At 40.6% G+C, this 144179-nt stretch overlaps 8 protein-coding genes across 11 annotated transcripts; 6 read left to right on the forward strand and 2 right to left on the reverse strand.

Moving 5' to 3' along the window:
* Window positions 1-4637: 4637 nt before the first annotated feature.
* Window positions 4638-7673, forward strand: LOC308081780 (uncharacterized protein; the record flags this gene model as incomplete). Its single annotated transcript, XM_080423404.1, has 5 exons — window positions 4638-4666; window positions 5825-5904; window positions 6096-6545; window positions 6734-6822; window positions 6954-7673. The coding sequence occupies 5 exons, from the start codon at window positions 4638-4640 to the stop codon at window positions 7119-7121; spliced, it is 816 nt and encodes a 271-aa protein (XP_080279530.1). The 3' UTR covers window positions 7122-7673.
* A 2153-nt stretch (window positions 7674-9826) lies between these two features.
* nek4 (NIMA-related kinase 4) lies at window positions 9827-21795 on the forward strand. Of its 3 annotated transcripts, none has more exons than XM_080423980.1 (16): window positions 9827-10064; window positions 11312-11578; window positions 12182-12379; window positions 12724-12831; window positions 13874-14028; window positions 14501-14657; window positions 15556-16272; window positions 16783-16839; window positions 17321-17455; window positions 17839-18018; window positions 18125-18197; window positions 18500-18612; window positions 18910-19001; window positions 19566-19780; window positions 20046-20182; window positions 21168-21795. In XM_080423980.1, exons 1-16 carry the CDS (start codon window positions 9975-9977, stop codon window positions 21264-21266), a joined length of 2793 nt encoding a protein of 930 aa, XP_080280106.1. In that variant the 5' UTR covers window positions 9827-9974; the 3' UTR covers window positions 21267-21795. The 3 variants fall into 3 exon arrangements, with proteins under 3 accessions (XP_080280106.1, XP_080280107.1, XP_080280108.1); XM_080423981.1 differs by having other exon boundaries at window positions 18913-19001; XM_080423982.1 differs by having other exon boundaries at window positions 17845-18018.
* A 25-nt stretch (window positions 21796-21820) lies between these two features.
* Window positions 21821-24669, reverse strand: spcs1 (signal peptidase complex subunit 1). The gene is made up of 4 exons (XM_080423983.1): window positions 24533-24669; window positions 23032-23091; window positions 22848-22934; window positions 21821-22138 (listed from the first exon to the last, which is right to left on the reverse strand). Exons 1-4 carry the CDS (start codon window positions 24566-24568, stop codon window positions 22013-22015), a joined length of 309 nt encoding a protein of 102 aa, XP_080280109.1. The 5' UTR covers window positions 24569-24669; the 3' UTR covers window positions 21821-22012.
* Window positions 24670-25637: 968 nt separating this feature from the next.
* On the forward strand, window positions 25638-32943 carry glt8d1 (glycosyltransferase 8 domain containing 1). 2 transcript variants are annotated; one of them, XM_080424203.1, is made up of 10 exons: window positions 25638-25719; window positions 26014-26063; window positions 27147-27248; window positions 28035-28260; window positions 28760-28877; window positions 28975-29059; window positions 29200-29312; window positions 29842-30008; window positions 30834-30946; window positions 31442-32943. In XM_080424203.1, the coding sequence occupies exons 2-10, from the start codon at window positions 26048-26050 to the stop codon at window positions 31624-31626; spliced, it is 1125 nt and encodes a 374-aa protein (XP_080280329.1). In that variant the 5' UTR covers window positions 25638-25719; window positions 26014-26047; the 3' UTR covers window positions 31627-32943. The 2 variants fall into 2 exon arrangements, 1 of the variants encoding a protein (XP_080280329.1); XR_013932926.1 differs by lacking the exon at window positions 25638-25719 and having other exon boundaries at window positions 25746-26063; window positions 31442-32008; window positions 32042-32943.
* Window positions 32944-33334: 391 nt separating this feature from the next.
* On the reverse strand, window positions 33335-43819 carry gnl3 (G protein nucleolar 3). Its single transcript, XM_080425120.1, has 15 exons — window positions 43731-43819; window positions 43426-43484; window positions 42474-42617; window positions 41689-41802; window positions 41522-41602; window positions 40830-40965; window positions 40604-40707; window positions 39729-39879; window positions 38508-38595; window positions 36906-37083; window positions 36299-36441; window positions 35915-36051; window positions 35421-35587; window positions 34885-34954; window positions 33335-34560 (listed from the first exon to the last, which is right to left on the reverse strand). The coding sequence occupies exons 1-15, from the start codon at window positions 43741-43743 to the stop codon at window positions 34421-34423; spliced, it is 1725 nt and encodes a 574-aa protein (XP_080281246.1). The 5' UTR covers window positions 43744-43819; the 3' UTR covers window positions 33335-34420.
* An 861-nt stretch (window positions 43820-44680) lies between these two features.
* Window positions 44681-50521, forward strand: LOC308082293 (uncharacterized protein). Its single transcript, XM_080424002.1, has 2 exons — window positions 44681-44989; window positions 46577-50521. Exons 1-2 carry the CDS (start codon window positions 44809-44811, stop codon window positions 47524-47526), a joined length of 1131 nt encoding a protein of 376 aa, XP_080280128.1. The 5' UTR covers window positions 44681-44808; the 3' UTR covers window positions 47527-50521.
* Window positions 50522-51514: 993 nt separating this feature from the next.
* LOC308081663 (uncharacterized protein) lies at window positions 51515-58258 on the forward strand. Its single transcript, XM_080423244.1, has 2 exons — window positions 51515-51744; window positions 54988-58258. The coding sequence occupies exons 1-2, from the start codon at window positions 51555-51557 to the stop codon at window positions 55845-55847; spliced, it is 1050 nt and encodes a 349-aa protein (XP_080279370.1). The 5' UTR covers window positions 51515-51554; the 3' UTR covers window positions 55848-58258.
* A 23064-nt stretch (window positions 58259-81322) lies between these two features.
* LOC308081782 (uncharacterized protein) lies at window positions 81323-82081 on the forward strand (the record flags this gene model as incomplete). The annotated part of the gene is made up of 2 exons (XM_080423406.1): window positions 81323-81393; window positions 81669-82081. The coding sequence occupies exons 1-2, from the start codon at window positions 81345-81347 to the stop codon at window positions 82079-82081; spliced, it is 462 nt and encodes a 153-aa protein (XP_080279532.1). The 5' UTR covers window positions 81323-81344.
* Between the last annotated feature and the right edge of the window lie 62098 nt (window positions 82082-144179).

Raw genomic sequence — 144179 nt, forward strand, 5'->3', positions numbered from 1 at the left:
AACTCATGTAATTGGCCCACTGGCTTGTCTCTCATCTGAAATGGCCAATTCTTGAGTAGCACCGACCCACATTACCTCCAGTATTTTATCATTATTGTACATTTTTCATTGTATATTATAAATTAAAATATACTGCTCATCGGTTAGTAGTTGGGACCTCGCCGTGCGGCAGGAGGCAAAAAGAATTCGGCGTGCACCGTACGGGCCTCTCTATCTGAGATTCCCAGGCTGAATTAGGGGCCCAGCACTTCCCTGGCCAGACTGAAGGCTTACCATGCTGCTATTTCTGCAGACATTCACTAAGTGAACACTAAGTATTCACTGACTTAGTATTTACTGACTTCGTATTCACTAGGTATTCACTGACTTAATATTCACTTAGTATTCACTGACTTAGTATTCACTTTATTGCCCTAGCTGCATATCACTGGGATGTATAACACTACAGTATGGGCATGCTAACTTTTGCCATAAAGTCTGGGTTGAGTTGTCCAAAATCAAGGATATTATCAGGACGTCACCTTGCTAAACTATTGGCCTAAGTCATTTTTTAAAAGTTTTTCAGAAAAAAATCAAAACTGATCCAAAACAAAACTATATGATATTTCTTAATCATTTCACCCCACTGACTGTGGGTAGCTACCTGGGATGTAAGTTGGGGCTTGATCATGGTGTATGTTGCGAGACCCGAAACACCCTATGACTCCAGGCTACAACACTGATGATACATCCCAGGTGCATCCATGTGATATATTCTTTGTAATAAGAGATTTAAATAGGTTTAAATAGGATTAAATCTGACTTAGGCCAAATGATTCACTGATTTAGGCCACTTTTTGGCATTTTTTTTGGCCTAAGTCACAAAAACATGTGACTTAGGCCCCAAAAAAATGCCTATTTTGGCCTAAGTCACACTAGGGAGATAGGCCATTATACTAAAAGGGGAAAGAACAGCATGATCCTTTTCAATTAGGAGATAGGCGATTTTACCAGAGGTGGCCAGTGTCATGAGGAGCTGACTTAGGCAAAAATATAAATTTAACTTAGGCCATTAGTTTAGCAAGGTGACGAGGCAAAATTACAATACAGAAGCACAGCACGAGAAAGGGTAAAAATTCTGGAGACTCCTGCTAAATTCAGGAGGTTTGGCAGGTATGGTCTAGGGCAGGCAATTCTATTTTCTGAACATGCAGTATGTTGTGTGAATGATGTGTTGTAACACAAGTTGTATTGTGTAGTAGTGTATGTCCCAAAATGTGATCTTTTGATAATATTAGCACAATCTTATATCTAAATATTGTTTTTTTATAGGAAATGAAGAAAACCTTGTATTTTTCAAAAAAAGCAATACTGCCTCATCAAAGTTGGTATTGTGACTTTATATATTGTCAGATACTTGCATGTGTCATTATATTATCACCACTTTACCCAAATCCAGCTCAAGTGGAGTTAGAGTTTGTCCATCGTTGATAAGAACAGCTAACAATGGATCTCCGAGCTCACAATGCATCACAATGTGTGAATTAATGCCCTGATACTTCATGACACTACTTATAGGCCTACAATAATAAGTAGGACTTTAAATATTTCAATAACTTCTGCAAAGAGGGGTTCACGGAGTTGCAGTTTCAGTAGAACTAGCGAGAGAAATGCTATAGGCTACTCATTTATTGTCACATTGCTCTCCTCAGAAACACTACATAGATTGTAGAAATAGAATTAATTGTTTTCATAACATTAGCGTCAGTGCTAAGTTTGATAAACAGGTACACTGCATAGTTACTTTTAACAGACTACGGGGGGAAAATCCTGCCTGGTTAAAATGTGTTTTCTTCTGCTCTGCAGCAGCTCTGTCCTCTGTGTGCCACACAGGGGAGAGGGGGTGGAGTTAGGTGGTTTGGTCGACAGTTTGAGGATCCAATGGAGTTAGGAGGTTTTGTCAGAAGCGCTTTTTAATACTTTTCATTGGTTAAATATTTTTTTAACCAACACACAGATGTAAAGGGTGTTCAATAATGTTGATTTATGAAAAAAAAAGAAAGCTGAAAAATGTAGTTAGCTGGTTTCTGCCCGACAGCGACGATATCTTAAATCCAATATCTGTACTGACCTAATTAAATTAGATCAAGGACTATTTTATCGTATTTGACTAAAACTAATGACCAAAGCTGGACTTAAACCTTTGAGTTTCCGTCGACTAAAACTAGACAAAAACGATTGTCTATAAAGGATATAAATGACTAAAATGCTTATTAAACCTAATAAGCATTTTTGACCAAAAGATTAAAACTAAATCTAAAATGGCTGCCAAAAACAACACTGGTAATATAACATAGTAAGGATATAAGGATAAGGATAAGAGTAACATAAGAGTAATAAATAATCAATCGAAAGATTAACAAAGCAGACTTCAGAATAGAGAACGTAATAACAGAAGATGACTTTGTAACCAAACAAACAAAAGAGAACTAATCTGAAATTAAAAACTCTTACCTAACCAAAATAAAGAAAGCAAAACACAACATCTTACCTCCTTAACACAAACATACAAACAAAAGGATCAAACAAACCAGTTATAAAGTAGAATAACTTAACCAATCTCACAGTATATCAAATAATCTAACTAAGCAAACAAACAAACAAACAAACAAAGGCTTGGATAGGTGGCCGGTTGGGAGAGGTGGAAAGCGGGCGTGTCCCCTGCATTAATGTTTCACTGGTTACTCTACCTTGTCTCTCTACAGAGTCTAATGATGTTAGATTGGTGGGAGAAGCCAGTCCCTGTACTGGTAGACTGGAGATGAAATACATGCGACAGTGGAGACCAGTGGCTGGTGAATCTGAGTGGAACCAGAACTCATCAGCTGTAGTATGTAGACAGCTAGACTGTGGCTCTGCTGTTTCAATAAAAAGGAGTTTGGATTCTACGGATCAACCTGTATGGGTGATTACATCTCCCTGTGTTGGATCTGAGTCTTCACTGAGAAAGTGTAGTAGAATAGATGTGTCTTTTATTTCAGATGAGAGACTGGAGGTGATCTGTTCAGGTAACAAACTATGACTATTATATACAGACATGTGTGTGTGTGTGTGTGTGTGTGTGTGTGTGTGTGTGTGTGTGTGTGTGTGTGTGTGTGTGTGTGTGTGTATGTGTATGTGTATGTGTATGTGTGTGTGTGTGTGTGTGTGTGTGTGTGTGTGTGTGTGTGTGTGTGTGTGTGTGTGTGTGTGTGTGTGTGTGACCACCCCCCCTCTCTCTCTCTCTAAGCATTTTTCGACCAAAAGATTAAAATGTAATCTAAAATGGCTGCCAAAAACAACACTGGTAATATAACATAGTAACATTACATAAGAGTAATAATCAATCGAACAATTAACAAAGCAGACCAAACAAACAAATGAATAACTCTTACCTATCCAAAATAAAGAAACCAAACAACTTACCTCCTTAAAGGAGAGATCCGCCCATTTTAAGTGTTATCTTTGATGTGTCGCTAATCTCTCACCAACATTGAAAGGGACGTTGAGTTATTCCAGAGAGTCCCCTGTCGTCCAGTCTGGCGACCCCCTCCGTGGCATAATGGGAGCCCGTGTAAGAGTGAAAATCGTCTATTATAACCGATGCAAAGTTAGTTTTTTCTCTACTACTGCTCATCGTGGAGTCTCATGATACTCAAACATGCACTGAAAGTCGCGCACGAGCTATCGTTCGTGCAGAACGAGATGACGCTGGTTGCTTGTTTCTCTCACAGAACCTGCCGTCTGTGGAAGTTCTGGTTCTCAAAGTGGGGTCCGGGCACCCCCAGGGGTACTTTAGGGGGTTCCAGGGGGTCCCCAGCTAAATGATGGATATGAACCAAATGGACCCTTATGGGTCTGTAACTCTGAGAGCGTACAAATGGACCAAATGAACCAAATGGACCCTAACGGGTCCATTTGGTTCCATTTGTACACTCTCAGAGTTAAATTAACATTGATTTTACAATACGAATTGGGGTCCCAGAGATAGAGGTGCCATTAAATGGGGTCCGTAGCCTAATGCATGTCAAACTGGGGGTCCTTGAAATTAAAATGTTTGAGAATCACTGCTAGAGACGTAAAAATCTTCCCTTATGGGGGTCCCTGGCTTATCTTTTCAAATGGGGGTGTGCAGGCTAATAAGTGTCAATTTGGGGGTCCTTGACTTGAAAAAGTTTGAGAACCACTGAAGTAGAGTATATCAAATAACATAACTAAGCAAACAAACAAACAAAGGCTTGGATAGGTGGCCGGTTGGGAGAGGTGGAAAACGGGCGTGTCCCCTGCATTTTGGTCTCTCTTTACAGTGGACTGCCAATCAGAAACCTTGAGCTGGAAGTTACCCCACCAATCATCTCTGGGGAGCCGCACAGACCTATTTGAACACAAACAAGCACACAGACACGGCACAGACACGGCACAGACACACCCTTGCAAACAGTGGTGTAGTGTACTTTTTGCATGCGTGCACAAATACTCGCACAATTGCGGTTGCCAAATTAAATAACCTCTATATAGGCCTATTAATTCTAACCCACAATATAGAATTGTATTCTCCATAACACACTATAATAATAATAATACTAATAATACTAATAATAATAATAGGCTTATAATACATGTATCCACACATAACTGAGAGCATTCGGTAAGACCCAACTATAATGGTAAAGGGGGCCTTTCACATTTACAGCTAAAGAGATTCAAATGCTTTGTACAGATTTTCAACTTCTACTGTTAATCACCCTGTAACTCAACCAGCTTGGAGCTGCTTTGAGCCTTAGATGTGTTGGCCCCTAGAGCCCCAACCTTGTTTGCCTGTCCTTATATTTACATATTAAATGTGGACATTTGATATTGTAGTCCTGAAACTGACGTTATTATCATATGCACGGAACTGAATGCCTTTCATCTCCCTCTGACCCATTCCAAAAACAGTAGGCACAAATCACTGCTAAATGTCAACCTGACCAGTTTAGCATACAGATACTGTCATCAAATGGAATGCATTTATCCCAAAACAAAGTAAAAGCGCAGCCTGCACCTTGTTGATATTAAATAGACTGGGGGTTATGACATGATGTAGGTTAGTTCTCTTTCTCTTTCGGGACAAAACGTTATATTTTCGGGACATCGCAGCATTTCTAAAGCTAGTAGTTATAGAGCGCCGAAAGTCTGACGTCACTGCCACTAGAGGGCGCTGTTCCACGGGTTTGTGGCTTTATTTTTTGTGTTGAAATCCCCATTTGGGAATCTTAGATCACGTCATATAAGAACTGTGTTCCAAACATAAACACACCACCATGGCGTTTCTGTCAGGGGGGTGTCTCTGCATCGTTTATGATATTCATTCATGTTTGATACAGCCTGTTTCTGGTGAAAATGGAATTAATTCTACCTTAAAAGTCTTAAGAACTTCTACTTCCGGGTCTGAAATCACTGTCCCAACAGCAGCCGCGTTCATGGGAAATGTAGTCTCTGGGTTGTTTGACTCGTTTCTAGTGTTTATATTGTGTTACTCTTTGGGTAAATGTGTACGTTTACACCTTCAGTCGATACTTCATATCCATATGAGTAAAATCGCCAGGGTGGTGTGTCTATTTTTGGAACACAGTTCTTATATGAAGCGATCACAAAAAGTAAAGCCACGAACCTGCGGAACAGCGCCCTCTACTGGCAGTGACGTCAGGACTTCGGTGCTCTATAACAAAGTGCCTTAGCAAGTTTGTTCACAGATGTGTTGATGGCTTTTTGATTCTGAATAGAACATAGAAGGTGTGAATGACTGAGTCCTTGCGTTAAGTAGGCTCCTGACGTTTCAACAGAGCATTGAAGTGAACATCTTGCTCCCCCCAGCCCCACCTCCTGCGTTTCTGCCATCTACAAGTAAACTACACTACTGCTTCCAAACTATATACTAAAACATAAAATAAATATAACAACACGACCATAGTCGTAACACAAAATGGAACCAAAACATAACAGAATGGTTGGAATGAACTGTAACATATCTGATAAATGTGGTCTGTCTGTTTCCATATCTGCTGCTTCAGCCAATCACCTCTGTCTTGTTCCAGATCTGCTGTTTAAGCCAATCATCACCTTCGTCCCCTCCATCAACAATGTTTCTGAGGGCCAGCAACAGGGGCTGCAGGTGATTGAGGGTTTCAGCTTCGTCCTCACCTGCTCTATCCAGCCACAGTACCCAGGGGGCTCCTTCCACCTCACCTTCACTGGATCCAACACAACACACACCTACACCCCGCCAGCTGTCAATCACTCTGCCAACTTCCTGTTTCCTGCAGCAGACCTCACCCACCAAGGGAACTACAGCAGTTTCAACACAACACACAACTACACCCAACCAACTGTCAATTGTTCTGCCACGTTCCTGTTTGTTGCAGCAAACCACGCCCACCAAGGAAACTACAGCTGTGTTTATCACGTCAATGTTGTTATAAATCACACCAATGTTTTTTCTCATAACTTCTCCTCTGAGAGCAAGCTCCTCTCTCTCACTGTCACAGGTAACCTGAATGAAATGGACTTTTCTAGTCACAACATGAATCTCAATCAAAGGAGCACACTCGGGAATTACATGAATTTAGAACGAGAATTTCATCAATTGTATGAATTTGATCAAATTACAAAATAAATTAGAGCTGTTCCTTACATGATGTGTGGTGATGTTCTAACGCTCGTATTTCTCTCACAGCTTCTCATCTGACATCTAACATCTTCAAAGTTACAGTCATAATTATGTCGCTGTTGGGGATAATCAGTGTCCTCTATTGCTTCTGGAAGGTAATGTATGAATCTTTATTCAATACAAGACTGCAATGTAAATGAAGTAGTTGCACTGTTTGTAGGCCTACTTATAAGAGAACCTGATCTGATCCAGTAAGATAAAGTTGGATGCTGCTGTGTTTCTCCAGGCCACCAGAAGGCAGAGGGCAGGAGCGGCGAACGTTGAGTTGGTTTATTATCATGTCAGACGGGAGAATGTTGAGATTTATCATAACCTTGCTGGTTCCGCTGCTGAAGCTGAAGAAGAAGAAGAATACCACCAGTATGAAGAGATAAGATCTCCAAGGAGGTCCTGAAGCTGAATCCAGTGAAGAGACAGAATACCACCAGTACACAGAGATAGATCTCCAAGAAGGAGGTTCTGAAGCTGAATCCAGTGAAGAGACAGAATACCACCAGTATGAAGAGGTGGATGTCTAAGCACTGAGCAGGTTCTGTAGTAGCTGGACCCAGTGAAGAGACAGGAGTCCAGGACACAGAAGAAGGATCTCCCTGGAGCTCATGTCACATTCATCACATCACCTCAGTCTTACCAAAACTACCCAGGTGACATCACTCATGTAAACTGACTTGATACTGGAGACTACATTGTTTGCGCCATGTTGACGCCACAACTCCAGGGTCCACTACAGTAAACAGACCTATTTGATACTGCGTAATAGCTATTCCCAATAGCAAAACCTGGAAGCGAGTTTAGCCAAGCCCCACCCTTAAACCCGCCCTACCTGCCAGAAAGACTTTCTTCCAGAAAGGGGACAGGGCCAGGTACAAATAGCATCCAAAACCATGATGTCATATGATTGATCACTGTGTTAAGACATTAGGTCCATGTTCCCAGGATTATGGGTTCAAATCCCGCCATTGGTGCACTTAAAAACAAACAAACAACAACAACTCCAAAGCATGTGCCAACAAATGAATGTTAGGTTATAGTTAGGCATGGTTTTTGTGAGGTTAAGGTTAGGTTTAGGCATAGTTTTTGTGAGGTTGAGGCATAGTTTTTGTGACTTTAAGGTTAGGTTTAAGTATAGTTTGTGAGGTTAAGGGTAGATTTAAGGTTAGGTTTACGCATAGTTTTTTTATGTGGTTATGGTTAGGTTTAAGGTTAGGTTTAGGCACAGCCTTTTGTGAGGTTAAGGTTAGGTTTAAGGTTAGGTTTAGGCATAGTTTTATGTGGTTAAGGTTAGGTTGAAGGTTAGGTTTAGGCATAGCTTTTTGTGATAAGTAGTAATACGTTCACGTTATCATGTTATTGTCAATGAATAGCATTTGCATTCTTTTTATGTATTTTAAAGGACAAGATTAGTTATGAGCAGTAAGCTCTTATTGTACATAAGGATGTTATTGTTTAAGATGATTTATGAGTCCATTACAAAACCATTCATATGGTCCATTATGAAACCATTAAAAACAGGCCTGAATGTTCAATGTTATTCTTACATTTTCAAACAATTTAATTAATTAAAAACGTGTAATGTTTTTTTTTTCTTTGAACCTTGAGAAATAAAAAATAAAACTTGATGAAAATAAAGAGTCTTCTCTCCTCAATGTGTCTAGAACAGGGGTGTCCAATGATTTTCAGGCCAAGGACCCCTTAACTGAGAGAGAGATGAAGCAGGGACCCCCCACTACATATTGTATAACATTATTGTGTTGTAGTTTAAACTTTTTCATAGATTTCATAGATAGATTCAAATATTAGTTTGACAACACTATCATCAGGGGTGTGTAAATTTATGTTTTTTGTTTGTTTGTTTAGTGTTTACATATTATCTTTTCTATTAATATGTTGGATTCAAGGAAGAACGGCTTCTATTTCAGCATGTTAACTTTCCAGGAAGAGAAAGGCTGTCTATTTACTTGGATTCCCATTGATTATGTCATTGGTAGGCATGTTTCTGAACTGTCCATAGCCCACCAATGAGACACAGAGTAGCCATCCGGACTTTCACTCCTAACAGAATATTTCTACATTGCAGTATTGATACTTTTACTTAAGTAAAAAAAAAAATGGGAGTACTTTTTCCACCACTGGTGGTGTCATCTTATAATAAGCATTAGTGGGGACCAATTATATGAAGATAGATTGAAAATGGGTGAAGTGGTCCGTGTCTTATACTTGGCTGTGTTTTGACCCTTTTTATTCGTCAACAAATTAAAATGAGGTATAAAATAGAATTAATAATACACCCTCTGCTGCCTGCAGCCAGTGCTTCCATCATACATGCATCCAATTTAGACCTTATTTCCCTAGCAGTGATGGAAGAAGAACTCACATGTTTTACTTAAGTAAAAGTATCAATACTGCACTGTAGAAATTCCAACAAGTAAGTAAAATTCCACAATTCAAAATGTACTTGAGTAAACTTACAAAAGTATTGGCATCAAAATATACTTAAAGTATACCAAAAGTAAATCATTGTGCAGTATGTCAAGTTCAAAATGTATGATAATCTTTTGAAAATAGCAGATCTACAAGCTCACAATGTGTCGCATCGCGACACATTGTGAGCTTGTAGATCGACTATTTTCATAGAGGGCTGAAGTGGTTAATGTATGTTTTGTGATAATAATCTAAATCTACAAAGTAACTAGAAACTAAAAGCTCAAATAATTGTAGTGGAGTAAAAGTGGGAATATTTTCCTCTGAGATGTAGTGGAGTAGAAGTAAAAAGTATTGAAAATTGGAAATAAGTCTTGTCTAAATGCTCCACTGAAAAATCTAAAAAATAAATGATTATATAAAAATAAAAATAAATTGGAAATACTGAAGAAAGTAAAACAAATACCTCAAAATTGTACTTAAGTACAGTACTTGAGTAAATGTACTTACTTCAGACCACTGTTCCATGGTGTGGACACTAGATGGAGCTCTACCATAAAAACAGCATTTTATTTGGGGTTTTAGTAGTAGCCCCCCTCTGTCTCGTTGCTTAGTGACGGAAAGCTGTGTAGGAGCCACTGATATGGTTTCCTGTGTTGTTTTGAAAGTCGTCTTGTTGGCACTTTGCTAAAAACACAGATTTATCCAAACAGTCCGGATTCACAAAGTTCAACGTCGTATCTACAAAGATGAGAACAAACCATCACTATCATTAAGTGCTGCTGATCTCTTGTAAAAACGTTGGATCATTATTATGGGATGATAGATGATGAATAACTATGTTTTCATCAGGGTGGTTGGTAAGGGCAGCTATGGAGAAGTTCACCTGGTGAGACACAAGACAGACCGAAAACAGGTGAGAAGAAACGTTTAGCATATTATAACATACATGTTTTATTCTCATGATTAAAGGTAGGTATGGTGCTATAGCCCTGCTAACGTTGAGCTAAAGCTAACTGTTAAACTTAATGACAATAATAAATCTTAAACGACTAATGTATAATACGCAGTACGACGGTGTCGCTTGGCAAAAAAAATCAATAACTGGTTTAGCTTTGTGGAGCATTTTGACAAGAAGTGACACCATAATACACTTTGGACAACGACTAATTTGTTCAGTTTGTGTTGCTATTTGGGTTGTCTAGCTTCTGCATGGACGCTAATATGCTTTTGTCATGGCAAAAGCTAATGGGGATCCTAATAAACAATAATATAATAATAATATATAATATTAAAACGCTCATTTGCATAGAGATTACATTAAAATCGAAGTAATTTTTTTTTAAGCTTCTCTAGGTGTGAATAAGGCTTTAAAGGGTAATGTAATGTAACTGGTCCTAGAAAAGTAATCTAAGAAGATTAACACCAGAAATGCCCCCCCCCCAACTGTTTATTGCTACTAGTGTTGATGATGTCTTGTATTTATGTATGTCTTTGAATGTCTTGATGAATTGAATACACAGGACTACAATGGAAACACTTTTTGTGTTATCCTTTTAGCATCATTGTAAAATCGTACCACTGTATTTGCAAACTGTTAATAAAGTAATCAATCAATCAATCAATCAATGCTACTCAAAGGTGGTTATGTCCAGGACCAATCAATATCAATGTTAAATTTCCAGGTTGTCCCCAGCTAAAGTAGTTAATACAGCATCACAATCATTTTAAACCACTTTATCCATTTATATGGCTATTCAGACAAAAAAAAAATGGAATTTTTTAAATAATTTAAAAAAATATTTTTTTACTTAAATCTTCTCTTCTGGGGGTCCCTGGCACAAAACCTTTTCAGATGGGAGTTCGCTGCCAAATATATATCAGTTTGGGGGTCCTTGACTTGAGCTCCTCCTTGAGCTACTCCTTAAATTGTCCCTTCACTGTCATCTGGGGACCCCCCAAAATCATGTGGGGACCCCCCCAGCGGACCGTCCTACCTAAACCATTAGGAATCATGTTTAGGAATTTCTAAACATTTCTAAACATTTACAGAGGTTTAGGAACCTCTGTAAATTCCCAGGACAAATCCAGAAAGGAAATCATGTGCCTTTTTTTCTTTCTTTTTTCCCCCTCCCCTCCTCCTCCTCCTCCTCCACAACAAAGTATGTCATAAAGAAGTTGAACCTGACCACGTCCTCCAAGAGGGAACGCCGTGCCGCCGAGCAGGAGGCGCAGCTCCTCTCACAGCTGAGACATCCCAACATAGTGAACTACAAGGAGTCGTGGGAGGGGGACGACTACCAGCTGTACATCGTCATGGGCTTCTGTGAGGGAGGGGACCTCTACCATAGACTGAAGACACAGAAGGGAGAGCTCTTACCCGAGAGGCAGGTGGTGGAGTGGTTTGTCCAGATAGCCATGGCACTTCAGGTATGTTGAAGAAAAAGAAAAAGAAAAAGAATAAACTGGCACACTCATCTGCTCCAATGTAATTTAATTACATTGGAGCAGATGAGTTTGCCGGTTTATTCTTTTCTTTTTTTTTATGATACTTTCCAACCCAGCACCTCAACCAAAGTGATGTGCGTTTTCTATTCGTTTTTGTACTTCAGGTATATTGTCATCAGATATACAGTTGTACACATTTCATGTGTAAAGAACATGTATGTCATGGCAGTTTTGACTTTCCAATAATTTCTACAACTCTTAATTGTCTGTGATAGGTTGATTTGAGCAAATACTTATTTGTCACACAAAAAACCCCACAAAGTTTCTTTTATTTTCATGAATTTATTATGGGTTATCTGAAAATGTGACCAAATCTGCTGGGTCAAAAATATACAAACAGCAATGCTAATAATAATAATTATTTGGTTGCATGGGGTCCCCACAGGATTTTGTGGGGGTTGCATGTCTTCATAGACTAGCCTTCAAGTAAACAAAAGCTAAGGCCCTTAACAAATACAGTGGCAAACATATAAATTATATAATTACATGTCCGTGTTTGCTGTTATACTTTAACACTATATATAGTATCTGCATGAGAAGCACATCCTCCACCGGGACCTGAAGACCCAGAACATCTTCCTGACCAAGACCAACATCATCAAAGTGGGAGACCTGGGCATCGCACGGGTCCTGGAGAACCAGAACGACATGGCCAGCACGCTCATAGGGACGCCTTACTACATGAGCCCAGAGCTGTTCTCTAATAAACCATACAACCACAAGGTATCACTCTCATAGGGACTCCATATTACAGTATATGAGCCCTGAGCTCTTCTCTAATAAACCATACAACCACAAGGTAGTTGGGACAGCTTCTCCATCAGCCATCATCATAATAATAATAGAATTTAGGAAAACATGTTCGGTCTACATGCAGTAAAATCCTCATTGTTAATGTGTGTATTTGTACAAATGTAATGAAATGGACCCTTAACCCATAATGAACATTTTTCAACATGGAAACGTTTATGCAAAAATAATTGTGATTTTCTCAAATAATAGGCGATTATGTAATAATTGTGACAGGCCTACTATATACTCTCTGACTAGTCCTTTGTGTGTTTCAGTCAGATGTCTGGGCATTGGGGTGCTGCGTATATGAGATGTCCACACTGAAGCATGCCTTCAACGCCAAGGACATGAACTCACTGGTGTACCGCATCGTCGAGGGGAAGGTATGTTTCTTCTCTTCCAGCTTGTAGTCATAGTAGTCTTTGAACACATTTGTGTGAGTCGTTTCCTGATAAACCTATGAGGGTCACTTACTTTAGACTCAAACTAGTTAAAGGTAGGGCATCAAATAAGGGACTACTTCAGATATTTACATACTGTACCTAGACAACAATATCAGTAAAACATTGTGATATAATTGCTGAAAAAGCAGTTGTCTGGGTATGAAGAATCATGACATCCCTAGACGTTGCTAGTTGTACAGTACATACTGTATTGACTGTACTTGGTATAATAATATTGGCCAATAAATGTACATAGTTAATGTCATGCAGTTACATACATCTGGTGCCCTGTCTTTAGGTAGTTATATACATTTCTTTTTTCTTTTAATCTCAGACAGGGCAGGGTAACTACAGGTACACTCTGAGTTTAGGCCTTCGTTAGCTTTGTTTGTGTCAGCAGCTAAATTCTACCATTCTTGGTAGACTTTGATATTATTATTATTCAAATGTTTTTATTGAATTTTCAAGACCCATACACATAACAACATATAACAAACTACAGACTAAAGACACCACAGACACTAGTACACAATATCAAATGAAACAAATACTCATATCAACCAGTAATTAATTGACCGAAAATGCAAGGACATTTTAGTGCAATATATTTTCATGCGAAACGGTATTAATACCACAAAAATTACAGTCAATAAGAGAGAAGAAAAAGGAAAGAAAGATGAAAGAAAAATCAGTAAAACAGCGAAATCAAACAACTGGGAAGAAAAGGGGAAGGGAAGGGGGGGGGGGGAAGAAAGGCAAATGGCTATATTGCAACAGTAGAATACCTCCTCAAAATATGACGGGAACGGTTGCCAGACTCTAGTATACTTCTGAGTGGAGCCTCTGATCGTATATTTAAGCTGTTCTTTAATGATTTTCTGGATACAAATTAATGTCTAGTGCCAAATATGTAAAACGGTTAATTAATGGTAGCTGAATACTGAATAGTAACACGTTCATTTGTTGCCTGCCCCCTATTCAGTTGCCTCAGATGCCCAGTAAGTACGACCCCCAGCTGGGAGAGCTGATCAGAAGCATGCTTTGTAAGAGACCTGAGGACAGGCCTGACGTGAAGCTCATCCTACGACAGCCATACATCAAACGTCAGATCGCCATGTTCCTAGAGGCAACCAAAGAGTAGGTGTTTATGGCGACTATCAAAACTAACTTATCTAGTCACCGAGAGGCTATGTCGGGGAAATGTTTACCTTCCACACACGCTGCTTGTCAAGAAATCACATAGCTGGACCCTGTATTCTCTTTCACTGTCACAGTTTGTCCATGTCCCACGTTTTCTTTCTCTTCACACTATATTGCCTCACATTTTTTAAATAGCTGAAATAGCCACTCACAATGCATCACATCCTGATGCGTTGTGAGCTTGTAGATCAGCTATTTTTGTGATTTTCGAAACGTTTTTGAATATTTTCGTCTATAACGACAACATGCCAGGCTGAAAGTGGTTGAATAATTCACTGCACTAAACTATCTATTCCTGCCCTCTTCTTCTCCATTGCTTTCTGCTCGGCTGCCACAAGCTATTTAATTAGAGACGACTGATCCCGTCTTGGATGTCTGTGTTTGTTTGTTTTGCTTCTCGCCACTCCAGGAAAACCGCCAAGTCGAGGAAGAAAGCCGCGGCGGGCGGCAGCGCCGACAGCAGGGCCAACAGTGCTGCAGTTTCTGCAGTGTCACCTCAACCTAAACCAGAGAGGCAGTCACAACAACAATGTCCCCAACCTGAGCCTTTACCCAGGGGGAGACGGGTGAGAGAATGAAGAAAACATTATCCAGGGGGCCCCAGCAAAATGTGTTAATATAGCATCCATTTCAGTTTAACCACTTTAACCGTATTTATATGTTGGCTATGCGAAAATGGCAGATCTACAAGCTCACAACGCATTGCACTTCTCTTATGGGGGTCCCTGGCAAAATAAAATACATTTTGATGGGGCCAAATGCATATCATTTAGAGGGTCCATGACATGAAAATGTTTGAGAACCTGTGTCTGCCTTGAATAAATATTTGGGAGCATCTAAGACAGTGTCTCGACCTTTCTCTCCTCCACACACAACCACTGGCTACACACCATAGTTCCTCTGAACATGCATACAGTACAAACAGTATACAGCAGTGGTTCTCAACCTGTGGGACGGGATCCCCAGGGGGGTCCCCACAGGATTTTGGAGGGGTCCCCAGATGACAGTGAAGTGACAATTTAAGGACTTTTAAGATCTTTTTAATACCTCAACAAAAAAGTACTATTACTGCATCAAAAAGAATCGACAAACTATACTATAAAAACTGGTCAAACATTGGCCAAATTGTTAAATAATATTAGAAAGAGGCAAACATTTTGAAAATAGCCGATCTACAAGCTCACAACTCCTCGTAACGCGAGGCGTTAAGAGCTTGTAGATCGGCTACTTTCACAATATTTATCTGTGGAACCGAGTCAAACTAAATGTAATGCCTCAACTCCTACATTCCAAGTGCTTCTCAGGGTGGGGGGTCCCCAGTTCAAATATGATTATTTTGGGGGGTCACGGCCTGAAAAGCTTGAGAACCACTGGTATATAGCATAAAGATGACAGGCTGAAGAAGATAGAAGGTTAAGATGCCACATTTAACACTCTGTCTGTTTTTCTTCCCTTGACCTTCAGAAAGAGCAGAAGTCACAGCACAGTAAAGTGGAGAACGGCGTCTCAGAGCTTCACCGAGTCCAGACGCCTCCCCCGCCGGCCAAGTCGCCTTCACCCGACGCTCTGCAAGGCAGCGCCGTTTCCCTGGCGACGATAAGCGGCGTCGACGTCGCTATCCAGCCGCAGGACGACGAGGACCGGGAGGAGAGACGGGTTCAGAGGCCACAGTCGTCGGCCGGGTCAAAGAAACCGCCGGCTGATAATAATAATGAACCTGTGACTCACAGCGGCACGAGGAACAGGAAAGCGAGAGAGAAACCAGATCCCTCGCCCCCTCCTTCCCCCTCGCAGCACCGCGTTGTGAAGCCACCCTCAGGTGTTGTTGGGGGCCGGGGAGGCGAGGAGAGGAGACCACCCAACGTTCGCTCACAAGCCGCCGCACTGAAGCCCGGGGACAAATGGCCGGCCTCTGCTGCAGTGGATGAGATGTTGGACGCAGATGATAAGGACGATACCTTGGAGTTACTTAAGGGGGCTGTGGTGGAGGAGGGTCCGGCGACGTCTGACCTCGACAGGCAAGAGGCTGTTGGTCCTCCCGGTGCATCTTCTGACTCGTGGTCTGACCATAAACCCAACAGCAGCACAGAAGATATCAGGGAGGGCAACTTGGACAATAGAAATGATACCGTGATTCTCCTCAAGGGGGCTCCACCAGAAAGCCACATGGCAGATATACTCGTAAGTAAGCGCTCTAGTGCAGTGATAGTCTCCCAAACGGTGTGCCGGGAGACAAGTCCTTGGGAGTTTGTGACGACGACCACATGTTATTATATCATGTTATTATAATCGTCTCCGTCGGGTGGAAACTTCATACGAAACAGTTAAAACACAGAGATAAGAGCCTGAGGTTTCTGCCCGACAACAGCGATATACAAAAAAAAAACACTCAAATCCCAATACAGAGGCAAATTCCATACCCTAAGAATATATATTTTAACTTTTCAACCTGGTAAATAGCAGATCTTCAAGCTCACAACGCCTTGTGAGCTTGTAATTCTGTTATTTACGCTATGAATACAGGGGTGCCTTGAGATTTCGATTTGCCCATTGGTGTGTGTGTGCCTTCCTTGGGCACAGAAAGTTTTTAAAACCACTGCAATAGTAGTAGCAATGAGCAATGATCCTCTCCCTTGTTTAGTTAGGAACTGTTCTTCTACTTCATACACTCATAAGGTCTTTTCTTTGCAGGAGAGCCTAGAATCCACAAAAAGACTATTAGAGCCCTTTAAGCCTGTCGCAGCACTGGTGAGAATCCAGGTTCTTTTCTCCGTTCTTCTATATGATTCCATGACCTTACTGTATCATTACTGTAACATTTGCAATATAATCCACCATAAAATCAAGTGTTCCCCTCAGCATTGCTGAATAATAATGTTAAAAATATATTTTTTTATTTTTTTTACTGTATTGACTATATTTTATACCTACTGTTAGTGCACTTGGACTACATTCATATCTATACCTGTTAATAGCTCATACAACATGTACATCTAGGGTGGTCCAAGTGTAGAGGGCCAAACGAGAGCACTGTAGTAGTTCTTCTGGTACTTTATTCCTACTACTTTTTATTCTTTAATTATTAATATTATCATTATTTTCTTTACTCCTAGCTGTATCTCTTTTCCGTGTCTGTCCCTGTATTTCATAATTGCTGTAAAGCCATGACGACTGAATTTCCCCCATGGTATCAATAAAGGTCTTATCTATCTATGTTGTGTTTGTTTAGGACTCTTTTCAGGAGGAATCCCACCAACATGTGACCAGGCCAGACCCCTCTGCTCCATACCCGTCCTTAGAACCTTCCATCTCCCAGCACACCAGACCCAAGGACACAGGACCAACACATGGGGAACAACACAAGGTACAGTACATACATGAGGTGGTTTACCCTTAGAAACCTTCAGGAATATAAGTGAACACATAGTGGGGATGATTGACTTTTACTACTTTTATTTACTTTTACTGACGTATCTATGGCGTAGGACAATTTTGGGCAAGTTTTCATCGCGATCAGAGCCCCATTGACTTCCATTATAAAATGAAAGTTAAATATTTCAAAAGTGTAAAACAGGTGTAAAAAACATTTGTGGAGGTACTTCTGTGGAGTAACTAGAAGCATGCATAAGAACTTTGGTCCAGTGGGTTTGTGACTTTATCTCCAGACAGACAGACTACATTCCAAGTTTATGAATCAAATAACTTGATGAATGTTTTATATTGTATTTTGTTTTGGCTCTTGTCAAGTCTAAGGTGACAGTTCCTAGACCTCTGCCTCCTCCCCCTCCTGTTGATGCTGTTGCCGTGGAAGCGAGGAAGAGGAGCAAGGGGAGCACAGAGAGGAAGAAGATGACTGTAGAAAGTCTAGAAACATCCTCCTCCTCATCGGTTTGTTCTTCTAAGGACGGACTTTTACCACTGCCACAGGTTAGCCCCCTTGTGACTGACACTCTCTCAACTTATGACATTAGTTCATCTTTCTGATGCAAAATATAAATGATTTGTTGTTGTTGACTCTATTGGGTCCTTCCAGCACCGTCCTCTCACTGCTAGAGAGAGAAGACGATTGAGACAGTCCCAAGACACTAACGTCATCAGCCAGCCAGGTAAATCACTTCATTTTATTGTTATTGGAAAAGGTGATCGATTATGACAGTAAAGCAAACTGGTGTCATCAGAGGATTGGGACAATATAACCTCAAACTGAGCAAACTGACCCCCATCGCAATGTATTTTGTTCCAGGGACCCCCAGAAGCAAAGGTTTTAGTTAAAAATGCTCGCTTTAAAAAGATATATATATCTTCAAAGATTTGCCCACATTTTCACGATAAAAAAAAAATAGATAATCTACAAGCTCATAGCGCTGTTGTTTCGTTTCACTCACTGTAGCTTTCTGCTCTTCCACAGCTGATACTGCTGTAAGAAGGGCGTCTTATGATGTCACTTCCTCCACGGCAGAGAACTACAACACACCAGTTGTCCGTTCTGTTTCTGATTCCATCAGTGAGATCATCAATAAGGTATAGTTAAATCAGTCACTAGAACTAGATCTTATGAATGTCTTGTATTGCAATGCCTTGTGTTATTAATACTACTACTAGTCCTACTACTACTAATACAAATGATAATGCTAAAGGCCAGGGATATGATTTTATTGTCCTACAATTGCTAAAGTTTGTGTGCCTTTCTTCGTTTAGATTCCAGACAAGGTTTTGGGAGGTCAGGGTCTAGTCTGCCTTACAGGGATAGCATGATAAACCATAAAGAGTGCAAAAGAGATATTGTTCGTATCTTTAACAAGGCATTTCCTTTTCCAGCAGGACCGGTTGCGGCGGCGACCGTCTGATGAGGATTACTGCAGCTCCTCCACGAGTTCCACAGAACGCTCAGAGGGGGACTGCAGGGAAGGGTGAGGGCATTGCACTGCCAAATGAGTGTAACAATGAGTTAAAGAGTTAAATTACAAAATGTTGCAGTGGCTGAAAAGACCATGTCTGTTAAATCATCACACTGCAAGTCGAGCATGGAGTTGCTACACCGAATACCATATTAACCACTTAAAGGAGTAGTTAGAGATTTGTTAGTTTTTGTTGCATTCCTAAGCCAATAATTTTACCAGCTCATCAGTCAATAGGAGACTCTTTGAGTCCCCGCCGGTCATCAAATTATTGGCTAAGAAAATCTCCATGAATTCCATGACTCCATGGGGTGTGTAATTGATAGAAAATAAGACATTTTTTGGGTGAACTACTCCCTTAAGCCATATTTTATATTTATACTTATATTTAAAATGCATAAACGTCTGGCTGATGGGCTATTTAAAAAAAGAAGAAGAAATGTTTGAAAAGATTCACCTATAATGACATTACGCCCAAATTAGGGACACCAAGGTTGAAAGTGGTTAAAATTACTCTGTGCTGCAGAACCTATAATATAACTTTACAATACATGATGTTTGTGGATTGTTTTACAGGAAGACTGAATGCAATGACATGCAGGACCTGGTCCTGATGATGACCCAGACTTTGCGAATGGAGGGCAGAGACGGTGGCAGCGAGGCAGACGGAGAAAGACTAGGCTCTACCGCGCTGCCTGAGTTTAAGCTGAACAGAAAATACAGGGACACCCTGGTGCTTCATGGGAAGGCTCACGAAGACAAGGACCTTCCACTGAGCGAGTTACCACTGAGTGAGATTAAAGCACACACCCTACTAACAAATATAGTTACTACTTAATAACTGAAGTTCCATATCAAACACGTCATCAATCAATCATCCAGATTGAAGATTAATATTCAATGTTAATTGATTTAAATTATGCTTAGTTGTGCACAAAATTAGCCGAGCTTGTGGATCTGCAATTTTTGTTGGCGCGCAAGTGTAAATAAATCAGGCTTTATTCTTGCCGCAGCCAAGGTATACAAAAACATAACAGCTTCTGCTCTCTGTCAAAGGTTCCAGCTCTGGTCCAGCCAAGATCCGGAGGGCCATTGAACACCTGAGGACGGATGTAGTGAAGGGTCTTGGGGTCAAACTTCTGGACAAAGTCCTGGACATCATGGAGACAGAGGAGGACGATGACAGACTAGAGGTACGAAATCACACTGCTGAACGTTCACAACGGCATATAATACTTGATTATAAAAATGGCCCTCATTCATGTGGCCATTTTGTAGACACCCTCACAAACATAACCACTTAAGCCCTATTTTATACTTTTGGCACGATGGTCAGGTGTCACATGGCAAAAATCATCTAGTATTCACCATCTTACAGTGCATCACATAACGATGTGTTTTGAGCAAAATTATTTTAAGTGTTTTGAAGTTTCGAACAGGAGAGATGGGGAACCCCCTCTCTTACTTAAACAGTTCAGCAGTGGTTACTATATTTTAACTTTTAAACTTTTTTGACCCGAGGCCGATTGGTTTGCCTTCTAAACCACAAATGCCTTCTAAACCAGTAGTAGATTTTTCAAAAATTCTCAAAAATAGCAGATGTACAAGCTCGCAGCGTGGCACGAAGTGATGCTCTGTAAGCTTGTACATCTGCTATTTTTGAATATCCAACTCTAAAATGACACAGATGCTTTCCCGGTTTTAACGGGTTAACAGAAAAATATCACAGCACCTTCAAGTCACAGAACTGATTTGCATAGCGTTTTGTAGAGATTATGTCTCTCTGATGTCGTAATACCACTACTGCTTTTGCTCTGATCAGTTACAAATGTATTTAACAAAGTAAACTGCATTCAAATTATGCCAGCATTGTTCAGGGAATTATTTAAACACTTTCAGAATTGGATATCCGTAGGCTAGGATTTTTGAAGTTATAATTAGTGTGAAACTAAGTCCCAGTGGATAAATGGATGCAGTTGTGATTTTCTTTCAGTGAATTTTCAACATGCAGTGAACTGGAACTGCTCCAATACAGTAGTGTTTTATCTATTCACTTAACATAAATCAAGGGCAATGTTTAGTTAGGGCTTGACATTTTGAAATTTGCCTGTAACAAACATACTTGACTATATCAAATGTAATTTGTTTTCAAAACATAAATCTTGTGTGACTTTGCAGCTGTGCCTTCGGGAGCAGATGGGAGAAGAGAAGTATCAAGCCTTTGCTGTGATGGTGAGACAGTTGAAATTCTTTGAGGATGTTTCCTTCAAAGGTTAGAAATCACAATATATGCCCAAGAAGCATTAGCTGACTTTGTACAGGCAATAGTATGTCAATGTCTGTAGACTTTATTTTTTTGTACCTCACTTTCCAGCACATAACAGAAAAGTGTGCAACTTCCAGACTACCTATGCAACTGTATTGTGGGTCATTTAAAAGTAGACTATACTTATAATTCTACCGGGCATATTAAGAGTACTTATGTGTAAAATGGTTTATTTATAATGAAAACTAGGGAGTTCACAACCATTGTATCTATGCTGAATCTTTAGAAACCACATTTCATTTGTGCAGCCTTTTTGTATTGTATTATACAAAATGTAATGTACTGTAGATATTTAATTACAATCTTTCTAATAAACATAAAAACATCTTACATTTTTTCTTTCTGTTCTCATTGTTGCTGTTTTTATATAACTGGAAAAAAAATGTTTTGGGGTGAACTATCCCTTCAAGTAATGTCTTATTGTGATAATAGCCTGCAAATTCACACCACATCTTTACTTTGTAGCAAATAAAAGGTCTGAAAGAAATGTTACAACTACAAATCATACACAACACTGGATGTTTATTGATTGTATGTACGATTGACTGGCAGACACTATAACAAAGTTATATTTTCAAAAGCTGTAATTTTTTTTAGACCAAAAAAAAACCCCTAAAATCTGTCGTTTCCATTGTAAAAAAGAAAAAAGAGCAGTTGTACTACTGGGGCAGCGGTGGAACGGTTCTGGTTGTTGAGTTTACTTGTGCTTCTTCTTCTTGAGGGTTTCCTGAGGTTTCTGGCTGACTTCCCCGCAGGTCTCTGGTACCGTGGGTTGCCAGGGGAGAGGGTTGGTTCTGTACATGGGCCACGGGGGCAGTGTCAACTAACAAAACACAATGAGATGAGGGGGAGAAAAGATTGTTAGATTATGGTAATGACCATGACATATGGTGATATATGCCATATTATGGTAGTTACATACTTTAAATCAAGTCACTGCCTCAATTCCTCATCAGAATGGTCAATATAGACACACTAAGCATTAAGATCATCTTTTTCCCTAAGGTGATGATGAAAGATGATGCACACTTCTAGATTTCTACCAGTAGGGGACTCTATTGAACCATGTCAAGGGCATAACAGATTACATGTTGCAAACTTATAAAAACTGGTCAAAACATGACCAGGAACTTTGGAGAAAGGTGCTAAATAAATGCACAATGGACCATTTCTTCATGCACTGAATCATACCGCTCATAATTTCAATGCAGTGTGGTCAGAGTAGTTCTATATATATTATTCTGTAACTAGTGGACGTGGTAGCGTATCATTGCTGTTGGGAAGAAACCTCTTTCCATAACTTTTTTTTCGTAAATGAATGCCCTACTTGATCATGCTACAGCATCACACAAAAGCATTAAAAAAAGCAGACCAACAAGCTCTAAACGCGGCACAAAGCGACGCGTTTTGAGCTTGTAGATCTGTACTTTAGCTATTTTTGAATTTGAATCCTGAAAAGTTAATAGTTTTGGACATATGAGGCATCCACCTGACAGAAACCATAAAGAAATGTGAACGAAAGAAAAACTTACCACACAGGACACGGCAAAACCTGCCAAAACAATATAAACCGTCCACCCAAACTGTTCAATGGCGAAGCCATAGATGAATCCAATCACCTAGAAGACAATGTTGATGGGTCAGCTTTCAGAACACAGGCAAACATCACAATAATATGATTTATTTTGAGGGAATGTTGTCTTGTGTAATAATTACCGCTGAGACGAGTATTATCCCCTGGAAGATCTGTTCAGCAAGCTTCTGACCTTTATAATCCTGTTACAGAAACACACCAGACGGGGGCAAATAAATCAATAAATAAAACACACAATGTAAATACAAAAGTAGATAGTTAAATCCTCAATGTTTACTTATCCACTTAAAACTCTAGAGTGCACAAAGGTAACCAAATGGACCCATTTGTACACCGTAAAGAGTTGGATTAGGATTTTACTGTGGATAATTGGTGAATCTGCCAGATACAGGTTGATTTGAACAACAATCAGAGCAGTAGATAGCCGACAATAAAAACTTGACACAAAATATATTAATCCTATAGTCAGTGTTCTTTCTCATTCTCAACATGGGGTTCAGGGGTCCTTGAGCGGGTTCCAGTTCCCCAGCTAAATGATTCATAATGAATCTTCACTGTATATTAGAGCAGTGGTTCTCAAACTGTGGGTCGGGACCCCCAGATGACAGTGAAGTGACAATTTAAGGACTCTTAAGACCTTTTAAATACCTAAAAAAAAACTTTAAAAAAGGACATTATTGCTAAAATAATCAACAAACTATACTATAAAAACTGGTCAATCATTGGCCAAATTGTAAAATAATAAAAGAAAGTCAACATGTGTAAAAAAATAGCTGATCTACAAGCTCACGACGCCTTGCAACACGAGGTGTTGTGAGCTTGTAGATCTGCTATTTTCACAATATCTGTGGAACAGAGTCAAACTAAATGCAATGCCCCAACTCCTACATTCCAAGTCAAATATGATTATTTTGGGGGGGGTCACAGCCTGAAAAGGTAGAGAACCACTACTAGAAAACTAACACAAATATCAGAGTTTCAGTGGTATCGGTCTCTACATCTATTTGACATAAACAGAAGTTATTCTGGATCAAATGACAGACCGTATTGGACCAAATAATCAATGTCTAAACAAAAATGTAGATTGGGGTTCCAGAGATTATGTTAAATAGGATTCATGGTGGCCTAATGAAAATGCTACTAGATGCTTGAAATTTAGCCTTGGATCAAGACTACATAGATGTATTTTATAGTCTGACTTTTGCTTTCGTGTCAGACTCGATAAAATACATCTATGATAGTCTTGATCCAAGGCAACTTGAACATTTAAAAAAAAAATCGAAAATCACTGGTTTGAGTCTCATGTATCGTTGAAAACGATATGTGAAACTAACCAGATGGCAGAAGATGTAAAGTGTATTTGAGACGTTTTACGCAAAGCAAACGCAGAGTATTTATAATGTTAATAGTCATCTAGGCATGCATTTAATCATGTTATTTAATCCCAAATAAACAGTTGGTGAGGAGGTGTGTAAAACAACATTAGTTTATATGAAAGACTAAAACATGGTGATAATGTGGCTTTAGCAGCAGCAGCATAGCTACAATGTTCCATCTACAACCTACAGCAGGAAACAGCATTATTATTAGCATAATGTAATATGATATAAATAAAAGTCTTACCATATGCGTTGGAATTGAATTAAATATTGACAACATCTTTGTATCTTTTTAGACAAATATTATTCAAACCAAACAGATACTTTGTAACAATAAAAATGAACGCAGGTTCGACTTCCGGTTTTCAAAAAGCTACGTAGAGCTTTAAGAAGGACCCCTGAGGGTTGTTGGTGAGCGTCATTACTGCGCCGGGCTGCGGCGCATTCACAGAGCTACACAACATAAGGATTGTCCTTATTGGTTTAAAAATGTACACGCCAACGATTCTTAATTGTGTTGCAGTTTAGTGAGAAACATGGCTGGTGTTTTAACATTTTACTAGCCATGATGGATCGCAAGACGGTCATCTGTCTTTCTTGGATGAACTTCAACTTGGTATTTACACTTTTTCCATTTACGGCCCGCCCCGTACATCTACATAAACGTTCATATTTCAAATATAACGTTTTTGCCTCATGGCCACGGATGTTACAATTATTTACGGCCCCTCAGAAGTACCCGTATCTTCCGTATTGTTCAATAAAAAGCCTTTTAATCCGATTGGTGGCCATTGTTTCCGTATGCTTTCAACTACGTGACCCTATTGGTTGGGAGGTGTATTGCACTCTGATAGATTATAACTCTACGAGAAAATGGCCACCAATCGGATTAAAACGCCTTTTATTAAACAATACGGAAGATACGGGTACTTTTGAGGGCTCGTACATAATTGTAACATCCGTGGCCATAAGGTAAGCACTTCATATTTGAAATCTGAACCTATATGTAGATGTACGGGCCAAAAAGGGAGAAAGTGCAAACACAATTTTGAAGATCATCCAAGACTGTCATATAATATAATATATGACAGTCTTGTATCAAGGCTAACATTTTACGACAGGCGAACATACAACATAATATGTGCATGTTGTTATAATATTCTAAATGTTCAAATCTTAAATGTTATTTTTCTACAATTATTACATTTCATAGAAAGATTTTTTAAATTCCACCAGAAGTATAAATATACACATAACGTTAAGGTTTAGCATTGTTAAAATTCTAAAATAACCGATCTACAAGCTCACAAAGCGTCGCGTCTGTGACGCGTTGTGAGCTTGTAGATCGGCTAATTTCCATGTATAAAATAAGGCAGTCGGCATTTCCACTCTCAGGCAGATCGACGGGCGTCTAAAACAGACAACAACACAGTGAGTGAACGTAAAGTCGGTGATGTTGAGGAGGTGGCACTTCGGCTTTAAATGTGTTCAGCTTTGTGTTTAAATAGCGGCTTCACGTTGACTTGTCTGTCTGTGTATTTGTGGTGAAAACTCAAATTAACGAGCACTTTCAGTTATATTTCACCTGGAGATTGAGCTGTTTGTTTGCAGACGTTTCGTTGGTTTGTAACAATTGAAGACGCGCAGAAAACAATACATTACGTTACATTGTAACGGTTTTCATTCAGGGGAAAAAAACTGTTTATTGTTGTTTTGGTTGAACAGTTTCTACAGACTCTATGAGGACGTTATTATCATCATGACACTGAGGAGAGGTGAGTTTGTTTTAAGATACAATGCTGTTTATTGTCAACCATTGGCAGTCTTGTGTTTGTGTTGGATCTTGTATACAGTCTATGGTTGGATCATACATACAAGAAGAGTGGGCAGTCTGGGAACTTAAGGAAGAGTGGGCAGTGGGCAGTGGCACCTCGAAAATGTGGCATTTCTTTCACATGTTTATTAATTATTATTTTTTTGAAAAAATGGTCTTCCAGTATTGTAAAGTATACATGATGTGAACATGCAGGGTACATCATTATCATCCTCTAGACTTTATGCCCTCATGTTTTAAATGTTTTGTTTCAGTTTCTTAGATGTTTTTTAATGGTGTGATGATTCTTTTTTTATGCAACTGCCTATTGTAGCACTTAAAGATTTTCACAAATGTAAAGTGCATTATAAATAAAATCTATTATTATCATTATCAGACTTGATTCTATCCTTCAACTTCTTGTTTATGTCCCAAAATGACTGTATATACATGTTATTTAGCAATTAGAAATATTAGACCTTAATTGTCAAATGTTCAATCATGTTCTATTCATGTATATTCACTCCTATCACTTAAGACCCAAATATAATATATGTATTTAATTGTTTTACATTTTGGACCAAATAGCCAATTTTACATCGAGGTGCCCACTCTTTCTTTGTGGCCTTATTGCCCACCCTGATACCTGTTTTGTTTTAGTAAACATTATATACACACCAGCAAATTCTACGGCAAAATAAAATAATTACCCTATTTAACCAATATCTCTGAAGACTAGAAAACGCTGCAATGACATCCTCTAAATAGTAATGAAACCTTAATTGCTATTTAGAACCCCTCAGCTTCTGACACACACACACGCGCACGCACACACACTTTACCCGCTTCTTTATATCTATATTTGCATGTATCCTGTCTGTAATCTCATATTGTATAATTATATTGTATTGCTTTTTGTCTAGTCTAATAGAAGAAAGCTATGTATTACATTGCTTTTATAGAACATCTAGGATTTACCACGTGTTGAATATGTATTGGTTTAAAGCAGCTTGTTAAGGTGTGTGTATGTCATCTTCTCTTTCAGTGAATGTGGTGATTCTTGCACTTCTGGCTGTGGCGTTTCTGATCATAGTTCAACGAAATCTCCTGAATCTCAATGACTTTCTGAGGAGCCGACAGAGTCCAGGTACAAGCTGCATGAATGATGTTTCAATTTATGTTTTTTTTATTTATGTTGTTTTGTTTTTGTAGCAAAAATAGATTATCTCAATTTCTTTAAAGTGAAAGTAGTTAAGTGTGTCTGTGGATTTTATAAATATTGAACCAATGAAAAATATTAACAAGAGCTTGTGACTAAATAATAACAGTAACCAGAAGCCTCGCCCCAAAACACACTCGCCCCCAATTTTTTTGCGGACTGCTCGCCCCCAGCGGTTCTTGAATTCTTGAATTTGTTTTACTGAGGTTAAGGTTAGGGTTAGGCATAGTTTTACTGATGTTGAGTTTAGGAATAAGGTTAGGGTTAGGAATAGTTTTACTGAGGTTAAGTTTAGGAATAAGGTTAGGTTTAGGAATAGTTTTATTGAGGTTAAGTTTAGGAATAAGGTTGGGTTTAGGCATAGTTTTACTGAATACCGTTTAGGAATACCTGGTGGCAACCGTTCCGAGGTCGCCGGATTTGACCCGGGGCGAGCGTGGAACAGTTAACTTTTTTTTTTTACATTTCCTGAAAAGTAAGTTTTGGACATATGCGGTTTCCACCCGACAGCAACAACCCCTAACCCTAACAGCAATATGTTAAACAAATATTTGCAGTGTATTGTTAATATGGCTGCAGGCTGTTCTGTAAGTTGACATTTTGCTGGTCTCCAGTGCATGTAGTATGGTATTGTATAATGGAAATAGAAAATTGCTCATCTCTCTCTCTCTATCTTGTGGAGTAAAAGGTCCCCATGATTGTTGTCTTCACCAGATGCAGTGCCAGGCATGGTTCTTCCCTTTGAGTCGGAGCTGTCCCCAAACCTCCTCCGGACTGAGTCGGCGAGGACAGGAGAGGAGGAGGAGATCCCTGTGGTTCTCACTGCTGCTGAGGAGAGACTAGGCGCTGTGGTGGCTGCCATGAACAGCATCTACCACAACAGCAAGGCCAGTATAGTCTTCAACATCGTAACAATGAATGACACGGTGGACCATCTGAAGTAAGTCAATACATCTTTTTTTTTATATTATGCTATAAGCGTTGAATGTACTTTTTTGCAATGCATTTTGGCAACAGCCAGGGACAGCTCAGATACTAGTGCAGACAGTCGACTAATTGATTAGTAACTAATCATTAATTGATTTAATCAACAAACCTATAGAATTGCGTTTGCTGCAAACAGAGCAGCATTTTCAGATTGGTGAGGTTGAGACCTGAACATTCTAATGTTGATTTCACAAAGGCTACTGGCTTTTGAAAGTTCTACAGACTGGCAGAATTAAAGGGTTATAGAGCTGTGCAAGGGGGGAAAAGCCCCAAAAGGACACTAAGTCTTCGTTGACTAAGACCAGACCGGCAAATTATTCGACCAGGAGAAGACAGCCCTAAAAACAACAACCGTAATTGTTTGAATTGATGTACAGTATATTGTCAGTGAGCTCTGCTTCTAGGGACAATGTGTGAGTTTTCTTTTTCCCTTTTTCTTTTTCAATGAACAGGTTGTGGCTGAGTAAGACCGTGCTAAACAATGCGAAACACAAAATTATTGTTTTTGAACCTCAAATCCTCGCTGGGAAGATCAGCAAAGATCCAGAGAGCTTGGAAACCGTGAAACCGGTGAGAGAATTTATTCCGTCACCACCGCTGTTTAAATACCGTTTACGTACTGGCTGGATCTAAGTAGAGCTTTTCTCTAATGCTTTTGCTTTTGTAGTTGACCTTTGCCAGGTTCTATTTGCCCATGTACGTACCCAACGCAGAGAAAGCCATCTATTTGGATGACGATGTCATCGTACAAGGTAGGACCCCCCCCCCAAGAAAAAAAGATTATAGATAGATAATTAAAAGTTATATACAAATAAATAATGACATAAATAACAACTCTTGTACGTATAAAGGAACAGTATTGATTATGGGTATATATTCTGTCTGGTTCCAGGGGACATCCAGGAGCTTTATGAAACCGTCTTGAAACCAGGACATGCAGCTGCCTTCTCAGATGACTGTGATTCAGCCTCTGCTAAGGGCATCATACGAGGAGCTGGGAATCAGGTAGCTGATTCTGAACGACACTGTAAAGACAGATATTGATCATCTTCACCAGTATCCATAACATCACATACATCAACAAAAACAGCCTTTTTTGGGGGTTTAGTTTATTTTGATCATCTGAAGAATACATAATAGCACTTAGGACCCCCCCAAATTGATTTATCTGCGGACCCCCATCTGAAAATGTTTTGTGCCAGGGACCCCCAGAAGAGAAGATTTCTGTTCAAATCAAAATTTCAACATGTTCAAAAATAGCACATGTACAAGCTTGCAGCGCAGCACAAAGTGCTGTGAGCTTGTAGATCTGCTATTTTTTAATAGCCAACATATAAATGGATAAAGTGGTTAGAATTATTGTACTACTTTTGCTGGAATGGTTCATTAAGCCTGGTCCTCAGTAATCTTCAACAAAAACCTCTGTGAGAACTTCCTTGTAAATCTGATCCAGATTTCAGTAAAGTTGGGAGGGTAAACCCAAGGTAGATGGCCAGGCCATCACAGATGACTCAAATAAATATTTTTATATTAGAACAACTACCTGGGCTTCCTGGACTTCAAGAAGGATTCCATAAAGAAGTTGACGATGAGAGCCAACACCTGCTCCTTCAACCCGGGAGTCATCGTGGCCAACCTGACCGAGTGGAGGAACCAGAACATCACCGCTCAGCTGGAGCACTGGATGGAGCTCAATGTCAAGTAAGGCATTCGGTCTGTGGTCTAATGATGGCTGAACACAATGACTCCAGGATTAGTCCATTCCAGAAGAGCAGAGTGCTGTCTAATGGCTACATTAGAGTTTGATTGAATACTTTATTATCAGTTGGCAAAAAAAAGAGCACAGCAAAGTACAGTTCAATACAGTCTCCTAAGAGGATTTTAAACCCAAGAAAGCCTATGGCTTGTTTCCGTTGGGGTCCTTTGTACTCAATTCATCGGAACATTTAATGACAGACAAATATACAATACAATGCAAAACAAGAATATGTACAGTAAACAGTCCGGGGGGGGGGCTAGGCTTTGACTTTTTACAGGGGCCAGTTTCGAATTGCAGCCACCTGTAAGTGGTTTTGAAGGAGAGTAGGGATTTATACTCCTTTACGACTGTTGGTAGGGTGTTCCACATGTTTGTGGCATAGCGGGAGAACGTATTTAATCCCTTGTTAGAGGCAAATCTGGCTTGAACGCGAATAGTGGAGCTCCCTCTGGTGTTGTGATTGTGGACTTCATTGACATTTGTGAAGTAGTTTGACAGGTACAAACGGATACTTGAACTCTAGAATCCCTATTCTGGGGGGCGGGGGGGGGGGGCAGATCTCCAAGCTCACAACCTGTTGGGATGCATTTGTGAGCTTGTACTGTAGATCGGCTATTTTCGGCAAAGATTGTTAGCGTAGTTGACTGGATTCCCAAGGGCTCTATACTACGTCCTTTGGACACTTTTAAGACGTTAATCAACTTCCATTGTGTCACCAGGGAGGAGGACACTTTTAAGACGTTAATCAACTTCCATTGTGTCACCAGGGAGGATCTGTACAGCAAGACTCTGGCAGAAAGCGTCACTGCCCCTCCAATGCTCATCGTCTTTTACAAGCATCACTCCACCATCGACCCCATGTGGCATGTCAGACATCTTGGTAAGTACTGGCAGTTTTTCTTTTTTGTTGTTTTACTTCATATCAACTGAAGGAAACCCTGATTGATGTCATGCCACCAGTGGACCCGTTCGTTGTTATCCAGAGATGATCTGGTATGGCACAAACAAATCGTGTTTGTTTGTCAGTTGGGCTATAAAGCAAGATTTAGCAAGACCGCTTAGTATCACCTGCAAAGAGCAGGTTGCTCCTGGTGGAGCTAATTTACGACCCAATGCCTTGACCATTTTCACTCCGGCGTCCCTATTTTGGGCTTGTGATTACTGTGTGTATATATATAGTCAGAAATAGCGAATCTACAAGCTCGCAACAAAGTGTAGGGATTCCAGCTGGCTGGATGGTACAGTGGGCAGGAAAGTGGCATTTTACAGTACCATGGAATGGCCATGAAATAATAACAGTGCAAGCTAAAAAACCTTCATGGAAATTGTTATAAAATGACAGGCAATCCTTGTTTTGTTTTTTTTCTTCTTAAAGGCACTACAGGTGCAGGAAAACGCTACTCCCCCCAGTTTGTCAAAGCTGCCAAACTCCTCCATTGGAATGGACATTACAAGCCCTGGAGCGGAACGGCCTCCTTCTCTGACGTGTGGGACAAATGGTACCTCCAAGACCCCACGGGCACTTTTAATCCTGTGAGAAAGCACTCTGCAGACAAATGAAATGAGAATGAACTTTACCAACGGGCAAACCAGCTAAGAGACGGTCATGATTCACGCAGGACCTCGCCTTTCGACTTCTCAGGAAAAACACAACCATTCCAAATGCCAGCCCTGTATTTGTGTCTTACCATGTTAAAGTCATGTTGTCATTGCCTTGGATGCCTCATGCAAATCCAGTGCATCTTATTACCTTGGAGATGAAACGTTACACATTGTGTTGTAGAAATTGCATTCCACCTTTTGGTATAGTAACCTTTTTAAAATGGCTGTGGTCGGGGCTTATTCAAGCATTTATATTTCAAATGCAGAGATAAGTTAAAGGCGTCACCAAAAAAAGACTTATTTTCTATTAATTACACACCCCATGAAGCCTTTAATTCTTGTCGCATTCCTAAGCCAATAATTTGATGACCAGCGAGGATTATTGGTTTAGGAATGCGGCAAAAACAAAAAAAGATCTCCATGAGAGAACTTTAACTGTCACAACATATTCTATACATCTGCAGTCTAGTACTGTATGTATACTGCAGAAGATAAATGTATCGAACATGTTATGGCCCCCATACCCAATGATGTTACCAGACCAACATGCATGTCCCCTCTGTTACACCATCATTCTTTAGTACAAAAAAGATTAAGGGTGATTCATGTTTACATACCGTGTAATTGTACATTCATAGAACTTGACTTTTGTTCCAAATTAAATTGAATATAAGGATCTCAACTGTAAGGGAATTTGGCTTCAACCTGAGTGTAATTTCAGCTGTTTCATGTATCAGCCCATGTCATTGACTAGTTTCAGCACTTCTTGAGAACAGGTAGTGTTTTGATTGGGTATTAAACATGTTTTGCTTTCTTCTTACAGATTTTAAATATTTAAGTATATTTTAAGCTGTTACATTCATTATTTGTTTTTTATTTGTTGCAGGAATTATCAATTTGTTATTTTTAAGTTTACAGGTCAACTCCATAACCAAGTCATTTGCTTATATAGTCAGAATGTGGCTCACAGCATATCGTATGCAATGTATACTCTTAACAGAGACACTCACCAAATAGCTGATCTACAAGTTCACGTGTCGTGAGTGCGACACGTGAACTTGTAGATGAGCAATTGTTTGCCGTGCGACACTGGCATCCGACAAAGTATTAATCAGGCGTTAACGGTTTAGTACAAGTTGACTGGTTTCCTGTTACACAAAAATGGTTTCCATTTCATATGTGAATCACTACCCTAATAACATGTTTGTTTCACTACAAGGCAAATTTTGCACATCTTTTATCCCTTTTTCATCGGGGATTCTTTTTTTCTTTAACAAAGCCTTGCTGATGTAAATATTTGTACTTTTGTAAGGTAGATTAAATAAAATTGCTCGTTTTAAATTCTTCAAAAATGAATTATTTTGACATTGTGCTCTTCAAATTGTCTGCATTTTCTAAATGCTGACAATTAAAACATTGTCTGGAGTAAGTTCTAATTGTGGGCTCGCTAAGGCACACAAACTAACCTGTCCTCACAATGTTTTATTCTGCCCGTTTCTTGGCACCCTTCAGTCCTTCATCTAGAAACAGTTACAACTGCTTAGGGCATCTACCATTTGTACCCCACCCCTCTTCAAGCCACTTTCCACAGCTTTCCCACTGACAAATTGCTATGGGAAATGGAAGCACATGCAGGAGAGAAAGCTAAATGATTAGCCCATACAGATTAAAGTAATGAACAATTTATTACATATTCAAGCTATATACAATAATCTGCATGAACACAAGTTGTAAGAAATTACCTCTGGACATTTTTCACACATGCAGAGAGTACAAAACCAAAGTACAAAACCAAACATTGTACAGATGTTTTTCTTTCGGGGTTCCACAATTGGTGTCGGCACAGCTCAAGAACACCAATCTCAGGTCCTTAATGTGCCTGTCCTAGCTCCTCTAGCCTCCCTCCTACAAGGTTATGTAGAGGAGGAAAGGACATCTATGGCATGTTCCATTTAAGTCAAACGCATGCATTTTAATGGTGTAATTTATTTTGACAGCCTCTGACGAGACTTGAAAACCCATTACACCAACACGGAACAATTTGGTAGCCACACTAAAATATGTATTTACATCTGTAATTAAAGTGTCCTATATCTATAAAGGTGACAGCTTTACATAGCATACAGAAAGCAACCATCAAACATGTTGCAAAATTGATATGTAGATTTGGTCACACAGAATGCAATCTACACATATTTGCACCTGCATAACATTCATACACATGTCAATTGACATTTGAAGTAAAAAGAATCAACAATTCTTGTGAAAATTAACTTTTTCTTTTGTGTCTTACACACAAAATTATAAACATGTGTATGGATTACAGACTACAGGTTCAAATTTCAGTGAGTTAAGAGTGCTCAAATCAAATCTACAAGCGCATTTTGCAACATATCTAGCAGCATCACATACTGTAGGTAATGGTATCCTTTCCTTCCCTCTTTACATAACCTTTTAGGAGGATAGACGAGCTAGGACAGAGCAAGAATAAGGACCTGAGATGCAGCCCTGTCCTGAAACCACTAAATAAGGATGCCATTCAGCTTGCCAGGACAGGCATGGGCTTACACAGCACCCTACATTAGCACGGTAGACAGACCTTTATTTGATCCTGTGCAGACATTCAGGTGTTATCAGGTTAAGGAGTAGGTCACATTATTTTGACAAGCACAGCACCTGCCTAGGACCACAATAATGATGACTATAAGAGTTCTTGGGCGTTAAGAGTTCAAAGGCAGCACAAGGGCAATGATCATTTGAAATCTGTGTTGAAGTCATAGGCATCGTCGTCTGTCTTGACTGCAGTGAGACTGACACCCACTGGGACCGACTGGAACTGCACCTTGGTTGGTTCCACAGGGACTGACTGGAACTGCACCTCGGTTGGTTCATCTGAAGGAGGACATCAATTATTTCAAAACATGATCAAATGTGTGAGCATGTGACCTTATTATCAATACTTATCAATACTGCTGTAGGGCAGAAACCTTTTATCTTCATATTTTAACTTAAGTTTCTCAAATTGCCCTACTTGATCATACTACAGTGTCACATGAAAGCATCAAAAGTAGCAGATCCACAAGCTCAAAACACGGCGCGATGCGTTTCGGGCTTGTAGATCTGCTACTTTTTAATTTGAATCCTCAAAAGGAACAGTATTGGACATAATGAGGTTTCCACCCGACAGACGATATAATGCATTTTCAAAGGTTTTACTTTTGACTGGGGTCTCCTGCAGTTCCTCTGTTTGTTCCTCTTCTTCTGGCTGTTCCAGAATATCTTCAAGCTGAAAGTACAACACAACACAAAGTGCACCTTTAACACTTGAGACTTATTTTATACTTTTCCAAAAATAGCAGATCTACAAACTCACAATGCGCTGTAAATCTGCCATTTCAGACTATTTTGGCATATAATATGCCAAAAATAGGGAGTGCGACACCCAGGTTAATGTCATTGACAACAATCCCATTTATTAAGCACCGATTACCCTCAAACAAGGTCTAAACCAGCAGGATCAGAGTTGGATTAGAAGTCTTCATTGGTTGAAGTCAAGACTTGCGTTTTATCCTCATTTCCATGCTGGTATGCAGACCAGACTATAGTGTGTTTTCTATAAACGGCAGCAGTTTGCCAGACAAATAGTTTTGCAATTAAGAAAGTGAAATTAAGTGTTTTAATCACAGTCATGCCATGTTACATCTCAGCTAAGCTACTCTTCTTGGCCAATGCTTGGAATTCTAGTCAATTACCCCTCCGTTCATCATCTCTGACTCTTCGTCATTCTTCATCTCTGAATCTTCCTCGATGGGGACACGGATGGTTTTATCAGCAGGGATTTCAAAGATATTCAGCAGGCCAGCAGAGGGGCCTTTAGTCAAGAAGCCAATACTACTGGCCTTGTTGGGACACCTTACATCTACAGAGGAAGACAAAAGGGTTTGTTAAGTAGCACAGGTTAAGTGTTACACAAAATCCCATTTATTAAGCACTGATTACCCTCAAAACAAGGTCTAAACCAGCAGGATCAGAGTTAGAACATTAGAAGTCTTCATTCGAAGTCAAGACGTGCGTTTTGTCTTCATTTCCATGCTGGTATGCAGAAATTATGCGTCTATATATATATAATTATTAACTTTTCATCTTAGAAAAGGTTGTTGAAACAACCCCACCCAAATCCAGATAATGATAATATGTGACACCAGTATGGCTGTTCATTTTTAAATCCTAAGATAAAGAACTGTACCCTTTATTGTCTCCTCGTTGCCTTTTTTCAGTTTGTCCAGATCCCAGCCCTTCTGCATCTCAGCCACCACGGCCTCAGACAGATAGGGGGCCGGGCTGCAGGTCTCTGGTGCCTTACAATGGTAGCTCAGCTTCGCTCTATGAAGACAAACCAGTGGAATACAGCTTTGAATTTTCCAGCGCAATAATCATAATTTAGCCTTCTATCTATACTGCTCAAAAACAACACTGGAAAGCAGCCAGGCAACGCATTTGGATCAGAGTTGGATTAAAGTCTTCATTATTAAATCAAGACTACAAAGTGTTGTCCTCATTTCCATGCTGACGATGCACAAGCCAAAGGCCATCCACACACAATCCTACAGCTCAACATGTTTACACTCACCCTGTCCAGTCATTGAGGAAAGCATCGGCAGCCTGGTCCGTGTTCAGGACTCCACCTTTAAGCATATAGCCACGTTTCTTAGCAAAGATGCTTAAAAACTCCAAGTGGTTTCTGAAGTCTGGGATGTTGTACTGGAGCATGATCTGAAACATACAGACATGAGATAGATTTATGGGCCGCTTACATCCAACATTGCTAGTGCATTATTAACTTGAGACTGCGTTTTGCACAAACCTATATATCCCACAACACCACCACACACCTGGTTCTAGTCGCATTGTTTAAGCAGAGTTCTGACGGCCTCCAGCACAGGTTACGTGTTACACACAATCCCATTTTATTAAGCACTGATTACTATCAAAACAAGGTCTAAACCAGCAGGATCAGAGTTGGATTAGAAGTCTTCATTGGTAGAAGTCAAGACTTGCGTTTTATCCTCATTTCCATGCTGGTATGCAGAAATTATGCATCTATCTATATATCAACTTTTCATCTTAAAAAAAGGTTGTTGAATCAACCCCACGCAAATCCAGTTAATGAAGTTTCAACAGAGGGACTGCGTTTTGCACAAACCTATAGATATATCCCACAACACCACCACACACACCTGGTTCTTGTCGCATTGTTTAAGCAGAGTTCTGACGGCCTCCAGAACAGAATCCTGTCCTTCCTCCACCTGCAGGCTCCTCAGAGCCATGGAGACCGGCGGGTTGGAGGGGGACGCCACGATCCCCGGGCTGTCCAAGAGCTTCACCGTCCTGGAGATGTGCACGTCCTGCATGGTCCTGGAAGAGAGATGATAAACAATACAACGTTGGATGAAACCGGGTTTTTACGTGGAATGGAAATCAATATTCATATATTTCAGGTAGGTTGGGTTGGTGGCGTGTTCACAACACAGCCTTCAGCTCCGCTATGGCATAACGGAGCCAGCAGGCTGCGCTGTTTGTTACTTTAGGAGGTTAATAACCAGTTGGGGCAGCACATCAGCTGCTCAACCTTCTCAGTCCTCCTTCACTAACAGTGACTTCAGACGCTAAAAAGAATCCTTTAGCAGAACCACCTAAATGAAATGCAAAAACACTAAAGGGCTTTGAGCAAGCAGCTATTCATGGGCTTTAATGATGGCGCCAATAAGCACATTGTTTTCTTGCATTTCATGGCTTCATGTCTTTTTCAGCCAATTTTTTTAAGTGCCTGTTTTGACCACTTTCTACCGAAAACAGTTGATATACACCAGGGGTTCTCAAAGTTGGTGCTATAACAGAGCTTTGTTACTACTTCGATATCGTATTAAAGGACTGTATTATTCACTGCTGGCTCTTGTGATTGTCACAAGTGGGGGTTGAAGGCTGAGACGAGCGGCTCAGCCAACTATGAGATCCTATGGGAGCCGAGGTCTCTAGCTTTATCTCAAGGATCTAAGTATTTATCAAGGTCGTTATCTTACAGCTGGTCTGATAGCCGCTCCGCTTTCCGGCTGTACTTATAGGTAGGATATAATGTCATACGATCTTAGGACGACGTCACACTGGCGTTGCGTCCTTAGTCGGGACGATATCCCATCGTCGTCTTGGCAACAGGTGCCGTGACACAAGTCCAGAGGTGCCGCAGAATACTTTGAACATATTTGGAATCTCTTCAGTTTAACCATTATAGTTTGTATAACGGACCTCAATTGCACTGTACTTGGTGCGTTCTTTTGCCATTTATATAAAATCTGTTTGCCAAAAATAGCAGATCTACAAGCTCACAACGCATCGCAACACGATGCGTTGTGAGCTTGTAGATCTGCTATTTTTGACAAACGTTCCATCCAGAACGTTATAGTGATGTATTAAGTTATTTGCAAACTGTCCTGTAATGGAAATGTTTTCCTCGTGACATCCTGTATCTCAGAGGGAAATATTTACATATTTCTGTACCGTAATATGACATAACTGTAAGGTGTTATAAAGTAACAAAGTCAGTCAGGGGTGACGTGGATGAAAAAGTTATTTACAGGAGTGCCCTGGGCCTAAAAAGTTTGAGAACCCCTGATCTACACTCTCACAGCGCGCCCTGGCAGGTTGTGATCTTGTACCGTTTATCATTGTATGACAATATAATTTTCTTAGTTCTTTCTCCTCCCACTCAATGTCAATGGGCTCACGGTTAACAGTAATGAAGTTGACCACTGATCCTAGCACTAGTGTTGCTCTTTACTCACTTGGTGATGCCTCTCTGGACCCCAGACATGCACGCCCGGATCCCCTTCACACTGTTGATCAAACTGCTCTTCCCCACATTAGGGAAGCCTGAGGATGGAAGGAAAAAGAAGCATCGCAAAACAGTGATGAAGCAACACATAGATGCAGGGATATTTAACCAGTTAAGCCCCATTTCATATTTTGTTGTATGATGGTGGCTGGTGTGACAATACAAGCTCACACAACATTGCTTGCTTGTAGCTCTGCTATTTCAGAATAATTCTAAAATGTTTAAAAATGCCTATAGTGACATGCCCAAATTAGGGATGCCAGGTGGTTAAGAGCAGGATGGTGAGGACGAGTATATAAACTCAAAACAACAATAAAATCCCCACACCACCAGATTGCTGCTCGCATCGTGGGTTTTTCCTTTATTGGTGGTAACTGGTAAACGTTTGGAGACGGGAGGCTGAAATGATAGGGTTTGCTAAGTAACACAGGTCAACCAGCAGGATCAGAGTTAGAACATAATAGAAGTCTTCATTCGTAGAAGTCAAGACGTGCGTTTTATCTTCATTTCCATGCTGGTATGCAGAAATGATGCGTCTATCTTTTCATCTTAGAAAAGGTTGTTGAAACAAACCCACCCAAATCCAGATAATGATATGTGACACAGGGGTTGACACTAACGGTTGCCCTACTGCCCGTGGCAAGTAAATAAAACTTTCGGGCAGGTGGAAAAGTTGCCCGACAGGCAAGTGCATTCTGTCTTCATAAAATATAATGGGCTACTTATGAAGAACAATGCTACCTTTTTTACAACTAGCAGTTGCACTCATTTTTTTCCTTCTAAGTGACTGTTGCCACTCTGCAGCTATCGATTAGATTTCACATGAATTTGTTCTACAAGCGCAAATTTCACCTATCATTTTATAATGGAAAATCTACTTTTCGGGCTAAAGGGCATGACCTTTGGGCAAGTAGAACATGACCTGTACTTGCCCAAAGGGCAAGTGTCTCTGAGACTTTTGTGTCAACCCCTGTCTGACATATAAGGTTTTCACTTTATTGGCAGTAACTGGTTAACGTTTCAAAACGGGAGGCTCTTCCTCAGACAAAAAAACTGTGCAAATTATCCACAGCTTTTTCAGGATGCAACATAGTCTAATGTCTCAGTTGTACAGGGAAATAGTTAAGTGAAGAGTGAAGGTAAAGCTGCTTCAGGAGAGAGGGATGCTTACCAACGACTCCCACTTTGAGCATGCCTTCCTTCTCTAGTGTAGCCAGGTGACCTTCCAGCAGCTCCAGCAGAACGCTGTTCCCCAGACACTGCGCCGCTCTGGATTTGTCCAGAACTCCATTCGCAGCCATTATCCTGTTTTTCTTTTCGTTCTGATTAAAAACACAAAATGAGAAAAGGGTAATGAATGACGACATGCTAGCAAATAGTTTGTTTAGTACATTTGTTGTTGTACATTTCTATCAATTTCCAGACAAACCCAAACCGGACTATGCAGTGTGTAATAACGGCATACAGTAGAACAATATCCTCTGACTATAAAATTAGAGACAGAAATGTGATCAATAAGATATCAACAAGTTCATTTTGTTCATGAACATTGTACACTACACTGGATGTTCACAACACATCCTTCAGCTCTGCTACAGCATAACAGAGCCAGCAGGCTGCGCTGTTTGTTACTTTAGGAGGCTATAACCAGTTGGGGCAGCACATCAGCTGCTCAACCTTCTCAGTCCTCCTTCACCAACAGTGACACTAAAAAGAATCCTTCTTTAGCAGAACCACCAAAATGAAATGCAATTTTTATTTACACTAAATTGCTATGTGCAAGCAGCTATTCATGGGCTTTAATGATGGCACCAATAAGCAAATAGTTTTCTTGCATTTCATGGCTTCCTGTCTTTTTCAGTTATTGAGTGCCTGTTTTTAAGTAAGTTGGTTAAGGCATATTCTCCACCGTTGAGGTGATTATCTTCGTAAAACCACCCCCAGTCTATAAGTCCACCTATAAATTCAGAATGAATCTGTACTGTCATGTTAAATAATAAATCTGTACGGTCATGTTGAATATATCCAAACAGAATGCAGCCCCACCACTGTTCTGTCCTGGAGTTGCATGGCCGACTTGAATGCCAAAACAGGAAACTCCTGCTGTAGACACTGAATCCACTTCTCCACATTCTCCTTAGGGACCAGATCTAAAAATAGAAGATTAAAGTCAAGTTACAAAGAAAAATGTACGCAATATCGGCCACAAAACTATCACACATAAATGACGAGCTTTAATTGCTTATTTTTACAATATCTTGCATCCATTTACCTATTTTAGTTAAAACAAAGAGCAATTTCTTGTTGCCGTCCCTCTGAAGCACAGCCTCCTCCAGCTGTGGGCACCTGTAACCCATGGGGTCCCTGGCATCCAAAACCTCAAGTATGACATCAGCTGCGTCTATGACCTAGAGAAGTGAAGAGTTCAGTTTAAAAAACAATCAGATAAAATTAACAGCACACAAGTGGTCATCTCTAGAGACGTTTGGAGACGGGAGGCTGAAATGATAGGGTTTGTTAAGTAGCACAGGTCAAGTGTTACACACAATCCCATTTATTAAGCACTGATTACCCTCAAAACAAGGTCTAAACCAGCAGGATCAGAGTTAGAACATAATAGAAGTCTTCATTGGTAGAACTCAAGACGTGCGTTTTATCTTCATTTCCATGCTGGTATGCATAAATTATGCGTGTGTATGTATGTGTGTATATATATATATATATATACACACACACACACACACACACACACACACACAATAGTTATCTCTAGTAGATCATTTTTATATTCATACAAACACGTATGAATGTCAAAATGAGTTTGAAAGTATTGGGGAAATATATGTGATCTGTGACATCCACTAAAGAAATGTATATTATAGAAGAGTAATCACATTGTCAGATTCTGTCCTCTAATGAACAAATCACTTTGATATAATGAAGTGATATAACAGATGGTCTTACCTTGTTCAACTCTGCACACAGAAACTTTTTTGAACTTTTCTCTGCAATATTTTGCAATTTCTGTCTTTTTTTCTTCTCATCCTGTGAAAATGAAACGAGAGTGAAATTCAAATCCATTTATACGTTCCAATTCTTAACATTATTTCAATCTTTTTTTTGTCATTTACCGTCCGAGCCTTTTTGGTCTTGGGTGTTTCTTGATCATCTGAATCCTTCTTCCTCTTATTTGTCGCCCTTGCTTCTTTTTTGGCCAGCTTCTTTTTCTCCTTCTCCTCTTCAATCTGTGAGAGATTATCATTATTTAGTCAGTAAGCCTAAACCCTACGTGACTCCCATCAACTCCCACATACTTTACAGTAATTTAATGGTAAGGCAAAAGACCGGTACTCGTCAAAATGATTGAATACCTTATTAATTAACAAGATTGTTAACAGTACAGGTAGTACTGTCAAAGGTTATGCTAAAAGCACAACACCACACACAAGCTCACACAAATAACTGAAAAGGCAGAATGGCAACGCATTTGGATCAGAGTTGGATTAGTGTCTTCATTATGAAATCAAGACTGTTCGCTTTTGTCATCATTTCCATGCTGTTGCACAAGCCTTAAGACATTATTTATTATTCTATTGATTCTTCTCTTAAAAAGGGATAGTTCACCCAAAAAGAAACAAAATAATCTATTGATTAGTCACCCCCATGGAGACTTGAATTCATGGATATCGTTTTCTTTTTGTCACATTCCTAAGCCAATAATTTGATGACCAGCGGACCGGCAAGTCTCCATGGGGTGACTAATCGATAGAGGGAAAAAAGTCATTTTGGGGGTGAACTATCCCTTTAAATCAGCATCTCTACATTTATGCCAAAAACAAAGAACACAAAAAGTTTGAATATGGAGATGCAAGGTTTCTGCCCAACAGCAACGACACGTTGATGATAATGATCCTACCTGTAGCCTTTTCTGTTCGGCTTCTCTGAGCAGCTCCTCTTTGAAGGGAGCTTTGTTGGGCACCCCCAGATCCTTCTTCTGTTTCATGTGGCTCACTCCTTTCTTTTTTGCCTCTTTTCTTAGTTTTTTGTGGTGTTCCCGCACCTGAAATGAAAACAAATGTCTTAGGTATAAATTCTCAAATCAAGAGTGGGCGCAAACTCAAAGCTCACAAATAACTGAAAATCAGCCTGGCGACGCATTTGGATCAGAGTTGGATTAGAAGTCTTCATTATGAAATCAAGACTGTTTGCTTTTGTCCTCATTTCCATGCTGGTGCGCAGGCCTCAAACAAGAAATCAGTATTATTCTAAATATTAATTTCTGAACTCTAAAAAAGGACCACTTCACGCATTGTCAACATTATCTTCATATAATGATCCTCACTAATGCTCATAGGGAGATGGCACCATTTCTGCCTAGTACTCTGTCTGTGTCTCAGAGGGGGGATGTGAACAGTTCAGAATCCTGCCTACCAGTGACATCATCGGTAGGCAGTAGACCTTCTTACGAGCATTAGTAAGGACCAAGTAATATGAGGATACGGTTGAAAATGGCTGATGTGCTCCTTTAGGTAAAAATAATATGTATTGTATAAAAATCTATATGAACTTGCTTTCTTTGCATCATTGATTGTTTTGACAGTTGTCATTGTCTACAAATAAGTGCTCTAAATACTGCTAAATGCCTAAATTGTAAATATGTTTTACATGGAATTTAATTCAATGAAACAAAATTCAAATTTATTCAAACACATACCAATAAAAACATATTTCTGCATAATTGCTCTCAATATCTAGATCTCTATATCTAGAGCTGTGTAATTACACACGTGTTGAAATGCTAGTCTAGCCTAATGTCCAATGCTCCCTGGTGGGTGCAGGATGTTTAAATGCCAGTTGTTGTTCCTTACCTTCTTCTGTATCTTGTACTTTTTGGAACATGATATCCTCTTGCTCGCCTTCTTTAACTCTAAACACAACAACAACAGTGAAATGCGTTAAAGGTTAATGTTGACAGCCTGGCATCATGATACTTAAGATGACGGCTGTTAGCAGCTAAATGCTAACAGCAAAAACGTAGTAGAGGGTTAACTAGTGGCTTAACGCTCAATAGAAAGCTCTTATTGGGTTCCTTTAAGCATGCAACGGAGACAAGAGAGACATAATGGTTGAAGGTAATGTTTATAAGAGCGATCATAACACATAAAGTACTTACTAGGACGCTTCATAGTGGATGTGTGTGTGATGGACTCCTGCTCATGCAACTGCACGTGGAAGAGTGATGGAGGAGTGGAGGAAAGGAAGTTAGTCTGAGTGACTGCATCCGCTTACTGGTCAGCCTGGTGTTGTCATGTCGCCACCTGGTGGACTGGAGGAGTGCGTTTGATGTGATATTACTTCATATTTAATATTGACTGTTGATTGATTGAATACTTTATTAGCAGTTTGCAACCCAAAAAAAAAGCACAGGAAAGTACAGTTCAATACAAGGTCTGCTAAGAGGATTTTAAACCCAAGAAAGCCCATGGCTTGTTTCCATTGAGGTCCTTTGTACTCAATTCATCAAAACATTAAATGGCACATATTATACACACTATATGCAAAACATCATATACATTTGAAAACAAAAATTAAAATATGTACAGTAAACCGTTCGAGGACTAGGCTTTGACTTTTACGTGCTCTTTTACGTTACATTTTGGGGGACGCAAAATAATCATATTTGAACTGGGGACCTCCCACCCTGACAAGCACTTGGAATGTAGGAGTTGAGGCATTACATTTAGTTTGACTCGATTCCACAGATAAATATTGTGAAAATAGCCAATCTACAAACACACAAGGTGTTGTGAGCTTGTAGATCTGCTATTTTCACCCTTCATGTTTGCCTCTTTCTTATATTCACTTACACTTCACTGTCATCTGGGGACCCACAGGTTGAGAACGTTCAGCTGTCAGTTTTTGCAGCTGTCTTTTTCTAGTTACTTTGTTCTTCCTTTTTTGTTGACGTGTACCGTTTGGTTTCATTTTCCAAAACTATAAATAGTGGCTAAATGGTTAAATTCGGACTCATATGCATTAAATTGAGCAAAAAAAAACAAGCATAAAGTTTAAATTAACCCTCTCCCCGTCATTACGGTAATATTCCCCCTGTCACGTGACCCCGGCTGGCCCTCTGAGCAGCAGAGCAGCATCTCTTCTCTCCTCCAGCATCTTGGATGATATATCTGTAGCTCCGTGTTGCTCCTCCGTTGCAGCGGCAGAAAGCATCAAAGCATATTAAATACAATAAAATGACCAAACTGCAGTTCCTCAACGTCTTCCTGACCGAGCGGCTGATGCTCGCCGCCCAGGAGATCTACAAGTCCGTGGAGGACACCATCCTGGAGTACCAGGAGGAGATAGCGCTCCGGGAGCGGGAGAACGACCATCTGAGGAGGCGGCTGCGGGAGGCAGGCATCGAGATATGGCCAGGTTAGCATGTTAGCAGCCCTTAGCATGTTAGCAATAGCGTTAGCATGTTAGCGGTAGCGTTAGCATGCTACGTTCTTGCCCTGTGGTTGCCACGTCCGCTTGTTATAAGCGACTTTGGGCTTGTTTTTCTGTAAAGTTGCTTGTAAATGTTATTGGTCTCATTATTTGGGCAGTGTAGTTGCTTAGTTGGGCTTGTTTCCTGATGTTATTTAAACCAGTGGTTCTCAAACTTTTTCATGTCAAGGACCCCCAAAATTGACACTTATTAGCCCGCGGACCCCCATTTGAAAAGATATGCCAGAGACCCCCATAAGAGAAGATTTTAGCAGTGATTCTCAACCATTTTAATTGCAAGGACCCCCAGTTTGACATGCATTAGGCTACGGACCCCCATTTAATGGCATTTCTATCTCTGGGACCCCAATTTATATTGTAAAATCAATGTTAATTTAACTCTTAGAGTGTACATATGGTTCCATTTGTACACTCAGAGTTACAGACCCATAAGGGTCAATTTGGTTCCTAACTATCCATCATTTAGCTGGGGACCGGGTCCAGGGGGTCCCCGGGACCCCCTGGACATCCCTTAAGGACCCCCGGGGGTCCCCGGACCCCACTTTGAGAACCAATGATTTAAACCAGTGGTTCTTAAATATGTTCATGGCAAAGACACCCCCCCCAAATTAATATGTAATTAATTACATATTTCCCAATCTTTTGAGTGTATATGTGCCAGGGATCCCATATTAGACTGTTAAAATGTTTAAACATTACATTACATACATTTTTCCCAAGATTTTTTTTCTCGAAAATAGCAAATCTACAAGCTCACAACGATCGGCTGTTTTTCAAATAGCCTGATGCATAGGCTTTTAAAGGTGCTCATGTGGTCGCTTCTTTTGGGCTTGTTTCCATAAGCCGGGTTGCTTATTTCTCTCGCAAAATCTGGCAACACTGCATGCTACATTCTTGCTAGCACTGTTAGCACGTTATTATTATGATTAAAAGTCGCACCCGCTTCCACATAAACGTGTTGCACAGCAAAGCACAGACTTCCAACACTGAGTATTAATGATTAAGAATGTATTAAAAAGGGACAGATCTGGCACGTTTTGAGCTTTTATTGCAGGCCTACACATAGGGCGCGTTCGAAAATTACGCACCGGAGCACACTCGCCTATTAGTTTGTATTGGCCAGTGCGCTCAGTGCTGTATTTTCGAACGCACCCATACATTCCAATCTGGCTAACACGTTAGCTCGTCGGCTAGCTGTAGTTCTAGATTCAGCCTGTGTTGTGGGGCTGCTGGCGCTAGCCCGGTTTCAACCTTTGTTCGTTAGCCCAGCTAGTTAGCTAGCCACTAGCCAGCCAAGTTAGCTGAGTGGCTTTTAATAACGCACTGTAGCTTTAAGATATGATTCTTCTCGTGCCTTTCATAGTCAGTGATTGTAAACTCACTAGATTGTAGCGTCATTGCTAGCTGCATACGTTTATTGTTTTTTTGTTGGTGTAGATGATAACTTGATACTCTCCCCCCCTACTGTGTGTGTGTGTGTGTGTGTGTGTGTGTGTGTGTGTGTGTGGTCAGACCGTCCATCCATGATGCTGGAGGACGAGGATGGTGAGCATCCCAGGCGCGAGTGGAGTCCCAGCATGGGGCACGAGGAACGCCTTCCTCTCCAGATCAAGGACAAGCGAGACCTCCGGTCCGCCAACCAGGGAGGCAGCGAGGAGCAGCAGCAGCTCCGCGGAGGAGGACACGGCTCGTGCAGCACGCCGGACTCCATGTTCACCCCGCCCCGCGTCAGCCAGGAGTATCCCCAGGAGGCCGCCCACACGTCCAGTCTCCCCCCGCAGAGCCAAGGCGTGGAGAACAGGGAGAGGGACTCCGGTTCCCGGGGCTCGTCCAGACACGTGAAGGCGGAGGGCGGAGCGGGGGGACACAGAGGATCGTCGGGGTCCTCCAACAGCGCTCCCCCTCAGCCCCTGGCGCCCGTCAACCCCAACTGCTCGAACGAGAACAACATTGACATTATCGGGGTGGAGAACGGAGGACAGATGGTGGGCTCTAAAGGAGGCGCCGGAGGCAGCAGAGGAGGACAGGGCGCCCACATGCGAAACCAACAGGCTGCCAACGCGGTGGACCCTCACCAGAAGTCGCCCCTGCAAGCCCACATGTCGTCGTTCTGCTGCAAGGTGTGCGGCGAGGCGTTCAGCCACGTCGGCCACTTGCACGTGCACGTGCAGGTGCACACGCGGGAAAAGCCCTACCGCTGCGGCGTGTGCGGCAAGTGCTGCAGCTCCTCCGGCAGGCTCCAGGAACACGCCCGCAGCCACACGGGCGAGAAGCCTTTCCGCTGCCAGATCTGCGGAAAGGGTTTCACGCAGATGGCCCACTTGAAGGTTCACATGCGGATCCACACCGGCGAGAAGCCCTACAGTTGCCCCGTGTGTGGCAAGTGCTTCAGCCGCTCTGACAAAATCAAAAGGCATCTGCAGACCCACAGCCGCGAGGGAACCTATTTCTCAGGGCAATGAAACCAGGGGTGTTTTCTGTTTTTGTTGAAAACGACCCAGTTTGTGAATCATGTTGATATAGGACACTTAAAAAAAAAAAGAAGCTAATTTTGCTGCCATTGAGACGAGGCTTTTCTTCCTACTTTCAAAGAACAAGGAATTCTGCATCTCTTAGAATGTTTTTATCTCTAGCCTAACACTTCTCCATGCCATAGTCCTGCAATAGAAGAATTTGTATTGCATAGTCAGTTTAGTACGTGTCATTTACTTACTTTTTTACTTGTCACTGAATATGAAATCTCTAAAGACACAATTTGATGACTTATTAGCTAGCCTTTTCTGAATTATTTAGCCTTTCTTTAGTCATATACCTAGCATGATGAACACAGTCACATGTCTTCCACACACCTTGAAATGAGAGGCATTCAGAATTGCAACAATGTGCAAACATTCCACCACTTACAACGTCGCTGTCGGGTGGAATCCTTGTATGTCCAAAACTGTTCCTTTTTTATTGTCATTGTTTTTAAATACAGTGGTGAAAATAGCCGATCTGCAAGCTCAAATAACACTTCTACAAGCTCACAACGCGACCCATTGTGAGCTTGTAGCTATGCTATTTTCACAGCTTTTTTGTGACACTCTTGTATGATGAAGTAGGGCATACATTTTACGGAAGAAATTGAAATATGGAGGAGATACAAGGTTTCTGTCCGACAGTAACAATATGATAAGCTTGTCTTGATTTTAGACACTTCAAATCCATAGGTTGTCAAGTTACACTTGACTTGGAAATTAGACTTGAGACCTGACTTGTACTTGTTCAAAGACTCGTAAACAGTCTGCTTGGAGACGAGAGCTTTGCTACATGAAATCAACCACATCATTTGTAGCCATATAACAGGAGAGAGTATTTCCAACCCATGAAGTTATTTTGTACCCCAGCCCCATTTAATACAATTAGGCATGGTCATATCTGCTTTATTACATAACATTTAAGGTTAATAATAATTAAAGGGCTATTCAGAAAGATGCCCCCAAAAATATGGATTTATCGGAAGACCATGACTAACTTGCAAGTGTCATAAGTGCTTTACCCCCTAGACTTTATTCTCTATCAAGACGGATCATTTGAAATTCACAATTTTCACACGTTTTCTCCGTTTTTTTCCGTTCTAAACAATAGTTTATTTGACTCCTGTAGCTGTCTTACTATTTGACCAAATATATAAAAAAAAGGTTTCTTACATAAAATACAATGTCACTTGGGCAAATTAGGTGTATTAAATTGGTAATTCCCTGATACATTGTTGCAGCGCTGAGTACAACCATGACATGTCATTTATACATGTTGTCCATTGAACTATTGGAGAAAATCTATTGTGAGACTGCTCTACTCTTTCATAAGATGATGTGATATTATTCTGTAAAAAATACCACTAGTCCCGATGCTATCATGCAATTTAGGAGTTTTGTGGTGTCCTTTTTGTATGACCTGCACTTATAGCATAATGATTGAGACGATGCAGAAAATGACTGCATCCATCACACAGGCCATACAGTATTATCCGAGGCTATGTATAAGCTTTTTTTCAAGGGGGTCGGTTAGTCAGTCTGTGCAAACTACAAGGTTTATATATTCACCAATGTTTCTTATTATAGCGCAGGTCTGTAAATGTCAGTTTCTTTTTTTAAGGGTGGTCTTGGTTGGAGGTCATTTTTAGGAACCAATGTATGATTCATCTTTTAGAATCCGGTGCTTGCTCAGTGCTACACTGCCCAACTCCAGCTGACCCTCTTTCGAAGAACTAACTGTGCAGTTACTTTTTCTCAGGACTTAATGCTGCATTCATGTCATATTCTTTTTAGCTCAAGACCCAAAAGAGAAAGTTTGCCCGGGACCCAAACTCATGAAAATAGCAGATCTACAAGCTCCCAACGCGTTGCTTCGCGCCGCGTTGAGAGCGTGCAGATCTGCTATTTTCACTACTTCTTAAACATTTTGTTTTCTAATTTCTGGAATTTCTTTGATTGTTTTTGTTTTATTTATTCATGAAATTCTGTTGGAAAAAATCGTTGAATTTGTTTTTAATTCATGAAACCTTTAGCATTTTTTTGGAATGTTTTTTTGAAAATATAAAAAACAAAATGTAGGAAACAAAAAATAAAGGGTTATTTACTCGCGATCCATAGAAATTGGTCTGCGACACACGTATGGGTCCTTATCCACTGTTTGGGAAACAGTGATATAGAGGCTGTCAAAAATATGCGACGCCTAACTGGAAAATCATACACATGCTGTTCCATGTATGAAAGGTAGGAGTTTTGTGGTGTGAGGGTGGGCTATGATATATTATATAATTTGCCCTCACTGTCCATCAGAAAGATATTGTTCCAAAAGGAACAACTCAAAACCCCTCAGTCAATGAATGGAAAAGCTGAGCATTCTTTAGCCACATTAACCCGGGTGTCCCTAATTTGGGCAAGGTTTCATAATTTATCCGAAATGTCAAAAAGTGCAGATCTTAAAGCTCACAACGTGTCACTACAGCGAAGTATATAGGGCTTAAAGGAGTAGTTCACCCAAAATATTACTTAATTTCTATCAATTACACACCCCATGAAGCCTTGAATTCATGGCCCTACTCAAAGAGTAGGGGCCGGTCATAAAAGTATTGGCTTAGGTATGCGCCAAAAGCGAAAGAATCTCCCATGAATTCAAGGCTTCATGGGGTGTGTAATTGATAGAAAATAAGTCATTTTTTGGGTGAACTACTCTTTTAAGTGGTAAAGAGTGTAGCATAGTAGTGTCCTCTTCAAGTTGTCCCCACATGTGCCATGAATGCAGCATGAGGCGACTGCACTACGTCCTCGAACCATCGACCAGCATCCCTCCTCTTCAGTCTAGCTCTCTGGGACAACTTTGCTCCCTCCATCCCTCACACAGACATACATACATATTACTGTACAGTGTTGTATCATTGTGTATTAAATGTTATTTTTTAATAAAGTAGTAATTGAGTATTTTTGATTTGTACAGCTGTTCATTCTTTTGACTGGGGATGGATGTAAACAAAACAGTGGGAAAAACATAAGCCATCCTGGGAGGGAGACACGCCAGGGTATATTACGGTAACGACATGACGTCACCGAGGCAGCCGACGACGCCATCTTTTTTTTTTGCGTCAGCCTGAATTTAGTCGGCGTGGAAAATAGCCGATCTACAAGTTCACAGGCGTTGTGAGCTTGTAAATCGGCTGTTTTCACACGCCACAGTGGCGCGCAACTACAGTAACCATCTCTGGTGGCGCGCCTTATCGTCAGTGTTGCCACGTCCGCTTATTATAAGCGACTTTGGGCTTGTTTTCCTGTAAAGTTCGTTCAACTTGCTTGTAAATATTGTAGTTGTGGGTTTAGTTTTTTTTTTCACATTTTCTTCCAAGATTCTTTTGAAAATAGCAGATCTACAAAAAGCTCACACAAGTTATAAAAAAAAAATATATATATTTTCACATTTTCTTCCAAGATTCTTTTGAAAATAGCAGATCTACAAGCTCACAACGCGTCGTGAGCTCACAAAAGTTATTAAAAAAAGATTAAAAAAAATTTCACACATTTTCTTCCAAGATATTTTTTCAAATAGCCGACGCATATAGGTTTAAAAGTGCTCATGTGGCCTAATAAATTACCTTATTTATTATGAATAACTTATTAATAAATAAGTTATGCTTCTTCTCCCTCCTTTTAGAATATGCATTTTTATTTTATTTTACTGTTATTCTGAATGATTTGCTTTCATTAGTTATATTGTTTTTAAAATTGCCTTATTCGAAATAAACTTTTCAATTCAATAATAAATAGTCGCTTCTTTTGGGCTTGTTTTCCTAGACATGGCTGCTTATTTCTCTCACAAAACCTGGCAAGAATACTGCTTACGATCACGTGACCCTTCGCCACAAGGAAGGCATGCGTTGATCGCAGGAAGAGTAAACAGAGGCGAGCAGTCAGTCAGTACAACAACAACCACCACAACTAGTTCTACACTAACGATGACTAAACTACAATACCTGAACACATACCTGACCGAGCGGTTGATGACCACTGCCGAAGACATCCTGCAGGTGATCAGGGAGACCATCCATGAGTTCCAGGAGGAGATCAGCCGCACGAAAAGTGAGAACCAGTATCTGAGGAGACAACTGGCTGCTCAAAGCACTGACACCAGAGGAGGAGGACAAGGTAATAACAATGATAACCAGTGGTGGAAGAAGTACTCCGATATTTTTTACTTAAGTAAAAGTAGCAATACAATTATTACAATATAAGTAAAAGGCCTGTGTTCAAAATGTTACTTGAGTAAAAGTACAAAAGTATATTCTTAAGGTATCAAAAGTGTAAGTACTGAAATGTTTGTAAATAGCAGATCTACGATCTACGATCTTGTAGATCGGCTAATCTCAAATAGCCTATGTATGAAATAGGGCTGAAGTGGTTAATGTATGTTTTATAATATAATAATGTATATCTGCAAAGTAACTAGTAACTAAAGTCTTAAAATAATTGTAGTGGAGTAAAAGTACAATATTTGCCTCTGAGATGAGATGTAGTGGAGTAGAAGTAAAAGTATTGGAAATTGGAAATACTCAAGTAAAGTACAAATACCTCAAAATTGTACTTAAGTACAGTACTTAAGTAAATGTACTTAGTTACTTTACACCACTGATGATAACAAGCCAAGATGATCCTTTTTCTTCTTCCACACTAACAGTCATCATCAGGATGAATATAAACACATGACAAGTTGTTGTTGGATCAAACTATGTTCTACTTAAAGTTAAAAAGCTACTGTGGATTACAAACTACAATATAAACTCAATGTTCCCATCGAAAGGAGGTGACATACACTTCCTTTTTTATATGTGTTTGTATTATAGTTTTTTTCCCACAGAAAGGAGGTGACATTCACTTCCTTTTTATGTGTGTTTGTATTATTGTTATTTTTTTGCTGATGTTGATGAATTGAATACATAGGGTCACAATAGAAACAAGTCCCCAGGACCTTTTTTGTACTATCCTTTAAGCCTTAATGTCACTCTGACAGACTGACTACCTCGTGCTGTTTATATTTCGGACTAATATTCAGTCAATCTATCAAACAATGGCAATCCTCCAACCTCCCCTTTAAAGCACATATTGCACGTTGGAAGAGGTTTTGATTGTAGTTATACCTTATACCTTATCTTGCCATCATGTAACTCCAAATATTGGTGAGATATCTCAAGTTTTTTGCTCCATTGATTAGAAATTGATCATCAGAATGATTCTCCCCATTTATTTACTAGGACCACAATGGAAACAAGTACCCAGGCCTTTGTTTGTGTTATCCTTTTAGCCTAAATCAATGTCTGACTGTACCTTACGCTGTTTACATCTCTGACTAATACAGTATTCAATCAATCAATCAAACATTGCAAGGTGAAAAGTCAATGTGTTAGCACGTAAACTAACACAAAGTGAGTTCTGCCAATGAATCCATAACATTACGAAACCAGTTTCCTCTTTTTGTTGATTTCTACTATTTGAGAAGATCCGGTATTAAGAAACATAAAATTAGGCCCTGGGGCCACCTTGGAAGCAAACACAGTTTTTCAGCACCATAGACAGCACCTTATTTTACCCAAAGGCAGTCTGTGGAGGCCTATTATCCAATCAAATACAACGTTTGATTGGATTTTACCATCACCATCAGCTTACTGAGCAATGATTACTATCAGAATATATGGCTATTTAACACTTATTGTAAGAAAAAGAAAAACACTATAAAGCACCTTTTAAATGTTGCCAATACAAGTTTTGAGGCGGGCGCGTAGATGTTGTATGTGGGGCTGTATGTACCCAGTGGAGTGGAGTTATGGACAGAATAGAGTATTTGTTTGAATGAGTAATTGTGCACACACACACACACACACACACACACACACACACACACACACACACACACACACACACACACACACACACACACACACACACACACACACACACACACACAATGTTGCTCCCAAATATTTGTGCAGATTACTTTTCCAGGGTCAGCTATCCCACCACCAGAGGTAGCTCCACAAACGCTGTGCCATGCGTGCAGGTTTAAAACCTGGATGGGAGAAAGGACTTTTGTTTCTGCAGCCTTATGAGGAATGGTTTGCCTGCAGGCTTCAAGTCAAACGGCACCAAAGAGGCTGCTGCTGAATACCAGTTGGTCCTGATCATAAAATTCTATGTGTTTTAGATTAAAATTCAACACAGTTTTTCGGTTTATTTGCTCCCTTCTGTTACCCAATGAGCTCTAGGGCATTTCTTGTGTTATCTTTGTGTTATACTTTGGCACAGACAGTGCAGACATTTCCAACAACCCCTGTTACACCAATGATCAACAATAGTAATTCTATTAACTCAAATATCATATCTGTCGGGTGGAAACCTCATATGTCCAAAACTGCTACTTTTCAGGATTCAAGATAGCAAAAGTAGCAGATCTACAAGCTCAAAACGTGTCGCTTCATGCCACGTGTCGAGCTTGTAGATCTGATACCTTTGATGCTTTTGTGTGACGCTGTAGTATGATCAAGTAGGGCATTCATTTACGAAAAAACACAAAGTTAAGAGTATGGAGATATAACGATATACTAATTTTGTCACTCAAAGTTAGTTTTGGAGCAGAGATGTAGGTCAGTGTTAAAAATGTAGTTGCACCTGAGTAATAAAGGCTTCATTCCTCTCCAACAGAAAACTGTAACGTTACACTTTTAAACTCACCTGAGTAGCTCATGTATTTTCGAAAACTTAATGTGTGTGTGTATATATATATATATATATATATATATATATACATACACACACACACACACACACACACACACACACACACACACACACACACACACACACACACACACACACACACACACACACACACACACACACACGCGCACACGCGCGCGTATATATACAGTACATGCACACGGTAATATGTGACAAATATGTTGTGCTTCACCACAACCTTAGCCTCGATCTCCAGGCTTTTAGTAGTTTTGCTAAAAAATAAAAGCCTGGCCCAGCGCGTCGGTGTACTCGGTATGAGGAAGTGTTTCATTTCCCAACCAACCAGAGTGCAGTGGGCGTCGCTCGTAATGTTGTGTTAACGGGGCGGGGGTTGACGGACAGATCGGTGAACCAATGGGATCAGGCGCAATCTCTCGCCGGCTCTATACACCCGCCCCTCTATACACGAAATCAGGAGCGTTGGGGCAGCCTACCACAACCTGAACGTTATAGATTGCACTAAACAAAGAAACTAAACACTACAACTGCAGTAACAGCCCTTGCTACATCTTCTGGCTTATATCTGCATGGTACCTGCGCTACAGTGCCATCTAACAACTCAAATACATTGAGCTCATGCAATTTATTTTCCCATTGCAGCACCGCATCAGACCGTGTGGGTTCGTGTCGTTCCGCCGGCCCACGACAAGCAACCATGTGAGCTGGACAAGAGTCCCGGTGTTGTCCGCGAAGACCCACAACCACAACATCCACCACAACCTCCACCACAACCTCCACAGATCAAGGAGGAACGGAAACTCAGAGCATGTCGAAAGGAGGGAAAGCCTCGAGAGCCACCTGCCAACACAGCGGGCAACAGTGACCTCAGTGCTTGTGTTTATGGGACGACTGATAACGGCCGCACACCTCCGCAACAGCCAGACCAAACTCCACCTCACGTCAACACGGAAGACTGTGACTTCCAAGTAACGGATCAGTTCAAAACCGAAACTCAACATGAGGAGTATGGCGAGTCAAAGACACTTAGTATTTATGAACCCGAACCCCTGGCTCCGGTCGGTGCACAGTGCTCTAGAACTCAAAACGAGTGCACGGAACGCATGCTGCCGAATCAAAGGGACTGGGACGAAGAAGAAGACTTGATAGCAGCTCACAGCAACAGCGGCCCTCAGTCCGCAGAGTGCATGGAGTCCTTAACCTCACAACAGCAATACCTCACGTATCACATGCAATCACTCAACGACAAACTGGGATCGTCCCTCTGCAACCTCTGTGGCAAAACCTTCAGTTCGTTGGGGAAGTTAAAGGAGCACCAGAGACTCCACACGGGGGAGAGACCTTACTGCTGTGAATTCTGTGGCAAGCGCTTCAACCAGAACTGCAATTTAAAGGTCCACGTCAGGGTTCACACCGGGGAGAAACCCTACCCTTGCCCAGTGTGTGGGAAGGGGTTCAGTCAGTCCAGCCAGGTTAAAATGCACCTCAGAACTCATAGATAAATCTCATCCGACGTTGCTTGGATCTTTCTGCAAAAACAAAACATTTTTGAAAGTGTATGAATGCATATGACATGTACTATAAGACATTATTATGGAAACAGCTATGTAGAATATGTCATATCATATGATTAAAGCTGCATTTTTTTAATAGTCACAAGTCCTGAAAATAGTGAAATCTGTGTGAAGATAAAATATATTATGATACCAACCAATATAGTGCAGCAGTTGCTCAGGAGGTAGGAAAATGGAAGATCCCCAGTTCGAGTTCAATTGTCCTTGAGTAAGACAGTGGTTCTCAAACGTTTTCATGTCAAGGATCCCCAAAATGAGATGTATTTGGCCGCAGACCCCCATGTCAAAATATTTTGTTCCCAGAAGCAAAGATTTGAGTTACAAATGTTCGCTTAAAAAAATATTATATTCAAACATTTGCAAAAAAGTTCACGATTTAACAAAAAAATGTTTTTGAATAGCCAAAGTATAAAAGGTTAAAGTGGTTAACATTATTGTGATGCTATATTAACACATTTAGCTGGGGACCCCCTGGAACCCCCCTAAGGACCCCTGGCCGGTCCCCGGACTCCACTTTGAGAACCAACAGAGTAAGACACAGGAACTGCTTCTGCTAGGTGTCTCCCCACCCAGTGCCCACTGTCAGAGAATTGGATCTTTCTGAACGGATCACAGTGCTGACCTCTATTTATCCCCTGCTGTTGACAGCCGGGTTTATTGTTAGGCGTGTCAAGCTCCTGTCAGATTTTTTGAACACCTCAAGCTGCGTTCACACCGGCAGATGCAAAAGATACAAAGATACACAGGGTTCCCACGGTCATGAAATTCCTGGAAATATTTAGAAATAAAATAAACTGTTTTTCAGGCATGGAAAAGGTTTGGAATAAATCAAATGTTTTGGAAAATGTTTGGACATAATTTACAGTTTTTGGCTATTGATTTTGTAAAAAGAAAAAAGTCCCAAAACATGTCTAGCATTATGTGAAATACGTGTGGCCTAATGTATACAGGACTTCATGTGACAAAAATAATAGATCTAAGTCAGATCTGTATGTTGCACCGTGGCGTTATTATGGATCCCACTTCAGTTCTAGGCAAAACCCGCTGTGATTGGCCAGTAGTCGCTGTGATTGACAGTTCTTGTTTTTGCAACTATGCCTAAACCTAACCTTAACCCTAACCTCAGTAAGACTATGCCTAAACCTAACCTTAACCCTAAACCTAACCTCAGTAAGACTATGCCTGCCAGGGAGCCTATCAGACTGGTAAGGCGGGTCTACATCCTATAACGTTGGTGGGATTCATAATCACGCTGCACGGTGATACGTTGTTAGCTAGTAGATCTGTTCTGTTTGTCACATGACAACTTTGCTCGAGTCTGTCCTGGTGCATTGATAGAACACTGCTGCATGTGGCCTCATTATTGCACCATAATTGCTATAGGCCTAGAAATGGGGTAAAATACTTTGGAAAAGTTTTGAAAATGCATTGTTAAAAAATGGGTGGGAACCCTGTATACAAAGCTACTCAGCATATTTGTAGCTTTGTATCTTTGAAGCTGAAGTTGAAACCAGCTCAACTTTTTGTAGCTTTGTAGCTGTTTCAGCTTTTGTAGCAGCTACAAATGTTGGGTGTATGTTTGTATCTTCATGTTGCTGGCTTTCTTTTGAAAATGAATGGTAGCCCATGTATCTTTGAATCTGGCAGTGTGGTCTAGATTCAAAGATACAGTGTTCCAGATACAAAGATACGAAACCACAATTGTGGTGTCGACGACCGTGTTGAGCGACACAGATACAAAGGGACAGAGCGACAAATATGCTGTTTATCTTTGTATCTTTATATCTGCCCGTGTGAACGCACCATTACTCTTTAAAGAAAAATGAAAACCTGCTCACCCTAACCCCTCGTAACCATGCTTAGGGCGCGGTCCCACCAAAACAGGGTCGGCCGCTGTTAAACGCAGGTTGTGTGCGGCCACGTTTTTTTTGCAGCCAGCGCATTCTAAATAAACGGAGTGACCCACCTGTCACACACTTTCAGGACCCTCCCACGCAACAGCTACAATCAGTTGTTCTATCGCAAGCACCATGTCGCTTCCTGAGTCTTGGGATGGTCCGCCTTCGACTCACCCGATTGGACAGAGGAGGAAAAGCAGCATAGAGCGCAAAAATGCAAGGTGTGCGCGACAAGCGGAAAGATGCGCTCTTGCGTGAATCCACGCATTTGCATTGACAAAGCATTGGCAGATTCCGCCCCAGAGGTAAAATAAAAGTGCGGTGGGACCGCGCCCTTAGTGTGGAGTTTCCAACCATGGTTATCTGTGCAAAAGGTAATAATGACTTGATTGGTGAACTACCTGCATCTTCACTGGTGATAATAAAACTGACACACTTTGACTGGATTCATGTTGGCTTCTGTAGGTCGTTGGGTGCATGTGAGTGTTTAAAGGGATATTTGACTTTCAAATATGTTTGAAAGTGAAATGTCCCTTTAATAGACGGGATGGGGAGCTGAACGGGAAGTGGGGGATGGAGAGAGCAAGGGCTGCATACTGCACAATGTACTGTAACTTTAATGATAAATGGCCACTTTTCCTTAGACCCAGTCCATAGTGCTTATGACAGAAGCTGCTTAAAGCGTTGTTGTTTTTTTTACTTAAAGAGATATTTCACTTTAAAACATATTTGGGGTCATTTTAACACATACTCAGGCTTTTGTGAGCACCCCAGACAGTTTTTAAGAAGCTTGATTCAGTATTTAGATATTTGATATTAATTTGATCAGTTCAAAGAGAAGATTGTGTGCACATCCCACACCTGTATTTAGGCCAGGTGCTGGACATCAAGGAAGAATCAAGGAAAAGAAGAAGGAAGTCCGCACTGTTCTCAAGCTCCAAGAAACTCACTTTTTATTTGTGCAACGTTTCGACCTTCTAGGTCTTCATCAGGCACATATTTGCCTGATGAAGACCTAGAAGATCGAAACGTTGCAAAAATAAAAAGTGAGTTTCTTGGAGCTTGAGAACAGTGTGCGGACTTCCATATTAATTTGATCAGACATGCCCCCTTCCTATATAAACCCATTGTAACTACAAACTCTATTTTAACCATGATAGATTCGTCAAAAACACCCGTCCTTGGTACTGGTGACTGATATTGTCCTTCTAATACGTGAGGGGCCGTGTTTTCTCAATTACATTTTTCATGCATTTTATTTTATCTTTTGATTTCTTTAATTTTCAAAAGAAATTGTAAAGAAATTATGAAAAAAGTCCTCTAAAGGTCTGCTATTTTCGGTGCACGACACCGTCATGTGACGAAGGATGAACTATAGGCTTTAATCAAGACTAAATGACCATATTGTTGCTGTCATGCAGAAACCTCTTATCTCCATATTTTAACTTTTTGTGTTTTTCCCCGTAAATTAATGCCCTACTTGATCGTACTACAGCGTCACACAAAAGTTTCAAAAATAGCAGATCTACAAGCTTGTCGATCTGCTATTTTTGCTATGTTGGAATTTGAATCCTGAGAAGTAACAGTCTTGGACGATTATAATGTAATTTAGGTTCAGTTTCTGTGTATTGCACATTATTACAATCTCTCAGTCAGTAACCTCCTTGTTTTTCCCTAGTCTATAACCTGTATACACAGACAATCATAACCATTGTAATGGTTATGATTGAAAAAAAAATCTAAAGTAAAAGAAATAATAATAATCAAGTTCACATTGATTGTAATATACCATGCACATTCAAATGCAATGAAATGCACGTGACCTGACTCTCTCAGCCCTTAAAAAACATATAGGAAACAAAGAGGAAATGAAAAATAAATAACAAAAACAAATAAGACATCAGGAATCCCACAAAATAAGTTATGTGAGCCTAACTGTAGGTGCATATACTGTTAAATATTCAGTCTGAGACTCATAACATTTAATTCATTACAAAGTAGTGAAAATGTCCCACATTTATCCAGTGTGTACACGAACAGAAAATATCAATTAACATTGTTGTTACAAATGCAGAACACTAGGTGGCAACACTGACTGCTTTAGTGTACTTCATGAACATATTGGGCAATGTGCATACATAGTGACAGGGTCCTTGTCCTAGAGCAGTGATTTTCAACCCTTTTCATATCAAGGTCCATTATTTTTGGGCATTTGAGCCAAGGACCACCATTTGATGAGATTTAGACTCTCAGACCCAAAACTGAATATTTTGTTACCGTTGCATACGATTTTGTCCACAATTCCATGCTGTATTGATGTTGGTACCATAGGAGAGACAACAGGCAAACGTTGATAATTATTTTTTAAAGTAGGCCTATATGCAGATGTTTAACAATAATTTAATTCTTGAGAACGTAAAATGGAATTTCATTTTACACTCTCAATAGTTAAAGATCTAATTCATAATTCAGGGTTCATTTGGTTACCAACTCTTCATCTGGGGGGACCACCTGGAACCCCCTCAAGGACCACTGCCCGCCCCAGGACCACTAGTTGAGAACCACTATTATAGTGACAGGCCCCTTGTCCTAGAGACAATAAGCTGCTACAGTATTACTTTGACTTAATTATTTTACAGCAAAAATTACTCAATTTACTATGACAAATGTTATGTCTGATTTTTCAGTACATTGCTCTGAGAATGATGAGAATGTTACACATTAATTCACATTCTCTCTTAAGACCAGATGTGACAAGATGTGTTCTCTATTAAAAGGCTCCCTAATAAGCCAAATATGCCTTAAAACATTATAATTGCCCTCTAACTGAAATAATATAAAAATATTTCATCTTTTACTGAAATGGCAGGTTGATGATGTCATTTGTCCATGTGTGGTCCAGCCATATGGAATGCATAATAAATCATATTTAAAATGTTGTTTTGATGATCATATTAACCGTAGGAAGTATTACGTTGTTTTTTATTATAGGACGGTTTTGTGACACTGTATGACGAAGTAGTAGGGCATTAATTTACGGAGGAAAGAAACAAAATCAAAAATCGAAATGTGGAGATATAAGGTTTCTGCCTGACAGCAACGATATCTATTTGTGTGTGTGCAGTGGTGTAAAGTAACTAAGTACTCAAGTACTGTAAACTATGTACTCAAGTACTGTACACACACAAAAAAATTGGTGCTTCAGCGGTTCTTTGAGATTGTTGTGGTGCTATATAGCACCTCAGGGTTCTTCAGTGGTTCTTTGGGATTGTTGTGGTGCTATATAGCACCTCAGCACAATTACTGAAGTCCTATAGCAGGGTATATATATCGAATACATCTAATAAATATATGGGGCCTGCCCAAATGTCTAATTCAAACAAAACAGGCATACACACATGTCAGTCAAATACATGAGCCATTTTAGTTCGTCATCAATAAGTAGCTTATTAATAGCCCGAGGTGTATCTCCTGGAATGTATAGGAAACTGAAGAAAACTACAAATGGCTGCCAAGTGACTACACTCTCAGTGCTTCTTTCTTATTGGTTGGCTGACTTGGCTCCAAGTCAAAGTTCACCATGCAGGGTGTCATGTTACAAAACAACAGATCTACAAGCTAACAACATGAAGAGGGATTTTTTTGAGGTGAGTGTTTAATGGCAAAGAATGTGGCTTTTGACGTTACTGGGGAAACTTTATTTTGCTAATTTGCGATTGTGTACCGTGTTTTTGTCGTGTGTTCTGGTGGCTTTGAAGACAGTGATAATGGCTGTTATGGATATTAAGTATGTTAACAATATGAGCCTCCCATGTGGCAAAAACAAAGACTTTAACTAAACGTATGATAGGTACAGTTGCCCAAATTATAGTATTATTAGAACCATTTTGTGGCTGTCAACAGAGTTTAACAACTGTCAACCTGGCGTCCCTATTTTGGACATGTCATTATAAGTGAAAATAGGGAAAATACCCTATTTACAAGCTCACAACAGTAGCATAGTGACACGTGAGCTTGTAGATCTATTTAGCTATTTAGTGGTTCTCAAAGTAAGGTCTAAAGGGCTGTCAGTGGGCCCCAAGCAAAATGAGTTAAAATAGCATTAAAATTAGTTTGACCACCATAATTTATAGTTGCCCTATTTATCTATTTACATTATTTATGTATAACTGAGTAGGTATTGGTATGAAAGTGTTAATGCATCACATTGAAGATTATTTAGGCTAGTGTTTATTTTATCCATTGTGTTTAAACTGAGGTACCATGGCTAGATTTTAAGTAAGGAAACCCCCTGCATAGCCCACTTACCTACAAATGCTCACATATTAGGTTTAGTTCTACTTTCATTGGTTTCTCATAAGAATGAGCTATATTAGTGGATTTCATACATTGTGATTGCCTCCTAAAAACAGAGTTAAGCCTTTTTGAGATGCTGATGGAGATTACCATAATAGTAATTTCTTTAGCTACTGATGATTTTATTATTTTATTTTAATATCAATTAGCATGCAGATTATATGGTTATAGGCTAACATTCATCCTATAGTTAGTACAGTAATGTGTTAATTGCCTCCTTATTGATCTGTACCCAGTATTACAGTTACTGTAAGAGGTGTAAGGTAAACCTTATTGGACACTTGTATTGCAATACCGGTATTTTTATCAGTCGATTTGAGTATGCAACTGATCGTTAATCAGATATCAGCCAAAATGTTAATATTGTGCATCACTAATTTGAGTAGTAGTATAATAGTAGTTGAATTTGCCTTTCAAATAAATGTGAGACAAGATGGTTAATGCTATTCCCTCTTCCCCAGGGCCAAGCTCAGACCAGCACTTCTGGCATGTCAGCACCAATGCAGTATGACCACATCGTGCTCACATTGGATGGCCAGGTGATCACAGATGAGAGTGAGTACATCTCCATGGCACTAGGACTCCTATTGTGTGTATATTTTGTGTTCAGAATCCAGAACCCGGCCTAAACTTAAAGCATGGGTTCCCAAACTTTTCAGCCCGCGACCCCAAAATAAGGGGGCCATTGACTTGCGACCCCACCCAAACCTGGAGGTAATTTATGCACCTAAACTTGCACGTTCGGTGCGCATTTAAAATGTATTAAAATGGTAAAATGTACTATTTGTAATCATTTTAGGTTGTATTTCATCCATTCTGTTGAATTTAAATTAAAATTATTATTATTATTATTATTATTTTTATTTTTTTATGACCCAAAATAATTTCGTGACCCCACCGTCAGTCTCCCGCGACCCCAAGTGGGGTCGCGACCCCAACTTTGGGAACCCCTGTTCTAAAGGACTGAACAAGCTCACTGTGAACAACAGTTGTGAGCTTGTAGATCGGCTATTTTCAAATAGCCAAACTATATTATAGGTCTGAACTGGTTAAAGTATGTTTTCAAAGTAACTAGTAACTAAAGTTTTCAAATAATTGCAGTGGAGTAAAGGTATGATATTTGCCTCTGAGATGTAGTGAAGTAGAAGTAAAAGTATTGAAAATTGGGAATACTCCAGTGAAGTAAAAGTACCTCAAAATTGTACTTAAGTACAGTACTTTGATAAATGTACTTAGTTACTTTCCACCACTGCCCATAACATTACGTTCAATACCTAAAATAAAGGTCACGTTTAACATTCTAATTCCACAATTGGGCATTAACAAAGGGCAATCAAATGGCCTGCATATCTCCAACAATAAAATGTTATTGGCTTTCTTACTTAATAGCTTATATTTAATCACAGGCAATGGGTCCCTTGTGCCCTTACATGAAGGGTCACTGTCTGCAATAGAAATAATCTGATGATTCATATCTCTTGATCAGCTCCACTGTTGGGCTCCTTATTCCTCAAATGTTTTTAAATCAAATATTTCCACAAATCGTCTGGCCTTTACCTAAGACTATCATTAAGGAGTATTACACCCAAAGCACAGTGGGACTTTTGAGCAATCTTTTTTCTAAGCTTTACACACAGATGCTCGGTGACATAAGTGATCAGTGGAGTAATTAGAATAACACTATGTATGGGAACCCATTCAGCAAAAAAAGGGGAAAATTATATTTCTTTCTTTGTTTTTGCCTCTGGGGGCACAACCTCCTTTTTTTTTTTGTAGAAACAGGAACTCAGTTTGTCTCCTCCCCAGTGGTGCTGACAGATTCTGCTGTTAGTGTAGATTCTGTCTTGAGAGATTAATATGAAAGTAAAACCCAGTCCACACACCAATGATTCACGATCTGGCAACCACTTGCAACAGAACCCCCAAAACTGTGGTTTGCAACGTCATAAAACTGGACAATCCACATCCAATAAATTGCCGATCTGCAATGGGGCAAATCAGACCACTGTAATTTCTCTCTGTAACATATTGCAACGGTTTCGTTGCATCTCGAATCATTGGTGTGGACTGGAATCGTATTGTCTTTTTTTATTATAATATCGTGAAATTGTATGCCATAAATCATCATGGTTCAGTGCCAGGCCTAACTGAAGAGCACACATCACCCAGCCTATCAGCTCTTATGGGGGGCAGTGACTGCCCATGGGATCTGGAAGGTCCCTGGTTTGATTCCCCGCTTTGCTCCCTCTGACCTTGTGTCAGAGTGCAAGACACTGAACTGTAGGGGTCCAACAGTTGATCGAGCTAATCGATCATTGATCCCTAGTTTTGGCATGTCATTTTAGGTGAAAAGCATTAAAAATATATGATTTTAAAAATAAATAATGGTGAAAATAGCCTAAAATAACACGGTCATAAAGCATTGCGACGTGACACATTGTGAGCTTGTAGATCTGCTATTTTCACTAGTTTTGCACAAAAAGATTCTTTGAGTTGCACTTTGAAATACACTCAAAATACACACAAAGTTTAATGAATCTAAAAAGTGATCGATAACATAATCACTAAGAAAATTATCGAACTGCTCCCCCAAATAATAAAAATACTCTTCCCCTTTAAAATAAATCTCAAATTAGTGCATCACTTAGCTGTCATTTAACTGTTATTGCCAATTTTGTGGCAATAAAACACCATGGCATTTTTGCAATGAAGATCTGAGATACTATACAGAACTAATGACTAATACAGCCTGTGTCAGAACAAGTTTTATGGTAAATAATGAACAGAGCACAAATGTTTCAACAACATTAAAACAAAACAGCTGTTACAAGGTCAAGCACAAACTTTTCTCATGGCGTGAACAATTTGGCTGTGGGGCGGAACAGATGAGCACAATCAAATATATTGCCTCTGTGAAATCACGATATTGATGTATATCTAGACGCGTCGCAATACAGGGCAATTGCAGAGTGTGGTTGCGCCGACGCGGGTCGCTGTCGCCGGGACTCGAGGAATACGCTGGGAGGAATACCGTCGGAGGCTGCGCCAATTACATTGTCACGTAACTCCTGAGAGCACTTGCGTTTCATTTTGAGAGGACTGATCCCCCCAACATAAGGTTTTTGCATCAAACGGTTACATTATGAGCATTTGTGGCGCCCCCTATGGATCAAAGTGGAAATTATGGTAGCACTTGCTATGCATCCTATGTGTATAATGCATCATGAACATACTTATACGGCATTATAATCTTCTCATAACCCTGTATAATCAGATTTATAAGAGCTCATAAATACTCATAATGCTTTATTACCATAACCATAACACATTATAAGGCATTTTATAATGACTTATAAGTATCAATTGTTATAATACTTCATAATTGCTGCCAAACTGGTAACAATTGCTATGCATCCCAAATTATTTCTCATAGTTATATCCATTATAATCAATTAATAATGCTTTATTATCACTGTTATAATGTGTCATAATTATTATGGAATACCGTGGGAGGCCGCGCGACGTGCCATTTGAATCGGGTGCCGTTCGGATCCTGCCTTCGTAATATGTGCCGTTTTGATTTTAGGAAATAGGCCCCTCCCACTAAATAAATAGGCCCCTCCCACAATTGTAACGGGCCAATCACATTGTCATGTCACTCCTGATATCGCTTTTATTTCATTTTTAGAGGATTGATCCCCCCAAAAATCATGTTTTTGCATCAAACGGTTATGTTTTGTGCATTTGTGGCGCCCCCTATGGGTCAAAGTGGAAATGCTTTTGGGGATTCGTTGAGTAAACCACCCTCGACATGTGATTCAAATTTGGGATTGACCGGACGTTTCGTTCTTGATTTCTGATATTTTTGGTAAAACAAGCCCCTCCCACTAACTTTGGAAGCCATTTACGGACGAACGGTAAGGACTATCAAAATGCCGTTTGGATATGTTTATCGCATCGGCCCAGAGATCATGTGTACCGATTTTTGGACGATTTTTGGACAAAATATGTGGGAGGAGGAGCTAAAGTGTGTTTTGAAGAAAATTCTAAATGGCGGAAAATCTATCCTGACGCGAATGGGCGTGGCCTATATGGGGAGTTGCGTCATGACCCAAGGAATCATATTTTTATTCTATGACCTACGGTTCAAGAGTTATAGGCCAAAACCAGTGTTGTGTTCTAGTTTTTTTATGAAGGTATACTATGTTTATTCCCTGCCTCCCACACGCACGGCATGCGCGCGTCTATAATGAATTAAATGTAAAAAACGCTGTTTTGAACAGTTTTTGAAGGTGTACGGTGGCGACGAAAAAAAATCTCAAGGTATACGGCGTACACAGCATCTGACGGTAGAACCCACCACTGGCCAAAACGTAAAGTGGACTGTTATAGCACCACCATCAGGCCGAATGGTGTGATTATTTTTGTAATAATTTCGGACTAAATTATGAACCTCCCCTCCAAGTCTGGTTAATTTTAGTTTTTTCACTTTTCCATTAAAGTGGATGGGGAAATTTAATGCACTAATAAATCAATATCAATTAAACTATTTAACCAATCTCTTAGCAAAATACAAGCCGGTCATTTTGACATATGGCACTAAATTGGGAAAAATAAACTGTGGGAGGAGATGCGGTTTGAAATAAAGTTTATCTATAAATAAAGTATCACTAGAACTATAGTCTGGTTGCCCTGTTAGGGCAACCACACTAATTATTATGACAGTAATGAACCACTAACAAAATTAGCACAATTAACATCCTATTTTACTTTTCCAGTGCATGGCTTTCTTCCTTATTAATCCATTCAATCCAGGAACGCATCTCTGTCATTTTAGTTTTCTTTGGCTATTCAAAAATAGCAGATTGAGCTTGTAGATCTGCTATTTTTGAAAAATCGTGAATATCTTTGAATATGTCTTTTTTAAAGCGAACATTTGTCAAATATTTTGTTCCAGGGACCTTCAGAAGCAAAGATTTGAGTTACAAATGTTCGCTTAAAAAATATATATATTCAAAGATTTGCAGAAATGTTCACGATTTAAAAAAAGTTATAGCTTGTATATCTGCTATTTTTGAATAGCCGAAGACATTTTTAAAAATGACACAGATGCGTTCCCGTTCTTAATGGGTTAAGGAAGTAAAATAAAGCAGAATGTTAATTACTGCAAAGAGATTTCACTCTATAAGAAAAACAAAGGTATATAGTATTTTACAAATGAAAAGAGGGTTTGAGCAGCAGCATGTTTGCTTCATAGTTTACTGGTATCAATGTGTTTTGGAGGGATAAACCTTCCTCGGGGTACAGCATTGTACCTTTTGTCATTGAGGTTGTACTTGACAAAACACTGTTGAGGTGCAGTGCTGTTATTTCCTGCTTGAGTGAGTGCGTGCCAAATGAAATAAAACACTCTTGAATATCTTGAATCTATTAAGAATGTATGGAGGCAATTGTCACTTCTCGTTACTGGAACCTGACATTGATTGCCATGTTGTGCCCTGTTGATTTCTCAAAATAGCACGGAGAATTAATAATTTGCCACGGTTTAAATGTCAGGCAGTATAATATAGCTGCCTGGCGGGTGAGATAAAACAAGAAAACGTCATTAGTTTCTGTTCTGTGTCCTCTCAAGTGCTCTCAAGGAGTCGCTTGTTATTCCATTATTAATGAATGTTCAATGCAAAAGAATATGGATTTATAGGGCGCTCGGGTGGCGCAGTAGTGAAGTCCCTGCCCACTACCACGGAGGTTGTGGGTTCGGATCCACCGCGGTGCATCCGGCTTTGTCGGGCGTCCATGCGAACACCATTGGCCCGTGTTCGGGGGAGGATGATATTGGTCATTGCTAGCCTGGTAAACCACCCTCCCTCCGGAAATCTCATTTGCATTTGATTTCAGGAAGGAGGTCTGGGATCGCTCAGGGAGTAAAGCTGCCCGGTCCGCTGCGTGTTAGAACCAATCAGCGGCTGCTAGGGGCGGGATCATCCAATCACCTGCCAAGTAGCTTGAAAAAATGAAAATGCCGTCTGTCATCGATTCTGCTTCAGGAGTCTCAGATGGAAGTAGGCTGTGAAACAAAATGTGTGTCGCAAGCTTCTTCCATTTGACAGAGTCAGGTTAGGTCATTGCATGGATACTCTAAATTTAGAAAGAAAATAGGAAAAAAAAGGTATATCAACTTATAAAGATGCCTTACTGTATATACCCTCCTCAGCCGGGTGCAAATATCTCTGCATTTCAAATGCTATATTGCAGTATTGATACTTTCACTTAAATAAAGAATTTGAGTACTTTTTCCACCACTGCCACTAATAATATTTTGTAGTCAGCAGCTGGGTGTCCATTAAAAGCTCTGTGTCAGACAACAGCAGATTCTATACAAACTGTATTGGAATGAGATGAAGCAAAGTTGCTCTGCTGTATTGATTGATTGAATACTTAACAGTTTGCAATTAGAGGTGCAGTTATACAAAAGTGCTAAAAGGATAACACAAAAAGCCCAGAGGGCTTGTTTCCATTGTGGTCCTGTGTATTCAATTTAGGGATTTACACAAGGGTTATGAAATGTGTGAGGCTTTGCTTATGTGAGGCTTCCTGTATTACACATATATGGATATTATTATGTGTCAACAAAACATGATGACGCATAGTTACCAAGCTTAAATATGGTCTGTGTATCGTAGCCTGGCTCCAGCCCGTGTATGGCTAGCCAGTCACGCCCATTAAAAAAGTCTAGTTTGTATGGTAACGGTTGGGCACAAAAGGGAACTATTTTAGAATCCTTTCCTTTGAATTTGAAAGACTGAATAGGATTAATGAAGCACATATCATAGAGAAGAATATGATTCACACACACGCACGCACGCACGCACGCACGTAAGCACGCACGCACGCACGCACGCACGCACGCACGCACGCACGCACGCACGCACGCACGCACGCACGCACGCACAAACACACACACACACACACACACACACACACACACACACACACACACACACACACACACACACACACACACACACACACACACACACACACACACACACACACACACACACACTGAAGAGTCCAGTGCACATCATCAGTTTCATATTGTGTGGTCAGAGAGGGGAGACAGTATGCACAGTCAGAGGCAGTCTCCTTGACCTTGTAATAGATGATGGATATTAGTGCACCTCTTATCTATAACCTGTATGTCTATATGCCCTTATAACTAGATACCTTGCTCTGGTGCAGTGGTTCTCAACCTGTGGGCTGGGTTCCATTAGTGGGCCTTGAGGATATTGCAAGAAGGTCCCCAAATAATTGGCAAAAGATATTATTGATAATATAACTTTAATATATATTTGTTTGCCATGGTTATTTTTTCTTTAAACCCTTGAAAAGTGAGTTTTCATTGTGATGCTGATAAATAGGTACAAGCAGTGGTGTGTTCTTGATTGATTGATTGATTGAAATTTTTATTAGGCAAAAATAATGTAAAACAACACAGTTACATTTGTAATACTTTTGTCTAAAAGGTCCGTCCAAAAAAGTCCTTGCGGACTTGTTTCCGTTGAGGTCCTTGGTATTCATTTCATAGACATATATAGTAGCAACCAAACATTCGATATCAACAAAAAAATACATATACAGAGAAAAAAATTAAATATATGTATACAAAAAAAGGGGAGGGGGGTCGTCTGTCTACAGGGAAACTGGTACTAGCTCCTCTTTTGGCCTCCAGAAAGATGAGTTTTTAGGGCTGTTTTGAATGAGCCCAGCGAACTGCATTTTTTGAGGGATGGGGTTAGACTATTCCATACCTTGGTGGCTGTGCTGTAGAAGGAGAATTTGCCCATGTTTGTTTTATGGGTGGGTGGTACCCAAGCCCCCAGAGTTGCTGAGAAACATTGAAGCTGCCACCCCAGTGGCCAAAGCAGGCGGGGAGAAATACATGCACGCGCAAAACATACTGAGAGATATTTATATTTATACATATAAATATGTAAACATATTATACATACATACATATGCATTTACATATAAATATGCATCTCGAGTGTATTTAATAAATATCTCGCGTTCAATCCTTGACACACGGGCTGCCGTAGAACGCAAAAAGGACACTAGTGCGCATGCTCATAACTCTATGGGGGGTCAAAATCGAACCAATAATTCTACTTCCGGCAGGTTTCCGGGTGCTTCAAAACGCCACTGAGCACATTCATTGAAATGATAGCTGGGGGCGGGGCAATCCGCCCTCTAGTTATATTATACCTCTATGGTGGTACCAGATTGTTGTTTACGCTCCCTCTAGTTTCGTGACTGTGGGTGTCACTAACTTTTTGGAGGTATTTATACAGATAAGCGGGTATAGGGGGCATTTCGGGCAAATCTGCATTTACAATTTTGAAGACCAGTCCTATTTTTTGTTGTTTAACCCTGTCTTCCACCCTGAGCCAGCCTAGGCTGCCAAAGTGAGTGGGAGAGAGGTGGGTCATGGGCCCCAGTCCAAGAAGTAGTCGAATCAGTTTGTTTTGGGAGGTTTGAAGCTTAGTCTTCAGTGACACTGAGGTGTTGGAGTACCAAGAGGAGCAAGCATAGTCAAAAAGGGGCTGAATCAGGGCCCCTGAGAGGTTTTACTGAGGGAATGTTTGGTCCCAAAGAGAATGGATTCAGTTTTCCCAAGGTGTAGTGACAGTTTGTTATCGGTAAGCCAGGTACGGATTTTTGAGAGTTCAGAGCTGAGAGCTTCCTCAACTTGCAACTTGTCCTCACCCGAGATCAGGAGTGCCGAGTCATCTACCGCGTTACGCTATATACATACTGTAGTATACCATCCCAGACAATGTTTAAAATATGTTATACCGTCTTCTAACCATTTCATTCGGTGACCACATGCGTGCATGTCGTGGGTGTGCATTGAATAATTATGGTATACCCTCCGAAAAAACCTAGAACACACCACTGGTAACAACGTACGTATACTAACTACGTTGGTTCCATTGATCCAAGCCGGAACGCAATCGATTGATTGATCATTGAAATTAACACGCCCTGAAAATGCACTCGGCCCACCCATCTGACCATTAACTATGCGGTCAGATGGGTGGGCCCGCTGGGGCTGGTCTGCGAACGCTTTTGAGATTTTCAAGTGGGCCCTGATCCAGAAAAGGTTGAGAGAACCATAGCTCTTGTGCGGTGTTCTCACATCGTCTCTGTCGGGTAGAAACCTCGTATGTCCAAAACTGTTTGCAAAAATAGCAAAAGTAGCAGATCTACAAGCTCAGAACAGGTTGCTTTGCGCCGCGTTTTGAGCTTGTGGATCCAGGACCGGATTAACACCCCTGGGGGCCCCTGGGCACTGAAGCTCCAGAGGCCCCCCCTGTGCACGCACCACACATCCAAGCCATGATTAAACCCAATCTTAATCATTTTGAGCTTGCAAACTGTGTATCAAATCCAGTCCATCTTACACCCATTGCTCAAAGGCTGCAGTCCATGCCTATATACTGTACAACACAGCCTATACAGTTTCATAGACCAACAACATCCATTTCTTCACTCACAATATAAACAATGGCTTAAATCATCCCAAGCAATTATATGACTGCAATCAACAATGCAAATATAATAATGCAACACAGTAAAGGGGCTTACAAGTTACAACTTACAAGACAGTATCCACTGGCTGGCGTTCATTAGAAATGGAGTTTTAATCATTTGACTGACCTTCATGAAATTGCAACTCCATCCTGTACTGGAGAGTGATTTTTTAGTCAGTGCAATGTCACTGGTGTACACTTTATTCCATCGGTGGGTGGAAGCGACGCAAAACTTTTTTTGTGTGTATTTTTATAACATCAAATTCTATTGTTAATTACTTCCTGTCAACGGAAACATACTGTGTGATGACAAAGATCAAGGGTTCCCAAACTTTATATTTGAAATGGGGCCCCCCCAAAACAATCATATTTGAAAATGGGGACCCCCCCCCCACCCTGACAAGCACTTTTAGTTTGACTCTGTTCCACAGATAAATATTGTGAAACTAGCTGATCTTCCAGCATGGGGGTCATGCTTATGCTCCCGCATGGGGGTCATGCTTATGTTCCCTCATGCAGCCCTATGTTCCCTCAGCCCTATGTTCCCCCATCCCAAATTAGACCCTATGTTCCCTCAGCCCTATGTTCCCCCATCCCAAATTAGACCCTATGTTCCCTTAGCTTTATGTTCCCTCAACCCAATGTTCCTTCAGGATCACATATAGCCCTTTGATTGATTGATTGATATCTTTATTGATCAAGAAATAAAACATATGTCACATGTAACATACATCTGACCCCCGCCATAATCAAAAGGATGACGCAAAAAAGCTTACAGCTTGTTTCCATTGCAGTCCCTTCCATAATGTGTTGGTGAGGTCACCTGTTGGGGTCCTCTGAAAGGGCGAGCAAGGGTGCGCCTCGCCAGTCCGGATATTACGTTTGTGATGTCGACCCACCATTCACCGTACGGATTAGGCAATTTTAATATAGGAAAGGCCACGTTCGATTTTATTTAATTTCGTTGGCTATCCCTTGGCCTAATGACAAGGGTTAGCCTAAAAATGGGTAGAATAAATAAAAAGTTTCAACATTTTTGTCAACTTTGCGTTAGAGCCTGCGAAACATTTATTGGCAAGGCGCCAGACAGGTGGCTTTTGTAAACAAACCGGCGTGTGATTCCAAATGCAAAAAAAAATAAAGATAACTGATGGTGGGGGGAATTATGTGAAATCATTACGTGGTGGATATACAGGCATGACATTTGGCACACACGTAAACTGTAAACATAGCAACATCATTTGGTGCAAATGTATGTGCATGTCTGTGTGTAGGGGACACAGAAACTGTCAGAACCTTGCCTAAAACATCCGGGACAACACTCCATACATCCTAGACTTCCAAACTGTGGAACAAACTCCCCTTTGCAGTTAGAACTACAGACTCACTCCCAATTTTCGGCCATAATCTGAAGACACCTCAGACTCCACTTTAGCCTGTAGCCTGTAGCCTGTAGCCTTGACGACCATGCATTCTTATGCAAAGGTTAAAATGTAATTTCCTATAGTTTGTATAGTTTCACTGTACAGATCATTTATTGTTTGATATTATAATGTTTAGACTGATGCTAGGTCTTGGTTGACCTATGATCCTATTATTGAGGCACTACACTGTCTCTATGCATTTGATGTACGTGTTTACCTTTGCTTATTGTAAATCACTCTTTAGAGCATCTGCTAAATGCCTAAATTGTAAATTTTAGGTCTGTTTTGCAAACCATACAGTATGATACTGCACACAGGCTTATGAAACATATTTTTTCACTTTATGGGAGAAAACTGAAGACAGAAGATAAAAAAAAGAGAAGTATGACTAAGTTACAGAAGTGGTACATTTTATCACCAACTTCATGTCTGGAAACAAAAGTCAGCCTCCACTGGAAGTCTCGCTAGACAAGATTTCAATCTTGAGATTTCAATCTCGTTCTAGTGAGACTTCCGGTGGGACGCATTCAAGACATTCACGTTGCATAGTGTTCTGTCACTATGAACGTCAGATCTCTCTCAAAAAAGAAAAGCTATCAAAATAAGGCCTATTGGCGTGCGTTTTTAGCTGCGGCGGACCCGGGATGGAGTTCTTTCTACATACCATTCATCCTAGGATATCATAACATGATAGAAAAGTTAAGAAAACCGTGGTCCAAAAATTTAATTACAGCGGCCCTCATATTTGTGATTAAAGAAATAATAATAATGATAAGTACTGAAAGCTCATCTGTCAATCAAATAAATACAATAAAATAAATACAAATTAAAGGGCCCCAGCATGACAATCTATAGGACCCCTACGGTCTGTTTTACAAACCAGTATTGTACTGCACATGGCTTATGAAACTATCTCATATTTTGACACTACTTGCCTTTTTTCACGTTATGGGAGGAAACTGATTACAAAAAGATAAAATAAGAGAGAAGTGAGCAGTTACAGAAATGGTCAATTTCATCATCAACTTTATGTTGAAATTTGTGGACAGTAGATCCTATCTCACACTAGATATACTGAAAATGTATTCAAAATGACGGTCAGATGGTGCATTACTTGTTTTATTAAAATATGTATCTGAAAACATTGGAGGTGAGAAATAAGCAATGCCGTACACAAAAGTGCCGCAGCATTATTTGCTCCCCTCTCTGTCCCTCGTTTCTGAGCTAAACTTAGCAAAAACGTTAGCAATAAAGCTATTTCACGATGACTTTATTTCCGATTGGATAATCATATCATGATCAAGAGAATGGGGGATATTTTCGCGGAGCTAAAGAAAAAAAGAAAGAAAAAAAACTTTTTTTTTAAAACACGAAGGGCCCTTTCATGCTCAGGGGCCCCTGGGCACGTGCCCAAAGTGCCCATATGGTAGATCCGGCCCTGTGTGGATCTGCTACTTTTGATGCTTGTGTGTGACGCTGTAGTATGAACATGTAGGCGTAGGGCATTAATTTACGAAAAAACTCAAAAAGTGAAACTATGGAGATAAGAGGTTTATTTAAAATATATACATATTTCGAGTTGCCAATAATTTTTTTACCCCTTTTTTCTCCGCAATTTAGTCGTTATACCAATTGATTCCTCCCAGTGGTGTGTTCTCGTGGTACGCTGTATACGCAGTGTGGCCTGCCGAATTTTTTCGGTGCCAATCGTATACATCCAAAAACCGTTCGAGACGTCGTATCTGATACGTTGATACGCATCTGATACGCTGCACGCAGGAGGGGCTGGGGGCAGCAATACAATCAGCAAGAATGTGGTCTGACTGACTAGACTCTGAGGTGAAGGCTTTATCATGTGTGTGGCTATTGTTCTTGAGGTGATAATTAATGGCTGCTGGCGAAGGAATTCACACATTAACTGACCTGCCATTCACTGCCATTCACTTCATTGAACGTAGGTCACTGAATTGAGTACTTCATTAGTATTCAAGTTGCGCGTCATAGCACAGCAAAATCTTGAATCTTCAATACAGTTTGTGTCTTCAATGCCAAGTTAATACTATTCTGTAATAGATACAGGAATGCTCGCTGTTAACACTGCTATTATATCTGATAAGCCTAACCAGCATTTATTTATAACAATCCTTCCTTGCACTATTCTATGGTAATAATCCATGCTTTGCATTGAAAATGCATCTAAAGCTAATAGCATCTCTGAAGTGGTTGAGTTACAGGGTGATTAACATCAGAAACAGTAGAAAATCAGTACAAAGCATATTGTAATTGTACTCAGTGTTACTGTGAAACTGGGCCTGAGTGGGCCTGGCCGAGTTTGTGCGGGGCAGAAACGCGCGGGAAGCGCATGTAATTTTTTTTACATTAATTAATTATGTACGCGCATGTGTGCCATGCGTGTGTGAGGAACTAGGGATGGAATAGTTATAGTATACCCTCCAAAAAAATCTAGAACACACCACTGATTCCTCCCCACACACATTTCTGTGTTGTCACTGCTGTCGTATCCTACTGACTCACCTGCCAGTGAGGAGCCTCCACCGGGAGGACGTAGGGCCTTCGTCCTACTCCTCCCGCCCAACACTCCTCGCTGACGTCCCAGCCCGTAGGAGTTTGTGCAATGACCAACATCCCCCTTCCCCGCTCGGCTTCCCTCTCCTGTCGTAGATAAGAGGCCTGCCCGACAGCGATGAAATGTGGGAAGACTTTTTTTCATTTGCACCCGCCAGGCTCTATGGAGCAGAAGATGATTGATAAGGTCAATCCCCACACAGAACCCATTTCGTCAGACTGGGATGCAGAGCTTTCCTCTGCTGCTCTATCTCTCCAATCAATGTAAATAACCTGAGCTGCTTCAGAGTTCAAGTAATCTCCGATACCACCATGTGCACTGACTGACTGCAGTCATATCCTGTTCTTCCTCAGCAGCATGCATGCGCACTGTGCATGTATTCACCCTGTGTGCTTTACAAGAGCCACACACACACACACACACACACACACACACACACACACACACACACACTCTCTCTCACACACACACACACACACACACACACACACACACACACACACACACACACACACACACACACACACACACACACACGTGTTCATGCATACATACGTACGCATGCACACACATTTTAAAATGTATTCATGTCCACATAAAGGAGAGCATACTGGAAGACAAATATTAAAGGTACAGTAAATGTTACATTCACAAAATCTTGGTATATGTCTCCATGAATACAATAAACATATCACTCAGTACTCAAACACACACACACACACACACACACACACACACACACACACACACACACACACACACACACACACACACACACACACACACACACACACACACACACACACACACACACACACAAGAAATAAAGCCTAATCATTTATACAGTGTGAGCCAACCCATGGTTCATAGCCAGTGATGGAAGAAGTACTCAGATGTTCTTATACTTAAGTAAAAGTGGTTATACCACAATATAAGAAAAGCTACTCTGTTACAAGTTAACTTGAATAAAAGTACAAAAGGTGTTGGCATCAAAATATACTTAGAGTACCAAAGTAAAAGTACTCCTTTTTTCAAATAAAGGTGCTGTGAGCTTGTAGTAGCAGCTATTGGATGGGCTGTGAGCCTTGGCTAGGCTCCCACAGTGTAAATGATGCTTAACAACCAAACAGGTTTATGTGACAACAGGAGTGCTTCAGGGACACTGGGCATGATGTCGTTGCTGTTGCTAGGCAGACAACCTTGTATCTCCATATTATAGTTGCTGTCGGGCAGAAACCACCTATTTCCATATTCTACTAGCTGTTTGTTTGTGTTTTTTCGTAAATGAATGCCCTACTTGATCATACTATACTAGCGTCACCACAAAAGTATCAAAAGTAAAGCAGATCCACAAGCTCGAAACGCGTTTTGAGCTTGTAGATCTGCTACTTTTGCTGTTTTTGACTATGAATCCTGAAAAGTAACTATTTTTGACATATTTCCCCTTTGACAGAGACAATATACTTTTCATGTTTTTTTTGTAAATTAATGCTCTAGGCACAAAAGTAGTGAAAATAGCAGATCTACTAGTTCACAATGCGTTGCGATGCGTAAAATGATAATAAAAACTAGGAAAAGTGCTCCTCGGCGCACAGGTCTCCGCCAGGTCAGGTAGGTTATTGTGGGCCAGCAATGTTTGGAATTCGTCAATCAGGATGGAATATGAGAAATCGGACGGATCCGTCTTGATCACTTGACTATAGAGATAATGCATGTGTATCGATTTGCATGATGTTTGGACAAAATTTGTCAGAGTAATATTTTTTAAAAAAATCCATCGTAGTGCGAATGTGCTTGCAAAGTTTCACCGCTGCGTTCATGATTTGCAGCATTTGTTCAAAACAGGCCACTCCTGCAAACTTTAGATGTCAATCTTAGCCAATCAGGATGGAATAAGAACAATCCAACAGATCCGTCCTGATCACATGACTATAGAGATCATGTGTACCGTTTTGTGTGAAATTCGGATAAAATCTGTAATATAAACAAATGTTTTTCATAAGTCGACCTCCTGGTGGCGCTATAAAAGGCAGATATGAAAAATGTATATTGCAATGTATGTTTATTTTTCTTTGGAGTGCCCATACAAAGTTTTACACAGATCGGTGCAGTTATAGGGTAAAAAAAAAAAGACAAAAATAACTGTAATTGTTGTATGACTAGGGATGGGTATCGTTAGGATTTTTACGAGTCCGGTTCCGGTTCCGGTTCTGCTTATCGGATCCGGTTCCTATCGGTTCCATATTTCGGTTCCAAAATGGTAAAAAAGAATCTGGCCCGGTCCACGTTAGAACCCACCATACGCGCCTGTTCTCCATACAATGGTGTTTTACCGGATTTGTGATTTTTGATCAGATTGTGCTGTTTGTGCAGGACTTCTAAACGCCTTTGTTTGAACGGCTTCTAGCGCGTCTAGGAACCGATATGCAGAACCGAAATTACATATTTTGTATGGGTACCCGGTACCAACCATTTATTTATCGGTTCCTACTTGGAACCGTATTTTCGGTACCCAACCCTATGTATGACTAAACATTAGAAGAAAAAGAAAATGGCCTAATCATTACTGGAGGACAGTAGCAAATTTGGCTGATTAAAAAACCTATTAAAGGAACCCAGCATGTTCACATTTTTGTGCGTGACGATGGTGACTTACATGAGATAGAAGTGTTAGCCACATCCTCAAACCTTCTCGCTGCAGTATGTTTTTAAGCGAGAGGGGAACTCAGACGTCCTAAAAATGGACTTCACATCTCTCACACCAGCCCACATCACGTCAGGAGGGGGAAACCCAAACCCCAGTGATACTGTCTCATCCGTCGTTGTAACCTTTTACTCAGTACTCCAACGTCACAGTGTGTATAGTAATCATGTAGTTATTTTGATATAGATAATCAATACAAGAGAAAAATATACAATACAGTTACTATTTGTATAAGCCTCTCTCATCCTTGTATGATGTCTACACATATTTAAACCGTGCCAGACTTGAGAAAGAGTGATAGAGGAAGAGGATAGAGAGGGGACACTGAGGACAGAGGACAGTTGGAGGAGAGAGTGGTGGACATCTATGAGAGCACATATGTCAAACACACAACGTCTACATATCGCCATTCATCTCCTCATCCCCTTTCCTCTGTCTCTTTGACACTGAGCTGTCAGAACTTCCACAGGAGAGAAGCATACAGTAGTCTACTGGCCGCTGAACAGAACTACAGTACACCCCCTAGACATGGAAATGGCATTGGGTCACACTCACCCCATTGACTGAACACACACCCACGCACTCACGCACACACACACACACACACACACACACACACACACACACACACACACACACACACACACACACACACACACACACACACACACACACACACACAGGGCCTACAGTTGCTAATCCTCTAGTTAATGTCAAGGTTTCACTGCTTGAACTGATCACCTTGTCAACAACAGTAGTAATTTTCAAACATGTTTGGGGTAATTTGAATGTCTACTCAGGCTTTTGTGAGCACCCCAGACAGTTTTTAAGTTGCTTGATTCAATATTTAGACATTTGATATTCATTTATGTATATTTGGGCGTGTGAATATTTGATATCACACGACCCCTTCCTATACAAACCTATTGTAACTTCAAACTACATTTTAACCATGATGGGTTGATCGAAAACACCCGGCCTTGGTTCTGGTGACTGATATTGGCCTTCTAAAGCGTGAGGGGGGGGGGGTGTTTAATTACTTTTTTCATTTATTTTGTATTAGAGAGATATAAAAATGTGAGAAATATTATGTTTAGGAATACAAAAACGGCACTTTTTTCTATGAAACTTTCCTGTCTCTCAATATGATCCTGTAAAAGAATAAATGAAGTGCTTCTTACAATTACAATATGAGATCATGAAGCTACAGGAAAACGGTGATCAATTCTAGCTTCCGTTAGCACAGCCTACTCATTGTGGTTGATATTTAGAATTCCGTCTAATAAGAAAAGGTGTTACCATACCAACAGGCCTAGCAAAGGAGAAGTGTTGGTGTGAGCTATGCTAACTTCTGTAAAGATACGTATCTTCAAATGTTGTGAAGAGCTGGACCAAATAACTGCAAGAAGAATTGAAGTCATAACGGTACAAATGGCTGTGGCTAGTCATTCTGAAAACATTGAGCTCCAAGAGGAAGACCATATAATCTACGAGAATGACACCGCCATTACAGCAAGAAGAATTCAAGTAGAAATGGCTACAGAGGGACATTATGAGCGCCTTGATCTGCAAAGGATAGACAATGCCGTCTATGAAGATCTTCAGACCAAAACCAAGAAGGAGAAAGATCTAGAGAAGATACTACAGTCTGGTAAGATTACTTTTACTATAACCAAACATCACCGACAAAAATAATAGTTTTCCATAGGTTCAAAGATCTTAACTGATCTCACTCCTTCCTTTTCCCACTGTGTGCGTGTGCGTGTGCGTGTGCGTGTGCGTGTGCGTGCGTGCGTGCGTGCGTGCGTGCGTGCGTGCGTATTCCTGTCTTGTTATTCCTTATTGCCAAAGCATTGTGCAACCAGCCACATACAAACATGGTTACATTTAGCTATGTAGCCTGTGAGCTAGTTCAGGAAGATACACTTGAGAGATTTACACACATGCACACCACTATGGGCGATGTATGTGACATGTCAAGCAGCTGACCAATTTGAGCTCTACTCATTCAGTTCAACACCACCAGTGTTCTCTGCTTTCCCTAAGAGTTCTGTTTTCCCCTGGAAGGATTGTTATATCCTGTATACTGTATGTTCCCCTTAAATGGTTTTTAACGTGCTGAGCATGGATAGCAGAGCCTGTACAGCAAGATAAAATAATATTCACACTTGTATTTATATTTTATAAATGAATGTTTTCAATATATTTGGAGTTATCTGAATGAACTCAGTATATTTGTATATTTAAGTAGCTAGCTAATGTAGCTATCATGTAATCATCGTGCAATTTTGATAAACGCTCGGGTGGCGCAGTGGTAAAGTAGCTGCCCACCGCAGTGCATCTGGCTTTGTCAAGCGTCTGGCTACAGGAACTCAATTGGCCCGTGTTCGGGGGCAGGGAGGGTGATATTTGTCACTAGTCCACGTGTTGGGCAGGAGGAGTATGACGGAGCCGGTGGGGGCTCCTCACAGGCAGGTGAGCCAGTAGGATACAACAGCAGTGACAACACAGAAATGTGTGTGAGGTGGAATCAATTGCCATAAACGACTAAATTGGGGAGAAAAAGGGGTAAAAGTAAAAAAATATAAAGATAAGTGCAATTTTGATTAAGCTAATAAAGACAGGCAAGTAATATTCAAGATAGTTACTATTTGTAGTCAATAGTTACTTTTCAAGCCTCTCATCCTTTATGCATTTCCAGACTTGACAAAGAAGGTGAGACACAGAGGAATGGAGACATGCAGATTCATGAGGGACAGTGGGAGGAGTGATGTGTCAAAGTATTTCAAAGCACTTTGGTCCGATTGAGTGTAAAAGGGCTTTTTCTCTTATTTTTGTCAAAGTTGTTGCTGTGTGTCTGGGGATGCTGTGTCTTATGCTGCTGGGTGTGATCATAGGCCTGGTCGTGCACTGTGAGTATTTCATGTCACAAAGCTACCACATCACTCTGACTGACATTTTCTTTCATATTTTTTTATCGAATTCTCATTGTTTCTTTTTGTGTATATTATTGCAAGCATCTGCAAAGCATGATGAATGAAGTGGTGTTGACTTTAATGCACGTAAATAAGAATAACAACATTGAGTTTTCTTCTTCTCAAATAAAACTTTCCACACACAGATGCTTGACGTCATCATGAACAGTAGCAACAACTGTGTTTATCATCACCATTTCTGTCCTTTGCAGATCATTCACCCAGTAACAGCATGACCAACGACAATCTGGTACATGATAATAACCAGCTGAAGTCCAACAACGATACCCTGACCCTGGAGAATACCCGGCTAAAGTCCAACTACGCTACCCTGATGCAGGAGAAGAACCAGCTGACAACCAACTATGCTACCCTGAACTGGGAGAAGAACCAGCTGACAACCAACTATGCTACCCTGAACCGGGAGAAGAACCAGCTGACAACCAACTATAATACCCTGATGCAGGAGAAGAACCAGCTGACAACCAACTATAATACCCTGAACCGGGAGAAGAACCAGCTGACAATCAACTATAATACCCTGAACCAGGAGAAGAACCAGCTGATACGGGAGAATAATCAGTTGAAGACCAAACTAGTGGAGTTTGACTATGATCCTAAATGAAATGTAATCATAATGTAGAGGCATCATATTTATTTTTCTTCTTAAAATTGCCGTTTTCATGCATGCATGCACGCATACGCACGCACGCACGCGCGCGCGCACACACACACACTAGGGGTGTCACGATACTCGATACGTATCGAAATCGAACTGAAAATGACGTTCGATACAGTGTATCGAAATCAAAAGCCGTATCGCGATTCAAGGGTTAATAAGAAAAAAATACTCCCGCGCATGCGCACATCCGATTGCACGTCCGGGTGAAGCCATGCTCGAGTCGCTGTTATGTTTTTCCGTGCATCGCGCATGCGTGCTTACGACGGGGGAGAAAAAAAAGACGACAGGACAAACCCACACACAGAGAGAGACCGCTGTAGCGTTGCGTCTGTACTACTACTTTACATTTCACCATGGCCACTGCTGAAGCCAGCGATGGTAATGATGATACACAAACGGAAGAATTGGAAAACCCTCCCGCTTCCATTAAGTCAAAAGTCTGACAATATTTTGGCTTCCCAGTGAATTATGAGGGCACCCGACGCGACGCGTTGTTGACAAAACGGCTACCGTTTGTTGATTATGCTCCACATTGATAGTTTCTCCGTCTTCACTTTTTCCCCTCTACACCTATACCTCTCGACCAAATCTGCTATTTTTGGCTAAAGTTCACCTCAGAAAAGGGATGGGGTTAAGGTAAAAAAAAAAAAACCCTGTTGAAGACCCCTGGCTTAGCTTATTATTCACATTTCTTGTTTGTTAAAGCTCTTATCTGTTCAAACAATGTGAACATACTTTAAGATGTTTAAGAACATGTAGCCAAATAACAGTTGTCTTTGGATCCTTTTTTCTTACATGTTCAACTTTGTATTTAGATTTTATTTAGTTATAGAGCTTCACAAGAATGTTGTTGTTAACTCATCTTAAAGAAGAATCTGAAAATGACAGTTGTTGTAAGGGCATAAAACCCTTTTTGTTATTCTCATTCTCATTTGATATTATTCAAATAAAAGGGACTTATTGAGAAACATGTATTTCTCTTTACAAATCAAGACAATAGCCTAAATTAATAATCATATAGCAGACGACGTTTTAAAAATATATATCGTATCGAAAATCGAATCGAATCGTGACCTTAAAATCGAAAGTCGAATCGAATCGTGGATTAGGCGTATCGTGACACCCCTAACACACACACACACACACACACACACACACACACACACACACACACACACACACACCAACTGCTGATTGGCTGAAATTGGCAACCCACCTGAAAAGGTATTTTCTGTTTATTAACAGACCCTTTTTACTGAATAAACTATAGCAATGATTACTATCAGAATATAGACTATTGTATAACATTGTATAACAATAAACATATTGTTTAAACCAAAACATATCAATTACCCTACTTATAAGTGCAATAATGTCTATAACTACAATGTTGCTACAACTGTATTTAAGCTGTTTTTACGCTGTATTGTAACCCAGGTTTATTATGAACTTGTACACTGAGCAGTGAAAGCTTTTAATACATTTTTACTTGACAATAAGCATTATTCAACTCTTTAATTAACAATTCTACTGACCCATTGAAAAATACTGTAAGTGCACGATATTACTCTGTAAGTAGTTAAATGATCTAGGTTTGTAGGATGTATTGTTATGAGCTATAGATCCAGACTAAAACTTCCTCAAAGTTTAAAGTAGGCCTACTTGTCACTTCCTTGTCTTGTCACTTACCCTCTCTTAATATGATCCTGTTGCATTGGCCATCAAGTAATGTTACAAAATACAAATGATATATTGTTGCTGTCGGGTGGAAACCTTGTATGTCCAAAACCGTTACGTTTTTTATTATCATTTGAAAAACATGTTAAAATAGTGAAAATAGCTGATCTACAAGCTCACGATGTGACGCATTGTGGGCTTGTAGATCTGCTATTTTTACGACTTTTATTTTTCTTGTGTGACGCTCTATGATGAAGTAAGGCATTAATTTCCGAAAGAATAACTTAAAAAGTTGAAATATGGAGATACACGTTTTCTGCATGATAGTGACCATGTTTAACTTGAAAGGGGCGCTCAGTAGAGTGCAAATTTCTGCCAGGAAAGGTCTCCATCTGTCTGTCTGGGCCATGTAAGGACAATGTTTTGGGGTTGTGTGTGTGTGTGTGTGTGTGTGTGTGTGTGTGTGTGTGTGTGTGTGTGTGTGTGTGTGTGTGTGTGTGTGTGTGTGTGTGTGTGTGTGTGTGTGTGTGTGTGTGTGTGTGTGTGTGTGTGTGTGTGTGTGTGTGTGTGTGTGTGTGTGTGAAAAGTCACGGGGCAATGGGGGAAAGGGATATAATAAAGCACTGTCATTATATTTAAAAAACATTTTTGACAGTGAACACATTGAAAAGTAGTGTAGCATGTTTTCATTACTAAGACAAACCAGAGAAACTAAACAATCTAGACATTTTAAATATTAGTAGAACATGCAGGATGATAATGATCAATAGACTAGAAAAAGTTCTCCTCAGAGCACAGGTCTCCACCAGGTCAGGTAGGTTGTTGTGGGCCAGCAATGTTCGGAATTCGCCAATCAGGATCGAATATGAAAAATCGGACGGAACCGTCTTGATCACTTCATCACTATAGAGATGTGTACCGATTTGCATGATGTTTGGACAAAATTAGTTGGAGTAATGTAAAAAATAAATGGCCTCCTGGTGGCGCTATAATAGGACAATGTTAAAAGGGTGGTATTAGTTCCTCAACGTAGTGCAAATGTGCGTGCAAAGTTTCACCGCAATCAGATGTTGCGTTCATGATTTGCGGCATTTTTTCCAAATGAAAATATTCAAGTGGCATTTCTTCCTCTGCCTAGTGGGAATGTGTGTGCAAAATTTCATGGAAATCGCATGCTGTGTTCATGATTTGAGGCATTTTGTTCAAAACGGAGCACTGCTGCAAACTTTGGAAGCCAATCTTAGCCAATCAGGATGGAATCTGAAAAATCTGAAAGACCTGTTTTGTAATGACTATAGAGATACTGTGTACCGATTTGCGTGATGTTTGGACAACATCTGTAGGAGTACTGGGAAAGAAATTAGTTTTGCAAAAATCGGCCTCCTCGTGGCGCTATAACAGGCCCATGTGAAGAATTTGGGGCAGAGGTTCTGCTCTGGTATCCAGGGAGTGTGTGTGCTCAGTTTCGCTGCGATCAAGCCAACGGTGCCGGAGATTAGCTGTACACAGACGGACACACACACGGACGGACACACACACACGGACACACGGATAAACGGACGGAAGGACAGACAGGGTGCAAAACATAGTCTCGGCCATGCCTTTCAGCCTGGCGGAGACAAAAAGAACGGTCTTGGACATACAAGGTTTCCACCTTGACAGCGACGATATGAATATGATCATTCATCTTTCTTTAGTGGGGTGGTGTCTGGGGGGATTAATAATAGGCCTAATATAGCACTAACTCTGTAGGTTTTATCACTAACGGAAACCCTACAAATCTTAACCACTTAAACCTTCTGGTCTTCGTGAAACGTACATGAGTTACTGTACAAATGCACTCGGATTGCTTTTTTCTGTCTACACCAGTGGTGGAAAAAGTACTGACATTTTTTACTTAAGTAAAAGTATCAATACCACAATGAAGAAGTACTCTGTTACAAGTAAAAGGCCTGTGTTTAAAAATGTACTTGAGTAAAAGTACAAAAGTATTGGCATCAAAATATACTTAAAGTACCAAAAGTAAAAGTAAGAAAATGTTTGAAATTATTATATATTTATATAAATATATATATTTTCAAATAGCCTATGTATAAAATAGGGCTAAAGTGGTTAATGTGTGTTTTATAATATAATAATCTATCTGCAAAGTAACTAAAGTTTTCAAATAGTTGTAGTTGAGTAAAAGTATAATATTTGCCTCTGAGATGTAGTGGAGTAGAAGTAAAAGTATTGAAAATGGGAAATAATCCAGTAAAGTAAAGATTCCTCAAAAGTGTACTTAAGTACAGTACTTGAGTAAATGCTCTTAGTTACTTTACCGATTTTGAGCGTGTTAGATCTGCAATTTCTGCCGAATGTTCCCCCAAGTGGTTCAGTGTATAAAGAATATATCCTTTCAAAGAGCAGAGATTTAGTTCTTTTTTACTAATGTTGGAGCCCTGGCCAAGTGTTATTTCCATTATCGGAGACCAACTGAGACTGACTTATGCAAATCGGACCTGGCAATTGTTTGCCAAAGGATTATGTTATTGACACTGTTGTTGCGCCAAACACAATACTGTAGTTCCCTTTGAGTGCAAACACTCTTGTGCATATTAATGCTGTTTGAGCTTGTAGAGCTGTTGTTGTCGGCAAGCAACACCGTCACACAACAAAGTAGTCTTTATTTATAGTCTTTGATAGAGTTAAATCTCGTTATCATAATTATCATAATGTGTCTAGGGTCATAAACCTGCTTAAAATGTCAATTTAATATAATGGTTTCATATTGGCCTAAATCAGTCATGTTAAATGTTGCTTCTGTACTCCTATTCTCTCTGTGTCTATGCAAGGTCAAACTAGCTACAGGCTTTCTGTGGCTATCTGTTGTTTTGAGAACACTTCCTATCGGTGTTCTTTTCTACGCTAACCCTTCCTTCAGTGTCACGAAATCACCACTGACCAGTGACCGATCAGAGCCGAGGTCAACGTGTTGACCCAGACATGTGGACGCTGTTTGTCACACCATCATCATCATCTTCATCATCTACTATCCTCATCTTCATCATCTTCATCTGACGACAACTAGCATCATCACTCTCCACCAATGGCAGGATTACACCTCCGACGACTGGACGCTTGATCTGTCTTCCATGATGTCATATGTTTATGTTAACGGACGCTGTTAAAGTCCAGTGCTTTCTCTGTTAAACTTCAGAGAGACGACGACCGATGATGCGTTAACACCTGTGATACTGTAACCTTCCATATCTCTCTGTCTATTAATACAAGATATTTCACTATACCCAATGGCTGCCTGTGTTAGAGTCTGAATTTTCTTTGTCGCCTCTTTATGAAAGTGTCTGGTACTTTGTGTGGGTGATAAGGAAAAAACAGCTCCATCAGTCTTGATTTATGATTTATAGTTAAATGCTTCTAATATAGGCCTATAAAGGTTCGGCCTATGCACATCTAGAGTTCGGGCTGCTACGCGGCCCTCACACCTACGACGCACTGCTGATCCGACCGATATGTCTGAGTCATAGTGTCAGGGGCTTTGTCAGAGTACCCGTCTGTCTCCTTTTATGTCCTTTTGTGCCCAGACAAATTTCAGTGTGAGCTGACAATAAAGTATTATCGTATCGTATCGTATATGGAGATGTCTGTTTCTGTCTGTCTACCTGTGTCCCTTTTATGCCCATATATATAGAGAGATCTCTGTATCGGTCAGTCCTTATTGGATTGGCGGTTCTGGACAACTGGATAACTGAACAACTCAACAGCGGGCACCGCACTCCCTCGAGTCCTTGCCGAATCGCAGATCTACAAGCTAAGCGTCACAAGATGAGCTTGTTGTAGCATCTCTGAATGCGCAACTCATCGAACCTTAGAAGGGATGGGGGGAAGAAAGCTGGGTTTTGCGATGCCTGGTAGTAGGTGTGTATCTATAATAAAATGACCAGAGTTGTGTCATGCTTTGCTCGCCGCAAAGCAGGATGTTGCCTCCTATAGTTCCAAACATTGGAACTTCCTCATTGAGATAGAAAGAGAACTTCCGCATTCCATTCTTACAATGTGTCGTCACTCTCATAGTTATGTCACGCTGGTATAGCCTATGCTATATTACATGTACAATAAAAACGTCAATCAATCAAAATATGAAGGTAGCCTACTTGGAAAACACAGATGGAGGTGATGTTGAGGTGTTGTGTGGGGACTTGGAATTTAGCGAAGACAGGAGGCAGAGAGCCATGCAGACTGTGATGTACCTTGACAGGACATGTCACAATAAGCTAATGGGAGATAGGGTATGACATTTCCCTGGGACAGCAGGGGGTAGAACAGGACCAGGCTTGGCACGCGGCGTATGTGTGTGTGTGTGTGTGTGTGTGTGTGTGTGTGTGTGTGTGTGTGTGTGCGTGCACCATATTCAAACTGACAACCTTGCTGCCCACATACAATTCTTAACCCATTCAATCCGGGAATGCATCTCTGTCATTTTAGATTTTTTGGCTATTCAGAAATAGCAGTAGATATATAAGCTCATAGCGCGGCACTGAGTGCTGCGCTATGAGCTTGTGTATCTGCTATTTTTTCAGAAATCAAATGCAAATCTTTGAATATATATTTTAAAGCTAACATTTGTTAAATATTTTTTTCCAGGGACCCCCCAGAAGCAAAGATTTGAGTTACAAATGTTTGCTTTATACATATTATTCAAAATATGAATTGTCACGATTTTTCAAAAATAGCAGATCTGCAAGCTCATAGCGCGGCACTCGGTGCCGCGCTATGAGCTTGTATATCTGCTATTTTTGAATATAGCCAAATAAATCTTAAAATGGCGCGAGATGCGTTACCGGATTGAATGGCTTAAATGAATTGTCCATTTCCCCAGAGGCATCGGCTCGTGTGCCAAAATAGATCAAGGATAATGGAACAGAGGCCCTGAGTGATGGGAAATATCGATGCCTTCTTACTAACTGATGGAAGGTCATATAGTGGATTTCAACGGCTTGTCTCTCTGTCTTCTTCCTGCAGTAAATGATGCAGCCTAAATCCTCTAGCTGTCCGGCGTGTGTGATGAAGCAGATCGATAAAGTCATACAGAGAGAGCAGAGCCGTCTGGGAGAAATGCGGGGCCCTGTGCGAAGTCGCGTGCGCGCGCGCGCCCCCATCCCCGCGCGCGCGAGATGTTTTGGCGGTTTTGGGCGGATATTTCCGAGTTTTTGGTGGTTATTTGCGGTTATTTCTCGGTATAACTCTTACTAAACGTGAATCTGTTCACGTTTTTTTTGCGGGGCTCCCCCAAGCGCGGGGCCCTGTGCGACCGCACCGTTCGCACTACCCTTCCTGCGGCCCTGAGAGAGAGAGAGAGAGAGAGAGAGAGAGAGAGAGAGAGGCGTCAGACACAAGCTCTGGGGTTAGTGAGGCGTGAGGAAATAATGACGTCACGTGTCCCTCCCTTCACTTCCAACGTATACGTTAGAGCAGTGGTTCTCCTCACAAGTGGGGGTCCGAGGAGTGGACCTCCCCCAGGGGTCCTAGAGGGCATTCCAGGGGGTCCTCAGCAAAATGTGTTAATAATATAGCACCAAAATCAGTTGAACCTCTTTAACCTTATATACATTAGCTATTTGATAGTCAAGAAAATAGTCGATCTTCGATCTTCTATACCGTAGATCTGTGATTTTTCCAAAAATATTGAAAATAAATATATATTTTTTTGAAACATTTTAACAACACAAATCTTGTATGGGGGTCCCTGGCACAAAATATATTCAGATGGGAGTCCGCGGCCAAATACTAATTGGGGGGGGGGGGGGGAGGGGTTGACCAGAAAACGTTTGAGAACCACTCTGAGTGTATATTTGTACATATCCTTCCAAAGGGTAAAACACCCCCATAAGAAACTTAAGAGCTTATTTGCGTTGTGGTACTTTGAGTGCAAATGGGTTTCGATAATGAATTTACCCCCAGACTGTGTCTGAAGGTAACTGTAGTCCATTTACCTTCAGACACTAAATGGATGGCAATGACTGCATGGAGATTTATTAGGCTATCAGTCTCAGATTAACCTTTCACCCAAGGACTATGTGCTTAAAGTGATGTTGAACTTCTTTGGTAGAACTTTGGGTTGAATATAGTTCTCAAAGTGGGGTCCTTAAGGGGGTTCCAGGGTGTCCCCAGCAAAACTTGCTATAGCATCACAATAATTTTAACCCCTTTATCCATATTTTATACGTTGGCTTTTCAAAAATAGCAGATGTACAAGCTCACAGCGCGGCACAACGTGACGAGCTGCATTTTAGAAAAACCTTGAAAATCTTAGAAAAAGTTTGACATTTTGAACACAAATCTTCTCTTCTGGGGGGTCCCTGGCACAAAATATTTTCAGATGGGGGTCTGCGGCCAAATACATATCAATTTGGGGGTCCTTGACATGAAAAAGTTTGAGATCTGTATTATACAGTATGTCAAAATATTGGACATCTTCTTTATCAGTTGTTCCTGTGCTCTGTGGGTATGTGCTCTCTCCATTTAAATATCATTGCACGATGAAACAGCTCTTAGCACAAATAATCATCCTTAAATAAATGCAAACAAAGCAGATTCTGTAAGTAAAAGCAAGTTCTGTTGCTTAGGGGAAATGATATCGATATGGCTTATATAAAATTCATGTTATTTTACCCTTTGAGTTTGAAAGAAGATCCTTTTCTATACGTAAATCTGCATCAGACTCTGTGATGTTAGGATTAATGGAACATTAATAGAGCCATCTATCTATTGCAAGTGAACATTAAATATTCATCATCATGAACTTCAGGTGATTCTGAATTATTTATTTTACCAATTGTGTTCATAAAGTGTGGTCAAATAATGGAATTTAACTTGGAAACAATTTTAAGCTATTTAAGTAATGCAGACATACAGTAGCCCATATAGATAAGATAATAATAAAAAAAAACGTTATCAAGGCTATTACACCTCATTGATTTACTTCTACACAGCAGCCGACAGGTCATACACTGCAACAAATACATATTAATTGAAAATATTGAGGATAATCAGCCTGATCTCACAGAACACGGTGAAATAGCACGGAATGAAATTTCCATAAATAGACCACTAGAAAACCCGAAAAGCCGTGAATATGGCGAATCCCACGGTGAAATAACACAGGTTGCAACCCGGAAGCAGAGCAGGCCCCGCAACATGAATTACGATTCTGTGCCTATCGGTATAACTCGGACGGCGCTGAGTAGGCTCAAGCGAACCTCGCAACGAGTTGAGATAATACAATAAAAGTAATTTAAAAAAGAAACATACTTCCATTGTGGTCTAGCCATATACTGTTTAACGTAGTCTTGTTTACATATTATGCTAAATAAAAATCACTCTGCTTTTGAGCCGTTTCGACATAATGAGAGTGAATGGAGAGAGAGAGAGAGAAAAACATTTATTCCTCGTTCCCCACTCATGACTCTGAGGAAGATGCAGTAGCATCGAAATGTCAGTCATTAGCACCCTAATGAAAGACGTTTAATTGTCAGAGCTGCTCCAGTGTCTTTCTCTTCTACAAGTTTTGAAAGGGATCTTTGATATCAAATATCAAAGAAATGGTGCATTTATATAGCGCTTTTATCCAAAGCGCTTTACATAGATTGTGCATTACATTCACCCATTCACAGCACACACACATTCATACACCGATGGCAGAGGAAACCATGCAAGGCACCAACCTGCTCATCGGGAGCAATTAGGGGTTCAAGGACACTTCCACACTAACTCTGGGGGAGCCCCCCAGCCTGGGATCGAACTGGGAACCTTGCGGTTTCCAGTTCACTCTACCCAGCCACTCTACCCCTGAGCCACTGCCGCCCCAACTGTCTGGAACTTTATTTTTATTGAGTCAAGTATTGCAAGTTCCAGACACAGACAGTGTGCAGGACCTCTTTCTTTGATATTTGATGTCAAAGATCCCTTTCTGGACCTTTATGTTTGTCCTACGCATCTGTCACTATAACCTTTGAGGTGTGCATCGGCCTTCTTTTAGAAGTCTGTAGAAGATTTTGAAATATGCTCCCAACAATAAGACTTGTAAGAACAATAAATTATTAAACTATAAAGAATGAAACCATATGTGTGTTTCTAAATTTAAATATGCATAGTGATGACTGAGAAGAAAAATTACATTAAGACATTAAGACTTAATTAATGACTGTATTTCCTAAGTAATTAACATACAAATTGATTGCCAGGCCCATTTATCACACATGATATTCACTCATTTATCATCCTATAATAATTAATAAATTTGCATACTCAGCAGTGCGTATTTTACTGGTTAAGCAGTTATAGCTTTCAGTAGCCTATTCATGTCTAGCTATTTAAACAGTGACAAAACAAATAAATCATCTTCTTTTTTCTTGAGGGGAAAAGACGTCATCTGCATCAATAAACAGAAGATGATTTGATTAGTGAGTGCTGGCTTGTTTTATTACTTGTCGCAACCGTGCACCTTTGGAGAAGGTTGGGAACTGTGTGCCTCTAAACTCTCTTAAGCAGTGAACCACGATAAATTTGGTTGCTTGAGCTTAAAGTGAAATTATTAATTACATATTTTATTTAATACAAGAACGCTCGCCCCAAAACACGCTCGCCCCGGGTCAAATCCGGCGACCTCGGCACGGTTGCCACCAGGTATTCCTAAACGTAACCTCAGTACCACCAGGTATGCCTAAACCTAACCTTATTCCTTAACTTAACCTCAGTAAAACTATGTCTAAACCTAACCTTATTCCTAAACTTAACCTCAGTAAAACTATGCCTAAACCTAACCTTATTCCTAAACTTAACCTCAGTAAAACTATGCCTAAACCTAACCTTATTCCTAAACTTAACCTCAGTAAAACTATGCCTAAACCTAACCTTATTCCTAAACTTAACCTCAGTAAAACTATGCCTAAACCCAGCCTTATTCCTAAACTTAACCTCAGTAAAACTATGCCTGAATCTAACCTTATTCCTTACCTTAACCTCAGACAAACGAATACAAGAATACAAGAACAGCTGGGCGTTCCGGTTACTCTTTTATCTAGAGTTTCTATTAAGCAATATTTCATTAAGCATAGCTTTCAGTACTACGGCATGTCTTGGAATTTAAGCAGTGACAAAACAAATAAATCATCTTCTATATTGAGGTGGGGGGAAACAAAATTACCCCCGAAAAAAATTCTGTAAATATACTTCTACTGCTCCTAGTATTAATGATTTCTTGTATAGTATTGCATGTCTTTATATGTCTTGATGAATTGAATACACAGGACCACAATTGAGCCAAGCCCTCAGGGCTTTTTTGTGTTATCCTTTTGGTATTATTGTATAACTGTACCTCTGTACTTTTTGCAAACTGTTAATAAAGTATTCAATCAATCAATCAAAGCCACACTACATTAAAAGGTTGTAGGGATAAATAGCACAGGGAACTGGTCAATGACAAGAATGAGATATTATTTTCCATTTGCAGTATGGAATAGGAATTGTGGGGGAGCGGAAATGGTGAAACAAATATATAGGATTGATTGGATCGCTGAAGACCGTTCAGGCCATCTCAACAGGTTTTGTAGCATCTGTCATTCAGCGAGTGATACAAGTGTCGGACATCAGTTTGTGCCTTCCGTTGAAAAGGACTTGCCTGTTGCTTTGTTGCTGCAAACTTGCTTTCTTAGCTAAATTATTAAGCTGTTGTTACTAGGGACTATTGCAATAGCTACTGTGGCTGAATTGAATAAAGTGGATACATGACAAAGTAGAACATCGACTACTACTGGCACCCATTCTGATCAGAATTTGTGTATGTTGAACCAGATCTATTGAGATCTGTCTCAGAACAAAGCCATGTTTTAATCAGGAAGGACAAAACACTTCACGTTGGCAGCGTGTTAAGGCTGCAGTATACTCCAACTGAACTCAAAGTTTTTTCGGCTTCGGCTATAATGTACAACTACATGGCATTTCCTGCTGAACGTTTTGAAAGAGATCTTTGATATCAAATATCAAAGAAAGAGGTCCAGCACACTGTCAGTAACTTGCAAAAGAACTCCCTCTAGTCAAGTATTGCAAGTTCCAGACAGTGTGCACCTCTGTACTGTAACTTGATCACTGCCGGGGCCCATTACATGAACGAGCGAAAAGGGTTTCTAACGAACGGGCTCGACACACAGGCTTCTGCGCGGAGGAAGTTTGTGACGTTATAAGGACGCATAAAGGACACCACTGTGCATGCGAAGGGGTCCCATGGACACCACTGCATGCACATGCGAAGGGGCCCCATGCATGGACACTACTGTGCGTGCATCGCCCAAACACGGAGGGAGCAGGAAAAAGGCAGTATGTGTTGAGTGAGCAACTTCATTGAAATGAATGGGCGGGGATTTACGGCGTTCACTCTAGGTTTTATAATAACTCTATGGTTCTTGCACTTCCAAGATTTTCTAACTAAACAAACACCTCCGCTAGGCAAACACCATGTAATGGAGGGACAGCGAGTGCATTTTCCGGCAGCGGCAGCTTCCGCGGAGCTGCCGGCGGCGCCAGCTTTGGGAGTGTGCTGCGTTTGTGTAACGCAGTCCCCACCAATATTATTTACGATTCTGTGCCTATCGGTACATAACTCGGACGGCGCTTAGTCGACTAGTAGACCATCGGCCGGTCGTCGCGGGCACTCGCGCCTGGAGGCGCTCGGGCGCGACTCCTTGGCCTCAAGGTCTACTGAGTCGGCGCGCCTCCGTCATGGTCCAAAACTATACTTTATCGGCGGAAAAAATAAGTTGACTGCGGCTCCTCCACCGGCAGTTCCGCGACTACCGCTCCTCCACCGGCAGTTCCGCAGCAATTCCGCTGCTCCGCCGGCAGCTGCCGCTCCACCGCCGGCAGTCACTGCCGGGAGCTGCCGCTCCTCCACCGGCAGTTCCGCGGAAGTTCAGCGGCTGCTGCCGCTGCCGGAGAATGCACTCGCTCCTTCTGATGTAATGTGTGATTGGTCAGAAGTTCAAGGTGGGCGTGATTTATTTAGTTTCTTTCATCATTCTGCCCAAGGCTTGTTTCTGGCGGTCGTGATCGATGGATAGTTTTGAAGAGAGCTGACTAAGGCTATGAGGTACGAACACCTCTGTAATCCCTCTCTGAGGGACCATAAACACAAGCTGACACAAGACATGGCAAAACCTCTGTGACTAATTTGCCAAAGCATGTTGGAGGGGGATGAATGAAGAAACCGAGTGGTAATCCTGGTGGCAAAACCTCAGTCCCACAGCTGTACTCGAGCCAGCCGCGGGGTTGCTAGGCAGACTACTATGTGGGCGGTGGTGTCTAACGTATAAAATAGTTTAAGAACTTTGTTTTTCGTTTGACAAGCCCTGCAGAAGCAAAAATGTTTAGCTTCATTTAGAGTATGCTGGAAAACGCATGCATACAAAGTGAGCAAAATTGAAATAAAGTGTAGTAAACCGTGTAGATTTATACATTGATGTTACCCCCCCACCTTAGAAAACGACATGGACTGTGTTACTTTGTACAGTGATGAGGAACTTCATGCTACTGTATGATTACTATTGGTTTAACACTAATACAGTTGGCTAGCTGGACTAATTACCATGTTTAATCTCCTGTAAAATCCGCAGCATAGCATGTAATATGACTAGAAACCTCAATAATAAATCACAACAATGGTCCTGACTCGACTCCTGTTCCCTCTTCACGTCGCTTTCAACGAAAACATTGATTGGGTTGCATTGATTGCATTAATTGGGTTAACATTTGTCCATGAATGAAACTGTATCAGATGACATCGTATTTTTCATTTACTGTATGTCTCAGATGCTAAAATAAAGATTGAGGCCCTATGAGAATCAGTACAAGCATACATATTCATAGGTATTTTCATTGTCATTGTTTGCTATAACACTCAGCATGCAAGGTTGCTGTTGTAATGTGAAGAAATTCGTTTTCCATATTACATTTCCAAATGATTCCTTTATACAGCCTCGCAGCATATGGTTCTCATAATCACCATCTTCTGTCTGTCTGTCTGTCTGTCTGTCTGTCTGTCTGTCTGTCTGTCTGTCTGTCTGTCTGTCTGTCTGTCTGTCTGTCTCTCTAACTCATTATCCTGTGCCTCTGTTCTTCCCATCCCCACACAGTAAAATCCTGAGTTAATTTCACTCCAGAGAGTGAGTGTATAAATGGCTTTTTGCCAGGGCTTTTGCTATTATTCATACACTCTTCGGACGTAAATTAACACTGAGGATCTTTTAATGTACAGCACTTCTCTCATATTAATTTTGTTCTATTCCTTCCCTCATACAACTTTTCTCTCTTCCACCCTTCATCCTCTCCCCCCCTCTCTCTCTCCCTCTCCCTCTCCCTCACTCTTTTGTTCTCCTTTATTCCCTCCTTTAGCATCACCATACTGTATCCCCTCTGTCCCCCATGCTGCAGCCTCCATAATTTATGACAGGCTTTTACTATTGATGTTGGCCTGAGAGGACACCATTCATTGTGCCAGACCATAAGTCTCCAGGATTACGCGTACACTCATATTTGTGATCCCCCCCACCGTGCCCGCCACGCCTGGCACCGGGGGAAGATCAGTGTGGTTTTTCCCACCTACGGACAGACCCTGATTGCCTGCAAATGGCGAGATAATTCATGTGGGCATGGTGTTTTATGGTGCCGTTTGGGGACAGCCTCTCCCACAGGCAGGCAGTGACAAACACATAAACCGTAGCTACACGCCCAGATTCTGGTTGTCTGCGGTGGTGAGAGGCGAGAAAAGCTGCTTTAGAACTTCCTGCAAGGAGGCTGACAGGACAGAAAAAGCATGTTTATAGCGCTGATGTGACATCATCTCTAGGCATTTCTGTGTGAAGTGAGTGATGCTGTAACTGTGTGTGTGTGTGTGTGTGTGTGTGTGTGTGTGTGTGTGTGTGTGTGTGTGTGTGTGTGTGTGTGTGTGTGTGTGTGTGTGTGTGTGTGTGTGTGTGTGTGTGTGTGTGTGTGTGTGTGTGTGTGTGTGTGTGTGTGTGTGTGGGGGGGTGTGTGTGTGGGGGGGTGTGTGTGTGTGTGTGTGTGTGTGTGTGGTCAGGAGCCACATTTGTACCCATAACATTGCAAATACATAGTATTGCTTAGCCCACTGTACCACACAGAGTTCCAGAGTGGTTTTTCAGTGTCCTGCCCATGCTGTGAAAACCCCATTCGTGTTTCCTTACACTTGTGTTAATTTGAGCAGTGATTTTAGTCACAATAAGCTGAAGAACTTGTTTCAAGTGATGCACATTGTGAACTTCACATTCACTTGGATTGTGTTGTAAAACCAAGGGTTCCCAAACTTTTCAGGCCGCGACCACCCAAAAGAATCATATTTGAACTGGGGACCCCCCACCCTGACAAGCACTTGGAATTGTAGGCATTTTATTTAGTTTGACTCGGTTCCACAGATAAATATTGTGAAAATAGCCGAACTACTGCGAGGCGTTGTGAGCTTGTAGATCGGCTATTTTCATAATGTTTGCCTCATTCTTACATAATATTTGACAATATTTGGCCAATTTGGTATTAAAGCTCTTAAAAGTCCCTGAATTGTCACTTTAGAGTGACACGTACACATACACTGTATACACTTATACTGTATGTTGGTTTGTTTACTGTTGAGTTGCGCATTAAGCTAATCATCTCTTGGACCCCCAAAAATAATTTGGGGACCCCCCCTGAGGGTCCCGACCCATCAGTTTGGGAACCACTGTTGTAAACACAGCTCTACAACGGTTACCAAGGTAACCCTAACGAGAAGAGAGTAGCTGGACATTTCCGTGCTGAGGTTAAATAACTACAGTACTTTATTTGAGGCTGTCTCTTCCTGTGTGTGTGTCTGTCATCTTGAGGATTCCAGTACGTTTGGGCCCTGGCCTGGTCTTCTCCTACGCACCTGTGGCCTGTGTAGGTGTGCACAAGACTGGCTTTTTATCTTGAGGATCATAACAAACCAATGGACATGGTTCTATGACTTCCCTATGCCTCTTTTCCTGAGTGGTTCAGAGTTCACAGAAGGCTGTAGAAAATATCGAGAGAGAGAGAGAGAGAGAGAGAGAGAGAGAGAGAGAGAGAGAGAGAGAGAGAGAGAGAGAGAGAGAGAGAGAGAGAGAGAGAGAGAGAGAGAGAGAGAGAGAGAGAGAGAGAGAGAGCTTATGAGTCTCGGTTCACTGGTTCCTGGGTTCAGTAGGTCTCATTAGAGATGAAGCTTCATGAAAGAGGAAAGCCACTAACAGCTCCCATGTTCTTTGAAGCCTGTTAGGTGGCAGAGAGCTGTTATAGAAGACAAGCTTGGCTGAATACATCATAACAGAGGTTGACATTCTCCATTCTTTAACCCCTGGCCTCATATCCAATTAGTAACCACAAGTGTGTATTCTTACGAGAGAGAGCATTGCATAAGAGAGAGGATTGTGCGAATTGATAACATCACTATAGCCGGATCTGGTAGTGTGGATCATGCCCTGCTTCTAGGAAAGCATGAATACAAGTAAACAGTGGTGGAAAAAGTACTCACATGTTTTACTTAAGTAAAAGTATCAATACTGCAATGTAGAAAAGTAGAAAAAGTAAAAAAAAAGTAAAAGTCCGGAATTAAAAATGTACTTGAATAAAAGTACAAAAGTATTGGTATGAAAATGTACTTAAAGTACCAAAAGTAAAAGTACCCCATTACACATGTTCAAAATGTATACAAATCTTTTGAAAATAGCAGATCTACAAGCTTACAATGCGTCGCATCGCATGAGCTATTTTCAAATGGCCGAAATATATATAGGGCTGAAGTGGTTCATGTTTGTTTTGTGATAATAATCTAAATCTTTTAACTAAAAATGTCAAATAATTGTAGTGGAGTAAAAGTACAATATTTGCCTCTGAGATGTAGTGGAGTAGAAGTAAAAGTATTGAAAATGGGAAATACTCCAGTCAGTCAATCAAGGGCATACATGTATATGCCCTTGATTCAGAAGCTCTTTTCAACTACAAGAAGTAAGTGAGCCGTGCTGAGCCGTGAAAGGTATTTCACGGGTACTGGTTTGTGGCGGCGTGGTTTCAACATAAGATTCTCAGAACCTATAATTTGGACCCGGCACAGGAGGTGATACTAAAACCTTAGTTCTGGAAACTCTTATTTCATTTTCAAACAGCGAAATAGTAGATCTTGTGCATCGTCTCTGTCGGCATGTGTCCGTTGAAAACCTCATATGTCCAAAACTGTTACTTTCAGGATTAAAATTCAAAAACACCAAATGTAGCAGATCCACAAGCTCGTTTCGAGCTGAAATATCTGCTACATTTGACGCTTGTGTGAGTAGTATGATCAAGTAGTAAGGTTGGCAGGTAGTAAGGCTGGGGTTTTCAACTGGTGGTCCGTGAAGGAATTGCACGTGGTCCCTGACCATGCATTTAGTAATGTAGGAAAGTGAAGATTTGTATTTTGTTGTTTCTTTTTTTTTTTTATATATTTTTTGGGGCTTTTATCCCTGTATTTGACAGGACAGTAGGCTGACAGGAAATGGGGAGAGAGATTGGGGGTGACACACAGCAAAGGTAGTCGGGACCAGGAGTCGAACCAATTAGGCCAGCGGGCGCCCCTGTTGTATGTTTTTTAATAATTTTTTATCAACCACTAGTTGAGAAACGGTGCACTAAATGACCTGGTGACTTATGATGGACGTGTTTGATGTTGTCAGTTACTGGGAAGTCAGTCAGAAGTCAGAACTTCCACAGAAAAGGGAGTTAGAATCTCAAGGGAGAGATTGTACCGGATTTCCTGGTTGAGTCACTCAGGCTCGGCTCCAGGATGAAAGGACTGAGGGGGCAGATGGGAAATGGTGAGGGGGCACATCATTTTTACTGAACACTAGGCCCCCTCTGGCACCCCCGTGGTGCCCATTGATAGGAAATGTGCCCATAATCAATTGCATGTGTCTGCTTGCTCATACATAAGTTCCAATGAATCAGTTAACATGAGTTTAGAAGGTTAAGAGAACAGAATAAGGGAACCATGGGAAAGGAATGGATCAGTGGTTCTCAATCTTTTTTGAGCTCTCCTCCGCCGGTCATCAAATTATTCGCGTAGCAATGTGACCAAAAACTAAAAAATCTCCATGAATGCAAGGCTTCATGGGGTGTGTAATTGATAGAAAATAAGACATTTTTTGGGTGAACTACTCCTTTAAGTAAAAAAATGTAGTACTTCTTCTTCCATCACTGCTGGTAAGGATGTGTAGATGTATTATGGTGATGCTGTGTTGTAGCGCTGTACGTGTCTCGAACCAAAGTTCATTCAATTCACCTTCAGTATTATTAAACGAAAGTTTAAATAGGGCTGAAGTGGTCAATGTATGTTTTGTAATAATAATGAAAATCCACAAATTAACTATAGTAACTCAAGTTTTTAAATAATTGTAGTGGAGTAAAAGTACGATATTTGTCTCTGAGATGTAGTGGAGTAGAAGTAAAAGTATAGACAATTGGAAATATTCCAGGAAAGTAAAGTACCTCAAAATTGTAATTTAAGTACAGCACTTGAGTGCATGTACTTAGTTACTTTACACCACTTCTACTGCTCCACAACATCCAACATGAGCACTGCACGTTCCTACTGTACGTCAGTGTGCATAAACATGTTTTTCTCATGAATTGTTTATTGCATCCAGAACTGGAATGTCCTTCCATGGAAATTCAACCAAAAAAAAAAAACACAAACCACTTGGAGATCGTAAAATGATGCTGGCCCAACCCACTGGCCTGTATAGACTTCCTCTTCACACCCAGTCGTGACACGAACATCTCACATTTGAAACCACTTACGCTTACGCCCTATATCTATACTTTGTCATCATGACAGTGTTGTGAAAAAAAATAGCAGCTCTGACATGCCCAAAATAGGGACACCAGCTAAAAGCGGTTTTAAAAGACTACTTATTGTCTCCGCCAGGCCGAAAGGCATGGCCGAGAGAGTATGTTTTACCCCCTGTCCGTCCGTCCGTCTGTCCGTCCGTCCGTCCGTCTGTCCGTCCGTTCGTCCGTCCGTCCGTCCATCCGTCCGTGTCTCCGTCCATCTGTCTGCGAGCGGCTAATCTCCGGCACCGTTGGCCCGGTCGCTGTGAAACTGTGCACACACACTCCCTGGGTGCCAATTCAGAACCTCTGCCCCAAATGTTTCACATGGGCTTGTTATAGCGCCACCAGGAGGCCGATTTGTGCAAAACACATTTTTGGATATTACTCCTACAGATTTTATCCAAACATCTCGCAAATTGGTACACAGTATCTTTATAGTCATGTGATCAAGGCGGATCTGACTGATATTTCATATTCCATCCTGATTGGCTAAGGTTGGCTTCCAAAGTTTGCAGGATTGGTCCGTTTTGAACAAAATGTCTCAAATCATGAACGCAGCGTGCGCTTTCCGTGAAAACTTGCACATTGCACATTCCCACTAGGCCGAGGAAGAAATGGCACCCTTTTCACCTTGCCCTGTTATAGCGCCACCAGCAGGTCTAATTTAGCTAAACACATTTTTGCAACAAAATGCCTCAAATCATGAATGCACACACATTCCCACTAGGCCAAGGAAGAAATGCCACCCTTTTCACATTGGCCTATTATAGCGCCACCAGGAGGCCACAATAACCTACCTGACCTGGCGGAGGCCTGTGCTCCGAGGACCACTTTTTCTAGTTTTAATTTGTTTCAGTTTTGCCATGGATATGATTTCCATCTGTGGTGTACACAGTGGCAGAGAGAGAGAGAGCAATCACTGGCTGTTTAGGAAGCTATTAAACCCGACTGATAAGGTCGGCAAGCCTCTTCGTATGTCATAAAAAAAAACAATCTTGCAAGCCATAAGCACAAGGTAGAGCTACACTGTTATAGGCTACTGGTAGAATTGATCCAATCATTCACCATGTCTGTGAAGTACGACACACGGTTCTGTGAAGTACGACACAAGGTAAACCATCAAAACAAGTGCTGCAATAATACTGAAGGTGAATTGAATGAACTTTGGTTCGAGACACGTACAGCGCTACAACACAGCATCACCATAATACATCTCCACATCCTTACCAGCAGTGATGGAAGAAGTACTCACATGTTTTACTTAAAGGAGTAGTTCACCCAAAAAATGACTTATTTTCTATCAATTACACACCCCATGAAGCCTTGAATTCATGGAGATTTTTTTGTTTTTTGTCACATTCCTAAGCCAATAATTTGATGACCGGCGGAGGAGACTCAATTGAGGTAGGAGACTCAATTGAGTCTCCTACTGACCGATGACCCGGTCAAGTATTGAAAATTAGAAAAACTGAAGAAAGTAAAAAATACCTCAAAATTGTACAGTATTTTTCCACCACTTTGCAATTTGTTCAACCCATTTCCTGTATTCCACCTCTGTCTCTGTCCTTCTCTAATTCATGTATTTTTGTCGAGAATCTAATCTCAACGTGCATGTCAGTGACATAAATATTTTTTCAAAAGGAACATCCGCTCTCACAAAATAAATATTTGTATTTATATACATTGCAGTGTTTCAAAGCATGGCCAAAGTCCAGAAGGGCGTTAATCAGAGTTTTAATCAAAGTTCTGTGTGGTGAGCGTGCCAATCCTTTTCCTGCCAGTGCCCTTGGCACAGGTCTTTAGAGCTGGAGCTGGTCCCTGGGTGCTGCTAAGTGGCTGCCCCATAGCCTGGGACCAGACGAATCTACCAGTGCAAAAAAAAATATCTGGGTCTGGCACCGCTCCGTTGTGAATCCATTTCCTGCTCCTGAAGTCTGGAGTGACCAATCATGGCCCAGTATTCAAATATGGGAGACTGTAATTGGTAGTTGGTTGTAGGTCTAACCAATTGCGTGCGTCCAGAGACATTGTTTTGATCCCGCCCCCTTGGGAAAAAAACTTCCTCAGACATAGAAGCACCAGACTCATATCCACGCAGTGATATAGTCTGGCTACACGAGGCTAGCTGCCCCACTGCTCCTAGTAGCCAGGATGGGTTTATGTATACGTGCAGAGGTTGAATTTCCCCACGGAGATCAATACAGTAACTTAACACAAAATACGTTTTCCGGCTTCTTTTAATGTATGTATAGCGAACATTTGTAACTCAAATCTTTGCTTCATGGGGGTCCCTGGAACGAAACATTTTCAGATGGGAGTCCGCGGCCAAATATATATCTAAAAATGTTTTCTAAATCCTAACTGTATGTATGCTGTTATCGGTGGTGCTCCAACTTTTCCATGTCAAGGACCCCCAAAATGATATGTATTTGGCCACGGACCCCCATATCAAAATATGTTGTCCCCAGGGACCCCCCAGAAGCACAGATCGGAGTTAAAAATGTTTGCTTTAAAAAAGATTTGCACACACTTTCCAAGATTTTAAAAAAAAATCTACAAGCTCATAGCACGGCACTGAGCTTGTAGATCTGCTGTTTTTTGTATAGCACAAAATGACACAGATGCGTAAAGTATAAAGTAACACGTTTCTGTTATTTTTACAGCGATGTATTAAAAGAAGCTGTGAAACTTATTTTGTGAGTTCCATTTATTAAATTATGCATGTTTAAGAATCTGCATCCTGCATTAATCAAAGTTTTGTGATAGGCATGGTAAGCGTGCCAAATCCTTTGGACTCAGTGACATGCCCCTCCTGCCAGTTCCCTTGGCACAGGCGTGGCCAGATAGAGCTGCCTGGAGCCAGTCCCTGCTGCTAGGCTGCCCACTGCGGTCAGGATGGGTCACATCATGCAGAAGTTGAATTATCCCACAGATATCAATTAAGTATCACTTATCATTATGCTAGTGCTAGATGAACTCCTCCATACGTTATGTGCCGAAGCAGCAAAACCACATGGAATGGAAACTGTGTGATTAAATTGATGCCTCTCTACCCATTTGACCCTTTAGAAAAGCGCTTCAATCAGCCATGTACCTTGAACATAGCCTCGCGTCACCAGACTTTCCACCTCGGAGGAAAGCCTGGTATTCGTTCTAAAACTAGCCGTGTGATCCGGTTTAGAAAAAAGGAAAAAAAGAATCGTGGTTCCGGTGGTGTGTTCCGGTTGGCGTCGCATTGTTTTTGTTCCCCACATAATGTGAATCAATTTGTTTTGTCTCGCTAGTCACGCCACGAGTTGGAATAGAAAACGGACATACCAAACCATTATTATGACAAAAGAAACGAAACGATAATACCAAACTTGTAAAGCATATCAGTTAGGGGTGAGACGATATGGGTACCTCACGATACGATATGTATCACGATATTAGGCCCACGATAACAATATATATCACGATATCTGAAAATGCCGATATATTGCGATATCACGATATATTGCATGAAATTTCACCAACGATATATCACGATATCTGAAAATATCGATATATTGCGATATCACGATATATTGCATGAAAATTCACCAACGATATATCACGATAGTCCTTGTATTCAATTCATAAACACATAAAATAGCACCAAACAGTTCAAAATCATCATTACACAAATACAGAGTAGGAAAAACAACATATCAAAAAAAAAAAAAAAAAAAAAAAACTTTTTTATTTATTTTTTAATATCGATATTTTTCGGGAGGATATCGATTATTTATCGCGGGAGAAAGTATCGCGATATATCGATATATCGATATATCGTCCCACCCCTAATATCAGTCTTGTTCCCCAGTCTGTCTCTGCATGTTTGTTTATGTTTGAAAATGCTTGTGTTTGGCCTGGGCCGTAGCGTGACGGTCCAGGCACCCTAGGCTGCAATGCCATAGCCTGACAGCGTGTCGCTGGTTCGACTCCCGTTCCCGACGACCTTTGCTGCGTGTCACCCCCCCCCCCATCTCTCCCCCCATTTCCTGTCAGCCTACTTTCCCTATCGCTTGTGTTTGTAACCTGTTTCACCTGTACTAAAACCCCATCTTGTGTTTTCGATCCCTACCTGCCTTGCTGCACTCCGCATCTGGGATCTCACCACAGCAGCATGTGACAGTAAATTCGTTTCTGTGCACTGTGCTGCTTGCGTGACATTTAACCCTGTCGTTTTGTTGACACGGTCATGCCATTGACTCTGATTTGTGCATGTTGTGAGTCGCTCTGGATGCCCTGTGGACAAGAAATGAAAGACTTGTGTTTTCTCACTGACCAGGATAATCCCTCTGAGGGATCAGGGTCATGCATGGGGAGCTTGTCAATGCTGAGCAGAGAGAGGGGAGTGCTGCGTTTCAGCAGGATGTCACATACTGTATATGTTACTGGACACACAGCATCCAAACATCCTTTAATCTCTGTTTCTCATCTATTCCCTGTCTAAGTGTTAACACATATTTGTTTATAGTTCAATTATGTTAAACTTGGGACACAGCCACGGCTGTATGTATGTTTTATTTCGTTTGGTTTGATGACTCTTAGGATTTGCACAAGAAGGGGGCGTATGTAACAGTGTTAACAAATACTTTGTTTATAGTTCAATTATGTTAAACTTGGGACACAGCCATGGATATTTATATCTTATTGTGATGCATTTTATTCTGAAGCTCTACTTTGTTGTGTTGCATTGTGGGTAGGCCTCAGTAGCGAGGAATCCTATGCTGATGGTCTCCTGTCTGCTGCTAAGACACAAACTAATTCCATATAAGCCTGTTAGATGAAGCACAGATATTCTTTATGAATTAATTTTAATGAAACGAAATAAAATATAAATAGCCATGGCTGTGTCTCAAGTTTAACATAATTGAACTATAAACAAAGTATTTGTTAACGCTGTTACACATGTATGAATTCAGTCAGCATAAGTGGAATAGAAGAGAGTATAAAAGGTGTCTATTGTCAATGAGGACATAATTTTTTCCACAGCCAGTACATTTTAGCACTTAAATGGATAGTTCACCCCAAAAATTACTTATTTCCAATTACACACCCCATGAAGCCTTGAATTCATGGAGCTTTAAGCCAAGTCTAAGCCAATAATTTGATGACCGGTGGAAAGATGCTAATGCCTCCGGTAGGAGACTCAAAGTTGACACTTTGAGTCTCCTACTGGAGCCGCCACCGGTCATCAAATGATTGTCTCTAGGAAAGCGACAAAAACTAAAACATCTCCATGAATTCAAGTCTCCATGGGGTGTGTAATCGATTAGCCTGAGGCTACGAGCTCAATCGATGGTCTTGAAAGGCGGATCCAAACACAGCCGCCCGGATTTGTGCGTGGCTTCCTATTGCTTCACCAATCTATGTCCCCGCCTCCCCTCCCCCCCCCCCCCCGGCCTGTGCACGGAGCACGCTGACGTCACCAAATTTAGAGCGACGCCCCTCTGCACTCTGATTGGTTAGGAGATAACAAGGCTCAAGACCATCGTTCCTGCATGGCTCCCCCAGGCTTTTTTTCTTTTGTAACAAAAAAAAAAGCATGGGTTTCCGAGGCTAGTAATCGATAGAAAAAAGGTCATTTTGGGGGTGAACTATCCCTTTAACCACTAAAGCCCTGTTGTCAAACTTTGTCAACAAAAACCTTTTTGAGAATAGAGAAATTATCAGATCTACCATCTCACAACACGTCACATCATGATGCGTTGAGTTTGTAGATCTGATATTTTGGACGATTTTTGACAATTCTTTCGACAGTTTATTTCCCAAACTAGGGATGCCAGGTTAAAATGGTTCATTGTTTTATGTGCACTCTATACTTAGATTTACCCTGTCACACTTGCAAGTGTGTCACAAAGTGTGTCAGCTAAACGCCAAAATCATAAAATTGTAAATTTTAGATCCTGCTTGTAACAAAACACATAGATGAGACTTTATTGTTTCCCCAGGGGAGGAAACAAGCAGGTTGTCACAGGCTGCAACAAGGAGTAAAGAGTAAAAGTAAAAGTGCACATAGTGCACATAGGTCGATAGAAATTCATTTTTCGTTTTGCACAGTAAAATGTCAAAGTTGAATTACCACTCAGGACTTTGCTGTGCGTCTCCTTGGAGGGGAGTCAAGAGTCTGAATAGTTATTGAGCTATGAGACGGCAAGAGGGATAAAGCTTTTCTCAAAGTGTGCCCTCTGACATTTAAATGTCCTTTAAGTGCAGCCAGGCAGGAGCGGTACAAAGTGGCTAGACTGGGTCTCTAAAGTGAGTTTATAGTGCACAGTGGGACTGCTTTTGTATTCACCTTTTTCTTGGCCCTTCTCCAGGGCGGCGCCATTGCCCTTTTCTGCTGCTTCATTCAATATCTGTCTGTTCACTTCCGCCCTAGTAGGCTACAGGTGTAATGCAGGTAATCAGTGTTGCCAGATTTTGCAAGAGAAACAAACGGCCAGGTCTATGAAAACAAGCCCAAAAAATTTACCACTTTACATTTAGATCTACAAGCTCACAATGCGTCACATCATGACACGTTGTGAGCTTGTAGATCTGCTTGTAGATCTTCTGTTTATTTTAACAACACAAATCTTACGTACGGGGGCCCCATGGTACACACACACACACACACACACGCACACACGCACGCACGCGCACGCGCACGCGCACGCGCACGCACGCACGCACGCACGCACGCACGCACACACACACACACACACGCACACACACACACACACACACACACCGATGGAGGAGGCAACCATGCAAGTCACCAACCTGCTCTTGGGAAGAAGTGATGGACTCACGTGTCTTGCTAAAGCAGTTGACTATTTAATGTCAAATTACCCCAAAATGTATGTATTTTTCCCGCTGACCCCATCTGAAAATATTTTTGTACCAAGGAGGACCCTCAGAAGCGAAGATTATTGTTAAAAATGTTCACTTTAAAAAATAGTATTCAAAAATGCTCAAGATCTTTCAAAAATAGCAGATCTACAAGCTCACAGCGCGTCACCAAGTGACGCGCCGTGAGCTTGCAGATCTGCTATTTTTGAATAGCCAACGTATAAATGGATGATGATTGTCGTCTACATGAGGCATGAGCTTTCGTTCTTGAACATGCATGCCAGCGCGGAACTTGCGGAAGTAATGAAAACTCTGCAGTTCTCATTAATGGCCTATAGAGGGTGTTGCTGTCTCCCCTCCTGCTGGTTGCAGGAGGGGCATTTTCATTCCATTCAAGTCTATGGGTATTTGACCGAACTTTACACTTGGTTTTACTACCTTAGTAGACATTTTCATAAATGCTTTAAATAAGCATAAAGTCTTCTTTCAGTTATCATTATATTCATTTTCTGGTTGCATTCGGGACTGGAAATTCAAAGATGATGCATTTGAATTAATTAGCTGAAATAGTGGCTTCCAAATAGGTCTGTAGAAACCAGTGGGTTATGTCATGGCTCCCTTCACCCATTATTTTTCACAGTCTATGAAAACATGTTGTGCCAGGGACCCCCGTACGAGATTTGTGTTGTTAAAATGTTTCAAAAATATTTGAAACGTTTTTCTTTTTTCCCCAAGATTTTTCTGAAAATCGCAGATCTACAAGCTCACAACACGTCACATTGTGACGGGTTGTGTTGTGAGCTTGTAGATCGGCTATTTTCAAATAGCCGATGTAAATTTATATAAGTTTAAAGTGCTCATGTGTCGCTTCTTTTGGGCTTCTTTTCATAGATCTGGTCGCAAAATCTGGCAACACTGGTTCGGTGCAGTGAAAATGGCTTGCGTTGGCCAGAAATCAAACCTAGGTTGGAAGGCAGCAGCTATGGTAACCAACACTATACCACCAACGCACAACGTGAGTGAGTAGAAACAGACGATGTCAACAGCATGGGTTCTATGGTGTGTATGGAAGTCAGTGAACTGTGAAGACAGCAGGAGGTCTCTCTTTCCACATTCTGGATCAATGAACAGCCAGCTCTAATTGAGCCTAGGTACATCTGCCTGCTTTCTAGTAAGGGAACACCTCCTGCTGTCATATAAAACAACCATACTGGGCAGGACACAGCATGCAAACATCCATTCATCTATTTTTATTTTTTTCAACTATTCCCCTACTCTGCTAGCCTGACACTCAGCCTGAATTTCTATTTTGTTTCACTCCATTGACCATTATTCCCTGAATCGCTTAGCCTGAATATTTTCTTTAATGGTCGTGGCTAGTGATTCAGGGGCTGAAGCCAGGCTACAACTCTGTCTCATTCTGCATACTAAAATATGCAGAATGTCCAGAGTCAAAGGTAGCTTACTTTTTTTTGCTTTTACATTTTAAACATTGATGTTGAAAATGGACATATAATGCTAAAAAGCACAGTAAGAGTCTTTGCACTGCTATACAAATCTAAATGCTGCCTTTATGAAATACTCCTTTAACCCCTCATTCAACAAAATAAGGATTTATGTTATACCATGTTAAAATTATTTATCAATTACACACTCCATGAAGCCTCAAAGTTTTTGTCCCATTCCTAAGCTAATAATTCGATGACCGGGTGGCTGGTCAGTATAGGAGACACCGGAGACTCTGCTGGGTTGAACTACTCCTTTAAGAATCCTGTGGTCCACAACATGTTCTCTATTTTTGGTTTTCACCATCCTCATAAAGTAACTATAAACAAACAAAAGTAGGCCATACTGTACATTATGCTGTCATCGCAGCTATACACTTAACTGAGTGGTTTCTCTGCAGTTCTGTGGGTTGAGGCCATGCATTGATACCGGAGAGTGGCATTGGTACACAGTACAAGTGTGGGAGACTGTGAATAATGATGACTGTTGTTGTTGTTGTTGTTGTTGTTGTTGTTGTTGTTGTTGTTTATTGTTGTTGTTGTTGTTGTGGTCAGTGGTCCATGAAGCAGACTTCACCAGAGAGGAGGAATATTGTCAAGTCAAGTGAAGGGCGTGCTTTACAACAATGCAATCAAAATACAAGTTCAGCATAAAACAAATTTGTTTGAGCATTTATAGAAAGGCAAAAATAAATCAATAAAATCAATAGAAATCCCCAAAATAGATTTTTTTCCCCATGTAGCTGTATTGACCTGTCTATTTCTCATTAAAACTGCTTGTTTTGTCACGATCTTGGCCTCTGTCCCCGCTGACTGTGCCCCCCTTCCCTGTCAGTTATGCCTTGTTCTGCCCTGTTGTGACTTTGCCCTGTTCCTAATTCCCTTCGGCCTATCTCCTCTCCCCTCCCTGTGGCCTAGAACAGTGGTTCACAACCATTTCAGGCTGTGACCCCACAAAATAATCATATTTTAACCCCACCCTGACAGCTCTTGGAATTGTAGGAGTTCAGTTGAGGCATAAAATGTAGTTTGACCCAGTCCCACAGATAAATATTGTGAAAATAGCCGATCTACAAGCTCACAACACCTCGCGTTGCGAGGCGTCGTGAGCTTGTAGATCGCTATTTTCAAAATGTTATTGTAATTGTTGATTACTTTTGATGCAGTAATGGTCTTTTTTCATTTCATTTATTTTCCTTTTGGCATTAAAAAGGGTTTAAAAGTCCTTAAATTATTACTTCACTGTCATCTGGGGACCCTCCCCCCCAAAAAATCATGTGAGTACCCCCTGGGGCTCCCGACCCACAGGTTGAGAACCACTGGCCTAGAAGAGTCTGATTGCTCCGAGTGACGTCACCTGTGAGGACCAGCTGAGCCTGGTTGGGTAACGAGCCCCAGAGACTATTTATTCTGTGTCTTTGCAATGCCTGTGCTGGGTCATAGTTTGTTGTGTCGGGGTCCCTGTTTGTTAGTCAGTATGAGTGTCGGTATGTGTGTTGTCATGTTGTGTGTTTTCAGTGTGTGCTTGTGTTAACTGTCGTAAAGTCTTTATTAATCATGATCCTCATCTCCTGCGTATGATGTTTGAATTTTTTAGTTCCTGCATATATGGGTCCAGCACCTCCCGCTCTTGACATTTTTTAAAACACCACCTCAGATTGAAATAATACGGGTAAATTATACATTCCTGAATCCTTGGAAGTCATGCTAGTATTCAACATTTTTTTTACATTTTGTGTCTCTGATGTGTTTTGATGCCACAGGACAACATAATTTAGGCGGAAATTGTGGACATTTGTGTCTGATTAAAAGTTTGAAGAGCTCCAGAGACCACTGATGTACTAATAAATATTCACTAAAGGACATAAATGAAAGCTCATGTGTCCCCTTAAAATTATTGCTGAGTGTCCCCAATATCATAAAACTTTGAAATATGTCCTGAACATGAGCCAATACCAAGACATGCACCGGTGACTAAAATGCTATTATTTCAATGGGCTAGGGTAACTTTTAACAGCTGATGACACTCATTTAGCTGTGACTCAGGAAGGGCAATTATCATGCCAAAATATTATAGACATGGATTAAAAAAATAAGTAACCTTTGCCACCGCGAGTGGTACTGACATCTGGTCTGGCCCATGGACTATATGATGATATACATTTTTCATGTATCATCCAGTCCTAGGAGAATATAAACAAATCAACAGTTAAGTAAAACATTGTTACTGATGAGGGTCAACAAAATTGTAATAAATATTATAGGATATTGTCTTTTCTATGTGCCATTTAATGTAGTATACCCACTCATGTCTTAGTATTTGACTTGTCATTTAATATTCTGCACATGTATTCTCTTTCACAGGTGAAACATTCCAGTCGTTAAGTTTCCAATATCTGATTGGAAGCGCAACACTGAGCAGTGATTGCTACAGAGACCTGACTACTGTACATGTAGAATACTTGAAGGTAATACACTTAGAATCACTTAACAGGAGCATAATGGCTTAATATATATCTATTGTGCTCTGTTCATTGTATACGCCACATTGCCTGCAACGACTTTATAAGCATAAGTACTTAATATACTGAAAGGTTGAATGGGTGTATGTATTACAATTACAAATCCAGGTTTTTATCATACTTTTTATGGCTGTGGCTGACGCTAAATATACGTTTGTGCATGCAAGACTGTTGTTTACCAACAAGTCATCTTCAGCATTCAACCTTTCGATTAGAAGGCGGGTGGATGGGTCTGGAGGCTTTGAGACATCACACACCAAGTTTTGGACCCCTTCAGGTTTAAAGCCATGCATGAAATGATGTGTGTGCACGTGTGGTTTTATTTCATTCTTCCTGAGGCAGTGCTTAACACTGAATGATATCACGCACGTGCAGGTCGAGTAATTAATATCAACAAAGTCACAGCTGTGACATGATGAAGGTGGGCGTGGAACGCAGTAGCCAGCCCAGCGTACATAAGCCTACGCCGTCGTTAATGACTTCCCTTGCGGAATCTTCTCGTGAAATTCCGAGTGACACAGAGCTCTGGCAGTCATCCAGAATTCATAGAACCGTAGTTGCATACGTAGCTCTTGAATTATGCGTTAGTTATATGTTTGTGTGTGTTTGATTGCATGTCTCTGTGTGTGTCAAGGGGTGCATTATTAATGGATGGAGAAAGGTAATTCAAGGTCATTCAAACATCATCCATGTGGCGTTCAAACTGCGCACGCTGCGTGTCATAGAGAATGAAAAGCACATATGAATGAATAATAAAATTGAAAATCAATATGCAACAGTATTGGTCACATGCTCATATTTACACACACACACACACACACACACACACACAACCACACACACAACCACACACACAAACACACACACACACACACACACACACACAACCACACACACACACACACACACACACACACACACACACACACACACACACGGCAAACAACCACATGTATATTGCTGCAATATCGAGGAACCTCATGCCACAGAAACAGGAGGTTGTGCCACATGGCTCGGGGACCGTTGGTTTCCAAGGCTACTTATACCTGTAACAATCCAAAATATTGAATGTCCATTCTATATACTGATAAATAATACTACTGATACAGATCATCAACAACATAATAAATAATAATTGGGCTGCAGGAGCAGCACAAATTGAAAGTGAAGTGGCTGGATTGATTGGGTCTATAGGGATTACGTACTGTATGAGTGCTTTTGTGATACTGGGTGTGGGCAGGCCAATTCTTTTTGAGGTTGTGCGCTGTTGGTGAGTTAGAGCATGAGCTAATGCAGCTAATATCTGAATCTGCTGGGCCTGTTGGCGCCAAAGCTTTTAGACCCAGTAGACCCAGGAAGACACTTGATCCCAAAGTTTTCAAGTTGGTCTTTGGAGAGGAGTGCTGCTCATCAGTGTCAAATTTGCTCCCCCTGGCTGTGTCTGACAACCCGGTCATTTACGACATGATGTTTACGTTGTTTCAGCGCTGGACTGTTTGTGCTAATGACACAGATGACACGATGTTTGAGCACATTAATGGTTGATACTGTAGGTTCGAGCAGTGCATAAAATACTTTTCTGTGAAAACGGCCCCATATGCACTACGCATATGGGGTGGTGTAAAGTAACTACTGTAAGTATGTACATGTGCTCAAGTACTGGACTTATGTACAATTTTCTTTCTTTTTTTGTGATTAGCAGTTTTAGTAGTTTAGTCGATTTTTTACACTTTTATTTTTTACAACACAACAGCCCAAAGGGCTGACACAGAACCACACAAAATAACAAATAAAATAAAAATTCAAAAGATTTTTTTACATTTGAAAACTTAAAATGGGACATTCTGCATAATGAGTACTTTCACCTGTGGTACTTTAAGTACATTTTGATGCCAATACTTTTGTACTTTTACTCAAGTACATTTTGAATTCCGGACTTTTACTTGTAACAGAGTATTTCTATAGTGCATTATTGATACTTTTACGTAAGTAAAAAAAAAAAATGTCCACCACTGCCGAGAAGGCCCTGTCACCCCAGGTTCGTTTGTTTGTCTTGCTGGTGTCCAGGAGATTGGCATCACCCGACCTGAGGGAGCGGGACGGGGCATGGCGTTTGATGAGTTCAGAGAGGTAGCGGGGGGCCTGCTTGTTGAGGGCTTTGTAGGTGGTGATTAGTATTTTGAAGTCAATTCTGTTATTGACTGGGAGCCAGTGGAAGTCACGGAGGGCTGGTGTGATGTGGTCCCTGGAAATAAGTTATGCCAATCTATGATTGATGGTGCATGGGCTGACTTCCATAGTTGGAATAGCAGTCTCCTACCCAGCATTATAGCTGTTTGGAACCATTCCACATTATGTAGAAGGGGTTATGTCTTTCAAAATGGAGGGATCTCCCAGAATGAATGAGCGGATATCAGAAGGAATACCTTGATCAACAATTCTCTGCAAACAATCAAGTATACTGCTATCCAAAACTCCTATACCTTGGGGCGTTCCCATAGACATGGCTCAGTGTACCTTCATCCAAGCACTTCCAGCATCCTGAGTCGTTCTTAAGCTTCATGCTCTGTACAATTTAGAAGGGTTCCAATACATTTTTGAACTGAATTAACCTAGTGCAAATACAAATTTGAGGTATTTTTTACTTTACTGGAGTATTTCCAGTTTTCAATACTTTTACACCAACACCATTACATTTGAGAGGCAAATATTGCACTTTTTACTCCACTGCAATTATTTGAAAACTATAGTTACTAGTTACTTTGTAAAAGATACATTAGCCACTTCAGACCTATATATTTGGCTATTTAAAAATATCAGATTTACAAGCTCACAACGTGGCACATTGACGCGTTGTGAGCTTGTAGATCTGCTATTTTCAAAAGATTTGTATACGTTTTGAAAACTTGTGAAATGGTACATTTACTTTTTACATTTTTTTTTTACATTTTGTGTCTCTGATGTGTTTTGATGCCACAGGACTAACAACATAATTTAGGCGGAAATTGTGGACATTTGTGTCTGATTAAAAGTTTGAAGAGCTCCAGAGACCACTGATGTACTAATAAATATTCACTAAAGGACATAAATGAAAGCTCATGTGTCCCCTTAAAATTATTGCTGAGTGTCCCCAATATCATAAAACTTTGAAATATGTCCTGAACATGAGCCAATACCAAGACATGCACCGGTGACTAAAATGCTATTATTTCAATGGGCTAGGGTAACTTTTAACAGCTGATGACACTCATTTAGCTGTGACTCAGGAAGGGCAATTATCATGCCAAAATATTATAGACATGGATTAAAAAAATAAGTAACCTTTGCCACCGCGAGTGGTACTGACATCTGGTCTGGCCCATGGACTATATGATGATATACATTTTTCATGTATCATCCAGTCCTAGGAGAATATAAACAAATCAACAGTTAAGTAAAACATTGTTACTGATGAGGGTCAACAAAATTGTAATAAATATTATAGGATATTGTCTTTTCTATGTGCCATTTAATGTAGTATACCCACTCATGTCTTAGTATTTGACTTGACTTGTCATTTAATATTCTGCACATGTATTCTCTTTCACAGGTGAAACATTGCAAAACATGCAATTCTCTGCAAACAATCAAGTATACTGCTATCCAAAACTCCTATACCTTGGGGCGTTCCCATAGACATGGCTCAGTGTACCTTCATCCAAGCACTTCCAGCATCCTGAGTCGTTCTTAAGCTTCATGCTCTGTACAATTTAGAAGGGTTCCAATACATTTTTGAACTGAATTAACCTAGTGCAAATACAAATTTGAGGTATTTCTTACTTTACTGGAGTATTTCCAGTTTTCAATACTTTTACACCAACACCATTACATTTGAGAGGCAAATATTGCACTTTTTACTCCACTGCAATTATTTGAAAACTATAGTTACTAGTTACTTTGTAAAAGATACATTAGCCACTTCAGACCTATATATTTGGCTATTTAAAAATATCAGATTTACAAGCTCACAACGTGGCACATTGACGCGTTGTGAGCTTGTAGATCTGCTATTTTCAAAAGATTTGTATACGTTTTGAAAACTTGTGAAATGGTACATTCTGCCTAATGAGTACTTTTACTTTTGGTACTTTTAAGTATATTTTGATGCCATTATTACCTTTGTACTTTTACTCGAGTACATTTTGAATACTGGTACTTCTAAATTGGGTTTTTAGGGATTACGTAGGAGTGCTTTTGTGCTTTTGTAATACCGCAGTATTGCAGTATTGCTACTTTTACTTCAGTACAAAAATGTGAGTACTTCTTGACTTCCACCACTGCTCCGTGGGAGCACCCCTTTCTAGCTGAGATAAATTTTTCGTTTATCACAAATGTTAGGAAATGTTATTTAGATAGCATCTTGTTTAGACAGTTGCTATAACTTTGATGTTTACCTGGTATCCTTGTTGTCACTTTGAAGCTCTAAATTAATCCCACTAGGGTTCATGCCATTTACTTTGATCTTGTACTTTGTACTGTAAGTCCTTCTGGATAAGAGCGTCTGCTCGTCCACAGATGAAACGCATGCATTATAAACGACGACATGCAGACATAAATTTGTGCTCAGTAAAAATGTAGCAGTTGAATTATCTCTCTGAACTTTATTGTGCGTCTCACAGTGGCGGAAGAGGTACTCCATTACTTTACATTAAGTAAAAGTAGCTGTAACACAATGTAGAAATAAAAGTAAAGGGTAGATTCAAAATGACTTTGAGAAAAAGTATAAAATGATTGGCATCCAAATAACTTAACGTATACCAAAGTAAAAGTACTCAAAACTCTACTCTTACAAAAATGCAATACACTTTTTTCAAAAAATAGCCGATCTACAAGCTTGTAGCCTACTGTAAATTGGCTATTTTCAAATAGTCAAAGTGTAAAATATATTGCTTGATTGGTCAATGTATGTAATACAAAATCTGTAAAGTAACTGTTAACTGAAGATTTGTGGTGGAGTAAAAAGTATAATATTTACCTCTGAGATAATAGAGTAGGAGTGTAAAGTATAGCAAAATGGAGGTGCTCAAGTCAAGTAAAAGTACCTAAATGTTTTGCTTAAAGGGATAGTTCACCCAATTATTTTCGATGACCAGCGGACCGGTAGGCAGCGGTTCCGGTAGGAGATACAGAGGAGACTTTTTGTGTCTCCTACCGGAACCGCTGCCTACCGGTCCGCTGGTCATCAAATTATTGGCTTAGGAATGCGACCAAAACAAAAAAATCTCCATGAATTCAAGTCTCCATGGGGTGACTAATCGATAGAAAAAAAGTCATTTTGGGGTGAACTATCCCTTTAAGTACAGTAGGCTTACGTGAGTAAATGTACTTAGTTACTTTTACACCAGTGGTGTCTCGTTGGAGGGGAGTCAAGAAGAGTATATGAATAGGGAGCATAAATGAGATGGCAAGGGGGGCATACAGCTGTAAAAGCAGCCAGACAGGAGCTCTGGTGGCTAGACGGGGACTAAAGTGATTATTTTGGCTTAGCTTGTAGGCAAGCCAATTATTCTTGAGACTGTGTGAGACGTTTTGAAGAGGATGCTCTTGTTACAGAGAGAGTGGGAGAGAGATATAGAAACCGATCTACCCCCCCCCCGCCCCCCCTCCTGCTATCACATAAAACAACCCTGTACTGGACACCGCACCGCATGCGAACATCCTTTTCATCTCTGTTTCTCAATCTGTTTTTGTACGCAGGTCTGTCATATTGGGTGTGGGCCAATTTCTGAGGCTGTGTGAGATGTTTGTGTTATAGGTTTCTCTGCAACCACATGGTTTCAGTTCTTATATGACCTCACCAAGCTTCATTTTTAGCAAGATGTATACTATGCTGCCTGCTTAACAACCCGTTTAGACTGGGAAAGCATCTTGTGTCATTTTAGATTTTTTTTGGCTATTAAAAAAATAGCACATAGCTTGTAGATCTGCAAATTTTTGGTGAAATAATGAACATTTGTGCAAATCTTTGAATATATATATATATATATGAAGCAAACGTTTTTAACTCCGATCTGTGCTTCTGGAGGTCCCTGCTGGAACAACATATTTTGAGATGGGGGTCCGCGGCCAAATACATTTTGGGGGTCCTTGACATGGAAAAGTTGGAGCACTGCTGATATAGCTGTTACTGTTAGGATAAAAACAAAAATAGATATGTATTTGGCCGCGGACCCCCATCTCAAAATGTTTTGTTCCAGGGACCCCCCCAGAAGCAAAGATTTGAGTTACAAATGTTCGCCTTCAAATAAATATATATTCAAAATGTTTTGCCCAAATTTTCACGATTTTTCAAAAATAGCAACTCATATAGCACGGCACACGGTGCCGTGCTATATGAGCTTGCAGATCTGTTATTTTTGAATAGCCAAAGTATAAAATATGGATAAAGTGCTTAACAACATGAACCCTGGCGTCCCTATTCTCAGGGCGAACATTCAGTGAAAACGTTGTGTTATGTGTGCGTTGTGAGCTAATCTATAGAGTCCTGAGGGACTCCGGTCAACCATTATAGTGGTTAAATCCATTATACCCAGACATGACTACATCACTTAGATGGAGCAAAGTCATTCAAGGTCATGCAAACATTATCCATGTGGCTTTCAGACCGTCAGACGGCGTACACAGTGTCATTTAGAGAATGAATAACAGGTGGATGATGCATATAAAACCAGTTATACGACAGTACGGTCACGCGCCGCTCACAGTGACTGTCAGCAATGATATCAGTGCTCTTGTCAAGCCATGAGCACGCACGCATGCACACACACCTTGGCATTACTATTCTTGTGAGGACATCAACGTTTTAGGACAGTGACTTTATGAATGTCATTTAAAGACATTTCTTTTTTTATCGATTTAGTTTTTATTATTATTTTGTCCTTGTGTTTTGCTAACCTGACTCTGCCAGATGGAAGAAGCTTGCTTCACACATTTGTTTCACAATATAATGGAAATAATATGAAAACTACACTATTGCCTGTATAATTATGGTTATAAACTTCTATGAGCCTTCTAAAGAAAGGACATTTGCACACTCTGCTGTTTCTAGGTCTATTTACAGAGTTTGCAGTAGTAGACAGACCGTGTTCTCACCTGTTGGTATCCTGTCAGAGTAACTATTTCTAAATAGAGCCATGTATGACTCTGTCCACTAACCACACCTCCAGCTATTTGTGTTCTCTTCTTGTGTATAAAGGAAACACACAACTGAGCAATCGGGAGGCTGCATGTAGGCAGTCTCCGAGAGCTCTCGTATAGTATAATAAATATATGCTGATTCATCCACTCTACTCTCTGTGGAATTATTTCCTTTATATCTATGTGAAGTTTATATTTTTCCATAACAGATGGCGCTGCGAGCAGGGTGTATCTACTGTCCGTCAGCACTCTCTTTTCCAGGATGTCAGTAATAGCGCTACAAGGCAAATCCATCACTCACAAACGCAGCGATGGGCCTGTGGATCAGAGGTGCTGACCGGCAGAGACTACACTCCAAACGAACTACGGGTAAGAGTGGTATGACCCAATATATATGCTAAGGATATTGTATTGATACAATCAATTGTGTTAAACTAGGTCCCCTAAAAGAAAAAAAAAAAAAAAAAAAAAGGGGGGAGCCGTCCGTGAAAGTCGGAAAATACCTGTACTCCGGTGCAAAGTCCTTAAAAGGAAATTAGGTCGTGTAAGACGAGCCGTCCGTGAAAGTCGGAAAATACCTGTACTCCGGTGCAAAGTCCTTAAAAGGAAACTGTAGGTCGTGTAAGACGAGCCGTCCGTGAAATTCGGTAAATACCTGTACGAACTGTACAAAGTCCTTAGCCGGAAACGGTGTGGAAAAAGGGAAAAAATATATATATAGTTAAGTGATGGTTTTTATCTAGGAACGATTACAGTAGGTGTTTACCTCTATTCTGCTTTTTTGTCTCTGGTTGTGGAAACAAACAACTCAAATGGGAAGATAAAGGGAGGATGGTAAACAGCAAGAAATTAGTTCATAGGTTCTGTTAACTTTGCGTAAGACTCGAGCAGCTGGTGTGTATGTGTATACAGGATGAAAGTGTGCGTAGGCCTACATGTATGAATGTAAGAATAAGTCAAATAGTAATATCCACTATGTAATATGAGTAGGAACAGTCTGTATGTTGGAGTAAACACAGACATAGATAGAGGAGTGACAATATTGTGAGTATATTAGCAGTTGTCATCTAACAGTCTTAGAACTGGAAGATCTACAAGCAGACCCCCTGCAATGTTGTCACTCAGCTGTTTTTAAACATAGACGGATAGATAGGATTTAATGGTTAATGGGAGCTTTGTTGTCATATTCAAGGAGACAAAGTGACGTGATTATAGTGGAGGTTAATATGACTATATTACCCCTTATAAGTATAATAAAATAGAAGTCAAATATTTAACCAGTATCCCTGCTAATCAAGGAAAGGGAAGAAAAAGGAGAAAATTGTACTCAAATAGAGTATGTCAACGTACTTAGTTACCTTCCTTATTTTGGAAGAGATAGGTCATTTTGTAACTGCCGTCTTATTTTTTCCTTGGTATCTTACACTACAGAAAAGGTTAGTGGTTAGTTCTAGGGATACTCCCAGTATAGATAGTAAAGTTTCAGGGTGAGAGAGACAGTATGCAGGAAGTAATGAGTGTTTCAGCTTCTCCCCCTCACAGCAACCAAGGGTCCAGAATTGATGCCCACTGGGTGGTAATGATAGGAAACACCACTTAAGTGAGGAGCCTAGGTGAGTGTCAAATTTGTTTAAACATTGCACAGAAATTTCCCAGAAACAGGGGGGACTAGATCATTATTGTAAGAGTAGATTATGATTATTTTTTGTAAATTGTAGTAATAGGTGAAGTTGTGGCATTAGTGTCAGAGTACTGTATCATAAATCTGGGGATAGTTGGGTGCTGGTCTATTTGGAGAGCTATACCCATCTAATAGAGTGATAGATCTATCCAATCTGGATGAATTATTCAATTTGGTTGAAGGTTGTGCTGCTTTGGTCATATGGACAAGCCAAATACTTTACGACAAGAATGCCATGAGGGTAACAAAGTAAAGTTGATTCACTGCTGCATAGGAGCATTTGTATATAACATTATATGAACATGGACTTTAGTAATAGGAGTGACACACATAACTGTTGCAATAATAGTAACTTCATGACAGTTGCGACTGGAGAGACATAAAGTGTACTGTAGTTTACATAGCCTGCTTACTGCGTGTCCATCAAATGCTCTACCTATCACATCGTGCTATTACTAAGGAGAGGACAATGCAGTCACACTTGCAGTCTAATCGTCAAATAGACTGTGTCCGCATCTCAGACAGAATGTGTTGGAATGGGGCCAACACGATGACACTGAAATGGAATCTTTTCCAGTGACATTTTGGGACTGACAGGAGCAGATTTCAGTGACCTAGGAGGCAATGGACAGGTGGCTTTCTTTATGTGGCTTGCAACATGGAGGACTCTGAACAAGCATTCCTGAGGCACATGCATTAGTGTGGGACATGCATCGACTCAACAGCCATGATGAACTAATGAAATGACTCTGTTTTTCTTTTCATGGGACTGTTAGCTGTTGTCCTCTATGTGAGGTGCGGGTGTGATGGTGTTGCATTGGTGGTCTCACAGTGAGTAGGTGAGTAGCAGGCTTATTAGTTTAGGCCTATGAACATAATGAATCCCTGAAAAGTTTAGGCCTATAGAGATAATGTATTAACGATCCCTGAAAATTAACGTCTATAGCTACATAGTCTTAATATTTCGTAGGCGAGATGATTTTATTTGACAGAAACTAGTGGCTTGTCGATATGATCAGATGGTACAACTGCTATTAAATCAACTATCAAATTATCATAAAACATACTAAATTGGAAATCTATAGAGCAATTATAGTGTGTAAGTGTATGTTGCTCACACTGAATTTGGAGTATTTACAATATACATTTCTGATGGCTAATACTACTTTAGGGAAAGGAAATTTATGAGACATACAAAACGCATCTCTAGCACGAAAATGCAAACTTGCATGCAGAGAGGAGATGCCACAGAGTGTATTTGTGAGTTGCTTTGTGGTCTGACCAATAATAGCCAGATCACAGCTGTTGTGGCCCCCACAGGGGCCACACTCAACAACAATAAGAGTATTTGGGAGACTATATTAAGACAGCAGTTTCTTCGTGTGACGACTACAATGTCAGTAATTGAAGAGGTTAGGAATAGGGTTTGTTATTAAGGATAGACAGAATAGGGAGAGACAAGTCAGAGTGCAGGAGTATATAAGTTGAATCATACTGTCATCCAGTACAGGGTTATTTCATGAGTCCTGTAGCAGTGGTGTAAGAAGTACTCACATTTGACTTGGGTAAAACTATCAATACACCAAGGTAGAGATACTTTGTTACAAGTATAAGGCCTGTATTCGCAATGTTACTTAAATAAAAATATAAAAGTATTAGCATCAAAATATACTTAAAGTACCAAAAGTAAAAGTACTGCAAAGTTTGAAAATAGCATATCTACATGCTCACAACGTGTTGCAATGTGAACTGGATTGACTATTTTCAAATAGCCTATAAAATAGGGCTAAAGTGGTTAATGTATATTTAAATTTATATCTGCAAAGTTCTAGTAACCAAAAGTTTTCAAATAAGTGTAGTGGACAAAGGAAAAGTGTTGAGAATTGGCAATAAAAAATTTACTTCAGGACATTACTTGAGTAAATGTACTTGGTTACTTCACACCACTGTCCTATAGTAGGATACTGTGGCACAAGGTAATTAGCGCCACTGTAAAAAGTATCAGTCACTTCAGTTTTTGTCTATACAAACCTCATCTCATCCTTGTTGGTGTAATGTAATTATACACTGGGAGAGAGTAAAATAAAGAAGTATAGACTAATAAAAAGTATAATATTGCTGAAAAAGACTACATATTGAACTAGTAGTACAATGTATATATAATATATATGTCATACATGAAGTACCTTTAGTGATAAAATAATGTAATAACCTACTATAGGATACATCGAGTGTTACTACATTCCTACGTTGGTTCAGTGCTTCTCAAAGGGGGGAGTAGGCTATTAGGAAAGGGGGGTAGTACAAAAGTAGGTTTTGTTTTTGTCACCTGTTTTCAGTCCTTTTCAGTTATTATTGGCCAGTGGGTCCCCTGCTGGGTAAATGAGCAGCTTATCCCTGCTGAGTCATCAGTGAACAGTTAAGAATGGAGATAATGAATAGCCAAATATTGTGGAAAATATTATATACAGTCATGATGAAGGAGAAGGAGGACAATTTATTAGGAGATATTTAAGCAGAGTAACAGCATCACCAATCAGTATGTGTCCTTAGTGTGAGGCAGTGTATTTAACAATACACCCCCTGGACATGACACTAGTGTGTCACAGGGACGGACCCCAATCCAAACCTTAATGCTGAGTGCAAGGCAGGGGGGCATTGGGTCCCATTTTTAGAGTTTTTGGTGTGACTAGGCCGGGTGTGAGCTGACCTCCCGGTCTCGGGGCGGACACTCTGAGGCCACAAGGCCACGAGTTGGTATTCAAGGATGCGGAGCAAGTCTGATGAGAATGGATGATACCCGGGTATGTGAACTTGTATGAGTGGACCAGGGGTGTCTCTCAAGTAGTTTTTTAAGGAAGGCAAATGGTTTGAGAATCACTGGTATGTTTGGAAGAATGTTGAATGCATTACAACCACAGTTTTGGTAAAACTAAAAGGTACAAGTTTATAATGGATGGTTTCTGAGTAATGAGAACTTTGAGGTGAAAGAAAATCATGCTAACCAAATTGCTGTTTTTCTAATAGGAAGCCTGATATCTGGTTACAAATGTTGTACGTCATTCTAATGCTAATTGGATTTTTCCTACTTGTCAAGGGGAGGACCAATCTTGGACCGATGCTCTTTTTCAGGTGCAGAGTAATGGATGGCGGGTATCTTTGCAATACTGTGTTGTGGTGAAATGTTAATAAGCATTTATTTCCCTTCCATCGTATGGGTCTTGTTAATATGGAGAAATGAACTAACTCTACTAAAAACCTAACATGTCTAAAACAATGAATGTTAGTGCAATGCATTGTGATGTCTGTGGACAAAATGCAATTACAGGAGATGTTGAAGTTCAACATTACGTCTGCAGTGGTAAGACACCACTCCCACTAAGGCACAACTGGAGGTATGGAAATGTGACAGATTTCATCCATTATTGAAAATATAGATAGATACATAGATTGATTATCTTGTAATGGTGATTCCTATTAGTGTTGACATTTCCATGCAGTGAAACATTAATTTTGACAATACCATGTAATAAGACTGGTATAAGTTTCTGTGGCTGTGAACCAGTAATTGGGCAACTGTGTTTAAGATACATTTAATGACTAAGTTAAAGGAAGTACTTAGAAGTGTTATCAGGCACACATATAGGATAAAACAATTATTTTAGGTTAGAGTTAGGATTTGACATAACCAAAGCTGTAGTGAAGTTTGTCTATTTTGCAGTTTGAAATCCAATAGAGTAATCTGGAGATATCAGGAGATGTGTTGCGAAATGACATTTCTCACATAAGGAGTTTGGTTTGTATCTTGAGCAATTGTATAATTGTATAGTTTTTTACTCGCACATCATACACTGTCTGCTTGCTGTCCTATATACACATTCTAGAAATTGTGGTCCAGGTCCTAAAAATTGAAAAATAAATCTATATAACAAACTTATTAATTTACAGTGGAACCAATCTATGTGAAGCACAATTACCTGCACAAGTTGTTTTTTACAGTTATGGAAAACCAAAGGATATACAGTGATCAGTGACCAGTGACCAGTGACTGTGAAAGTAGTCAACTTTGCAGCAAAGGTGCCCGGATGTCCCTAGTGCCCACTATCCTGTATCCCCAGTGACAGCTGTGATGGGTGCACTGGTTGGGAGGAGCACTGTGAGCCTAGCCTGGTCGACAAAAATAATATGCGATGGCAGATTTGTCTGGTTCCAGGCTACCGGAGGCCAAGCAAGTGCAGTTGTCGGTGCCCAAACAAAGACAAAAAGACACATGCCATACAACTTAGAACTGTAGCCACGAGGAACTGTAGCCAAGAGGAGAGAAGAGAGACTCATTGACATTTGAGCTCATGTGAAGAAACAAAAACAAAAACACACCTGATTGCTGGCTTACAAGTGGTCGCTCGGAAAAACAATACAGAGGATCGTAGGTGGAATTTCCCCAAAGAATGCAGACAGAAAAGGGTTTTCGCCCCTACCAGCGATCAGAAGTGTCTTGTATGTTTCCATATTTCTTTGTAAGGAGTGGTTGTGTTAGTGGACATTAAATGCCATGAATGTATTTCTCCTTTTTAGGATGTACATAGAACTATTAGGCTTCTGGAAAATACTGGTTGGAATTCAGAGGCCCACAGGTGAGGTCTAGAGAGTAAATAATTGTAGTAATATCTCATTACAGTCTAGTATTTCATATCTCTTGGTCTATGATTCTATTTGAATCAAAGGGAGGATTATAATGGAAATAATATGAAAACTACACTATTGCCTGTATAATTATGGTTATAAACTTCTATGAGCCTTCTAAAGAAAGGACATTTGCACACTCTGCTGTTTCTAGGTCTATTTACAGAGTTTGCAGTAGTAGACAGACCGTGTTCTCACCTGTTGGTATCCTGTCAGAGTAACTATTTCTAAATAGAGCCATGTATGACTCTGTCCACTAACCACACCTCCAGCTATTTGTGTTCTCTTCTTGTGTATAAAGGAAACACACAACTGAGCAATCGGGAGGCTGCATGTAGGCAGTCTCCGAGAGCTCTCGTATAGTATAATAAATATATGCTGATTCATCCACTCTACTCTCTGTGGAATTATTTCCTTTATATCTATGTGAAGTTTATATTTTTCCATAACAACAACTTGTGAACCTGTGAACTCAATACCGCCCCATCTCACGGAGTCAGGTTAGTGTTTTGCACCTGTATCCGTATTTGTATTTTATTCTCTATTTCATGTGTCTGTTTATGTGATTTTGTTGTGTGGTTAATGTCACTGGATGGGTGGGGGGAGGGGGCTTATTTCTTTTTACTGTTTTATTGTAATGACTGACAGAAATATTATTTATTTATTTTATAAATAATGAAACAAAGTGGAAATAAGACATTTATTTTTGCTATTTTAACCCGAAGCCTCAAGACGAAAACAGAGCTTGTAGGTTTTGCTATTTTTGGTGCACAACACTTTGGTATAAATCAGGCATACAACTCCAACCTCAACCCATAAACTGAACCTCTAAATGCCTCTAATCCTTACCCAAACCCCAACCTGGATCTTTTCCTAATTGTAAGCCTATACCTCCCAAAATGTTAGTTATTTCTCAAATTCGACTACACTTGTGGGGACGTTTGGCAAGTATAGACAGACACACACACACACACACACACACACACACACACACACACACACACACACACACACACACACACACACACACACACACACACACACACACACACACACAGTGTTGCAGAATGTCAAATGCCAGAAATCCACTTAGCCTAGATGAGCTGCTGTTGGCCAGAGTACACATTTTGGTGACATGCACGTCTGCCCAGCATGGTCAGCAGTATATCCTATTGTTTTACTGCCAGTTCTACACACGGCCAATGTAACATTTTAGATTTTATTCCTATAACTGAATTACCTGTTTCTGAGGTCCTCACTGCATCCATATATGCAAACAGAAAAGTCAGTGAGGCCAAAACAACCGTGTTTAACCCAATCAATCCGGGAATGCATCTGTGTCATTTTAGATGGCTTTGGCTATTCAAAAATAGCAGATCTACAAGCTCATGCCGCGCTATGAGCTTGTAGATCTGCTATCTTTTGAAAAATTTTGAAAAATTGTGCAAAATCTTTGAATATATACATTTTTAACTCAAATCTTTGCTTCTGGTGGTCCCTGGAAAAATAATTTTAGATGGGGGGGGGGGGGGGGGGGTGGTCCTTGACATGAAAAAGGTTAGAGAACCAACCACAGCAACTAAAAACAGTTTTTAGATTTATTTCTACATTTGTAGAATCCCCAGAAGCAAATATTTGAGTTAAAAATGTTCTCTTTATATAATTAATTGCCCAAAGTATTACAAAAAAAAATCTAAAATGACACAGTATATGCGTTCCCGGATTGAATGGGTTAAAATACATTTATATCTCAATGGTAACACATTATGAAGAGAGGGACCCAAGTAGGATGGATGTTCTCCTGTCACCATGATGCTGTGTGCTGCATTGCAATGAGGTTTAGCTCCCTGCTGCTTGTCAGAGACAGTATAGGACGCTTGGAGGGAGGGAGGGGAGAGGAGGTAAAAATAGTAGCACATGTGGTTAGAGGAGGTAAGGCATACGAAGAAGTTAAACGTGTGGATGCAAACAACAGGGAAAAAATGGAGGCTGCTCTGCGTTCACATGAATCTTTTTTATACTATAGTGAGGAACACATCTCCTTTTTATCACTCTTTCAAAACATTTAAAGGGATAGTTCAACCCCAAAATGACTTTGTTTCTATCGATTAGTCACCCCCCCGATTAGTCATTTTTTTGTGTCGCATTCCTAAGCCAATAATTTTGATTTGAATAATTTGACGGCAGCGTTTCCAGTAGGAGATACAAAGAGTCCCCTTTGTGTCTCCTACCGGAACCGCTGCTGGTCATCAAATTATTGGCTTAGGAATGCGACAAAAACTAAAATATCCATGAATTCAAGTCTCCAAAAAGTCATTTTGGGGGTGAACTATCTCTTTAAGATAATAATAATGTATTTTTTAATATTGCACTTTACATTTGAAACAAATCTCAAAGTGATAAAATAAAACGACACATCTAAAAAAGGCGTAATAAAAAAACATTGAAAACACGGGGGTGGTTAGTGTTTCAAGAGCGGAGGTTGCGGTTTGTGGCTTGAGGTTTGTGGCTTGAGCACAGATCAAGGTCACAGTCAAGGTTCTCTTTATTTGTCTCCCGCAGGAGAAGTTTGTCTTAGATTCAAGGACATACAGTACACTGCAGTACTACAAATGACATAAAAGATAATACATACAAAAAGACACAGAAGCCCCTCTCCATGTCGCCAGCAGAGCAGCGTCATCCTCCCTAATAGTAATAGAACATAGGTCCGGGGAACATAGGTATGACCCCGTATGCATGTACGTATGTAAGCATCCATTCATCCTTGTGCTCACAGGGAGCATAATTATGGCCTGTTCACTAACTGAACTAACTAACTGGCTCCACCACCAGGCACCCTGCTCCAGTCACCTCTTGTAAGGTCATGAACGTGGAAGGAAAACTGCACCGTTCGGACACAACCATAACAAAAAGCACCCATAAAATATCTGGAGACATCAGCATTGTGTGTGAACACCCTCTGTTTAAAGATGCGAGGCTTGCACGTTAAACACTTAAAACATTAGACCCTCATAACATGGCTTTTAAACACAGTGCTGAATCAGTTTTCTCTTACAGTTAAGTCATTTCCGTAGTGCAAGAATAACCACCACATTTAAAAACTCAGTTGCACTGCTTTTCAGCCAGGCTCTTATAGCCCCACAACCATGACCAATTAACATTTTTTAACTGTTATATCTTTTTTTAAGTGGCCTGTAATCCTCACAGCCATGGCAGGGAACTAAACCTCCTAATCCCATGTTGCTATAATTCTTCACTCTCCCCCAGCCCCCAGTCTGTAATAGAAATTATGAAATTGCTATATGTGTAAATAGGTATTATTTCATTTTGATGTTTTTTTGCTGTAGAAATGCTGTTGTCTTCCTTGAGAGATACGGTGTGATCAGATCATTCCCAGTGGTGTAAAGTAACTAAGTACATTTACTTAAGTACTGTACTTAAGCACAATTTTAAGGTATTTTTTACTTTACTTGAGTATTTCGTATTTCCAATACTTACTTCTACTCCACTAAATCTCAGAGGCAAATATTTTACTTTTACTCCACTACAATTATTTGAAAACTTTAGTTACTAGTTACTTTTCAGATATAAATTATGACAATATGAAACATACATTAACCACTTTAGCCCTATTTTATACCTAGGCTATTTGAAAATAGCCGATCTACAAGCTCACAACGCGTCGCATCGTGACGCGTTGTTAGCTTGTAGATCTGCTATTTTCAAAACATATTAGTACTTTTACTTTTGGTACTTAACATTTTGATGCCAATACTTTTGTGCTTTTACTCAAGTACATTTTGAATTCTGGACTTCTACTTGTAACAGAGTATTTCTATGTTGCAGTATTGGTGCTTTTACTTAATTAAATAATCTGAGTACTTCCACCACTAATGATTCCTTTGATCTGATTTTACCACCCAAAAACAAGGCTGTGAATTCCTGCATATTGTTTTCTTTGCTTGGGACCCCTGGGCCTGGCTTGTGAGAGAGATAAAGACACTGTGAACGATATGAGTTGAGGCTTTAGGATGAGGTGAGGAGAGAAGGGACCGAGGACACAGGGGGAAGGCTTCTTGCCTTTCAAGGCTAAGATGCTGCTCGTTTTAATGAACGTCTATTTGTATCCACCCTCTCATGGATAGTATCATTTTTCCATAACATGTGTGTGACGTTGACAACATTTACAGCTTCCTGACACAAATGAGTCACACAGTGTTCACACAGTGGGCATTTGTATTCTTACGTAATCAGTGGTGTGAAAAGTACTCACATTCTTTACTTATGTAAAAGTATCAATACTGCAATGTAGAAATACCCTGTTACAAGTAAAAGTCCGGAATTAAAAATGCACTCGCTTACTTACTTAATATTTGCCTCTGAGATGTAGTTGAGTAGAAGTAAAAGTATTGGGAATTGGAAATACTCAAGTAGAGTACAAATACCTCAAAATTGTACTTAAGTACAGTACTTGAGTACATGTACTTAGTTACTTTCCCCCCCGAGTATGATATAAGCGCAGAATGGTTACACTGTGTGAATATGGTCAATGAAAAGAAAAACAAACTCCACATCCACACACACAGAAACAGGTACAGGACCAGCTGATCAAGGCAGGTAAAAAAAAAAGTCAGCACACTGTGATGTAAACATGCTTCCAGTCCAAATGTTATTAACCTTCGTAGAAAAACGTTCAACTATTCTGATGAAGATCTCTTGATCAAAACGTTGACACACAATGAAACGCTGGAGCTTATTTCACCAGTGTGCCGACCAATGCGACCATGTTCTTTCATATGAACTGCTGCTTGTCCTGCACCTGGACACTGGATGTGCGTGCACTGGCCTTTCATGAGAGCATGCAGGTTTTTTTTTTTTTTACACAATACTGTTTCTCTGTTCCTTCATATAAATCATGCCCTTCATTCTATAGAACATTTTAAAATGCAGTGCATGGTTAACAACTGCACCTGTGTACTTTGTCATACTACAAATAGTGCAATGCGTTGTGAGCGAGCGCCGAGCGTTGTGAGCTTGTGGATCTGCTATTTTTCTTTGCTATTTTAATAAATTGTAAAAATGTCTGGTAATTTCTGTAAATGTTTTGAAAATCTTTGCCTAAAGTAATGAGTGACATGTTCTAAAATAGGGATGACAGGCAGGATGGGTGCAGTTCTTCTCTGGCAATTAAACTAGGGGAGATTTAAAGTTATACAATGCAGAATCCCAAATAACGATTTTTAGCAACCTCTGCTGGTCACTACCGTCACTGCATACAATTTCCGTAATCCTCGATTACCCAGAATTCCATTCGTTTTCACCGGAAGCCGGAAGCGTTTCAAAAAGCGATCTTTTAATTGTTTTATACTATCTACGGATCGTTTCTCTTAGCCAGTGGAGCATTAGTTACCATGAGCTGTGCTTTCTTTTTCTGTTCTTTTTCGATCTTCAAATCCTACATTCTCTTAACATCAGCGTGAGGTTCCTTTTTGCTATTACCGCGGTAGTTCCTGGCCAAACAGGAAACCGTTGCGGTAGTTCCTGGGGACGTCGGCCACGACGTCATGACGTTGGCCAGGAACGTCATTTCCCCGGGAAAGTCCCCCCAGTCCACTTTCAATAGAAAATATATAAATAAAAGGCTTCCGGGGGTGAAATTCATGGAGTGGGTGTTGTGAAACTTTTGCCACTGACAAAAGATATACAATTTAACTTTAGTTTTGTTGAAAACGTTACCTAGTATTACTTTAAGTGTGGGGGTGGATGGAATGAGAAGGCATGGTTGCGTGTGCAGGTTAATCAGGTGCGTGCGCTGTCACACCACATCACCACTGGACCAATTGGATGTATTGGCCTTAAATACCTTTTTCCTTTCCAACCTTTTCTGGATCAGGAGTCGGACCCACTTGAAAAATCCAAATCCAAATACTACTCAAAGTATATTGAGTAGTATTTGTCATTATAAAGTATTGTTTTGTACCATGATATGTAACCATGTTTTGATGATGATGATGAAGAATTATATTAGTGGTTGTTTTAAAGGACACCAACGGTATCCTTTCAAATCAGTGAAGACTAATAGAGTGAAAATACAAACGCATCACGAAAAACCTACAACATCTGAGGAATACAAGCAAGAGTATTTTCCTCCAGAATAACTGGTTAAGTGGACTTTTCTTTGTACCGTTCCTGAAAACCTGATATGAATCACAATGGCTTCAATTATTTCATCATTCACCGTGAACTTGAAAAACAATAATATTTAATAACTTGTCATGTGAGAGGAAGAGTGGATCCTGAGTTCTCGTTGATGTAATATTACTGGATTAATAAGAAATGACAACCAATCTCTATGATAATGATTTGAAGAGGATCTCATGAATTTTAGTGAGGGAACTTGTTTTGTTTTGTTTCCACTTATGCCTCATAGACAATCAATTTATTTGCACAATTGACATTATAAGAGAATTCATTCTTCTTCTTTTTTTCACATGTGCAATTAAGCAATGTATTGTAAGGATTTTACATTTTACAGAAATAAATCGTGTTTGACAATTCTTTGAAACCACAATCCTAAATAATACCTATGCTAAATTAAACTATTAATAATGAATTGAAAGATAATATAATATAATATAATATAATATAATATTATATTATAAATAAAATACATAACTTAAATAAGTAATTAGAAATCTTTATTTTATTCAAAAGGGAGTCAGCAACTCCTGCACACAAGTAACATCATGATACAGTAACATTCTTTAGCTGCATGTCTTCCAGATAACATGTCAAAATAACTCTTTAATTAGTTTAATTGTACTGAGTTATTTCTTATGTTTCACCAGGGGACAGAGAGACACTGCTGGATGTTGTGAGTCCCTGAACAGGGTGTAACGTGCATCAGTGACTTTCTTGTCTCCAACTCTCATTGGGTCTTATTACTAGAAATCAAGACACACTTCCCACACACAATATTGAAGTCTTCACAGCCTAGGGAGAATAATGTATTTGGATTTAAATTCTTTAACAGTATCATGCTTCAAAGCATAAGATTCGCAAGTGACCTAGTTTTAGCCTTTCCAAGGATTTTCTTTTCGTCTCAGCTAAACTATACCCTGGTTTGGTATAAACGGAACAAAACTTAATGGCCCTATTTTGGATCAAGGTGGGGTGAAGTGGAGTACCCGCAGCAAAGAGGCGAGGTGGAGCTGAATATTGTCGCTGTCGGGCAGAAACATATTCTAGTAAATTATAATCATAAATTAACGCCTTACTCGAACATACAACAGCGTCACACAAAGGTATCAAAAGTAGCTGATCCGCAAGCTCGAAACGCGGCGCGAAGCGTCGCGTTTCGAGCTTGTAGATCTGCTGCGTTTGCTGTTTTTGAATTTGAATCCAGGAAAGTAAAAGTTGTGGACATAATGAGGTTTCCATGTGACCATCATGACCAAATCAAATGATCGCATTTCATTACTTTTAAGAGCAGTGCTCAGTGCGATGGTATGCTGGTCATTTCCACAGTAGGCCTTCTGTGGAAGAAGAAACCTCGGAAGCGTAATTTCTCTCCAAGATAAAAACTGTCCGTGAGTCGTCAGCAATGAACCTAGAGCTCCTCAAACAGGCCACCTAGGGGCGGATGATGTCAAATCTTCCTGGGAGGAAATGGCAAATGCAAAATGTCTGGCACTGGTCCTATAACCTTGTTAGGCCCAATTCCTAAGATGGAATCCATAATCGGCAAATAAATTACGCAGATGGCTGTCCACAAAATGACTGCTGGCTGCACAGACGACAGACGTCCTTAGGGGACGGATGGCCGATGAGCAGACAGTCAGCTTAGGACATCCGTCCAAACGGATGTCCTGTGCGTACCTGTCTGGGTTTATTGTTTGTTGTTTTATTTGGATCCCCATTAGCTACTTCATTAGCAGAAGCTAATGTAATGTAAGCTCTTCCTGGGGTCCACTCCTCCACACAAACAAATTCCGTTACATAACATAGAAAACATATTGTATGACAGTATAAGAAGACACTTGAAAACTTTAAAATAAAAACAAAATGTCAAACAAATATATGGCATGGTAACTCATAACATGAAACACTTTTAACCACTGACCAGAAGACAATATTATCAAAGTTGCATTGTGTGTGTTTGTGTGTGTGTGTGTGTGTGTGTGTGTGTGTGTTACGTTGCATCGGTGTGTGCCACTACATTGCCCAAAGTAGCTTAAGATGTGGTGTTGTTAGAGGCAGAGTCCTGCAACGGGCGAGGTACCCGCGGATACCCGTCGGGTACCCGTCGGGTACCCGTGTTTGACGGGTGAAAGATATTTTATAAGTATAACTTATTTTATAATTTTACATTATTTGACGGGCGGGGCGGGTCGGGTCTGGTTCGTATTTTGAAACGATCACGGGTGACGGGTCGGTCTACGGATATGATTATTGACGGGCGGGGCGGGCGCGGGTTCTCCAAATTGGACCCGTGCAGGACTCTGGTTAGAGGTGAGACTTTACAGAGAAGCCTCAAAATCTCCAACTGTCAGTGTTAGATCTTCTCTCCTCTATGAGTTCGCTCATGTTGTTTGAGATTGCTGTTCGTGCTGAACCCTTTCCCACACTGGTCACAGTGGTAGGGCTTTACTCCTGTATGAATTCTCTGGTGACGTTTGAGGTTACTGCTGTGGCTGAACCTTGTCCCACACTGGTCACAGTGGTAGGGCTTTTCTCCTGTATGAATTTTCTGGTGACGTTTGAGGTCACTGCTCTGTCTGAACCTTGTCCCACACTGGTCACAGTGGTAGGGCTTCATCCCTGTATGAATTATCTGGTGAAGTTTGAGTTGAGTGTCTCTGGGGAACCCTTTCCCACACTGGTCACAGTGGTAGGGCTTTTCTCCTGTATGAATTCTCTGGTGACGTTGGAGAGTGTTTTTATGTCTGAACCTTGTCCCACACTGGTCACAGTGGTAGGGCTTCTCTCCTGTATGGATTCTCTGGTGCCGTTTGACTTGACTGCTTGTGCTGAACTGTTCCCCACACTGGTCACAGTGGTAGGGCTTCTGTCCTGTGTGAATTGTCTGGTGACGTTTGAGAAGACTGCTCCGGCTGAACCTTGTCCCACACTGATCACAGTGGTAGGCCTTCTCTCCTGTGTGAATTGTCTGGTGACGTTTGAGACTACTGCTCCGGTTGAACCTTGTCCCACACTGATCACAGTGGTAGGCCTTCTCTCCTGTGTGAATTGTCTGGTGACGTTTGAGAAGACTGCTCCGGCTGAACCTTGTCCCACACTGGTCACAGTGGTAGGGTTTCTGTCCTCTGTGAATTCTCAGATGATGTTTGAGATGACTGTTACTGCTGTAGGTATGTTTCTTCAGTGGTAGTTTGGCAGGAAAGACATCTTGGAATGGAGAATGAGGAGAGAGAAAAAAAACATAAAATGTATTGAAATAACATGCAAGCTGTGTTGTATTACCAACTGATAATGTTCTAAATTTAGGGCGGCAACAGAAACTGTCATGCACAGATTGGCCAGTGGAACATTTAGGCCGATTCTTGGCCTGCCTGATGAGTGATTTTTTTTCTGCAGCTAGTTGTGATTATTTAAAATGCATGAAATTAGGATCCTATTTTCAAATAAAATCTTTGGGGGAAATTATAATAAGTAGACCTGGCAAGACTGGCTCCAACATGTAAATACAGAGACACATGGTGTGAAGATGGGTGGTGCTCAGAGGGTGAAACCTGAGACAATATGGCCATTGAACCAATCAACATCTTTCATGCAAATGTTGAGTCTGCATGTAAGCTAATCTCCGCCCCCCAAAACACACACACAAACACACACAAAGTAAGCCTTGTTTGTGATGTAATTTTAACCATTTAATGAAAATATTTATTTTCCTTGTTTCTACTGTTTAAAAACAGCTGAGTTGAGGAACATTTCTCTAGCCCCAGTCAGGCATTATGCCAGGGGCCCCCATAAGAGAAGAAGAGAAGCCGGAGCTTAAATGAGGGTTAAAGTGGTTAAAACGTTTTGGTTCAATATATGAACTTTGAGAACCACTGCTCTTGTGTCCTCTTCTCCGCTTCCTGGATAAAAACTCCCACATCCACACGGAACAGTGCTTACATAACCAGGACCCTCCCACTCTCCACCAGGCGGCAAGGAAGCTCCGCTGGATATGAAGCCAATCAAGGCTATGACAGAAGAAGATGGGGTCAGCCCACGGGCCAGTCAGGCGCCATTGGCATGGGATGCAAAACTGAATCCGGAAGTTCGGTTTGATTGATTGAATATTTTATTGGGCAGAAATGTAAAAAAAAAAGCACAAGTACAGTTAACACATTGATTGCCAAGATATTAAAGATGGAGTGCCATGATATTTTTCAACCTTAAAACCTGATCATAAGGTATTATTATTATGTAAGGATTTTTTTCAAAAAAAAAAGAAGTGTACAGTAAGTGTAAAATGTTGTTTTTATGTGGACACGCCTCCAGTTCATTAAGTATACCTGGTTCTCACCTTAGCACCTCCTCCACCACCTTAGCACCACCCACCTGTCCTAGTCCCTCCTCCTCCTCATGCCCACACCTGTTGTGTTATGATAATGAGGGGGAGGGTATGGCATTGTGATGTCACAATGCCCCTGTTTCTCTATTGGCACTTTTGACCCTCAAGGTTTCAGCCTCCAGGAAGAAACTCCAAATAGTCAGAGAAGACATAAAACACCATAAAAACACCACCGGGGGGCTTAATGAAGTTCTATCAACCTCATAGACACATGAAAAACAGAAAAAGTGCAAAACCATGGCACCACCTCTTTAAACATAGTTTTCTATCCAGCGCATAATTACCTCAATCCGATGATATTTGAAACGCTGTGGAACCGACATTGTGTCCCAAAAAACAAACAAAATAGTCCCCGTGGGTTCGCGGAGGGATCTGTGTATCCATAGGAACGACAACGTTCCAACCGCGATCCGCCATTTTGGGGCTTCGGCCCACTGAAAACTAGTGGTTTACAGCTGTTTTTCTGAAAATCCCAAACAGGAAGCGGATGGCTTCCTGTTTTTTTGGAACGAGGTCACATCCACATTCTACTACGACGATCAATCATTCCAAAGCTGTGTTTGGGTCGCCCCTTGTGGAATAATTTTTTTTTTAAATGAAATAACGCATCAGTGCGATCTTGGCAATCAATGTGTTAACAGCACTTTGTCTAAAAGGTCCGTCCAAAAAAGTCCTTGCGGTCTTGTTTCCATTGAGGTCCTTGGTATTCCATTCATAAACATATATAGTAGCACCAAACAGTTCAATATCATGAGATGATCATGGGATGAGAGTCAATGCAAAGGGGGGGGGGGGGGGGTCGTCTGTCTACGGGGAGATGGTACTACCTCCCCTTTTGGCCTCCTGTAAGGTGAATTTAAAGGGCTGTTTTAAATGAGCCCGGTATAGAGCGTCGCAGTTCCCGCCCACTTCCTGTTTTTTTTGGTGCCGGAAGAAAAAACTCAATGCATTTTTCCATTGACATTTCCAAAAATATTTATATCTATTAATTTAAGCCTCGAATCAAGCCATCATGAGAGGACATGAATCATGACCATAAAACGTTTTTTTCTGTGATTTTTTTGTATTTTATATTTAATTATATGATATACTATATTTAATAAATACCCTTTGTTTTGCCGTTTTCAAAAAAAAAAATCACAGAAAAAAACGTTTTATGGTCATGATTCATGTCCTCTCATGATGGCTTGATTCGAGGCTTAAATTAATAGATATAAATATTTTTGGAAATGTCAATGGAAAAATGCATTGAGTTTTTTCTTCCGGCACCAAAAAAAACAGGAAGTGGGCGGGAACTGCGACGCTCTATTAGAGTCAATGAGAGGTGGCTGGGCCAGCTTGTGAACAAACACTAAATCTGAACGATTGTGTCCTTTGTCAGTTCATCGGTACAGGAATATAAAACAAGACAGGTTGATTTCTATCACTTGTTTTTCGATGTAAAGTAAGCCTTGCCAAGCCCTGAGGCCCATAGGGCAGGAGCCTATCTCCTGTTTCCTTAGCGTGAGGCAGCTTGTTGTACAAGTACACCCCCTGGACATGACGCTAGTATGTCGCAGGGACTCGTCGCAGGGATGTGCACACTGTATCATTTTATTAAGGCATCAACAGCACTATGTATCGTTTAGGGGCGGCCATAGCTGAGTGGTTAGTGAGCCCGCCTAGGGAGCCAGAGGCCCTGGTTTCCCCAGGTACGATTCCAGGCCACGCCAGCATATGTGTCGATGAAATGAAATTTGTCCCTGAGCAAGACTCTTAACCCCTAATTGCTCACAGGCCCTCATTGGAAACAAGCCCGCAAGGACTTTCATGAACGTCCTGTTAAAAGGAATTATCCTTATCCTTATCTGGCTCGGCATGTATCCGATATTTGGTTGTCAGGCTGTCAATGATCGACAGTCTTGCAATACTTTGGCACGTTCAGAAGATACTTTGTACTCTTTAGATACCTCAATATAAAGTATACAGTGCACACATCGACAAGTCACTATTTTCATAGCATACCCCTGAACAGCGTTTTTGCCAACTTTGGTGCAGATTGGAGTTACAGTGTGCCACATCAAAATGTATATGACCCTGCATAAATGATTATATTATTACCAAACCCATGCAGATAATTTTCATTTAACACAATTAATTTGAAAGCAATTCAAATCAGTTCAAGGGTGGTTGAGCAATTTGCTGAAAAAGGCATGACAAAAAAATACAATTACACTCGCAAAAACAATAGAAAATAATGAGAAAAACATACATTTACACTCCCAAAAACAATAGAAAAGCATGAGAAACATACATTTACACACCCAAAAACAATAGAAAGGCATGAGAAAAACATTTACACTCCTAGAGGAAAGTATCACACTTTAGTAACGGCTGGTGTACGGTTATAGTGAATACAGTAAACGGCTATGCCACAGTACAATGTGGGGACCAAAGGCTATGAAAAGTCTTTTAAATCTAATGGACGAGGGTTTAATGCAGACGTAACGGTTAGGGTTTATGTCATTATTACATTTCATTCTAATATGTAAAGCCATATATGTTATCATGTAAAATCTTTATACATTTGATCAATTGCATGGCTCAAACAGTTGTTTGAGACACATGGTGTTGTACACCTTTGACTGCAAGCTTTCCCCCCCCCCCCCTTTTTTTTTGGCACGTTAACTCATTAAGACCGGGAACACGCCTGTGTCATTTTTTTATTTCTTTGTCTTTAAAAAAAAAAAAAAAAGCAGATCTACAAGCTCATAGGGCGGCACCGAGTGCCACGCTATGAGCTTGTAGATCTGATATTCTCTACAAGCTCACCTCTTTTGTTAGAGGTGAGACTTTGCAGAGAAGCTTTTCCCTCAAAATCTCCAACTGTCAGTGTTAGGTCTTCTCTCCTCTATGAGTTATCTCATGTCGTTTGAGATTACTGTTCCAGCTGAACCCTTTCCCACACTGGTCACAGTGGTAGGGCTTTTCTCCTGTATGAATTCTCTGGTGACTTTTGAGAAGACTGCTCTGTCTGAACCTTGTCCCACACTGATCACAGTGGTAGGGCTTTTCTCCTGTATGAATTCTCTGGTGATGTTTGAGAAGACTGCTCTGTCTGAACCTTGTCCCACACTGGTCACAGTGGTAGGGCTTTTCTCCTGTATGAATTCTCTGGTGACATTTGAGGTCACTGCTACTGCTGAACCCTTTCCCACACTGGTCACAGTGGTAGGGCTTCATCCCTGTATGAATTATCTGGTGACGTTTAAGGTCACTGCTCTGTCTGAACCGTTTCCCACACTGGTCACAGTGGTAGCCGTAGGCCTTCATCCCTGTATGAATTATCTGGTGACGTTTGAGGTCACTGCTCTGTCTGAACCATTTCCCACACTGGTCACAGTGGTAGGACTTCATCCCTGTATGAATTATCTGGTGACGTTTGAGATGAGTGTCTGTGGGGAACCCTTTCCCACACTGGTCACAGTGGTAGGGCTTTTCTCCTGTATGAATTATCTGGTGACGTTGAAGAGTGTTTTTATGGCTGAACCTTGTCCCACACTGGTCACAGTGGTAGGGCTTCTGTCCTGTGTGAATTGTCTGGTGACGTTTGAGAAGACTGCTCCGGCTGAACCTTGTCCCACACTGATCACAGTGGTAGGCCTTCTCTCCTGTGTGAATTGTCTGGTGACGTTTGAGACTACTGCTCCGGCTGAACCTTGTCCCACACTGATCACAGTGGTAGGGCTTCTGTCCTCTGTGAATTCTCAGATGATGTTTGAGATGACTGTTACTGCTGTAGGTATGTTTCTTCAGTGGTAGTTTGGCAGGAAAGACATCTTGGAATGGAGAATAAGGAGAGAGAAAAAAATATATAACGTGTATTGAAATAACATGCAAGCTGTGTTGTATTACCAACGGATAATGTTCTAAATTTAGGGCGGCAACAGAAACTGCCAGGCACAGATTGGCCAGTGGAACATTTAGGCCGATTCTTGGCCTGCCTGATGAGTGATTTTTTTTCTGCAGCTAGTTGTGATTATTTAAAATGCATGAAATTAGGATCCTATTTTCAAATAAAATCTTGGGGGGAAATTATAATAAGCAGACCTGGCAAGACTGGCTCCAACATGTAAACACAGAGACACATGGTGTGAAGATGGGTGGTGCTCAGAGGGTGAAACCTGAGACAATATGGCCATTGAACCAATCGACACCTTTCATGCAAATGTTGAGTCTGCATGTACGATAATCTCCACCCCAAAACACACACAAAGTAAGCGTAGTTTGTGATATAATTTTAACCATTTAATGACTCTAAAACAGCTATCTGTTGGAATGCAAACCTTCTTCAACATTCAAACTGTGTTAATATGGAAAAAAACAAAAATCACCCCAAAAAACAAAAACTTCTTTTCCTTGTTTCTACTGTTTAAAAACAAAAACTAACAGCAGAGTTGAGGAACATTTCTCTAGCCCCAGTCAGGCATTATGCCAGGGGCCCCCATAAGAGAAGAAGAGAAGCCGGAGGTAAATGAGGGTTAAAGTGGTAAAAATGTTTTGGTTCAATATATGAACTAACTAATTTTGTTGGGGACCCCCTAAAACACCCCCAAGGACCCCTGGACCACTTTGAGAACCACTGCACTGTCTTCTATCCATGTGGGAGTCTGCCGGCCAAGGTCACATTCCACCAACTATTTGGCTGTGTGTGTGTGTGTGTGTGTGTGTGTGTGTGTGTGTGTGTGTGTGTGTGTGTGTGTGTGTGTGTGTGTGTGTATGTGTGTGTGTGTGTGTGAGCGAGCAAAAGAGAGATTTGCACACGCACACACACACACACACACACACACACACACACACACACACACACACACACACACACACACACACACACACACACACACACAGAGAGAGAGTGACACAAAACACACACACACACACACACACACACACACACACACACACACACACACACACACACACACACACACACACACACACACACACACACACACACACACACACACACACACACACACAGCTCTTATGTACATTGATTTACTGCTGGAAGGAGGCATACTGCCAGTGATGAAAGAAGTACTCACATTTTTTACATAGAAATACTCTGTTACAAGTAAAAGTCTGGTATCTAAAATGTGTTTGAGTAAACATACGAAAGTATTGGAATCAACATTTAATTCAAAAGTAATAGGATTCATTATGCAGAATGTCCAATTTTTCAAGTCAAGTTTTGAAATGTATAGAAATCCTTTGAAAATAGCAGATCTACAAGCTCACAACACGTCGCTTCAGGGTGGGTTGTGTGATTGTAGATCTGCTATTTTCAAATAGCTTAAGTATGAAATAGGGATTAAGTGAAACATGTATTTTTTTGTTATATAACCATTTTAATCTGCAAAGTAACTAAAGTTTTCAAATAAGTGTCGTGTATTTGCCTCTGTGATGTAGTGGAGTGAAAGTAAAAGTATTGAAAATTGGAAACCCTCAAGTAAAGTAAAAGAATACCTCAAAATTGTACTTAAGTTACGGTATATGAGTACATGTACTCTACGTACTAACTTAACACCACTGGTGTTACTCCGTCGAGTGCCCTCAACATCTCTGTATCTGGTTGGTATTCAAGATGAAATAAAACTGTACAGTGACATAAAAACAGCACACACCTATTCTGTGTAACTTTATCACAGGCTTCAGCATGGCTGCCTGGCTGATCTCTCGCTGTTCCTCCTCTGACGCAGTTGGAAACCTGGACGACATCTTTCTTTTAAAAACCTGAAATAGTTCATCTTCGGTCCATTTTGAGAGTCGATATTCGGGGCCCGGTTTTACCGTTGCGGATCTGACTTTACTTGCTGACATGTTATCGTCTTGAGTTCAGTAGGCCGTTGGTAATGATGACTTGATAAACAATAGACCTATACTCCTCTTCTCCGCTTCCTGGATAAAAACTCCCAGAGCCACACGGAACAGTGCTTACATAACCAGGACCCTCCCACTCTCCACCAGGCGGCAAGGAAGCTCCGCTGGATATGAACTATATGAAGCCAATCAAGGCTATGATAGAAGAAGGTAGGGTCAGCCCACGGGCCAGTCAGGCGCCAGTCAGGCGTCAAGCATGGGATGCAAAATGTTTGATTGATAGAATATTTTATTAGGCAGAAATGTAAAAAGAACGGCACAATTACAGTTAACAACACTTTGTCTAAAAGGTCTGTCCAAAAATGTCCTTGCGGTCTTGTTTCCATTGAGGTCCTTGGTATTCAATTCATAAACATGTATAGTAATAGTAGCACCAAACAGTTCAATATCATCACAAAAATACAGAAAACACTGTATGTACAGAGTCAGAAAAAACTAATGGGGGAGGGGGGGGGGTGAGAGTGAATGCAACGGGGGAGGGGTCGTCTGCCTAACGGGGAGATGGTACTACCTCCCCTTTTGGCCTCCTGAGAGGTGACTTTAAAGGGCTGTTTTAAATGAGCCGGTGAAATAAATTAGAGTCAATGAGAGGTGGCCAGGCCAGCTTGTGAACAAACACTAAATCTGAACGATTGTGTCCTTTGTCAGTTAATCGGTACAGGAATATAAGAGAAGACAGGTTGATTTCTAATCACTTGTTTTTCGATGTGCACGCTGTATAATTTTATTGAGGCATCAACAGCGCTATGTATCGTTTCTGGCTCGGCCTGTATCGCGATATTTGGTTGTCAGGCGGTCAATGATCGACAGTCTTGCGATACTTTGTCACGTTCAGAAACGTACTTTGTGCTCTTTAGATACCTCAATAATTGTGATATCATCAACAGTTCATTTGATGAAGGGGTGGTTCCTAGACAATGGAAAGAGGCTACTGTTGTCTCTATACCAAAATCCTCCCCTTGCAACATAGATGAATTAAGGCCGATCTCATTAACAGCTCAACTCTCAAAAATATGTGAACAGTTTGCTGGGAACTGGATTCTGAATGACATCACGCCAAATCTAGACCCCATGCAATTTGGCAGCCGACAGAACCGTTCCACAACACACAATCTAGTCAGTTTAATGGACTTTGTGTATAGGACCAGTGATGTTTCAGGCTCAGTGTGCAAAGTAATCACAACTGACTTTGCCAAGGCCTTCGATGCCGTAGACCACACAGTGGCAGTGCAGTGTCTCCTTGATCTAGGAGTGAGACCGGGTCTGATTCCATGGATTTGCAGCTTCATGACTGACCGGCAGCAAAAAGTGCGCTACCAGGGACATCTGTCTGATTGGGAATATCCCACATGTGGAGTTGCACAGGGGACCGTATTAGGGCCTATAGTCTTCCTCGCACTGATTAACAGTGCCCTCCAGGATGGACCAAACCACTGGAAATATGTGGATGATATGACTATGGCCCAGTCGTGGAGGCCCAAGGTACCTTGCACCCTCCAACAGACCCTGAATGGTTTGGACATCTGGGTAAACAAGCACAAAATGAAACTCAATCCAAGAAAATGCAAAGTTGTACATGTCACTTTCATGAGACAAAAACCGGCCCTCCCAACACTTTCCATTGACCAAAACATACTAGAAGTCTGTGACACAGTAAAGGTTCTGGGGGTCACCATTCAAGCTGATTTGAAATGGGACAGCCAGGTGGACTATATGTTGACCTCAGCCAATAGAAAGCTTTTCGTCCTATGTCGCCTGAAGAAATTTGGGGTCCAAGACCCTGAATTGGTTTCGATCTACACAGGCTATGTGCGTCCGGTGCTGGAGTATGCAGTCCCAGTCTGGCACAGTTCCTTAACTGCTGACCAGACGAAAAGACTGGAAAGAGTTCAGAAACGGGCTTGCAAAATCATACTTGGCCGGAGGTACTCGGGATACACAGAGGCTCTCCGCAGCCTCACATTGTGCACCCTAGCAGAGAGGCGCACTCAACTGTGTCTCGACTTTGCCAGGAAGCTGTTTAAGTCCAACTTCAGAAACTGGCTACCCTGCCTCAGGAAGGAGATCTCTGGTCGCCAAACAAGGAATGGAGATGACCTGGACACTCTACATTGCCGAACTGAGAGATACAAGAAATCACCAATCCCATATATGTGCAGACTTTTAAATGATAGTGGATGTTAGATTGTTTTATGTTACTAGATTTTTAGATTTGAAGTTTTATATTGTAATCAGCAAAATAATTCAGTGTTTTTAATGGCACCTGTCTTTTTAAACATCTGTGATCATGCTGAAATCTGAATAAACAAACAAACAAAATACAAATTATACAGTGCACACATCGACAAGACGACAAGTCACTATTTTCATGGCAGACCCCTGAACAGCGTTTTTGCCAACTTTGGTGCAGATTGGAGTTACAGTGTGCCACATCAAAATGTATATTATTACCCTGGATAAATGATTATATTATTACCAAACCCATGCAGATCGTTTTCATTTAACA

This window comes from Gymnoscopelus braueri (assembly GCF_963280865.1).
Source record: "Gymnoscopelus braueri genome assembly, chromosome: 3".
Taxonomy (NCBI): domain Eukaryota; kingdom Metazoa; phylum Chordata; class Actinopteri; order Myctophiformes; family Myctophidae; genus Gymnoscopelus; species Gymnoscopelus braueri.

Excerpts from the sequence above, each read along its gene's own strand:
- nek4 (XM_080423980.1), top strand. The coding sequence starts at position 9,975 with ATGATGAATAACTATGTTTTCATCAGGGTGGTTGGTAAGGGCAGCTAT. Across the intron at positions 11,579-12,181 it reads AGATAGCCATGGCACTTCAG|TATCTGCATGAGAAGCACAT; the intron begins GTATGTTGAAGA and ends CACTATATATAG. Across the intron at positions 18,019-18,124 it reads GACTTTTACCACTGCCACAG|CACCGTCCTCTCACTGCTAG; the intron begins GTTAGCCCCCTT and ends GGGTCCTTCCAG.
- LOC308082293 (XM_080424002.1), top strand. The coding sequence starts at position 44,809 with ATGACCAAACTGCAGTTCCTCAACGTCTTCCTGACCGAGCGGCTGATG. Across the intron at positions 44,990-46,576 it reads AGGCATCGAGATATGGCCAG|ACCGTCCATCCATGATGCTG; the intron begins GTTAGCATGTTA and ends GTGTGTGGTCAG.
- spcs1 (XM_080423983.1), bottom strand. The coding sequence starts at position 24,568 with ATGTTGTCAATATTTAATTCAATTCCAACGCATATG. Across the intron at positions 23,092-24,532 it reads ATTCAATTCCAACGCATATG|GATTATAAAGGTCAGAAGCT; the intron begins GTAAGACTTTTA and ends TTTCTGTAACAG. Across the intron at positions 22,935-23,031 it reads GGATAATACTCGTCTCAGCG|GTGATTGGATTCATCTATGG; the intron begins GTAATTATTACA and ends ATTGTCTTCTAG.
- LOC308081663 (XM_080423244.1), top strand. The coding sequence starts at position 51,555 with ATGACTAAACTACAATACCTGAACACATACCTGACCGAGCGGTTGATG. Across the intron at positions 51,745-54,987 it reads CACCAGAGGAGGAGGACAAG|CACCGCATCAGACCGTGTGG; the intron begins GTAATAACAATG and ends TTCCCATTGCAG.
- gnl3 (XM_080425120.1), bottom strand. Across the intron at positions 39,880-40,603 it reads AACTCCAGGACAGAACAGTG|AACGAAAAGAAAAACAGGAT; the intron begins GTGGGGCTGCAT and ends GTTTTTAATCAG. Across the intron at positions 36,052-36,298 it reads TTCCTCAATGACTGGACAGG|AGCGAAGCTGAGCTACCATT; the intron begins GTGAGTGTAAAC and ends TTGTCTTCATAG.
- glt8d1 (XM_080424203.1), top strand. Across the intron at positions 28,878-28,974 it reads GCTTGGAAACCGTGAAACCG|TTGACCTTTGCCAGGTTCTA; the intron begins GTGAGAGAATTT and ends TTGCTTTTGTAG. Across the intron at positions 29,060-29,199 it reads TGACGATGTCATCGTACAAG|GGGACATCCAGGAGCTTTAT; the intron begins GTAGGACCCCCC and ends GTCTGGTTCCAG.